We start from the raw sequence: 144,179 nt of genomic DNA, 5'->3' as shown, positions 1-144,179 counted from the left end.
TCTGAGATAAATAAGAAGATCACACAATTTGAATAAAAGAATCATCATATTTAGTCTATTCAATTTATGAAAAATATGAAAGATAAAGTAGAGCTCTGATTATGAAAATCCTGCTTAGCCACTTTTGATTAGAAATATAAGTTCAAGTCAACTCTAGAAAGAAGTTGATTTTCACTCTGCCCATTGAGCAAATAACCTGGATGTAAACCCAAGTCTCTGTGAGAATCTTGGCTTTGGCAAACATAAATTAGCCTTTTTCCAAGAATGTACTTTTTTTTATATTTCTCCTTTGAAGTGGAAGGTTTGATAGGAAATCCACTATAATAATTACAATGTTTTCATAGTTCTTCATTTTACTTTAAATTTATATTTTACCCCATTATTTTTCTAGATAAAATTAGTTTTAAAATATTAACATTCCCTAGAGAATACAGTACTATTCTCATTTTCCAGATTGAGATGAGAAATACAAAGAAATGATATAACTTGACTTGAGTCATATAATCATCTCTATTCTTGCCATTGGCTATATTGTAAATCACTCCTTGGTAGTAAAATGCTGTCAGAACTGCTTTAACTGTTTCATGACACTAGGAATCTATTAAGCCTTTTAAATTATGTATTAAATAAATTCTCAGTGCCCTAAAAGATTTAAAATTCCTCTAAGACTCTACTTCAATACCAAAATCTTGAAAAAAAAATTAATTAAAAGCTATCAAAGCCATTGAGCTTAATATTAACTCCTACTTATCTTTAATTCCAATTATTAAGATGTTCTAATTATCCAGTATTTATTCTGTATTAGCATATTCTGCTTTCTTCAAAGAAAAAATATAAAAGTAAATAGAATAATATTAGGAAGTCATTTCAATTCACTTGAATCTTTGATCACTAATTCTCAACCTTGGTTGAACATTATAATTGCTCAGAAAACTTCTTTTAAAAATATGTGGATGTCAGGCACCCATTCTGAGAGATTCTGATTTAATTGGGCTGGGAGGGCCACAGTCATTGGTATTTTTACAAATTATCCAAATGATTTTTATAAGAAACTGTAGTGGAGATCCATTGCTCTACAGCAATGAAATATGATCCTGTAATATAACTGCAATTTGCTGAAATATATTAAAGTACTTTCTAAAGCAAATGTTATTATACAATATGCAGTGTTTCTATTGTACTCAAACAAGTTTAAAATCAACAATGCTCAAGGAGCTAAAGCAGTGAGTTCATAAAACCCTTTCTTATCCATTTTGTTTTTAACTTTTTGAAGTATAATTGCTATACAATATATTTTACTTTTAGGTATACATAGTAGTGATTAAATATTTCTATACATTATAAAATAATCACCACAATAATCTGTTTTAGATAGACCTGACTTTGTCTTGCTTCTGGTTTCCAAGACTTTGTCAAGCTGCTTGGCCAGAACAGTAGATTTACTATTTCTAAAATGCTAGTGAAAAATAATGTTCATCGTATTATAGCTTTGTGTAGCACATGGAAGATGAATGAGGTCCCAGGGCAAGATGGAAAAGTAGGTAAACGCTGTGCTTGCCTCCTCCCATGAACATATTAAAATCACTACTAAAATATAGAATAATCAACCTAAAGAACCATCTGAAGACTAGCTAAATAGAAATCCTATAACTAAGTATATAAGAAGAAGCCATTCAAGATTGGTAGTAGGAGCAGAGATGCAAAACGGGTTGGTCCCACACTCATGTGTGGCAGTTGAGAATCAGGAGGAATGTCTCAGCTGCAGAGGTCTCCCTGAAGGATCGAGGAGCCCCAGCCCCACACAGGGTTCCTCAGCCTGGAGCATTGGTGCTGGGAAGAGGAGTCCCCACAACATATAGCTGTAAAAAACAGTGGGAATTCCCTCACAGGCACTCATCCTGTGCCCCATTGGAGGGACCATAGCTTGGGAGGCACCAAAGATGTACAGGGAGAGATTGACTTGTGTGTTCCTTCAGAGCAGGGACTGGAGGGACAGCTGCTATTGTCCCTATGTTGAGTTCTTCTCCTGTGCAGCCAGTGCATGGGCCTCATTTTCCTGTGTTCAGCCCTCCCGATACACAGCCAAATCTGAATTTGCATTGGCCTGGTGAACTCCACTTGCTCCACTTTCGTGACTCCCTGGGACACTGCTCCAACCAGAGGTTCATCACCAGAGGCTCTTTCAGCAGCTAGTTGTAGGCCTCAGCTGGTACACAACCAGATGCACTTTTGGTGGCCATCAGTCGTCCCAGCTGGCACTGCAGTTTTCTTGGAAAACTCTTGAGGATCTGCAGGCACCAGGTAAGCAGCGGCTGATCTCAGTGTGCCTTGAGCTGAGTGGCCCCAGCCTGAGCACTGGCACCAAACCTGAATTTTCATTAACCTGATGAACACCATTTGCACCATCCTGGTGACTCCCTGAGACCCTGCCAACCCAAATCATGTATCACATGTGGCTCTTTCAGTGTCTGAGCCTTATGGACAGCTGGCAGGTGGTAGCAGTTCTCAGAGTACCCTAGGTATTTTGGTGAGCTGCTCCAGGCCCAGTACTGTTAACAGCCAGCCTCAGTTCACAGCACATCCTTGCCAACACACCTCCAGTCCAGCACAGGCAGTAGCTGACCGAGACCTGAACAGGAGCCCTCTCAAGAGGCCCCAAAACCAGCACACCCAGTGGTGAGCATCAAACCACAACAGAACACCACTTGATTAGCCCCCCAAAATGACACATGCAAAGGGTGGTCTCAACTGGCAACAGAGCCCACTTGGGCAAATTCTGCTCCATGAGATCAACCCCAACATAGCAGCTTGTATGCTGTGTTCATGGCCAATCCTCACAGCTAGTAAGCCTGCAGATCAATCCCATCTACTGTGTACCAACAGAAATCAAGGCTCAATTACACAGAAGGACACACACAACCCACACAAGGGACACTCCTGGAGCTCCTGGCACAGGTGAAAAGGGAGACTGTACCACTGAGACCTATGGGGCACCTACTACATAAGGCTGTCCAGCCAAGACTGGAAGACGTACCAGATCTATGGGCCACATAGAAACAAACATGGAGAGGCAGCCAAAATGAGGAAACAAAGAACCATGTTCCAAATAAAACAACAGGAGAAAGCTCCAGAAAAGGAACTAAAAATGGAGGCAAGCAAACTACCAGACACATATTTCAAAACACTAATTATAAGGATACTCAAGGAACTTAGTGAGAACTTCAACAAAGAGATAGCAAGCATAAAAAATGATGTAAAAAGCATAAAATGAACCAGTCAGAAATAAAGAAATGTTAAAGGGACTTCTATAAGAAGAAGGGGGTAAAAGGTAACATAAATCTGAATAATAAAATGACAATAACTATGTATCTATCAACAATTACTTTAAATGTAAATGAATTATATGCTCCAATCAAAAGACATAGAGCAGCTAAATGGATAGGAAAACAAGAACCATAAACATGCTGTCTACAACAGACTCACTTCAGATCAAAATACACACACAAAGTAAAGTGATGAAAAGATATTTCATGCAACTGGAAATGAAAAATAGCTGTGGTAGCAATATTTATGGCAGAAAATACACATTTTTTAAAAAATGCACAGTAAGATGCAAAAAAGAGCAATACCTAGTGATAAAGGGATCAAGTCAAAAGAGTATATGACCCTTATAAACATTTATGCACCCAACATATGAGCACCTAAATATATAAAGTAAATATGGACCAACAGAAAGGGATAGAATGACAGTAATATGGCCATAGTAGAGGACTTAAACACCCCATTGACACCAGTGGACAGATCTTCCAGACAAAATAAATTGACAAGGAAACAGCAGCCTTACATGATACTCTAAACCAGAGGGATTTAATTGATATTTTTAGAGCATTTCACCCTAAAGAAGCAGAATACACTTTCTCTTCAAGTCCACATGGAACATTTTCCAAGATAGACCACATGTTAAACCACAAAACAAATCTCAATAAATTCAAGCATCTTCTCTGACCACAATGGTATGAAACTAATAATCAATTACAAGGGGGAAACAAAAATGGTGTCATAAAAATGGTGGCATGAGGCCTCTTGAAATCTCACCTGAAATTTACAACAAATTGAGCAACTATAATTCCACAAAGGACTCCCTGAGCAGCAGACAGGCAAGATTAAGAGATATGCAACTGAAATCATCTAAAGGTGGGTAAATCAGGCAAGCGGGGGTGGGGGGAAGCAGGAAGTGCGGATGCGCAGGGCTGCTCAGGCACAAGACGCAGACCTAGCTCGGAGCTCCAAGCTCCCTGCATTCCGGAGCTACCACAGTCATGGGAGAGGTAAGAATTCAGTCTTCTGGTGCTCCCCTTATGACCCACGGTCCCATCGGAGGGATCAGCATACAACACGACTGAACCCAAAGCTCACAGCAGAGACCTCAGAACAAAGACCAAGGGAAGAAGGATTGAAAACAGTAGTTTAAGCCCTCACTGCCAATCAGTAGATAGAAGTCTTAGGCATGGGGACTAGCTACTCTGCCCCACCCTTCCAGAGCTCTCCCTACTCCCATCTCGCCATTGCTAGAAGTGGAATGGTAGAAGTGTCAGAGCAAAAGAACAGCATAATTGCAATTCTGAGAACTGTAGCCCACAGACACAGACTCACAGCCCAACTAGTTCCTGCAAAGTGGAGGGAGCCTTGGGTGCAAGACTGGCTGTGGTGATAGTTGCCAACACTACTGTGAGCCACCTCTCACAACTCACCCCACGCCTGTCCCCACCTATCTGGGCAGATGTCTGCAGGAATAAACAGAGCTGCTGAACACACAGGCTCTGAATCTGGTGCAGGAAGAGCTTCAGAACTTCAGAAGCTCTCCACATACCCCCACGGAAACAGTGCCCTGTGACCCAGGCGACCTGTTCACAGAGGAGAAGGACACCTTTTATAGAATCTCCCCATTGTGTGAGAAGCTGCAACAGTGCAGAGAAACCATAACACTACAGCATGAGAGAGAATAAAAGGCTGCAATCAGAGAGAAAGTGTCACACTCTACCAACACCTACTGGAAAGCAAAGGAAAGACCTCTTCCTATTAACCTGTTGCAGAACCCACTCCTTTAGATGCCTAGGAAGAGAAATAATAATTCATTAGTTCCATAAATAACCAAGGTGACAAGACAGATCAGGAATAAAATGAAAAGTCTCCAGAAAAAGAATGTAAAAACATGGAAATATGTGACTTAAATGACACAGAATTCAAGATTGCTGTTCTGAAAAAACTCAACGAGATGCAAGAAAACAGACAGGCAGTTTCACAAACTCAGAAACACAATCAAACAACAAAATGAACATTTTACCCAAGAGATTGAAATTTTACCAAGGAGATTGAAAAAAGAAACAAATAGAATTTCTGGAGATTAAGAACTCAATAAAATAAATGAAGAATGAAATAGCCAGCTTAGGTAGTAGAGTTGACCGGATGGAGGAAAGAATCAATGACATCGAAAATAGAAACCAGAAAATAACACAGATGGAAGAAGAGAGAGAATTGAGAGTTACAAGAAATAAAAGAACTCTACAAGAACTTGCAGACTCCATCAGAAAAAGCAATATAAGAATAACGGGCATACTAGAAGGAAAAGAAAAGGAGAAGGGAACAGAGAGTATGTTCAAGCATATAGTCAACGAGAACTTCCAAAACTTGTGGAAAGAACTGGATCCTCTAATCCAAGAAGTAAATAGAACACCTAATTACCTCAATCCCAACAGGCCTTCTCCAAGGCACATTGGATTGAAGCTCTCAAAAAAAGTGACAGGAAATTCTCATCTATCAATAATCACCCTAAATATAAATAGATTGAAATCACCAAGAAAAAGGCACAGAGTAGCAGACTGGATCAAAAAACTAAATCCAACCATATGCTGCCTCCAAGACAGACACCTCACTTCAAAGACAAATATACACTCAAAGTGAAAGGGTGGAAATTGATATGTCAAGCAAATGGTATTCAGAGGAAAGCAGTGTAGCCATACTGATATCAGATGAAACACACTTGAGGATAAAAAAGGTAACAAGAAACACAGACAGACATTTTATAATGATAAAGGAGACTATACAACAAGAAGACATAACATTCATCAATATTTATATCCCCAATCATGGAACACTGAAATATACAAAGCAACTACTAACAGAACTAAAGGGAGAAATTGACCAAAACACAACTATAGTAGGGGACCTAAACATCATTGACAGCTATGGATAGATCATCCAAACAGAAAATAAATAACAAAATATCAGCCCTAAATGATGCACGAGATGAAATGGACATAATTGACATTTATAGAGCACTTCACTCAAGAACATCAGACTATACATTATTTTCTAGTGTACATGGAACATTCTCAAGGATAGGCCATATATTGGAACAACAATACATTGAGACACAAAACTAGCCTCAGCAAATTTAAGAAGATTGAAATTATACCAAGCATATTCTCTGATCACAAAGCTTTGAAATTGGATATCAACTGCAAAAAGAAAGAAGGAAAAACACAAATATGTAGAGATGAAACAGCATAATTTAAAGAATGACTGGGTCAAAGAAGAAATAAGAGGAAGGACCAAAAGATACATAGAAACAAATGAGAATGAAAATACATAGTACCAAAATTATTGGGATGCAGTGAAAGCAGTTTTAAGAGGGAAATTTATATAATTACTGGTCTATGTCAAAAAAGAAGAAAAATCCCAGAGAAACAACCCCATGTTACACCTTAAAGGACTAGAAAAAGAAGAACAAATGAAACCCAAAGTCAGCAGAATGAAGGAAAAAATAAAATCAGAGCACAACTAAATGAAACAGAGCAAAAAAGACAACAGAAAGAAATAATACAACAAAGAGTTGTTGCTTTTAACAGATTAATAAAATTGGAAAACCCTTGGCTAGAGTCACTGAGATAAAAAGAGAAGAGACACAAATAAACAAAATCAGAAATGAAAGAGTGGAAGTTATCACAGATGCCACAGAAATAAAAAAGATCATCCAAAAATACTATGAAGAACTATATGCCACAAATTCAATAACTTAGAAGACATGGGCAATTTCCTAGAAACATATAGCCTTCCTAGAATGAATCATGAAGCATTGGAAAATCTAAATAGATCAATAAACAGTAAGGAAATGAATCAGTCATCCAAATCCTTCCCAAAAGCAAGTCCACGATCAGATGGCTTCACTAGTGAATTCTACCAAACATTCAGAGAGAATCTAACACCTGGTCTATTCAAACTCTTCTAAAACATTGAAGAACAGAAAATAATGCCTAACTCATTTTATGAGACCCATAGTACCCTGATATCAAAACCTGCTAAGGATAACACAAAATAAGAAAATTACAGACCAATATTTCTGATGTATGTAGATGCAAAAATCCTAAACAAAATTCTAGCACATCAAATACAACAATGCATTAAAAAAAAAATTATAAATCATGACCAATTTGGGTTCATCCCAGGGGCACAAGTGTTCAACAGAAACAAATCGATCAATGTGATATACCACATAAACAAAATAAAGGACAAAAATAATATGATTATAATGATAGATGCAGAAAAAGCATTTGACAAGACACAACATCCATTTATTAGTAAAACACTTATTAAGATAGGTATGGAAGGAAAATATCTTAATATACTAAAGGCCATATGCGACAAACCTTCAGCTCATCTCATAATTAACGGTGAAAAACTGAAGCCCTTTGCTCAGGAACACGACAGGGCTGTCCCATATCACCTCCGCTTTTCAACATAGTGTTGGAAGTCCTTGCCAGAGCAATCAGGCAAGAAAAAGAAACAAAAGGCATCTGAATTGGGAATGAAGAAGTTAAATAGTCACTTTTTGCAGATGACATAATGTTGATCATGTCTCCACCAAAAAGGTATTAAAAACAATATATGAATACAGTAAAGTTGCCAGCTACAAAATCAATATACAAAAGTCCATTTCAACCCTATATACTAACAATGAAATCTCAGAAAAAGAAATTAAAAAAAAAAATCCTTATGCAATTGCAACAACAACAAAAAAATAAAATACCTAGGAATATATTCAACCAAGGATGTGAAAGAACTATATACTGAAATCTATAAGACATTTTTAAAACAAATTGAAGAAAACACAAAGAAATGAAAAAAACATTTCATTTTCATGGATTGGAAGAATCAACATATTTAAAATGATCACATTACTCAAAGCAATATACAGATTTAATGCAATTCCCATCAAAATCCCAATGGCATTCTTTAAAGAAATAGAACCAAAAAAATATCATCGGATTTGTAGGGAACCACAAAAGACCCTGAATAGTCTAAGCAATCCTAAGAGAAAAGGACAACGCTGGAGGTATCACACTCCCTGATTGCAGCTTGTACTACAGGGCAACAAAAATCAGTATGGCATTGGCAAAAAAAACAGACACAGACTAGTGGCATAGAATTGTGAACCCAGAAATAAACACACATAAATATGGACAGATAATTTTGGACAAAGAAGCCAAAAACATACAATGGAGAAAAGACAGCTTCTTCAATAAATGGTGCTGACAGAATTGGAAAGCCACATGCAAAAACATGGAACTAGACTGCGATCTGTCACTGTGTACCAAAATTAACTGAAAATGTATCAAAGACCTAAACATAAGACCTGAAACAATAAAATGCATAGAAGAAAACATAGGTACTAAACGTAAGGACCTTGGGTTCAAAGGGGATTTTAAGAATTTGACTTCAAAGGCAAGGGAAATAAAAGCTAAAATAAATCAATGGGACTATATCAAACTAAAAAGCTTTTGCACAGCAAAAGAAATCATCAAAAAAAAAAAAAATAAAGAGGCAACCAACTGAATGGGAGAAGATATTTGCAAACAATGCCTCTGATAAGGTGCTAATATCCAAAGTACATAAGAAACTCATACAACTCAAAAAAAAAAAAAAAATCCAACTGAAAAATTGACAGAGGACCTGAATAGACATTTCTCCAAATTGAACATACAAATGGCCAATAGACATATGAAAAAATGTTCAATATCAGTAATCTTCAGAGAAATGAAAATGGAAACCACAATGAGATATCACCTCACCCCAGTTAGAATGGCTATCATCAACAAGGCAAATAGTAAGTGTTGTAAAGGTTGTGGAGAAAAAAGAACACTCATACACTGTTGGTGGGAATGCAGATTGGTGCAGCCAGTATGGAAGGCAGTGTGGAGATTCCTCAAAAAATTAATAATAGAATTACCACATGACCCAGCAATCCCTCTCCTGGGTATCTACCCAAAACATCTGAAAACATTGATCTATAAAGACATATGTGTCCAATGTTCATTGCAGCTTTATTTACAGTGACCAAGACATGGAAACAACCAAAGTGTTCTTTGATAGATGACTGGATAAAAAAGAGGTGATATTGCACACAATGGAATACTACCCTGCCATAAAAAAAGATGAAATAGTGTCATTTTCAACAACATGGATGGATCTTCAGATTATAATGCTAAGCAAAATAAGTCAGACAGAAAAAGTTGAGAACCATATGATTTCAGTGATATGTGGGGTATAAAACTGAAAACAACAAAGGAACAAGACAAAGAAATGAAGAACTAAAAACTCTTAGATACAGACAATAATTTAGTGGTTACCAGAGGGTAAGAGGCGAGTGTTGTAGATAAGGGCTAAAGGGATCAAATATATGGTGATGGAAGGACAAATGACTCTGTGTGTTGAACACAGAATGTGATATATAGATAATGTAGTAAAGAATTGTACACCTGAAATCTATGTAACTTAGTAACAATTGTCATTCCAATAAACTTTAATTAAAAAAAAGAATTGTGTGTCTGAAATCTATGTAACTTTAATCTCAATTGTCATCCCAATAAACTTTAATTAAAAAAAAAATTAATGGTTTTGCCCAGCAAAGGATATAATCAACAAAATGAAAAGACAGCCTACAGAATGTGAAAATATATTTACCAATAATACATCCAATGAGCTCATATCCAAAATTTATAAAGAACTCATACAACTCAATACCAGAAAACAAGTAATCCAATTAAAATATGGTAGAGATCCTGAATAGGCCTTCCCCCCCGGAGGACATACAGATGGCCAATAGACATATGAAAAGATGCTCAATGTCACTAATCATCAGAGAAATGCAAATTAATACCACAATGAGATATCACCTCACACCTGTCAGAATAGCTACTATAAATCAACAAACAACAAGTGTTGGTGAGGATATGGAGAAAAGGGAACCCTTGTGCACTGTTGGTGGGATTGCGAATTAGTGCTACTGTTACGGAAAACAGTATGGAGAATCCTCAAAAATTTAAAAGAACTACCTTATGACCAAATAATTCCACTTCTGGGTATTTATCTGAAGAAATCCAAAATGGTAATTTGAAAAGATATATGCACCGCTATGTTCACTGAAGCACTATTTTCAATAGCCAAGATATGAAAGCAACCTAAGTGTCCATCAGCAGATGATTGGATTAAAAAATGATGTGGCACACATACACAATGTAATATTACTTGCCCATTAAAAAAATGAAATATTTCCATTTGCCACAACACAGATGGACCTAGAGGGTATTATGCTAAGTGAAATAAGTCATATTGGGAAAGAAAAATATGATCTCATTTATATGTGAAATCTAAAGAACATAATAAATGAACAAACAAAACAGGAATAGACTTATAGATACAGAAAACAAACTACTAATTTCCAAATGGAATGAGGGTTTGGAGGCTGGGTGAAACAGGTGAAAGGATTAAGAAGCACAAAATGGCAGTTTCAAAATAGTCACAGGGATATAAAATGTAGCATAGGGAATATAGTCAATAATATTGTAATAACTATGTGTGGTGCCAGGTGGATACTAGACTAATTGGGGGGATCACTTCATAAATTATATAAGTATCTAACCATGACATATCTATGCTGGACACATGAAACTAATATAAAATAATATTAAATGTCAACTGTAATTGAAAAATAAGAGATGTATGATAACGTTATTACAAATGTAATTGCTTTTTATATGTTTTATTCAGGGACAATTTTATATAGATCTGTTATTTTTTCTAACTGATGACAAGCTTTCAATTAGCTTCAAAGGAAAAACTGAGAGTAACTGCAGTCTAGTACATTGTAACTGTTACTTTCAATTTGTGAATATCAGCATCTAATCAATAACATATTAATGATAATATACTTGAGCCCTTGTAAATTAACAACTGAAGGCAAAAAGTTGTTTTTGTTCTCCACTCTACTTCTTCATAGTTATGCAAAATCAAAAGAAGCATACTTTGGGTTTTGATTAATGTGGACTTTAACAAATTGCTCCTGTTTAATGTAGTTAGTTCCTTCATTTTTCTTCATATAATGGTAAGGCTGTATCCCTAACAAAACTCTTTAAAGCTACAGAGATGTTTCTTAACAGTGTTCTTTGACTTCACAAATCAGTGTATCTTGTTTTGTTTTTTATCTTAGGCTTTTTAAACATGTTAATCTTTTGTAGGCACAAATAAGAAATAATGTTCAACTTTAATGTTAAATGAGTAAGAATTTCTGTGGGGTTATAGTAACGCAACACATGGACTCCAATTCTCCTCGAGCTCCAGCTGCTCATATATCATTTATGTTTATATCAAAGAACATCAGAATCCCATCCTCAATAAGTGCACAATACTTATAGAAATCAAGACGTATGCTTGTAAATAACTACATTACAAGACAGCATATAATATATTTTATACTGTGGAATACAGCTAAATGTTTTAGTTGGTTAAAAGTGACAGAGCTCACTATGGACTGCAGTTGTCAGGGAACATAATATTAAAATAATCTTGCTTTGTGTCTTGAGGAACTTTTATAGAGAGGGGACTATTAAAAAAAAAAAAAAAAGGCCAGTGATGGGAAAACAGCATAAATAGCACAAAAACACTAACCTCACTAAAGGGTTATATGCACTATGGAAGTAAAAGGAGATGACTACAGGCTAGATTACATAGTACCTTGAGAATGAGAGAGGAGTAAATCTGGTTTTATCCCTGCACATGGCATGGAGCAATTGTATATTAATGAGACAGAGAGTGGGAGAAGATAAATCTGATAGACATACAAAGAACTAGATAGGAGAAATAATAGTGGCAGGAAAACCTGTTAAGTGGCAATTGTAGGTCTCACAGGAAAAAAAAAAAAAAAACACGTAAAGGGAGAAGTGATTTTATTTCCTTGGATACATATCCAGAATTGGGATTGCTGGATTATATGGCAGTTCTATTTTTAATTTCTAAGGAACCTCCATATCGTTTTCCATAATGTCTATACCAATTTATATTCCCACTAACAGTGCAGAGGTGTTCCCTTTCTCCACATTTTCACCAACACTTGTTATATTTTGGCTTTTTGATAATACCCATGCTAACATGTGTGAGGTGATATTGCATGGTGGTTTTGATTTACATTTCTATGATGATTAGTGATATTGAGAACCTCTTTATATCCTGTATGTCTCATTTGTGTGTCTTCTTTGGAAAAATGTCTATTCACTTTGCATGCCCAAGTCCCTCATTATTATTTATTCCTTGAGAAAACTGACCTTTTCAGCACTACCTCAATTATTACATTTTTTTGTTATTATTAATCCTTGATCTGCATTTCTTTATGAACTCACTTGGAGTCCAACTGTTATCATTCTGTTTATAAAATTTTCTCATACTAAAATCCTAGAGTCACCTTTTATTTCATATCTCTTAAATCTTTTATAAACAGAATGGAAACAGTTGGACTCCAAGTGAGTTCATAAAGAAATGCAGATTGAAAATTAACAATAACAAAAAAATGTAATAATTGAGGTAGTGCTAAAAAAAAAAAAGTCAGTTTTCTCAAGGAATAAATAATAATGGGGGCCTTGGACATGCAAAGTGAATAGACATTTTTCCAAAGAAGACATACAAATGGGACATACAGGATATAAAGAGGTGCTCAATATCACTAATCGTCATATCACCTCACACATGTTAGCATGGCTATTATCAAAAAGCCAAAAGATAACAAGTGTTGGTGAAAATGTGGAGAAAGGGGAACACCCCTGCACTACTAGTCATAATATAAATTGGTATAGAAATTACGGAAAACAGTATGGAGGTTCCTCAAGAAATTAAAAATAGAACTACCATATAATTCAGCAATCCCAACACTGGGTATGTATCCAAAGAAATAAAATCATTATCTCTAAGAGATATCTGTGCTCCCATGTTCATTGCGGCATTATTCACAATAGCCAAGATATGAAAACAATCTAAGTATTCACCAACAGATGAATGGACAAATAAAATGTGGTACATGTATACAATGGAATATTATTCAGGCTTAAATAAAAAGGAAATCCTGCTACTTACAACAACGTGGATGAACCTGGAGGACATTACATTCAGTGAAATGAGCCAGGCACGAAAGACAAATATTGCATGATCTCACTTATATGTAGACTCTAAATAAATAAATAAATAAATAAATAAATAAATAAATAAATAAATAAATTGAATTCATAGTAACAGAGAGTAGATGGTAGTTACTTGAGGTGGGGGATGAGGAAAGGGCAGATGTTGACCAAAGAGAACAAACTTTCAGTTATAAAATGAATAAGTTCTTGAGATCTAATGTACAGTATGGTGACTATAGTTAATAATAATGTATATTTGAAATTTACTAAGATAGTAAATCTCAAGTGTTCTCACCACACACAGAAATTAGTAACTATGGGAAGTGACAAATACGTTAATTAGTTTGAATGTGGTAATCATTTTACAACATATACATATACCAAAACATCACATTGTACACCTTAAATACATGCAATTTTATTTATTATAAATAAATAAAAATAAATATACGAAGAGACATTGGAAGTCCAGAGTCCTATTATTACAACAAGAATAGCTGAACAACAATCTGGTCATGATGGTGGAGTAAGAAAATGCCGTGATAGCCTCCTCTCATGACCACATCAAGATTACAACTAAACCACAGAATAACCATCATTGAGAATTGCCTGAAGTCGAACTGAACAGAAGTTCTATAACTGAGGACATACAGAAGAAGTCACATCGAGACTGGTAGGACAGGCAGAAATGTGGAAAAGGCTGATCCCGTGCCCATGTGGGGGTTAAAAATCAGGAGGAATATCATGACTGTGGAGGTCCACCCTGAGGAGCAAGGTGTCCCCGCCACACACTGGGCTCCCCAGCCCAAGGATCCAGTGTCTGGAAGAGAAATCCCCCCAACTTCTGGCTGTGAAAACCACCAGATTGTGGCTGAGTGAGACACAGAGTTGCTGGAGTCCCAGGTGCTCCTTTTAAAAGTCCCATGCACAGACTTACCCACTAACAGACTCACTCTGACCTCCAGCATTGGGACAGCAGCTTGAAAGGTGCCAGGGACGTACAGGGAGGAATTGAATTGCCTGACTTTAGGATGAGAGCTGGAGGGGCAGTTTTCTCCCAGAGAGAAATGCTGGCAGAAACCATTGTTACTGTATTGAGCCCTCCCCCGACTCTGCGTGCAGATACAGGCCAGTGCCATATCTGAGCCTCCATCAACCTAGCTAACACCATTGGCCCTACCCTGGAGATTCCCTGAGAACCCACCACACCCAACTTGCAGGGTCAAGCAAGACACTTCCGGTGGCTTTTCCATACAAATGGCTTGTCTTGGCTCATTCTGCAGACTTTCCTAAAATTTCTCAAAGATTCACAAACCTCAAACAAGCAGTACCTGGACTCAGCACGCATTGTACCTCTTGCTGAGCAGCCTCAAGCCTTGCACTGCTGGCAGTTAGCCTCAGTTAGGGGGTTGCCCTTTCCCAGGCACCTCCAAACCCAGTGTCAGTGGAGGCCATATGTGGATTTCGTTGTGGCTCATGCCAGCAGGCCTTAAGCAGGACACAGGCAGTGGCTGACCTTGGCCTGTGGCAGAGCTCCTTCCAGGAGGCACTGGGGCCAACACACTCAATAGTTGGCTTTGAATCATACTTGAGCACCACCCAGCCACATTCGTGAATGACACACCCAAAGGGCAGACTGGGTAGACACCAGAGCCCTGCTAAAGTGAATCATGTTCTATAGAGTCAACCCCTGCACAAAAGCTCCTTCACTGTAGTCACTGCCGGTCCTCACAACTAATCAGCCTGAGGGTCAATCCCTCCCATTGATGCAAACAGCAACCAAGAATCAACTACAAGAAGAAAGCACACACAACCCACACAAAGGACATATCTGAATCACCTGGCTCAGGTGACAAGGGAAATAGTGCCACTGGGCTGTAAGGACACCTACTACATAAAGCCACTCTATTAAGACCAAGAAAAATAGCAGCTCTACCTAATACATAGAAAAAGACCCAGGGGTGCAGGGCAGCCAATATGGGAAGACAAAAAAACATGTCCCAGTTGAAAGATCAGAACAAAGTGCCAAAAGTAAAAAAAAAAAAAAAAAAAAAAAACAAGCAAACAAACAAAAAACACAAACAAACAAACAAAAACTGAACAAAATGAAGGCAAGCAATCTACTAGATGCAGAGTTCAAAACAGTAGCTATAAGGATCTGCAATAATCTTCATGTAACAACATTTGCATCATAAGGGTATGAGAAGGAGAAGAGAGACTGCAAGGAATTGAAAACGTATTTAAAGAAAAATGACAAAAAAAACTTCTCTAATCACAAGTCCAGGAAGTACAGAGTGTCCCAAACAAGATGAATTCAAAAGGCCCACACCGCGGCACATCATAATTAATATGCCAAAGGATAATGACAAAGAGAAAATCTGAAAAGCAGCAAGAGAAAAGCAGTTAGTTAACTAAAAGGGAGCCCCCATAAGATCAGCAGCTAATTTCTCAACAGAAACTTTGCAGACCAGAGGGATTGGCAGGAAATATTCAAAGTGATGAAAAGCAACACCCTACAACAAAGATTATTCTACCCTGAAAATATATCACTTAGAATTGCAGGACAGATAAAGAGCTTCCCAGACAAGAAAAAACTAAAGTTTATTACCACTAAACCAGTATTACAAGAAACATTAAAGGGACACGGGATAAGGATAAGGATAATGACAAGGATAAAGATAAGAAGAAAGAGGAAGAAGAGGAGAAAGAGGAAGAGGAAGGGAGGGGAAAAGGAGGAGGAGAAGAAGGAAGAGAAAGAGGAGAAGGAGAAGGAGAGTGAGAAGGAGGAGGAGTGGGGGGGGAGATCAAAAACATGAATAAAATAGCAATACTACATATCTATCAACAATTACTTTAAATATAAATGCATTAATATTCCAATCAAAAGACATAGGTGGCTGAATAGGTAAGAAAACAAGGCCCTTACATATGCTGCCTACAACAGGTTCACTTCAGTTTGAAAGACTCACACAGATGAAAAGGAAAGGGATGGAAAAGATATTTCATAAATATACCAAAACACATCTAAACCTGACATATTTAAACTGCAGAAAATCAAAGCAAAGAGAAAACCTTGAAGACAATAAAAGAATAAAAATGAATCTTCAGAAGAACAAGGATAAGAATTACATTTCACCTCATGTCAGAAAGTATGCAAGCACAAAGAACCTATAGTGAAATATTTAGAGCTAAAAGAGAAAAAAGTGCCAATTTAGAATTCTATACCCAGTGAAATTATTCTTTAAAGTGAAGGAAAAATAAAAATGTTCTTAGATAAACAAAAACTGAGGTTTGTGTACACGCATGCACACACACACACACACACACACACAAAAAAAAAAAAGTGAAACAAAACAAAAACAGAAACTGAGGAAATTCTTCAAGTTCTTCAAGTAGAATAAAAATGACAAGTCAGAAACTTAGATCTACATAAACAAAGAATGACATTCAGAAAAAGATAAAAAATGAAGGGAAAATATAACATTTTATTTTTCTTATTCTTAATTTTTCTAAAGTAATGAGAAAAGAAGATAAATTACAACTTCAGAACTAATAAAGTTGATTGAAGCTTGACTATATGCATTGGGAATAAAATGGGAAGGAAGCAGCTATCCTAAATGCTGTTAAAAAAAAGATAAAAAAATATGTAGTAGAACTATATATAAAGTTCTTCTTCTTCTTTCTTCTTCTGGATTCTCTGTTTTGATTACAATTAGATCCAGTCTGTGTCAGCAGCTATAAAATGAGTATGAGGTGTGCATAAATGAAAATGACAAATTATCCAATAGAGAGCTAGGTAAGCTCTGTTCTGGCATTAAAGGTCTCACTGAAAAACAATTATAATGGAGTGAAGGAAACTAAAACAAATCACCAGATGAATCAATTTTTCATCAAGAAAATAATACATTTATTTTTCTTCAATTGTAGTTGGCATTACAGAGAACATAATAGAAGTCTTTTCATTTAATAAAATAATTTAATTTTTCTTTGTGGAAACATACAATCTTTTTACCTGATTATAATTTCATTCTGTAGAGATGATATCTTTTTAGGAGACCGATCTTCACCATAAGAAAAAGGTAATTCTTTTATTGGGAATTTAAAATTTTATATATTTATAAAAAGCTTGCTGTGTGTTCTGCAGTATGGGAGAAACAAGATATAAGAGGAGTGTAATTAAATATCTGTGATGTGCCTAAAGAAATGTTAAGTGCAAAATTGATCAAGATATCAGAATTTATGAGTGATATACATTCTAAAATATTCTTATGTAGACAAAAGTTGTGGAGTATCTATAATATTTATCGATTTCTTTACCAGTTTTGCATAATAACAATTATAAAACTGCATTTAAAAATAAATTTTGTCTCTTTGTCAAGTTGTATATGCAGTCAACATGGCCTAGCAATCATGGCATACTGGAAAATAATTGACTGGTGATCTAAAATTCTGGTTTCCAATTTTGGTCTGCCATTAACTTGCCCCGTAATTTTTGAGAAAACCAGTTAATTTGTCCAGTTCTTAATTTTATCAACAACAACATCAACAACAACAACAAAAATAAGGCAAAACACAAAGGGAATAGTTAAACTAGATGATACCTGGAGCCCTTTCAAGATTTAATATGCCATGCTTTTATTAAAATAATTACTAACATTATCCCAAGAATATTCACACAAACTACATCCCTTACTACCTTCTTTATACATGAGCAGTCAGATATTCCTGAAGAGACTCCCATATTCATATTTTGAGGTAGATAAATGCCACTTTTTCCCTTTGTACAGCAGATCCATTTGGCCCAGAGGTGAGCCAAAACAATGAGAGGAGAAGAATTTAAAACTGATACAAGATTAAACTAGATCAGGTTAGATTTTTTTGTTTAATCCTTGATCTTCCAGAGATGAAAATAAAGTCTGGAAAAAGGAAAATCTCCAAGAATATTTAAAGACAGCAATGGAGAAAAACAGAAATAGCTTCATGTTGGAAACTCCATCAAGCTCAGAGCCTTGGATAAACAGTTTAACCAGGTAACCCTAATGGACAGGGGCTTTGGCAACAGAGGGCACACTCAGCTGCTTATGTGATCCCACCTCTATTGATTGGCATTTCACAGGCATTTATCACCAAGCTTCCTCGTAACTCCCAAGTTATGATGGGAGTTATACAAAGTGATATATGACCTTGTTTTAAATATATTTATATTATATGTTGTTAATATTAATATATATATAAATATTAATATATATGTTGTTAAACCCTCTGACATGACATATAATTTTTTTATCCTCTGAAAAGCTATGTTTTCTCATAATGAAAAGAGCTAACCGAAAAGTGCTAACTAAGCACAGAGCAAGCATTTCATAGATGTATAATAAATATGAGCTATTATTAAAGTTCTTGCTCAGCAGCATGTCATTAAACTATATATATAAATGACTGACATGTTATGGACAATTGGATTGATAGCCTGATTTTCTCTAAAAGGGTAGTGCGTTTAAACTGTTACAATATGAGTTTAACAAAAAATTGTTCTTAAATCTCTTTATCTGAACTTTTGGAAGATCATCTCAACTCTCAATATTTAGGCAAATCTTCCCCTTTAATATGGAATTAATGATATTATATAAATGTGTAACTGGATTTTTATTTTGGATGTGAAATTTGTCTAATGATGTCACCATTAACTGAAAAAATAAAACCATTAATATAAAAATAAGTTTCCTTCAATTAATTCTTTACTTGTCTTTCAAAGTGTATCATTTGAACTGTTTGGATGTATTAGCAAAACTCTTACTTTTGGTTTGTGCCCAGTTACAGAACAGGAAATCATCAGGTTCTATTATGTGGTCACTGTTTCTCTCCTGAAATAGAACTAGCACAATTTCATAGGAAATTGCTTTTGAGAGTTTTCCAATCCAAGACTGCAATCTTTAAACTTTCAGAATCTTTGAACAAGTTTAAGGTCAGAAATAAAAAGTTCCAAACCAACCAAGAATACACAGAAATTGTTGAATCACACACCTTGTATTATTGAAGCAAAGGTGTATTGAATTGTCCTTGATAAGGTGCAATCCCGGAAGATGAGAGCTAAAAAGAAGGAAGAACAATTTTAAACTGAATACTGCTTTTCTTTTTAAAAATTACTAGTTGAGCTTATTTGTCACTATCACAAAAAAAAAAAAAAAAAAAAAAAAAAAAAAAAAACTTTTAAAAGTCTGCACACATAATCACCTTTCCCACAACAGGAGAAGAACAGGAAAGAACTGTTCTGTAAAGTCCATTTTGTTTTTTGTCTGACCTGCCCATGATTTTTAATAGTGTTATGGCCTTTGTAAAAATTACATATTGCTTTAAATGTGTGAATTTTATTGTATATAAGTTCTACTTCAATAAAATGTTAAAAATGATATTGCTTGAGGAAAATTTGAAAAGTGCAGTGCATTAAAAATAAGAAGAAAGAACGGAAGGAAAGACAGAACTCTAAAAATCCCACCACTCAGTAATTACCAACTGTAACAATTTTTTTCCTGCCCATTCTTCTGGGTCTCTCTATCTACATTTACACACACTCAGAAATGCGTATCCAACTTAATATAACATTTTATTTTCAGTCAACCATTTCAGTAAACAGTTTAAACAGAAGGAAAATCTAGATGGTACTATAAGGATCAGCCTGGATCAAAATCAGAGTCAATCAAAGACATAACCATAAAACAAACTTGCAGGCTATCTGTCCTCTTAACAGATCATTGAGTGACCGCTTTAAAAAAAACCAGCAAGTGTCCATGTTCAGAGATCACTTACGTGATGACAAGCAGAATACAGAACCGCAGACCTGATTAACGTGCATACTCATGCTTGATTTTGAGCCTGCCCACAGATTTGCCCGTAAAACACAAATACTGGTTATATAGAGTTGTGGCAAATAAGTAACAGGAAAACCTAACTCAAACTTTGCTGTGTGTAAAATGGCCTGCTAGTTTCTATAGCCGGGGGTGGGGTAGGGTGAGGAGTGATGCACCAAACATCCATATATTGCTCCATCTGAAATTTTATTCCATAGATTTTCCCTAACCAAAAATGGCCTTAAAATACAAATGTCGCCCTCATTTTACTATAATTTTTCCTCAGAATCTCCCCATTGTGCATGTATTGGACACCAGAGTACTAGGCAAACAAGAAGAGCCCTGTGGACAAATTATTGGCCTCCTGCCGGTTTGCACTGCCGCCAGAGGCTAGCACTGTGAGTTAATAGTGACATCTGCAAGAGGCAAGAGGCATAACAACGCATCAGAATAGCTGTTCCATTTATGAGTAGCCCGCCAGTACCACAAAGGAACTGAATCTTAGGGTTTTTTTTAAATGCTATTGTGCAAGACAGCCTATAGGGTCAGTGTACTTGTTAAAATTCAATTTGTTAAACCAATAGTGTCTAAAGTTTTTTGTGACAGATGGTAGCTAAGGTTATAGATATATCTAGAAAGTGTGTGTGGAAAAATGTCACAGCAGTTTAAGGAAATTTTCCATTTCTGGGATAAACAGTGATATCTATTTTCATGCCTCTCCACCCCACCTCTGCGGCCTCTTCTATTTTTGTCACTAAGTAGCATTCTTGCTGTCACTCAAGCTCTGCATTTTCAGACACACAACATATCCTTTTCATTATATTCTTTCCCAATATGTAATTGAATGTTAATTGTGCTTACCCTTTAATTGCCATTTAAAGATGATGCTGGTTACCAGAGGTGGGAGGTGGGGAGACAAGGAATCGGAGAAAGCTGGTCAAGAGGTACAAAGTTCTAGTTATAAGATAAATAAGTACTAGGGATGTAATATACAACATGACTATAGTTACACTGCTGTATGATAGACAGGAAAGTTCTTAAGAGAGTGGAGGCTACAAGTTCAAAGAGACTTTTTTCTTTTATTTTTATTGTATGTATATAAGATGATGGATATTAACTAAACCTATTGTGATTATTATTTTACAATATATGATAATCAATCAATCAGGCTATATCCTTTAAACTGATGTAGAGATGTATGTCAATTAACTCTCAATAAAACTGGGCTGGGGGAAGGTGATGCTGCTAATAATGATTACTATAAAACCTCACCAACCACCTTGACTATCATTATCTATCTTTGCTAATGACTTTCCAATTTATTCTTCCAGGTCAGACCTGCATTCCCAGCTGCCTACTAGACATTTCCACCTGGGTGCCTTGTAGGCACCTCTAATTCAGCATGGCATTGGTGTTCCCTCCAGCCTGCCCCTTCTGGGTGCCTCATCCCAGGAATAACATCATTATTCACTCAGTTGACCCAACACCTCTTTTCACCCTCTTGCTCACTCAGGTGTCAGTTGCTGCAGCTTCTACATGTACCTTTACTCTCATCCCCAGGGCAGTGTCTTCATTCTGACTTTAAAAAAAAAAAAAAAAACTAATTTCTTTACCTTCCTCTCATTCTGCATGCATGCAGCCCATTTATTAAGTAGCTGCCACTTAATAAAAATCTTAAGTACAAATCTGATTAAATGACTCCTCAGCTCCTCCTTATAACAAAACACCTCAGCACTGTATAAAGCCCACCATGATCTGGAACTTATATAATCTTTTACCTTCACACCCCATTCCTGCCTGCTATGAGGAAGTTATGTAAGTTCCCTAACCTGACAAGTTTTCATGCCTCAGCCTTTACTCACAAGTCCCTTCATATTTCCATCTGTTTGGTGTGCTCTCCTACCTGCCTTCACCCTCAAATTCCAGTCTGTACCTGTTGAATATTCACTCCTTCAAGACTCTCACCTGAACGATAATAAGACAAAAACTTCTGTGTCATTTAATGTCCTCCAGGCACTGCTCTAGCTGTTTATATAAATCATCCTATTTAATCTTTACAACTCTGTGAGGTAAATATTATTATTATCCCCAGAAGATATTATCCAGGGCTCAGGAGAGTTGTCTAAGTGGCCATTACTTTTCTGCATGTATATACTTAAAGTGAGCTGTAGGTCTCACAGGATCCTTACAACTCAGACGTAGTAGAGAGAATCATCCACAGGAGTGTGACAAAATTGTTCAGAAGACACACACAGTAGAAACCTACAGGAGAGAGGCAAAGTTTACTTTTAATTGGCTTTTCTGCCTCCCTTTCCTGACTAGAGAGGCAGTCAGGAAAGGGAGGCAGAAAAGGAAGCCTGTGTAGAGGTTAGGAGGACAGATCTGGATCCAGACTCCTGACTTCAACCCTGGCTCCTCCACTCACTGGCTGTTTGATCTTGGACAAGTCATTTAACCAATCTAGGCCTCAGCCTTATGTGTCTCATCTAATGGTTATATGCAAGATGATTTGGAAAAGGAAGAGATCAGAAGACCATTGCAATATCATAGTAATGAGTTCATTAAAATATTAATTAAAAAGTTCACTTGATTCATCCTTAAGTTGTTTAGACAATTGCCCTGGGAATGAAAATTACAGATTCTCCCATTCTCCTTACAGTGAAATGACTTGGGAAGGCAGAAAATGAGGAGGAAATAAGTTCTTCCAGCTTGTGTCAAAAAGATGTAAATATTTTCACTGCAGGATATAACAAAAAAAAAAAAAAATGAAGGCATAAAGGATGTCACTATAGTACTATTTAAGGTGGCAAAATGTGAAAATATAAAAATGTCCAATGATAAAAGAAATGTTTACAATTAATTATAATACATTCACATAGTTAATAAAGTGTTTCAAAAAGGGGCCACATGTTAAACCTAACAAGCTCAGGAGACTGAAAATAACCACATAGGATGTTGTGAACATAAAAATTCCTAACTAAGGTGGACCATGGTGGGAAGTCACATCCTTGACCAGTAGTTTCCTTGACAAAGGTCAGTCTTTACCTTAAGTGAGCCTATCTGTTGTCTTTTGGCATCTAAGATAACATACCCTTAGAATGTAAGAGTAATCCATTTCTGGACACCCTAGCGGGCACAACCCACCACACCAAAGCAGGAAACTACAGAATTCCTCATTGTTATCTTCTTCCCCAAATACTATCTCTATGTTCTGTAAAATGCTATTAACTATCCTGTATCCACCAATGTAAAACAAGTGTGTGTCTCTCCATTTTACTTTTTTTTTTTTAATTAAAGTTTATTGGGGTGACAATTGTTAGTGACGTTATATAGATTTCAGGCGTACAATTCTGTATTACATTATCTATAAATCCCATTGTCTGTTCACCACCCAGAGTCAGTTCTCCTTCCATCACCATATATTTGATTACCTTTACCCTCATCTACCACCCTCCTCCACCCTTACCCTCTGGTAGCTACTAAACTATTGTCTGTGTCTGTGAGTTTTTGTTTCTCATTTGTTTGTCTTGTTCTTTTGTTATTTTTGGTTTATATACCACATATCAGTGAAATAATATGGTTCTCTCCTTTTTCTGTCTGACTTATTTTGCTTAGCATTATAATATCAAGTTCCATCCATGTTGTCACAAATGGTTCTATTTCATCTTTTCTTACCACTGAATAGTATTCCATTGTGTATACATACCACAACTTCTTTGTCCATTCATCTATCGAAGGATATTTTTGTTGTTTCCATGTCTTGGCCATTGTAAATAAAGCTTCAATGAACATTGGAGCACACGTGTCTTTATGTATAAATGTTTTCAGATTTTTTGGGTAGATACCCAGGAGAGGGATTGCTGGGTCATATGGTAATTCTATTTATAATTTTTTGAGGAGCCATGACACTGCCTTCCATAGCAGCTGCACCAATCTGCATTCTCACCAACAGTGTATGAGGGTTCCTTTTTCTCCACAGTCTCTCCAACACTTGTTACTATTTGTCTTGTTGATGATAGCCATTCTGACTGGGGTGAGGTGATATCTCAGGGTGGTTTTTATTTGCATTTCTCTGATCATTACTGATGTTGAGCATTTTTTCATATGTCTATTGGCCTTTAGCATGTCTTCTTTGGAGAAATGTCTCTTCAGGTCCTTTGCCAGTTTTTCAATCAGGTTGTTTGTTTTTTTTGTTGTTGAGTTGCATGAATTCCTTGTATATTTTGGGTATTAGCCCCTTATCAGAGGAACTGTTTGCAGAAATCTCCCATTCAGTTGGTTGCCTCTTTATTTTGTCGATGGTTTCTTTTGCTGTGCTGAAGCTTTTAAGTTTGATATAATCCCATTCATTTATTTTAGCTTTTATTCCCCTTGCCTTTGGAGTCAAATTCATAAAATGCTCTTTGAACCCAAGGTCCATAAGTTTAATGCCTATGTTTTCTTCTATGAAGCTTATTGTGTCAGGTCTTATGCTTAAGTCTTTGATCCATTTTGAATTAATTTTGGTATATGGTGACAGATAGCAGTCTAGTTTCATTCTTTTGCAAGTGGCTTTCCAATTCTGCCAGCACCATTTATTGAAGAGGCTGTCTTTTCTCCATTGTAAGTTTTTTGTTTCTTTGTCAAAAATTATCTCTCTAAATTTATGTGGTTTTATTTCTGAGTTCTTAATTCTATTCCATTGGTCTACATGTCTGTTTTTCTGCCAATACCATGCTGTTTTGATTATTGTTGCCCTGTAGTACAAGCTAAAGTCAGGGAGTGTGATACCTCCAGTATTGTTCTTTTTTCTTATGTTTGCTTTGGCTATTTGGGGTCTTTTGGGGTTCCAAACAAATCTGATGATTTATTGTTCTATTTCTTTTAAAAATGCCATTGGGATTTTTATGGGGATTGCATTAAAACTGTATATTGCTTTGGGTAATATGGCTATTTTAACTATATTGCTTCTTCCAGTCATGAGCATGGAATGTCTTTCCATTTCTTTGTGTCTTCTTCAATTTCTTTTAAAAATGTCTTATAGTTTTCAGCATATAGGTCTTTCACATCCTTGGTTAAATTTATAAAATACTAGGTATTTTATTCTTTTTGCTGCACTTGCAAAAGGATTTTTTTTTTTATTTCTTTTTCTGAGATTTCATTGTTAATATATTGGAATGCAATGGACTTTTGTACGTTGATTTTGTAGCCGGCAACTTTACTATATTTGTTGATTGTTTTTAAAAGCTTTTTGGTGGAGTTTAGGGTTTTCTATATATAGCATCATGTCTCCTGCAAAGAGTGACAATTTAACTTCTTCATTCCCAATTTGGATGCCTGTTATTTCTTTCTCTTGCCTAATTGCTCTGGCAAGGACTTCCAACACTATGTTGTAAAGCAGAGGTGATAGGGGACAGCCCTGAACATAGAGAAAAGAGCTTCAGTTTTTCACCACTAATTATGAGATTAGCTGAGGGTTTGTCATATATGCCCTTTATTTTGTTAAGGCATTTTCCTCCTATACTAATTTTATTAAGTGTTTTAATCATAAATGGATGTTGTATCCTGTCAAATGCTTTTTCTGCCTCAATTGATATAATCATATGATTTTTGTCCTTTACTTTATTTATGTGATGTATCACATTGATGGATTTGCATATGTTGAACCATCCTTCTGCCCCTGGGATGAACCCCACTTGGTTATGATGAATAATCTTTTTAATGTATTGTTGCATTTGATTTGCTAGAATTTTGTTTAGGATATTTGCATCTGTATTCATTAGAGACATTGGTCTGTAGTTTTCTTTTTTTGTATTGTCCTTACCAGGTTTTAGTATCAGGGTAACGTTGGCCTCATAAAATGAGTTAGGGAGTACTGTCTCTTCTGCAATTTTTTGGAAGACTTTGAGCAGGATCTGTATTAGATCCTCTTTGAAGGTTTGGTAGAATTCACTAGTTAAGCCATCTCTCCCGGACTTTTGCTTTTGGGAAGGTTTTGGATGACTGATTCAATTTCGTTACTGGTGATTGGTTTAGATTTTCCAGTTCTTCATGGCTCAACCCCAGGAAGGCTATATGTTTCTAAGAACTTGTCCATTTCTTCTAGGTTATTGTATTAGGTGGCATATAGTCCTTCATAGTATTCTTGGAAAATCCTTTGTATTTCTGTGGTGTCCATGATAACTTTTCCATTTCTGATTTTGTTTATTGGTGTCTTTTATCTTTTTATCTTAGTGAGCCTAGCCAAGGGTTTATCAATTTGTTAATTTTTTCAAAGAACCAGCTCTTTGTCACATTAATTTTTTCTATCGTCTCTTTGTTCTCTATTTCATTTAGTTCTGCTCCGATTTTTGTTATTTCCTTTCTTCTGCTTACCTTGAGTTTCATTTGTTCTTCTTTTTCTAGTTCTTTAAGGTGTAACGTGAGGTAATTTATTTGGGTTTTTTCTTGTTTCTTGAGATAGGCCTGTAATGATATAAACTTCCCTCTTAAAACTGCTGTCACTGCATCCCAAAAATTTTGGTAGTATGTATTTTCATTGTCATTTGTTTCTATGTATCTTTTGATCTCTCCTCTAATTACTTCTTTGACCTGGTCATTCTTTAAAAGCATGTTGTTTAATCTCCATGTATTTGTGGTTTTTCCTGCTTTCTTTTTGCAGTTGATATCCAATTTCAAAGCCTTGTGATCAGAGAATATGCTTGGTATGATTTCAGTCTTCTTAAATTTGCTGCGTTAGATTATGTCCCAATATATGGTTTATCCTTGACAATGTTCCATGTACACTAGAAAAATATATATAATCTGATGTTTTAGGACGAAGTGCTCTATAAATGTCAATTATGTCCATTTCATCTAATATGTCATTTAGGGCTACTATTTCTTTATTTATTTTCTGTGTGGATGATCTCTACGTAGCTTTCAATGATGTATTTCGGTCCCCTAGTATAATTGTGTTTTGTTCAATTTCTCCTTTTAGTTCTGTTAGTAGTCGCTTGGTGTATTTCGGTGTTCCCTGATTGGGGGCATAAACATTGATGACTGTTATGTCTTCTTGTTGTATAGTTCCCTTTACCATTGTGAAATGTCCATCTTTGTCTCTTGTTACCTTTTTGACCCTGAAGTCTTTTTCATCTGATATCAGAACGGCTACACCTGATTTTCTCTGGGTACCATTTGCTTGGAGTGTCAATTTCCACCCTTTCACTTTGAGTCTATGATTGTCCTTGCAGCTGAGATATGTCTCTTGGAGACAGCATATGATTGGGTTTAGTTTTTAATCCAATCTGCTACTCTGTGCCTTTTTATTGGTGAGTCCAGGTCATTTACATTTTGGATTATTATTGATATGTGAGGATTTCCTATCATTCTATCTTTAGTTTTCTGGTAAGATTGTGTCTCCGTTGTTTCTTTGCTTTTTTGTTGTCGTCTATTATTTCTGTGTGGTGGTATTCTATGATGTTTCCCTCTGTTTTTTCTTTTATTATAGTACATATTTCAGTTCTGGATTTTTTTTGAGTGGTTACCCTTAAGTTTATGTAAAAGAAAGTTTGATCTTTAGAGTATTCCATTTTATTCAGCATGCTTACTTTCTCCATTCTCATGTTCTGGTTCAGGCCTTTACTCTCCCTCTTTGTATGTTTTGGTTGTCACAAATTGTCCCTGTTGATGGTGGTCAAATAGGCTTTTTTTTTTAGTATTTCTTGTAGTGCAGGTCATGTATAGGAAAATTCCCTCAGCTTCTGTAGGTCTGGAAAGGTCTTTATTCCTCCTTTATATCTAAAGGATATCTTTGCTGGGTATATTATTCTCGGCTCATAATTTCTCTCTTTCAATAGTTTGAATATTTGGTTCAACTCCCTCCTGGCTTGTAGAGTTTCTGCTGAGAAATCTGATGGTAATCTAATGGGCTTTCCTTTGTAGGTTACCAACTTCTTTTCCCTGGCTGCCTTGAGGATTCTTTCTTTGTTGTTGATTTTTGACAGCTTTAATACAATGTACCTTGGAGAAGGTCTGTTGGGGTTGAGGTAATTAGGTGTTCTATTTGCTTCTTGGGTTCAAGGATCCAGTTCTTTCCACAAGTTTGGGAAGTTCTCATCGACTATTTGTTTGAATATGCTCTCTGTTCCTTTCTCTCTTTTTTCTCCTTCTGGTATGACCATTATTCTTATATTGCTCTTTCTGATGGAATCAGAAAGTTCCTGTACAGTTCTTTCATTTCTTTGAAGTCTAAGTCCATTCTTCCTCCATCTGTGTCATTTCCTGGTTTCTATCTTCGATGTCACTGATTCTTTCCTACATCTGGTCAACTCTACTACCTAAGATGGCTATTTCATTCTTCATTTCTTCTATTGAGTTCTTAATGTACAGAAATTCTATTTGGTTATTTTTCTTTTTAATTTCAATCTCTTTAGTAAAATGTTCATGTTGTTCATTCTTTGATTGTGTTTCTGAGTTCACTAAACTGCCTTTCTGTGTTTTCTTGTATCTTGTTGAGTTTTTTCAGAACTGCAATCTTGAATTCTCTGTCATTTAAGTCACATATTTCCATATCTTTAAATTCATTTTCTGGAAACTTTTCATTTTCTTTCTGAGCTGTCTTGTTGCCTTGGTTATTCTCGGCAATTTATGATTTATTATTACTCTTCCTAGACATCTACAGGAGTGGGTTCTGCAACAGGTTGATAGGAAGAGTTCTTTCTTTTGTTTCCCAGTACGGGTTGGTAGAACGCTTTATTTTCTCTCTGACTGAAGCCCTTTTTTCTCTCTCACACTGTAGTGTTATGTTTTCTCTGCACTATTCCAGCTTTTCACACAATGGGGAGGGGGAATTACCGGGAAGGCAGGCTACTCCTCTGTTAACAGTTCACCTGGGTAATAGGGCACCATGTCCCTGTGGGTATGCGGAGAGCTTTTGAATTTCCAAAGCTCTTCCTGCACCAGATTGAGAGCCTATGAGTTTCAGCAGTTCTGTTTACTCCTGTAGGATCTGCCCAGATAGGTGGGGACAGGGGCAGGGTGAGTTGTGAGAGGTGGTCCAGAGCAATGGCGGCGACCATCAGTACTTCCAGTCCTGCTTCTACAGCTCCTCCCCTTGCTGGAACTAGTTGGGCTGCGAATTTGTCTCTGAGGCCACAGTTCTCAGAACTGCAAATATTCTGTTCCCTTGATCTGACACTGCTACTGTTGTGCTTCTAGCACTGGGAAGGTGAGGGCAGGGCGAGCTCTGGGAGGGTAGGGAGGGTACGGCTAGTCTCAGTGCCTAAGGCTTCCATTTTCTGCAGCAGTGAGTGCTTAAACCACCGTTTTCAGCCTTCTTCCCTCAGTCTTTGTTCCAAGGTCTGTGCCGTGAGCATTTGGTTCAGCCATGTTATATGCTGTCCCCTCAGGCCTGTGGGCCATAAACAGAGCCCTAGCAGTCTGAGTTCTTCCATCTCCCGCAGGTGTGGTAGTTCTGGGATGCAGCGAGCTCAGAGCACTGAGCTAGGTCTGCATCATGAGCCCGCGCTGTCCCATCTCTGCATTGCTTACTTCCCTCCTTCCCTGCTCGCACAATTTGCCTACCTTTAGTCTAATTCAGTAGTGAGCCTCTTTGTCTTGCCTGTCTGCTATGCAGGGAGTCCTTTGTGAAGTTATAGTTGTTCGATTTGTTGTAAATTCCAGGGGAGATTTCCAGAAGCTCACCTCACATTGCCATTTTGATGACGTCAGCTCCCAAATAAGCGATTTTAAACTTACTTAATAAATTCAGTTACCAATTTACTCTAGAGAACAGGATCTCTCCATTTAGGCATTTTCATGCCCACCATCTAGTTGTGCTACAATAGAACTTCCTCCATTTTACTTTTTATCCAATCCCAGAGATTTACCCGCTTTGCTTTCTCCCACTGCCTTTATCTACAACCAGTGGATTTCATGTAACCCCTCCCCCTCCTTTCATTCTAATGTATAAAATAAATTGCACAACGGCCATTTTCCGGAGCAATTTCTCAATCCGTTGAGACTTTGCTTTCTGGCAATTGTCATCAGTTTGGCTCATATAAACTTTTATAAGCTTTCTCTTTGGCTAGGTATTTTTTCATCTACAATAATATACAGCCATTAAATTGTATTATCAAAGTTACAGCATTGTACTAGGCAGAAAAATGGGTTTCCAAAGATATCAAGTACACTAATTCCCAGAACCTGTGAATGTGTTAAATTACATGGCAAAAGGGACATTGCTAATGTGATTAAGGTTAAGGATTTTGGAATAGGGACATTATCCTGGATTATCTGGATGGGAAAATCTAATCAATGGAAAAGGAAGGCAAAAGAGTCCATTAGGCAGATATAACAGAAGAAAGAGCAGGAAGTCAGAGTATGAGAGACTCACTCCTCCATTGCTGTTTTTGAAGATGGACAAAGGGAGCGAAGAGCTAAGAAATGCAGGTAAGCTTTAGAATTTGGGACTGGCCCTCAGCTTTCGGTCCTACAATTGCAAGGAACTGAATTCTACCAACAACCCAAATGAACAGGAAATGAATTCTCCCCTAGAGCATCCAGAAGAGAAACACAACCCTGCCAAGACCTTGATTTTAGCCAGGTGAGACCATACCAAATTTCTGAGCCACAGAACTATCAAAAAAAAAATCAATTTGTGTGGTTTAAGCTATTAATTTTGTGATGATGCAGCATTGGGAAACTAATACACTTAATAAACATTATAAATGCTAATTTAAAAAAAGAAACCCAACATAAAAGTGCATATACTCTTTAATGTCACTTATATTCCAGTTGTACATGCACATATACACAAGCAAGATTGAAGATTGAAAAGAAGTACATGAAAATACTTTTTCAGAGTTAGGGATCATGGGTACTTTTATTTCCTTCTTTGTATGCTACCAATTGTCATTGCTTCACTTTTTTCTCACTCGCTGTCTCTCTTGATGTTGTGCCCTACCTGGAGTAACTTGTGAAGAGTGTCACTGATGACGAGTTTGCAAAATCTAATGTTCAGTTTGCATCCTTGTCTTACTTGACTTCTCAACAACCTTGAATAGGTTTACCATTCCTTAACACCTAAAAATGTTTGGTGGGATTCTGGAATACCTCCTTTAGGTTCTCGTAATTCACTAGCCATTTCTAAGTCTCTTTTCTGTTTCCTTCTCCAGATACATGAGTAAATTAAGAATCAAGCACTAGATCTCTTATTTCTTCTCTCTATACCACCTTAATTCATCTCATCCACTTGTGAATTTAAATCTTATCCATACAATTTACTCTCCCAATTATTGATCTTCAATCTGTACCTCTATCCTGATGTCCACACACATATACCCAATGGCCTTCCTTCCATCTCCACTTAAATATCTCATAGGCACCTCCAGTCTACAATGTACAAATGGAATTACCCGTTCCTCCAATCATACCTCTTGCCTTCTTTCACATATCAGGAAAAGAAAACTATTCTTCTAGCCAGGGTTTCCAACCTTAGCACTATTGACATTTTGGATTGGACAATTCTTTGTTTTGGGGGTGGGGTCTGCACCATGTGTTGTAGGATATTCAACAACATCCCAGGCCTCTACCCACTAGATTTCTGTAGCATCCCCCTTACTCCAACTGTAAAATCAAAAGTGCCTCCACATGTTGCCAAATGACCTCTACGGGAGGCAAAATTGCAAAATCCCCCATAAAGAACAACTCATCTAGCCCAAAAACTTAGGAAGTATTTTTCTCTTGCTTTTCCACTCAGCTTATAAATCCCGTTCTTTAGGAAACCTTATCTGCATTATCTGCAGCCTATATCCAGAACAGAAATATTTGTCTTCCCCACCTCCAACTCCCTGGCCTGTAGGCTTCTTCCCTTCTCCCTATCAAATAGTCCAAAGAAGACAGAATGATCCTTTCAAACATAAATCAGATCTGTCACTCCTCAGCTCAAATTTCCCAGTATCTTTATCTCTCAGAGTAAAGCAAAATTTGCTGCAACCCCTGTGTCCACTGCCCACCACTGACAAGATCTCTGCTGGTCTCCACTCGCCCTGCACTGCAACCCAACTAGCTCTTTATTATTTTTTAATCTTGATGCACCTAGTTATTTCTTACTTCACAGCCTTTGCATTTACCCTCTGCTTGGAATGTTCTGCCCCTAGGTGCTTCCCTGCCTCCCTTAGGGTCTTTGTTCAAATGCCCCTTACTTTGAGGCACCCCACCCTAGGTAATACCACCCCTCATCCTTTCACAATAACACTGCAACCATCTCCCTGCTATTACATACATTGACTTCTTTCTTTGTTTCCTCTCCTCACTAGAAAGTAAGGATGCTGCCACAAGTACTTTGCTTTATTCACTGATTGATTTCCAGTGCCTACAAAACACCTAGCACAAAGTAGATGCTCAGTAAATATTTTGAATGTGCACATGGATGAATGAATGAATTGTAGTCTTAGGAAAGCCCAAACATGAAAGCTACAACCTGTGACTTTTAAAACATTAAAGCAGTCCTTGAGCCCCTCAACTGATACCAACTGATACCTTCTTAGTAGGCTTCTAGAACTGCCCAGCCCATCGACAGGATCACCTCCCTAAAGCATGCACTAGGAAGGGGGTTGGCCAGAGTACAGGTAGGAATACCAATCTGCTTACTCAAGGAGCTGAATCCATGGGAAGGAGTTTGCACTATCATTGCCCATCATCAAGTAGTATCCACATAGACCACATATGACTAGGTGCTTCAAAGTCTCCACTTTCACCAAGTATTTGTTAGCTTGTTTTTTCAGATTTATCCTGTTCTTCCTGTCCAGTGTAGACTGAGGAAAACAGATAACCTGTCTGCCAGCCATCAGACCCTGGGGGGGTCACACCTGGAGTTGCTATAGAGAATAGCACGGTACAGAGATCTTAGACTCCTGGCTGGTGGCAGGAACTAGATGGGACTCAGGAGCTCATCACTGGGAGAATGGCAGGTGCACTCAACAGCATGTAAGGTATGAAAACAAGACTCTTTAAGGTAAGCAGAGAGGTATGAGACACTGTGAGGTGAGTTTTCTGTTGCTTAAATCAGAACACACTCCTAACTTACACAGATGATTGAGCAAAAATTAGTTTACTAACATAGAAAAGATGGGGATGAGATTCTAGGAACAGCAAAGAGGATCTGCCAAGGCTTAGAGGTGAGAGAAGGATGTGCATTCAAAGAGCAGATGGTGACTGTCATGACATACAGCAGACGACATACAATTTCCAGCACAGAAACAGGACTTGGTCATTGCCAAACTCCAGTCATTAGCCAGGTGAGACCATAATGGTGAGCAGTTTCTTACACTGCCACCACCCACATTTAGTTGAAGACATCTCAATAAGCAAAAACACACCCTGAATGCTGCTTAATGTATAGCTGTTCTTGACTAAATTTTGCTACAACAGTCTTCAATCTTTGAAATAGAGTTTTGTGCAGATCAAGGTGGTAAAATAATTGAAGCCATGCACCTGGTCTGTATATAGTTCAGAATGTGGATAAGTCAGCATAGTTTTGATCTATTGATGAGGGGAAGGCATACTTCTGTTAAGCAGACTTGACCACAGCAGTCCCACTAGAAACACTGGCTCCATAAACATCTTTCATTACTACCACTTAAGAATTAATCAGAACCTCAGGAGCTAAGATGGCAGAATAGACAGGTGCTGTGCCAACTGCCTCCCAGGATCACACCAAAATTACAAATAATTTATGCAACAATCAACCTCGGAATTCATCTGAGCACTAGCTGAACAGAACCTCTAAACTAAGGATTTAAAGAAGAGGCCACTACGCGGAGACTGGTAGGCAGGGAGGAGATGTGAAGCAGGCTGACTCCATGCCCACTGAGAGAGAGTGAACCCTATGAGGAGTACCTCAGTGGTGGAGGCTTCCTCTGTTGGGGAGAGACCCTCCGGCCCCACACCAGGCTCCCCAGCCCATAGTCCCTTTGCCGGGAAGGAAAGTTCCGTGATAGCTGGCAGTAGACATCAGTGAGGACTCTCTTTGTTAAACTCGGTGGGGCAGAGAGCGACTAAACACCCAGTCGTTCTCTTATGGAGTCCGCACACAGAATCACTCACTGGCAAACACTCACCTAGTCCCTGGTGGAGAGAGTGACTCTGCAGGTGGGGGCCCCGGATCCCGCAGGGAAGGACTGAACTGAGCGCCTGTGGCACGACAGCTGGAGGTTTTGGGACAATTGTTCACCCTGTGTGTAGCTTACACACGAGTGGTGTACAGGTGGGCACCATTTTCTCAGGGTTAACCCCTCCCACAGAGGGTCAGGTTCAAGACAGCATTGGCCTGGTGAAATCGGCACAGGTGTGCGCGTGTACATGCGCATGGTGCCTTGGGTCCCAGCTCTGCACATGGCTTGTGCTGCAGTGCCAGGGTGGTGCCTAACCCACGGGCTGCTGAGTGGGACAAGCAGAGACTGAGAGTATTCCTGAGAGTGTTGGGCTGGGAGCTGCGCAGCGGAGCGATCTGGCCAAGGAATTCGTGACACGCTTGTGCTAGCTGGTTGCCAGTGCAGGGCCACACACTGCTCGGACTTGGTGGGGGCCAATGACCACATACGGTGGTACACTGGGGGCCTGCCCTGCCTACCTAGAGCTGCATTGCGGGGGGCACCGTGAGCTTCTGGAACCTGGCCCCCACCTCCATAGGCCATAGAGGGTTTTTGCATCAGCAGATAGCCCTCAGCAACCTGTAAGGATTTTTGGTTGCGAGCACAATCCCAGAGCCCATAGTAGCCAATTGCAGGGAGATCACTGTGAGCCTGAGAGGGAGGCCAGCACACGAGGTGCTGGGCCCTTCCCCTCAACACACCTGGTGCAGAGTCGCCAAGAGACTCTATTGTTGAGCAAGAGGCCTGCAGATTAAAGTGGATGGAGAGATTTTTCTTTTTTTTTTTTTTCTTTTTATCTTATCTCTTTTCCTATTTTTTATTTTTTATTTATTTTGTTGTTTTTGTTGTTGTGGGTTTTTTCTTTTCTTTCAGTCCTTTTTTCTTCCTACTCCCTTTTTTCTTTTTTTTTATTATTATTACCATTTTTCCTTTTTTCTTTTTATCCTTTTTTTCTCTTTTCTTTCTCTTTTTTCTTTTCCTATTTCTTTTTCTTTCATCTGTTTTCTTTTTGTTGTTTCCCAGGTTTGTTTGTCTTCTCATTGCTTTGGTTACTGTTTTTCCGTCTTGTTCTGCTGTTTTTGTCTCTTTTATATATTTTTGCTTGTCCTGTCTGATGATTGTTTATCAAGATTTTGTTGGGGTGTATTTATTTATTGGTGTTGTTGCTTTGTTTTTGTTTTGCGAAGTGGATGAGGGCCTAGGAACTGAGACTACACTGAATTTGTAGAAACCCCTGACCACAGCCTTTACCCAACTGTAACACCATCTCACCTACCTATAGCTACATTGCCAGGGACTCTCTGGGTGCCTGGGTGGCTGAACCCACGCCCACAAACTGTGGAAAAGATTTTTTTACAATAGCAGATGGTCCACAGAGCCCTGGGGTTAACTTCATGGTATTCAGTGACCCCAAACCTGCACCACAGCCACTCAGGAGCAGCTCTTGGGAATTTGTGAGATTGAGGTGGAGGCTAACTGTAGTGCCCTTGGGATGCCAAAGGGGTCACAGGTCAGATATTGGTGTAAGAACTGGATCATCATTACGTCTTAAAAACCACCAATCACATGTCATAACTCACTTGAACTCTATCCTACCCAGCTAGTTCCACATCGCCGAGGCCACCCTCAACATCAGGTCAAATAGCCAGACACACGCTCCTCAAGAGCCTCTTTCAATAGTCAGGCCTTATGGGCAACTGTCAGGTGGCAACAAGCCTAGGGGCTTTGGGCCTTTTGTTAAACTGCCTCAGGACCAATATTAGTGGCAGCCAGCCTCAATTCACAGAGACTAACCCCACATGACTCCAGGTCTGGCACGGGCAGCAACCAGTGGCATACAGCTTTGAGACACCTACCAGGTAGCCAGAGCCCAATAACAGACAGGACTGAAAAAGCCATGAAGGGAAGCCCTATCCAACAGACACCAGAACCAATACACCCAGAGACTAGTGACAGACCAAACCAGAATACAACCTGGTTGAACTTACAAGCAGCACTCTCAAAGGAAATTTTCCACAGGCAAAAGAGCCTGCAAGGGCCAAGCCTCCTCTGAGGGGGTCAACCTCCACATGATACTGCCAGCTAATCAGGCTGAGGGTCAGTCCCACCCCCAGACAAGCAATTAAAGATAAACTACAACAGCAGCATCTCTGGAACATGTGAGACAGGAGAATAGGGAAACTGTGCAATCCGAATATAAAGGACACATACTACATAAGAACACCCAGCAATGACTGAGAGACATAGGTGATCTACCTAATACATCGAAGCAATCACAGAGCAACAGCCAGAATGAGGAAACAAAGAAATATGTCCCAAATTAAAAATCAGAAGAAACCTCTAGAAATGGAACTAAATGAAACAGAGGTATCCAACCTATCAGAGACAGAGTTTAGAACACTGATTATAAGAATGTTTAAGGAACATAGTGAGGACATAGTAAAGGATAGCAAAATCATAAAAACAACCAGTTAAAAATAAAGAATACAATAACTGAAATGAAGAACACTCTCAAGGGACTCACCAGTAGATTAGATGAAGTAGAGGATTGGATCAGTGATTTAGAAGACAAGATAGCACAAATCACCCAATCAGAACAACAACAAAAAAAAAAGAATGAAAAATAATGAAAATAGTTTAAGAGACTTGTGAGACAACATCAAGCTCAACAACATTCGCATCATAGGAATACCAGAAGGAGAAGAGAAAGAACAAGGAATTGAAAACATATTTGAAGAAATAATGACTGAAAACTTCCCCACCCTAGTGAAGGAAATCGACATACAAGCCCAGGAAGTGCAGAGTTCCAAACAAGATGAACCCAAACAGGCCCACACCAAGACACATTATATTTAAAATGGCAAATGTTAAAGACAAAGAGCAAATCCTAAAAACAGCAAAAGAAAGACAGTGGGTTCCATACAATAAAACTCCTATAAGACTATCAGCTGACTTTTCTACAGAAACTGTAGGCCAGAAGGGAGTGACAGGAAATATTTAAAGGGATGGAAAAAAAAAAAAAAAAGAACTACAACCAAGATTGCTCTACACAGCAAGGCTATAACTTAAAATTGAAGGTGAGATAAAGAGCTTCCAGGAAAGCATAAGGTAAAGGAATCCATTACCACCACACTATCATTGCAGGAAATGCTAAAAGGGCTTTTCTGAACAGAAGAAAGGGGAAAACAAACTAATAAAGGAAGACCAGAAACATGAATAACAAAATGGCAATAAATATGTACCTATCAATAATATCAATAATCACTTTAAATGTGAATGGGCTAAATGCTCCAATCAAAAAACATAGAGTGGCTAAGTGGATAAGAAAACAGGACTCATGCATATGCTGTTCACAAGAGGCTCATCTCTGATCAAAAGACACACACATCTAGCAACCCTCAGTTTTTCCTCTTTGTCTCCAAAACTGTTTCTGATTAGTTCATTCACTTATTCTTTTCTTTAGATTCCGCAAATAAGTGAGATCATATGGTACTTATCTTTCTCTGCTAGATGGGCGGGGGGGTGGGGGTGGGGGGGAAGGTGAGGGGATTGGAGGGCAGTCGGTGACCACAGGATGGCCACGGGGTTTGAAAATTAATCTGGGGAACGTAATTTAGTGGTTACCAGAGGGTAAGGGGGTTGGGGGGTGGGAGATGAGGGTAAGGGGGATCAAATATATGGTGATGGAAGGAGAACTGACTCTGGGTGTGAACACAAAATGTAATTTATAGATGATGTGATACAGAATTGCACACCTGAAATCTATGTAATTTTACTAACAATTGTCACCCCAATAAATTAAAAAAAAAAAAAAAAGACACACACAGACTGAAAGTAATGGGATGGAATAAGATATTTCATGTAAATGGAAATGAGAAAAAAGCTGGATAGCAATATTTATTTCAGACAAAATAGACTTTAAAATAAAGTCTACAACAAAAGACAAAGAAAGGCACTACATAATTATGAAGAAGTCAATCCAACAAGAGGACATAACCCTAGTAAACATCTATGTACTCAACATAGGAGCACATAAATATATAAAACAGTTTATGACTGACATAACGTCAGAGATCAACAGTAGCATTATCGTAGTAGGGAGTTCAACACCCCATTGTCACCAATGCACAGATCCTCTAGACAAAAAATCAACATGGAAACAGTAGCTTTAATTGACACTTTAAACCAGTTGGATTTAACCAATATTTTTAGAGCATTTCACCCCAAAGCAGCAGAACATACATTGTTCTCAAGTACACATGGTACATTTTCCAAGATCGACCACATGCTAGACCACAAAACAAGTCTCAATAAATTTGAGAAGATTCAAATCATATCAACTGTCTTTTCTGACCACAATGCTATGAAACTATAAATCAATTATAAGAAGAAATCTGGAAAACATACAAATGTATGGAGGTTGATTAACATGTTACTAAATAGCGAGTGGGTCAATAATGAGATCAAGAAAGAAATCAAAAGATACCTCGAGACAAGTGAAAATGAAAACACAACTACCCAAAATCTATGAAATGCAGTGAAAGCAGTTTTAAGAGGGAAATTCATAGCAATGCAGGCCTATCTAAAGAAACAAGAAATATCTCAAATCAACAGTCTATCTTTACACCTAAGGAAACTGGAAAAAGAACAGCAAAACAAGTCCAAAGGGAGTACAAGGAAGGAAATAGTAAAGATCAGAGTGGAAGTAAATGAAATACGGACCAAAAACAATAGAAAAAATCTATGAAACCAAGAGCTGGTGTTTTGAAAGGATAAACAAAATTGACAAAACCTTAGGCAGACTCACCAAGAAAAAGATAGAGGACCCAAATTAATAAAATCAGAAATGAAAGAGAAGTGACCTCAGATGCCACAGAAATACAAAAAACAAAATTAAGAAAATACTATGAGCAATTATATGCCAACAAATTAGACAATCTGGAAGAAACAGATACATTTCTAGAAGCATACAATCTTCCAAGACTGAATCAAGATGAAACAGAAACTCTGAACAGACTGATTTCTACCAAAGAAATTGAATCAGTAATCAACAAACACCCAACAAGCAAAAGTCCTGGACCAAATGGCTTCACAGGTGAATTTTATAAAACATTCAAAAAAGAATTAACACCTATTCTCCTGAAATTATTCCAAAAAAAATTAGAAAGAGGGAAGTCCCCCAAGCACATTTTATGAGTCCACTATTACTCTGATCCCAAAACCAGGCAAAGACATTATAAAAAAGGAAAACTACAGGCCAATACCCCTAATGAACATAGATGCAAATATCCTCAACAAAATACTAGCAAACTGGATATTCAGCAAGACATTAAAAAGATCATACACCACAATCAAATGGGATTCATTCCTGGTATGCAAGGTTGGGACAATATCCGCAAATCAATTAACGTGATACCCTACATTAATAAAATGAAAAATGAAAATCATATGAGCATATCAATAGATGCAGAAAAAGCATTTGACAAAATACAGAAATCATTTATGATAAAAACTCTTAGCAAAGTGGGAATAGAGGGATCATATCTCAACATAACAAAGGCCATATATGATAAACCCGCAGCAAGCATCTTACTCAACATGGAAAAGCTAAAACCTTTCTCCTTAAGATCAGGAACAAGACCACGCTGCCCACTTTCACCACTTTTATTCAACATAGTTGTGGAAGTTCTAGCCATATCAATTAGACAAGAAAAAGAAATAAAGGTATCCAAATTGGAAAGGAGAAAGTAGAATTGTCATTATATGCAGATGACATGACACTATATAGAGAGAATCCCAAAGACTCCTCCAAAAAACTACTAGAACTGATAAACAAATTTAGTAAAGTAGCAGGATACAAAATTAATATTCAGAAATCAGTTGTATTTGTATACACCAATAATAAACTAACATAAGGAGAAATTAAGAAAACAATCCTATTTACAACTGCTTCAAAAACAATAAAATACCTAGGAATAATTTTTACCAAGAAAGTAAAAGACCTGTACTAAGAAAATTATAAGACACTGAAGAGGGAAATAAAAGAAGATGCAAATAAATGGAAACACATACCATGTTAATGGATAGGAAGAATTAATACCGTTAAAATGTCAATACTACCTAAGGCAATATATAGATTCAATGCAATTCCTATCGAACTACCAATGACATTTTTCTCAGAAATAGAACATAAAACCCTAAAATTTATATAGAACTATACAAGACCCTGAATAGCCATGGCAATGTCTTCTTGAGAAATAAGAACGAAGTGGGAGGTATTACGCTACCCGACATCAAATCATACTACAAGTCTATAGTAATCAAAACAGTATGGTACTGGCATAAAAACAGATACATAGATCAATGGAACAGAATACAGAACCTAGAAATAAATCCATTCATATATAGTCATTCAATCTATGACAAGGGAAGCAATACTTTACATTGGGGGTAAAGACAGTCTATTTAATAAATGGTGCTGGGAAAATTGGACTGACACATGCAAAAAAATGAAACTGGATCGCCTCCTTATGCCACATATGAGAACAAATTCAAAATGGATTAAAGACTAAATGTAAGACCCGAAACCATAAAACTCCTAGAAGAAAATGTAAGGAGTAAATTTGCAGACATTACTCTGAATAATATTTGTACTGATATATTCCCTTGGGCAACGGAAGTAAAAGAAAACATAAACATATGGGATTACATCAAACTGAAAAGTTTTTCACAGCAAAAGAAACCATCAATAAAACAAAATGGCAGCCTACTGAATGGGAGAAGATAATTGTCAATGATACACTAATAAGGGGTTATTACCCACATTTAAAAAACACTAATTCAGCTCAACACCAGAAAAATAAGCAACCCAGTTAAAAAATGGGCAGAAGACATGAAGAGACATTTCTCTAAAGAGGACATTCAGATGGCCAACAGACATGAAAAATTGCTCAACCTCACTAATCATTAGAGAAATGCAAATAAAAACCACAATAAGATACAACCTCACCCCAGTCAAAATGGCTATCATCAATAAATCAACAAACAACAAGTGCTGATGACGTTGTGGAGAAAAGGGAATCCTGGTGCACTGTTGGTGGGATTGCAGATTGCTGCAGTCACTGTGGAAAGCAGTGTGGAGGTATCTCAAAAAACTGGAAATGGAACTACCTTATGAACCAGCAATTCCACTCTTAGATATCTATCCAGAGAAATCCAAGATGTTAATTTGAAAAACTATATTCACCCCTATGTTTATTGCAGTGCTATTTACAATAGTCAAAATTTGGAAACATCCAAAATGCCTATCGGTAGATGACTGGATTAAGAAACTGTTGTACATTTATACAATGGAGTGTTACTTGGCCATAAAGAAGAAGGAAATCTTACCATGTGCAACAATATGGATGGACCTAGAGAACATTATGCTAAGTGAAATAAGTCAGACAGAGAAAGACAAATACCATATTATCTCACTTGTATGTGGAATCTAAAGAACTGAATAAATGAGCAAAGTAAACAGAAATAGTGTCAGAGATATAGAGGAAAAACGGATGGTTGCTAGAAGGGAGAGGTGTGGGGATGAGGAAGAAGGGGAAAGGATTAGACAGCATAAATTGGTAACTACAATATCCCCATGGGGATGTGAAAGACAGTTTGGGGAATATAATCTATAATGTTGTAAAGATTTTGTAGGATGTCAGATGGGAACATGTTTTATTAAGGAGACCACTTCATGGACAGTGTAGATGCTTGATCACTGCACTGTACACCTGAAGCTGAAATTGAATAATACTGTATGTCAACTATAGTTTAATATATATAGTCACAGGATATGGAGTATAGCATACGGAATAGAGTCAGTGGAATTGTAATAAATATATACAATGTCAGAGGGGCAATAGATTGGGGGTGGGGGGTTATCACTTTGTGAGAGGTGAAATGTCTAACTATTGCATTGTTTTGTACACCTGGAACTAATAAATAAATAAATAAATAAGAATTAATCAGAATTTAAAAAGTAAAAGATTGCTAAAACATCAAAGCCTTTTACTTTTCACAATATTATATAGTGATCTTCTCACAAAGACCCCAAACTCAGAATCAAAAGACCTTAATTTTTACCTCACTCTATCAATTGCTAACTGTGCAACAATTCACAAGACATTTAACTTCAAGCTCTCCAAGACTCTGTTCCTTCTTTTTTAACCTTTATGCTGGCAATATTTACCTCACAGATACTAGAGAATTAAATTCATAATGTGTACAAATACACTGTGTTAACAATGAAGCGTTACACAACTGTATGTCATTATTACTATTATTGCTGTCTGAGCACGAGGGGAGGGTAGTGTCTTGTTTTTTTTTTTTGATGAGATCCTTTTTTTTTTTTTTAAACTTCTTTGGATAAGTCATTGAATTATGAATTCCATTTTTTTCTAAACCCAGTTTAAGTTGAGTTTTCTGTCACTTCTACAATATAATGTATACTTGATGATATACATGAAGGGAAGAAAGAGAACAATAGCTAAATAAGAATATACGTTCAAGAATAGGCTTTCTTTGTGAGAAAAACTTGAGCATACCCTTAAAGGAAAGAGATCATGAAGGATGGGAGATAAAAAGCAAAGGAGAAAGTGGAAGGACCCAGAGGAAAAATACATAATGCAACCCAGAGCACCAAGGAGTGATGGTGCCCAGAAGAATATTAGTTGATAAAATCATACCATTTGTTAAATAATCAAAGTCTTTTTAAAAATAAATGTATATGCATTTATTTTTTATTCCTTGTGTTGCTGACACGTGTGCTTATTGGCTCCTTGCCACTGTTGTTAGTGAAGTCCTCAAAACCCCAGACAAACCGAGGCAGGCACGGTTGTTCCCCGGGCCGCCTCTGCTGCTGCAAGATATTTCGCCCGTGCTGATAAAATGCCAGTGCTGTTTCTGCGCAAGATGTTTTGCCTGTGCTGATGAAAGGCCGGTGCTGCTTCTGCGACTCTAATTGACTGGGCCCTGGTGGTATGATGAATTGCCTCCTTGCTTGTTAGTGGTATGATGATATATCCCCCTAATCTCTATTTTGTCTTCTTTACTTTCACTTTGTAATAAAACTCTTTAACACCTTCATCCCATCTTGTGGTGGTGTGTCTTGCGTATCGAGCCTTGAATTTAAGTCTGTGCACAGCAATCGATAATACTTATCGATACACCCTTGTAACTGGACACCCGCAAGTCCCTCAGGTTCTAGGAAAGTTCTCCTAGTTGCTCTACCGAAGACACATGTGAAGCTGTTACCAGTCGAAGATGGGCTTTGATTTTACCAAACTATTTAGGTGACTAAATTTTTTTCTTGGACATAAAAAATCCACACAAAATCCATTTCATTATATCTAGTCTGAATATATTTATGTATGGTATGTTTGGTAATAAAAATTCCAACAAATTGATCTATAGATCCAATGTAATTCTAATCAGACTCCCAGAGAGCTTTCATTTGGTGGTTTGTGGGTGGGGGGAGGAAGAAGGATGGGGGGAATTAGAAATGAACAAGGTAATTCTAATATGTATATCAGAATCCAGTTTTTTCTACTCTATTTTTATTTTTTCTAGTTCATATTTCTTTTTTATTTTTCTTTTTAATTTTGTATTAAAGTTTATTGGGGTGACAACAGTTAGTAAAGTTACATAGGTTTCAGATGTACAATTCTGTAATACATCATCTATATATCACATTGTGTGTTCACCACCCAGAGTCAGTTCTCCTTTCATCACCATATATTTGATTCTGTTTACCCTCGTCTACCATACCTCTCCCTCCTTACCTTCTGGTAACCACTAAACTATTGTCCACGTCTATGAGTTTTTGTTTCTTTATTTGTTTGTCTTGTTCCTTTGTTGTTTTCAGTTTTATATCCCATATATCAGTGAAATCATATGGTTCTCAACTTTTTCTGTCTGACTTATTTTGCTTAGCATAATAATCTCAAGATCTTTCCATGTTGTCACAAATGGTACTATTTCATCTTTTCTTATGGCAGAATAGTATCTATTGTGTATATATACCACATCTTCTTTATCCAATCATCTATCAAAGGACACTGTTGGTGGGAATGCAGATTGGTGCAGCTGCTATGGAAGGCAATGTGGAGGTTTTTCAAAAAATTAAGAATAGAATTACCATACGACCCAGAAATCTCTCTCCTGAGTGTATGCCCCCAAAATTTGAAAAAATTTATCTGTAAAGACATATGTGCTTCAATGCTCACTGCAGCTTTATTAATGGTGGTCAAGACATGGAAGGCAATTTTTTAAAAGAAAATCAAAATTGGAGGCATTTTACTATCTCACTTCAAGACTTATTATAAGCCAGTGCAAGAAATCATGGATTTAGTAAACAGAAAAGGGAATGAGAGTAAATCAGTGGAAACATCTGGTAATTAATAATGATATATTTATTTGTCTTTTTCTAAAGTCAGCTTTATTGAGATATATTTCACCAATTTTAAGTATACAAGTTAGTTGTGATAAAAGTATACATCATATAACCAGCATCCCAAATGACATAAAATATTTTCACGACCCCCCCCAAATACTCTCTCACATCCTTTGCAGCCAATCCTACCTCCATCCCCACCTCCGACCCCAGGAAACCATTGATCTGCTCTCTGTCACTATAGGTGGGCATTTCCTAGAATGTGATTTAAATGTAATCAGACAGTATCGAGTCTTATTTATGTAGCTCTTTTTACTCAGAAAATGCATTTGAAATTCATCTGTAGTGTCATGGGAATCTTATAGACATCAGTGGTTTGTTCCTGTTTATTGCTGAATGTTATTCTATTTTATGGTTATACCATAATTTGTGTATCTGTTCACCAGATATTGGTGGACATTTGGATTATTTTTAGTGAGGACCATTATAATAAAGATGCTATAATCATTCAAGTAGTAGTCTTTGTGTGGAACTATATTTCTTTTCTTTTTTTTTTTTTGAGGTAAATACTTAAAAGCGAATTTGCTGTGTCCCATTCTTAATGTTTAATTTTAAAGGAATCTGCAAAACCTTGTTTCAAAGTGGCTATATCATTTTGCATTCTCAGTAGCAATGAGAGATCCAGTTGCTCCATATTTTCCCCAACTTCGTGTTTTCAGTCTTTTTAATTTTAACCATTCTAAAAGCTATATTATTATATGTCCCATAGTGGCTTAAATTTACATTTCCCTGATGACTAATGATGATATGCTTATTTCCTTTTATTCTTGCTGTGTTCCTGGCATTAAGAGTAAGTACTCAGTCTTTCACAACTGAGTATGAAGTTAGGCAAGGGCCTTTCCTAGATGTCCTTTACCACATTGAAGAAATTCCTCTTTATTCTTAATTTGCTGAGGTTTTTTTTTTTTTTTTTTTTTTTTTTTTTTTTTTTTTTTTTTTATCATGAGTGGGTGTTAAATTTTCCAAACAATTTTTCTATATGTATTCAGGTGGTCATATGGTTTTTCTTCTTTAATCTATTAATATGGTGAAATATACTTTTGGTTTTCAAATGTTAAACCAACCTGTGTTCCTAAAATTAAACATACTTGTGTATGATTTACATCTTATCACTTTCATATAATTGCTGGATTTGATTCTTAATATTTGGTTAAGGAATTTTGCATATATGTTAATGAGGGATACAGGCCTGTTATTTGCTTTTCTTGTAATGCTTTTGTCTTATTTTGGTGTCATAAAATAATTACAACTCATAAAATGAGTTGGGAAGTATTCCTCTTGTATTTTCTGAAAGAATATGTATAGAATTGAATTTTTTTCTTTCTTAAATGTAACAACATACCATTGAAGACAAGTGAATATGGAATTATTTTAAATTGGAAATGTTTTAACTACAAATATAACACACACACATATATACACATATGTAGTTATATTTGTAGTTATGTGTATATATGTGTGTGTATACATATGTGTGTGTATATATATATATATATATACATATATCAATTGTGAAGATTATTTCTTTGTTTTTGAACTTTATAAGTTGTATCTTTCAAAAATATTTTTCATATCATTAGTTGTCTAATTTATTGGCAGAAAATTGTTCATAGTACTCCCTTATCTATTAGTGATTCTATAGTATCTGTGCTGATACAACCCATTCTTGATATTGGTAAACTGTGTCTTCTCCCTTTTTTCTGATAGTTTTGCTTGAGGTCTATCACTCTTATTACTCTTCTCAAAGAGTCAGATTTTTTTGTATTGACATCTCTCTATTGTGGTTTTGTTTTCAATTTCTTTGATTTTTACTCATCTTTAGTATCTTCTTTCTGCTTACTTTGAATATAATTTGCTTTTTTGTCTACATTCTTAAGGTAAAAACTTGGATTGTCGCGTCCAGCACAACACAGGCATTGAACGAACAAGAAGGGGCGGCGAAGGGTTAAGAAAGTAAGAAACAGAAATCAAGAAAGTTATGAAACAGGGGCCAAGGGTCTCACAGCCTCAAAGGACTGAGAGCCCTGAATGGGGCCCTCCTGTGGCTTTTATTGATGCATACGCAAGAAAGCAACATTGTTTTCTCCAAGGTCTGTGAATTTCACAGATTATACTAAGAAACTGATTTGAACTAATTACCCCTACCTGCAAGAAGCTGAACTGTCAATTTCAGAATGTACCTCCTGCAAGCAGTTGAACCTTCAATTTCAGGATGTACCTCCCCAAGAGACAAAACCTTTATGCTTAAACTTACTGAAATGGATAGATGGAGAGCTGATGTTATTATTACACCATTGAATCTCTTCCCAAGCAGGTCCTGGGAAGGAATGCAGCCACAAAGGCAGAAGCTCTCCTTAACTGGGGGAAAGTGGGGGTCTATGCCCACCTCTATCAACCCCGTGGGTTCTCAGGTTGGTCCCCACTCAACTGTGCCTGGCTTGAGTTGTCCCCCTGTGGGGAATCTTACTCGTCATTGGCTAACCATCCATCCTCCGGGGCCAAACAGGGAAACATAAGGTGTAAGCACAAAGGTGAAGCAAAGTCCCTGAAAGCATTAGTCTCACAGACTCTCCTTTTTTTTAGGGACAGGTACGAGGGAACAGACGGGTAGACTGCTGCATGATAACATTGGATCATTGATTTGAGGTATTTATTATTTTCAAATATAAGTATTTAATTTTATAAATTTATATCTAGTTTATTGTCATTTCATTTTCATTCTATTCAAAACATTTTCTAACTTTTCTTATGATTTATTGTTTGAATTACTTAGTGGTTCTAAATATTTAAAATTTAGTTGATACTTTTCAAAATTGTTTTCTAGTTTAACTCTGTTTTGATCAGAAAACATATCTTGTATGATTTTAATCCTCTCAAATTTATTTAGACTTATTTTGTAACCCAGAATATAACCTATTTTGGTAAATGTTCCTTATGCACTTGAAAATGTGTATTCTTGTGGCTTAAAATGGAGTGCTCTATTAATGTCAATTAGATCAAGTTATTTGATACTGTTATTCTGGTGTTCTATATACTTACTGATTTTTCTGTTTGCTTATTCTATCAATTATAGACAGAGGAGTGCTGAATTTGCTTATTTCTCCTTTTAGTTCTATCAGGTTTTGATTTCTTAATTTTATAACTCTGTTGGTAATTTTTGATTGAATGATAAGAATTGTGAATATTGGTTTGCTGAGTGCTGGATTTTATTGTATTCCTTTGAAGAATATTGGACTTTATTCCAGCACACAATTATACTACCTGGGATCAGTTTGATTCTCTCAGGTTTGCTTTAATCTTTACTAGAGCAGTTTTAGAGCAGTCTTCATAATAGGACTCATATAGCCCCTGTATTAAGGTGACACCTTTCTTCAGACTCTACCCAATGCTATGTAGTATGGGATTCTTCCACACTGATAGGTAGTAACACAAACTAATCTCAGCTCTTTGTTGAAATTTCTGGGAATATTTTGGCCTAGATCTTTCCAGTGGTTCATTTCTGCACATGGGTAGTTTCCTTTCATACATGTGCAGATCAGTATCTAGCCAAAGACTTTAGGAGAAACCTCTGCAGGCTTCCAGGTCTCTCTCTGTGCAGCATCCTGCTCTCTGTTACCCTATGCCAAAAGTTTCGTCACACTTAGCTCCCCAAACTCCAATCTCTGCCTCCTCAACTCAGCAAACCTGTTGGTCGCTGGTTGTATAACCCTTTCCTGCTCTTTAGCCTATAAACTGCCCCCAGGCAGTAAATTATGACAATCATAGAGATCACTTCATGTGCTCCTTCTCTCATGGGATCACAACTGTTTATGGCCTATTGTCCAATGCCTGAAAACTGCTGTTTCATATATTTTGTCTGGTTTTCTAGATTTTTAAAATCAGAATGTAAATTTTCTTTCTCCTATTCCATTGTTGTCAAATGAGAGACAAATCAGAAATTTGTCTCTGTTTATAAAGCAATGAAACTCTCCCAGATGTATAAAATCAAAGATGCTTTTTATACTTAATAAATTACTAGTCATTATGATGGAAAGACTGTTTTAAATCAAGATTTTGGTGAAGAATCTTACTACCATAGTGATCTATATTTTACCCTGATTTTTGGACTCTAATTTTTCTTGAGAAAGAACGAGAGATAGAGAGATAGAGAGATGAGAGAGAGAGAGAGAGAGAGAGAGAGAGAGAGAGAGAGAGAATCCCTGACACTGACATTGAGAACTTGGCCTGGCACTCATAGTTAAGCCATGGTATTCTCCTACTGAACATATTCTCACAGAATCCAAACTAAAACAAGGTTACCCTAAGACCTTGACGAAACAGGACAAAACAAGGCTACTTCATAATTTTGTTCAAACTCAGAGAAAAACAAGGTTAATATACCACCCAAAAAATACCAAACATCTTCTTCTCTTGGAAAATTGAGTGAATATTGTATCATTACCAGTTACAGCTTTATCCTCATTTGATCCTCCCCTCTCTATAGATAACATTTATTAAGATTCACAATCACAGAATTGTGCAAACTTTCTGATTTAGAGCAAATCCATGCTTTCTTATTCCCTCGAAATCAGCCAGTTAAAGTCTAAGTATTATAATATGTTCTTTCTAACACCCTCTTACTGATAGTCCCCATGGTTCCCCATGGCATGTGTTCTCTTTCAATGAAGTGAGTGATAAACACAACCTGTTTAACTAGAGGTGTATTTCTGGTGGTCTTTATATCAATGGTATTGACAATCTGAATAAACCCAAAATGGCTTTAATGCAGATTTTTTAGGCAATGAGTGACCAAAAAGAATTGTTACCTATACAGTCTTTTATTCCAATCAGAATTTTTGTATTTTCAAAGTATATATAAATCAAAAAATATAATGCTAGTTATTTCATTCTTTGTGACTTTAGATTCTTAAATAATTTTAATTGGGCTTCTAGAAAAAAATAAGATATTTTAATAAAATCTTTGAAATTATTAACTTTTTAATTCAGGATATTTACATGTTTTAAAAGATTACATTTTTTAGCATTTACAACCAATTATGGCTTAAATTAAGAAATGAAATTAGAAGATCCTTTAAAATAAACTAGACAGATCAAGAAAGGTCAAAGAAATTAAGTGAATAATACTTTGTAAATACTTAATAATAATTTTGTATTTAAAAATTACACCACTTAATATTAGCTGTGTCTTTAAAGAAGTTGTGCAGAAAGTAATTAGTGAAATAATAATTTCAAAATAATAATAAATATGGCAACAAAGATAATAGGTATTTTATTTCAGGATCTATTCTTGCCAAGTGTTTCACGTATGTTATCCCTACCTCTCAGAGTCAATCTGTCAAATCACTATTATTATCCTCATTAAAAAAAAAAAAAAAAAAAAAAAAAAAACATTAATGGACAGATTTCCAGTCAAGATGGCAAAGTAGGTAAATGCTGTGTTTGCTTCCTCTCATGACCACATCAAAATTACAAGTAAACTATAGAAAAACCATCATTGAGAATCATCTGAAGATTAGCTGAACAGAAGTCCTACAACTAAGGACACACAAAAGAAGCCATGTCAAGACTGATAGGAGGAGCAGATATACAGAATTGGGCTGGTCCCACAGCGATATGTAGCAGTTAAGAATTAGGGGAACATCTCAGCTGTGGGGGTTCCCCCTGAGGAATGAAAGGTCCCAAACCCACACCAGGCTGCCCAGCCCAGGGCTCCAGTGCAAGGAAGACAAGTGCCCACATTTCTGGCTGCGAAAACCAGTGGAGATTGTGACGGACTGAGATAAGGGTAATGACCCAGGCATTTCTTTTAAATGGCCTGTGCACAGACTTACTCACTGACAGACTCACTCGTTTTGAGTTCCAGCTCTGGGGCAACAGCTTGAAATGGGCCATGGTCATACGGGGAGAAACTGAATTATCTGGCCTGAGGGTGAGGGCTGGAGGGGCAGCTTTCTCCCAGACAGAAGAACAGGCAGAAGCCTTTCTTCCTGTTCTGAACACTCCCCCTACACCAGCATCAGATCTGAGTCTCCATTAGTTGGCTAACACCATTCACCCCACCCTGGTGACTCCCTGAGACTCTGCTCCACCCAACTTTTGGGCCCACCCAAGCTGCTTCCAGTGTTTGTTTTCCATACAAACAGTCTTTCTTGGCTCATGCTGTGGACGTTCCTAAAATCTCTCAAAGGTTCACAAATCCCAAACAAGAAGCATCTGGTCTTGACATGGCCTGTACCACTTGCTGAGCAGCCCCATGCCTGATAATGGTGGCAATCAGCCAGCCATGATTTGAGGCTTGGTCTCTCCCAGGCACCTCCAAGTCCTTTGCAGGTGGCAGCCAACTTTGGATTGCTTTTTGGCTCATTCCCTGTGGCCCTAGGCAGAGCACAGGCTCTGGCTGAACTTGGCCTATAGTAGGGCTCTTTCCAGGATGCCACAGGGCCAGCATGCCTGGTGGCAGGCTTCAGACTGAGTAAGAGCACCACCCAGCTGCCTCGGAGGATGACACATGCAACAGGTACACTGGGCAGGCCCAGAGCCATGCTACAGCAATACCTGCTCTGTAGGGTCAACCTGTGCAGAACTGCTTCTTCACTGTACTCGTGGCCAGTCCTCACAGTCAAATGACCTGAGGATCAATCCCTCTCATTAGCATAAAAACAGCAACCAAGTCTCAGCTACAATAAGGGAGCAGAAACAACCCACTCAAGAGACATGTCTGCACACCTAACTCAGGTAAACAGGGAGACTGTGCACACCTGTTACAAAAAGCAACTCCACTAAGACCAGGAGACATAGCAACAAGAAAAAAGCAGTTAGTTACCTACAAGGGAGCACCCATAAAACTGTCAGCTGATTTCTCAATAGAAACTTTACAGGACATAATGGATTAGCACAAAATATTCAAAGTGATGATAATGGATTAGCACAAAATATTCAAAGTGATGAAAAGCAAAGACCTACAGCCAAGATTACTCAACAATCAAATCTATCATTTAGAATCAAATAACAGATAAAGAGTGTCCCAGAGAAGAAAAAGCTAAAGTTCATAACTACCAAATCAATATTATATGTTAAGGGGATTTCTTTAAGAACATGAATAAAAAAAGATTAAAAATATGAATTAAAAAATGGCAATAACTACATGTCTATCAATAATTACTTTAAATGTAAATGGATTGAATGCTCCAATGAACTAATTAGAAACAGTTTTGAAGACAAAGAGGAAAAACTGAGGGTTGCTAGATGGGCGGGGGGGTGGGTATAAGAGGGAAGGTGAGGGGATTAGAAAACAATCAGTAACCACTAGATGGCCAGGGGTTTTGAAAATTAATCTGGGGAACGTAATTTAGTGGTTACCAGAGGATAAGGGGGTTGGGGGGTGGGAGGTGAGGGTAAGGGGGATCAAATATATGGTGATGGAAGGAGAACTGACTCTGGGTGGTGAACACACAATGTAATTTATAGATGATGTGATACAGAATTGTACACCTGAAATCTATGTAATCTTACTAACAATTGTCACCCCAATAAATTATTAAAAAAAAAAGACATAGGGTGGCTGAATGGATGAGAAAACAACATCTTACATATATTGCCTACAAGAGGCTCACATTAGATCCAACAACATCTTTACATATATTGCCTACAAGAGGCTCACATTAGACACACACAGACTGAAAGTAAAGGGATGGGAGAAAAATATTTCATGAAAATAGAAACAAACAAACAAAATAAAATCTGGAGTAGTAATACTTATACCAGGAATACAAAGGCTATAATGAGACAAAGATGGATCCAGGAACCCCACTTCTTGGTATTTATCCAAAAATACCCAAAACACTACTATGAAGGAACATGTGCATCCATATGTTTGTTGCAGTATTATTTACAATAGTCAAGATATGGAGACAACCTGGGTGACCATCAATGAATGAATGAATAAAGAAAACTTGGTACATATATACAGTGGAGTATTACTTAGCCATTAAAAAGAATGAAATCTTGCCATCTGCAACAACATGGATGGACCTAGAGGATATTATGCTAGATGAAACAAGTCATATTGGGAAAGGAAAATACCACATGATCACACTTATACGTGGAATCTAAAAAACAAAATAAATGAACATACAAAACAGAAAAGACATATAGATACAGAGAACAAATTGATGGTTGCCAGAGAGGAGGAGGAAGCTGGGTAAAAAATGTGAAGGTATTAAGAAGTACAAATTGGTAGTTACAAAATAGTCACAGTGATGTAGAGTACAGCACAGAGAATATAATTAATAATGTTACAACAACTATGTATAGTACCAGGTTGGTACTGCACTAATCAAGGGATCACTGCATAAATTATATAAATGGTTAAGCACTGTGCTGTACACTTGAAACTAATATAAAATAATATTGAATATCAACTCTAAGTTAAAAAAAAAATAATTACCAAAAACACCCAGAAAGAAATCCATAGATACAGAAAACATTTTGATGGTTGCCAGATAGGAGGGCGGTTGGGGTGTGGGTAAAAAAGAGGAAGGGGTTAAGAAGTACAAATTGGTAGTTACAAAACAGTCATCGGGATATAAAATATAGCATAAGGGATATAGTGAATAATATTGCAATAACTACGTATGATGTCAGATGGGTACTAGATCACTTAATAAGTTATATAACTGTCTACTCTGTTGTACACCTGAAACTAATATTGTATGTCAGCTGTAATTGAAAATTAAAAAAAGAAAGAAAATGAGAAAAAGAAACACTAAAAAAAAAACTAAGCTTTAGAACTTTAAAGTGAGATACTCAAGATCAAATAACTAAGTATAACACATTTTCAGTCAGATCAAACTTAGTTCATTCTCATTTCTAAGGCATTAGATTCTCAGAATGACCACACTGTCTCTTTCTATAATTACAGTTAATGGTGGAATAATGTGATTATATTAAGAGAGATGGAGCAATATATAACATCTTAACACAGGTATAAAAGCCTGCTTTTACCTAAGGAAAGTGCTCTGGACAAACTATACAATTTAGAAAAAGTACACATCTAAAAATAAAGATATACGTTGAAAAGGACATATAAATTAAACAACAATGACTAACTAAAATAGTAAGATTGCTTCTACTTCAATGGTCATTTAAGGAACATGGTTAGAAGATACCATTTTCACAAAAGGGATATTTGGTGCCTATTAAGGAGGCAATGACAAAAAATTCATTGGCAACAAAAATTAAATCAATAGAAATATGTCCTTTATATCAGTGGAATAAAGACAGAAACTTTAGATGAAGAAGAGTAATTGAGAGTACAATGATTCACTAATAATACAGGAAATATTAAACTGTGCTTTCCAAGAACGGAAGTTACTCTTGTTTTGAAAGGTGGAAGCATTAGAGTCATCTGTGTCATTTGTAGAGGAGAAATATGCTTTGAAGATAGTACCACCCTACTTAACCAGTGATATTGAAAATGAAATGGAGAGATTACATCATAGAAATGGCCACGTGAGATGAGCCTCTTGAAATCGCCCCTGGAATTTACAACAAATTGAACAGCTATAATTCCACAAGGACTCCCTGAGCAGCAGACAGGTAAGACTAAGAAACACGCAAATGAAGTCACCTAAAGATGGAGAAATTGGCCAAGCAGGAAAGGAGGGAAAGAAGTGCAGAGACAGGGGCCAAGTGGGCCCACAGGACACAGACATGAGCTCGGAGCTCCCAGCTCCCCACATTCCGGAGCTATAGCATTCACAGGAGTGGGAAGAATTCAGATGGCTAGCGCTCCCCTTATGGCCCACAGTTCTGCCTGAGGGACCAACATATAATACATCTGAACCCAACACTCACAGCAGAGACCTTGGAGTAAAGACTTTGGGAAGAAGCGTGAAAATGGCAGTTTAAGCCCTCATTGCCAAGCAGAGTACAGAAGACATAGGCATGGAGAATAGCCGACCCCTCCCACCCTCCCAGAGCTCGCCCCACCCCCATCTGCCCAGTGCTAGAAGTGGAACAATAGTAGTGTCAGATCAAAAGAATATTTGCAGTTCTGAGAACTGCGGTACCACAGCCACGGACTTGCAGCCCAACTAGTCCCGGTAAAGGGGAGAGAGCCTTGGGTACAGGATTGGCAGGGATGGTGGTCGCCACTGTTGCTCAGAGGCACCTTTCACAACCCACCCCACTCCTGCCCCCACCTATCTAGGGAGATCCCTTCAGGGGTAAACAGCTGCTGAAACACACAAGCCCTGAAACTGGTGCACGAAGATCTTTGGAACTTAATAAGATATCCACATCCCCCCACAGAAGTGGTGCCCTGAGACTCAGGCAACCTGCTCAAAGAGGAGACCCACCTTCCAGGGAGTACCCCCATTGTGTCAGAAGAAGGAACAGTGCAGAGAAAATATAACACTACAGCATGAAAAAGAATAAAAGGCTGTTGCGGGAGAAAAAAATAAAACATTCCACCAACATCTATTGAAAAGCAAAAGAAAGACCTCTTTTTGTCAATGTGTTCCAGAACCCACTCCTGTAGATGCCTAGGAAGAAAAAGAATAATTCTTAATTGCCATGAATAACAAAGGTAACAACACAGCTCAGAAAGAAAATGAAAAGTCTCCAGAAAATAAACTTAAAGACATTGAAATATGTGACTTAAATGACAGAGAATTCGAGATTGCAGTTCTGAAGAAACACAACAAGATGCAAGAAAACACAGACAAGCAGTTTAATGAACTCAGAAACACAATCAAAGAACAAAATGAACATTGCACCAAAGAGATTGAAATTTTAAAAAAGAAACAATTGAATTTCTGGAGATTAAGAATTCAATAAAAGAAATGAAGAAGAAATAGTCAGCTTAGGTAATAAAGCTGATGAAATGGAGGAAAGAATCAGTGACATCGAAGATAAAACTCTGGAAATGACACAGATGGAAGAAGTGAGAGACTTGAGTGTTAAAAGAAATGAAAGAACTCTACAAGAACTTTCAGACTCCATAAAAAAGAGCAACATAAGAAAAATGGACATACCAGCAGGAGAAGGAAGGGAGAAGGGAACAGAGAATATATTCAAACAAATAGTCAACAAGAACTTCCCAAACTTGTGGAAAGAACTGGATCCTCGAATCCGAGGAGCAGAAGAACACCTAATTGCCTCAATCCCAATGGGCCTTCTCCAATGCACATTGTATTGAAGCTGTCAAAAATTAACAACAAAGAAAGAATCCTCAAGGGAGCCAGGAAAAAGAAGACAGTAACCTACAAAGGAAAGTCCATTAGATTATCATCAGATTTTTCAACATAAACTCTGCAAGCGAGCAGGGAGTGGAATCAAATATGCAAACTATAGAAACAGAGAAAATATGAGCCAAGAATAATAGGTCCAGCTATGATATCCCTTAGATATGCAGGAGGAATAAAGACCTTTCCAGACCTACAGAAGCGGAGGGAATTTCCTAACACAAGAAATACTGAAGGAGAATATTCAACATGAAACAAAAAAAGCAAAAGAATACAAAACCATGAGTAGTATTATGAACCAACAGAAGTAGGAAATGGAAACTGCTACACCAGATAGGACACCATACACTTAAACATAACATATAGGGTAAAGAAAAAAACAAACACTCAAAAAAAACAAAAGAGAGAGAGAGGAAAAAGACAATTTTCACAGTACACAGTATTTTTTATACAGAGTTCACAGTGTAAATAGAGATAATTTGTGACCACAAAAACATAAAAGGGGAAAGAGAAAAGGTCTAAACTGGCACAAGGCAACGGAAAAAGGAAGCATGCTGAAGAAAATGGAATACTCTAAATATGAAATTTTGTTTTACATAAATATAATGGTAATCACTCAAAAACAAAAAAGTCCAGAACCGAAATATATAAAATAAAATAAGAGGAAATGGAAGGAAAATTCATAGAATACCACCAGACTGTGATAACAGACAGCAACAAAGAAGCAAAGAAACAATGGAGACACTGTCCCACCAGAAAACCAAAGATAGAATGATACGAAATCCTCATATATCAATAATTGTCCTAAATGTAAAAGGACTGAACTCACCAATAAAAAGGCACAGAGTAGTTGATTAGATAAAATAACTAAGTGCAGCCTCCAAGAGACACATCTCAGCTACAAAGACAAACATAGACTCAAAGTGAAAAGGTGGAAATTGACACTCCAAACAACTGGTATTCAGAGAAATGCAGGTGTAGCCATACTGATATGAGATGAAACAGACTTCAGGATAAAAAAGGTAATAAGATAAAAACATGAACATTTCATAAGGATAACGGGGACTATACAACAAGAAGACATACCAGTCATCAATATGTATGCCCCCAATCATGGAGCACCGAAATACACAAAGCAACTACTGACAGAACTAAAGGGAGAAGTTGACCAAACGCGATTATGGTATGGGACCTAAATACATCATTGACAGCTCTGATTAGATCATCCAAACAGAAAATAAAGAAATATCAGCCCTAAATGACACATTAGATAAAATGGCCATAATTGACATTTATAGAACTCTTCATCCTTAATCAGACTATAGATTCTTTTCTGGTGTACGTGGAACATTCCCAAGGATAGGCCACATATTGGGACATCCATATATTGGGATATAAAAGTAGCCTCAGCAAATTTAAGAAGATTGAAATCATACCAAGCATATTCTCTGATCACAAGTCTTTAAAATTAGATATCAACTGCAAAAAGAAAGCAGGAAAAACCATAAATAAATGGAGATTAAACAACATAATTTAAAGAACGACTGGTTCAAAGAAGAAATAAGAGAAGAGATCAAAAGATACATAGAAACAAATGAGAATGAAAATACATCCTACCGAAATTTTTGGGATACAGTGAAAGCAATTTTAAGGGGAAATTTACAGGTCTATCTCAAGAAAGAAGAAAAATCCCAGAGAAACAACCTCGCATTACACCTAAACTAAAAAAGAACAAATAAAACCCTAAGTCATCAGCAGGAAGGAAGTAATGAAAATCAGAGCAGAACTAAATGAAATAGAGAACAAAAAGACAATAGAAAAACTTAACGCGACAAAGAGCTCGTTCTTTGAAAAGATTAATAAAAGTGACAAACACTTGGCTAGACTCACTAAGATAAAAAGAGAAAAGATGCAAATAAAAAAAATCAGAAATGAAAGAAGGGAAATTACCACGGATGTCACAGAAATACAAAAGATAATCCATGAATATTACGAAGGGCTATATGTGACCAAATTCAATAATCTAGAAGAAATGGACAAGTTCTTAGAAACATATAGCCTTCCTAGGCTGAATCGTGAAGACTGGATAATTTAAATCGCCCAATCAACAAAAAAGATATTGAATCAGTCATCTGAAACCATCCCAAAAGCAAAAGTCCGGGACCAGATGGCTTCACTAGTGAATTCTACCAAACATTCAAAGAGCATCTGATACTTGTGCTACTCAAATTCTTCCAAAAAAATTTAAAAAGAGACAATACTCCCTAACTTATTTTGTGAGTCCAACGTTACCCTGATACCAAAACCTGGTAAGGATAATACAAAAAAAGAAAAATCACAGACCAATATCTCTGATGAATACAGATGCAAAAATCCTCAACAAAATTCTAGCATATCGAATGCAACGATGCATTAAAAAGATTATGCAGTAAGGCCAAGTGGGGTTCATCCCAGGGGCACAAGGATAGTTCAACATATGCAACACAAACAATGTGATACGCCACGTGAATAAAGGACAAAAATCATACAATTATATGAATAGATGCAGAAAAAGCATTTGACAACATACAACATCCATTTGTGATTAAAACACATAATTAAATAGGTATAGAAGGAAAATACCTTAACATAATAAAGGCCATATATGATATATCCTCAGCTGATATCATATTTAATGGTGAAAATCTGAAGCCCGTCGCTCTATATTCAGGAATAAGACAGGGCTGACCCCTATCACCACTGCTTTTCAACATAGTATTGGAAGGCCTAGCCAGAGCAATCAGGCAAGAAAAAGAAATAAAAGGCATCGAAATTGGGAATGAAAAAGCTACATTATCACTTTTTGCAGACGACATAATGCTATATATATAGAAAACCCTAAAGATTCCACCAAAAAGCTATTAGAAGCAATAAACAAATACAATAAAGTTGCCATCTACAAAATCTACATACAAAAAATCATTGCATTTCTATATACTAACAAGGAAATCTCAGTAAAAGACCACTGCCAACTGAATAAAATTTAATTAAAAAACAGAAATAAAAAAATCAATTAATTTTTGCTAGTGCAACAAAAAGAATAAAATACCTAGGAATAAACTTAACCAAGGATGTGAAAGACTTATACACTAAAAACTATAAAACATTTTTAAAAGATATTGAAGAACACAAAGAAATGGAAAAACATCCTGAGTTCATGAATTGGAAAAATCAATATAGTTAAAATGACCATATTATACAAAGCAATATGCAGATTTATTGCAATCCCCATCAAAATTCCAATGGCATTTTTTAAAGAAATAGAACAAAAAAATCATCCGATTTGTATAGAACCACAAAAGACCCCGAATAGCCAAAGCAATCCTAAGGAAAAAAACAACAACAAACAAACAAAAAAAACAATGCTGGAGCTTTCACACTCCCTGACTTCAGCCATTACCACAGGGCAACAATAATCAGCACAGCATGATATTGGCAGGAAAACAAACACATAGACCAATGGAATGGAATTGAAAATTTAGAAGTAAACCCACATAAATATGGGCAGATGATTTTTGAGAAAGAAGGCAAAAATCATACAATGGAGAAAAGACAGCCTCATCAATAAATGGTGCTGGGAGGATTGGAAAGCCACATGCAAAAGAATGAAACTAGGCCGCTATCTGTCACCATGCACCAAAGTTAACTCAGAATGGAACAAACACCCAAACATAAGACCTGAAACAATAAACCGCATGGAAGAAAACATAGGTACTAAATTTGTGGACCTTGGTTTCAAAGAGGATTTTATGAATTTGACTTCAAAGGCAAGGGAAGTAAAAGCCAAAATAAATGAATGGGACTATATCAAACTAAAAAGCTTCTGCACAGCAAAAGAAACCATCAACAAAATAAAGAGGCAACCAACCAAAAAGGAAAAAATATTTGCAAACAACACCTCTGATAAGGGGCTAATATCTAAAATACATAAGGAACTCATATAACACAACAATAACAAAACAAATCTAAAAAACTGGCAGAGGACCTGAATAGACATTTCTCCAAAGAGGGCATACAAATGGCCAATAGACACATGAAAAAATTCTCAACATCACAAATCATTAGAGAAATGCAAATAAAAACCATAATGATATATTACCTCACACCAATTAGAATGGCTGTCATCAATAAGACAAATAATAACAAGTTTTGGAGAGGCTTTAGAAAAAAAGGAACCCTCATACACTGTTGGTGGGAATACATATTTGTGCAGTCTTTATGGAAGTCAGTGTGGAAGTTCCTCAAAAAATTAAGAATAGAATTATCATATGACCTAGCAATCCCTCTCCTGGGTAGATACCCAAAAAAATCTAAAAACATTTATCTGTAAAGATATATGTGCTCCGATGTTCATTGCAGCTTTATTTATTGTGACCAAGACATGGAATCAATCAAAGGGTCCTTCGATAGATGACTGGATATAGATGTGATATATATACACATGGAATACTATTCTGCCGTAAGAAAAGATGAAATAGTGCCATTTTCAACAACATGATTGGATCTTGAGATTGTTATGCTAAGTGAAATAAGTCAGACTGAAAAAGTTGAGAACCATATGATTTCACTGATAGGTGAGATATAAAACTGAAAACAACAAAGGAACAAGACAAGCAAAGAAACAAAAACTCATAGACACAGACAATAGTTTAGTGGTTACCAGAGGTAAGGACGGGGGTGTGGGGTTAGTAGATGAAGGTAAAAGGGATCAAATATATGGTGATCGAAGGAGAACTGACTCTGGGTGGTGAACACACAATGTTATATATAGATGATGTATTAAAGAATTGTATACTTGAAACCTATGTAACTTTACTAACCATTGTCACCCCAATAAACTTTAATTTTTATAAAAAGACGTTGGTATAGAATTGTTCACAACATTCCTTTATTGTTCCTTTAATACCCATAGGATCAGAGATGGGCCCATTTTCATTTATGATATTATTATAGTAATCTCTGTCTAATCTCTTTTTTTCTTGTTATACTGGCTAGAAGTTTACCAGTGTTATTGATCTTCTCATACAATCAGCATTTGGTTTCATTGATTTTGTCTATTGTTTTCCTGTTTTCAATTACATTGATTTCTGTTGTAATATTTCTTTTCTTCTGCTTGCTTTATGTTTATGTCACTCTCCTTTCATTTTCTAAGGTAGAAGTTTAGACTATTGACTTTAGATCATTCTTCTTTTCTAAAATATGCATTCAAATCTATAATTTCCCTATAAGCTCTGCTTTCACTGAATTCCACAAATTTTGATAATTTTCATTCAATTCAAAATATTTTCAAATTATCTTGAGACTTTTTGAACTATGTCTTATTTAGAAATTTATTGCTTAACCTCCAAATGTATTGGGGGTTATTGATTATTTAATATCTTTCTTTTATTGATTTCTAGTTTAAGTTCATTATTTTCTGATGGCATACTTTAAATGATCTATTATTTTAAATTAGTTAAGGTGAATGTTATGGTCTAAAATATGGTCTATCTTGGTGAATGTACCATGTGAACTTGAGAAGAATATGTATCTACCATTGTTGGACAGAGTATTCTATAAATGTCAATTAGGTCCATTGATTGATGGTGCTATTCAATACAATTATGTCATTACTGATTTCCTGACTGCTGGATCTGTCTCTTATAGAAGGGTATGAAAGTTTCCATCTGTAATATTCGTGGTGGTTAGTTTGTTTCTCCTTCAGGTCTATCAGTTTTGGCTCAAAATATGATGCTCTGTTGTTAGGTGCATAAACATAAAGGTTTGTTACATCTTCTTGAAGAATCAACCTCCTTTATCATTATGTAATGACCCTTTCTATCCCTTATAATTTTCCTTGTTCTAAAGTCTGTTTTATCTGAAATTAATATAGCTACTCTATTTTTCTTTTGATACATCTTAACATGGTACATCTCTCTCCATCACTTTACTTTTCATCTAAATGTGTTTTATATTTAATGTGGGTTTCTTGTAGACAACAATTGTTGAGTCTTTTAAAATCCATTCAAACTGTGTCTTTATTTTAATTGCTATATTTAGACCACTCACATAAGATTATTGATATAGTTGTATTAATATCTACGAGATATGTAACTATATTATTTTCTATTTATTGATGATACATATCAGGTAGTAGGAACTGAGATAGACAGTTGCTCAGTACTGAGGGATGACTTCTATAATGTGTGCAACAGATTTTTATATAATTTATTAATAATAAAAACATATTATACTTAAAAACATATAAAATAAATGTTGAAATTTTTAATTTTTAATCAATTTTTATTAGATGGAGAGTATACAGGTATTCAACAACTTTTCTGTTGCTTACACCTTTTCAAATTAAATTTTTGAGAGAAAATAAAAAAAAGATTTGGATGCTTATGACAAAATTATATATACATTTTATTCCTTTCAAAGATTTTATGATGCAGACACAGAGATACACACATTTTTAAGAAAAACATAACAATTGTATGCGCCTCCAGGAAGGCAAATAAACTTTGTCTTTACTTAGAGGTACAACAACTTAATATTAATTATTAGCCCTTCAAGGAAGGATTACGGATTATTCCGAGATGAGAAATGCTATCTAAAAGTAATATTAACTTTAAATTTTTCGGACTACTGGATGTATTATGAGATTGATTTTATTATAAGCATGAATCACAACCTTCTTAAACCAATAAGCTATTTTAAACATTTTAAATAAATATTATCTTACTTATGTAAAATAAGTCCAAAATCAAAATAATTCTGCCAGTAAAACTTAGTTCTATAAAGCTGTATTTTTTGCCCAGTAATAATCAGAGACACATCATCATAAAACCTCTCCAAATAGCCTGGCTGGAGACAGTTTTACTAAAAAGAGTTAAAATATTTGCCCAGAAAATAGCATGTTTAGATGTTTTACTAAAACTGAACATTTTTTTTTGAATATGGTTTTGGTGCCCAGCATCCATCTGCCTCCTTCTAGCAATATCACTGAAAAACCATGGGGTAACTTTGATGGAATCAACCTCCCTATTTCTTAGTTAAGTTGCTACACCAGAGGAATAAATCAATGACTCATTCCATTATTCTGGCCACAGTTACTGGCTAAGAAAAGGACATATTTAAAATGATCATATTACTCAAAACGATTTACAGATTTAATGCAATCCCCATCAAAATCTTAGTGGCATTCTTTAAAGAAATAGAATTAAAAATCATCAGATTTGCATGGAACCACAAAAGACCCAAAATAGCCAAAGCAATCCTAAGAAAAAAGAACAATGCTGGAGGTATTACACTCCCTGACTTCAGCTTGTACTACAGGGCAACAATAATCAAAACAGTATGGCATTGGCAAAAAAAACAGACACACAGACCAATGGAACACAACTGAGATACAGAGATAAGCCCACATAAATATGGACAGATGATTTTCAACAAAGAAGCCAAAAGCATACAATGGAGAAAAGAAAACCTCTTCAATAAATGGTGCTGGGAGAATTGGAAAACCACATGCAAAACAATGAAATTGGATTGCTGTCTGTCACTGTGTACCAAAATTAACTCAAAATGGATTAAAGACCTCAACATAAGACCTGAAACAATAAACTGCATAGAAAACATAGGTACTAAACTTATGGAGCTTGGGTTCAAAGACCATTTTATGAATTTAACCTCAAAAGCAAGGGAAGTGAAAGCTGAAATAAATGAACGGGACTATGTCAATCTAAAAAGCTTCTGCACAGCAAAAGAAACCATCGACAAAATAAGGAGGCAACCAACTGAATGGGAGAAGATTTTTGCAAACAACACCTCTTATTAGGGGCTAATATCCAAAATGTTTAAGAAACTCATACACCTCAACAACAACAACAACAAAAAAAACAATCCCATTAAAACAATGGGCAGAGGACCTGAGTAGATATTTCTCCAAAGAAGACATACAAATGGCCAATAGACATATGAAAAAATGTTCAATACCACTAATCTCAGAGAAATGTGAATAAAAACCACAATGAGATATCACCTTACACCAGTTAAAATGGCTATCATCAAGACAAATAATAACAACTGCTGGAGAGGCTGTGGAGAAAAAGTAACACTCATACACTGTTTGTGGGAATGAAGATTGGTGCAGCATCTGTGGAAGGCAGTATGGAGGTTCCTCAAAAAATTAAGAATAGAATTACCATATGTCCCAGCAATCCCTCTCCTGGATATCTACCCAAAAAATCTAAAAACATTTATCCATAAAGTCATATGTGCTCCAATGTTCATTGTATTTTTATTTATGGTGACCAAGACAAGGAAACAACCAAAGTGTCCTTTGATAGATGATTGGATAAAGAAGTTGTGGTATATATATACACAGTGGAATACTATTCTGCAATAAGAAAAGATGAAATAGTACCTTTTGTGACAACATGAATGGATCCTGAGATTATTAAGCTGAGCGAAATAAGTCAGACAGAAAAAGTCAAGAACCATGATTTCACTGATATGTGGTATATAAACCTGAAAACAACAAAAGAAGAGGACAAACAAATGAAGAAACAAAAACTCATAGTTTAGACATAGACATAGACATAGATTTAGACATAGACAATAGTTTATTGGCTGCCGGAGGATATTGTGCGAGGGGTGTAGTAGATGAGAGTAAAGAGGATCCAATATATGATGATGGAAAGAGAACCAACTCTGGGTGGTGAACACACAATGTAATATATAGATGATGTATTACAGAATTGTATACCTGAAATCTATGTAACTTTACTAACAATTGACACCCCAATAAACTTAAGAAAGAAAGAAAGAAAGAAAGACAGAAAGACAGAAAGAAAGAAAGAAAGAAAGAAAGAAAGAAAGAAAGAAAGAAAGAAAGAAGAAAGAAAGAAAGAGAGAGAGAGAAAGAAATTCTCATTTATAATTGTCCTTTAAAAAAAAAAGTCAGATAATTTAAATTACTGGAAGGAAAATTCTATTTATTAACATATATTAAATATTTCAGAAATATTTTCAGTTGAAATTCAAGTCTGGTATTTCAATAACAAATTTCTTTGAGTTCTACAATAATCAGAGCCAAAAGCTTAAGTCATCATTTTTGATCAACATTTATTCGTTTTGGAAATAAGGTATTATAATATCACCGGAGATAAACTCCAAGAATATAATCATCAGCTCACATCTTCACAGATTCCAAAAAATATTTTTAGATAAAAGATATGTATGCCAAATTAATACATTGATAGAACTCATGTTTGTGTGGTTTTAAATATTTACATATCATTCAAACTAAGTGCACTACTGATATTGTCATTTCCAGAGATACTGTTTCCTATTGTAAAAATAAAACTTAAGCTAAAACCATGTTTAAAATCTTACAACATCAACTATACGTAATCTATCAATTCATTTTGATGGAAAATTTTCAGGAGTTTGAGTTACAGAACATATTTTTAGCAAATTTTCCTCAAATGATAATCTAATCTTTGCTTAAATATTTCAAGTTTGTCAACTGAACGAGTATTGGGCTCAAATTAAAAAGCAGAAATGTGAGTCAGGACTCAGTGGTGGAACTTCCAGAAAATTAAACTTATGAAGACATATTTCTTTATTTATGTAGTTAGGGTATTTACATATCTTATCATAGGTGTATTATGAGGATTCAATGGGAGATTTGTAAAAAATATTCTGTCAGACACTACGTAAATGTAAAATATTGAACATTAGTATCAGAACAATGTTTGCCAAATGGATAATGTTCAAGAAATGTGTTGAAAATAATGAATGAATATATAAATTAATGAAAGTAATAAATCAGTAAATTATTGCATTAAAAAATCTGCATTTTTTTACTATTATATACACAAAAGAATTGAAAGCAGAGACAGACAGATACATTTATAGCAATATTCATAGTAGCATTATTCACAATAGGCAAAAGGTGGAAACAACCCAAATTTCCATCAACAGAAGAATAGATAGCAAAATGTCCATACAATGAAATATTATTTAGTCTTTGAAAAGAAATGGGATTCTGATATATGCTATAACGTGGAAGAAACTTGAAAACATCATGCTAAGTGAAATAAGGCAGACAAAAAAGGATAAATATTAAATCATTCCACTTGTTTGAGGTACGTGGAATAGGCCAATTCATAGACACATAAAGTAGAATATTGATTACCAGGGGTTAAGGGAAGAGAGGAATAGGAAGTTATTGTTCATTGGGTACAGAGTTTCTATTTGAGATGATGACAATTTCTAGAAATGAATAATAGCAATGGTTGCACAACATTGTGAATGTACATAATGCCACTGATGTGTACACTTAAAAATTATTAAAATATCTATATGCTGAAAACTATCAGACATTTTTGAAAGAAATTGAAAAAGACACAATGAAATGGAAAGATTCCATGCTCATGGATCGGAAGAATCAACATAGTTAAAATGGCCATATTACCCAAAGCAATATACAGATTTAATGCAATCCCAATCAAAATCCCAATGGCATTTTTTAAAGAAATAGAACAATAAATCATCAGATTTGTTTGGAACCACAAAAGACCACGAATAGCCAAAGTAATCTTAAGAAAAAAGAACAATACTGGAGGTATCACACTTCCTGACTTTAGCTTGTACTACAGGGCTACAATAATCAAAACAGCATGGTATTGGCAGAAAAACAGACACATAGACCAATGGAATAGAATTGAGAACCCAGAAATAAAACCACATAAATATGGACAATTTTTGACAAAGAAACAAAAAACATACAATGGAGAAAAGACAGCCTCTTCAATAAATGGTGCTGGGAGAATTGGATAGCCACGTGCAAAAGAATGAAACTGGACTGCTATCTGTCACCATGTACCAAAATTAATTCAAAATGAATCAAAGACTTAAGCATAAGACCTGACAATATAAACTGCATAGAAGAAAACATAGGTACTAAACTTATGGACCTTGGGTTCAAAGAGCATTTTATGAATTTGACTCCAAAGTCAATGGAAGTAAAAGCTAAAATAAACAAATGGGACTATATGAAACTTAAAAGCTTCTGCACAGCAAAAGAAACCATTGACAAAATAAAGAGGCAACCAACTGAATGGGAGAAGATTTTTGCAAACAGTTCCTCCGGTAAGGGGCCAATATCCAAAATATGAAAGGAACTCATGAAACTCAACAACAAAAAAACAAACAACCCAACTGCGAAATGGACAGAGGACCTGACGAGACATTTCTCCAAAGAGGACATACAAATGGCAAATAGACATATGAAAAAATGCTCAACATCACTAATCATCAGAGAAATGCAAATAAAAACCACAATGAGATATCACCTCACCCCAGTCAGAATGGTTTTCATCAAGACAAATAGTAACAAGTGTTGGAGAGGCTATGGAGAAAAAGGAACCCTCATTCACTGTTGGTGGGAATGCAGACTGGTGCAGCTGCTATGGAAGGCACTGTGAAGGTTCTCAAAAAATTACAAATAGAATTACCATATGACCCAGCAATCCCTCTCCTGGGTATCTACCCAAAAAATCTCAAAACATTTATCCATAAAGACACGTGTGCTCTAATGTTCGTTGCAGCTTTGTTTACGGTGGCCAAGACATGGAAACAATCAAAATGTCCTTTGATAGATGAATGGATAAAGAAGTTGTGGTATATATACACAATGGAATACTGTCCGGGAGTAAGGAAAGATGATATAGGACCATTTGTGACAGCATGGATGGATCTTGAGAGTATAATGCCAACCGAAATAAGTCAGACAGAAAAAACAGAGAACCATATGATTTCACTGATATGTGGTATATAAACCAAAAACAACAAAAGAAAAAGACAAAGAAATGAGAAACAAAAACTCATAGACACAGACAATGGTTTAGTGGTTACCAGAGGGTAAGGGGGCTGGGGGTTGGGAAATGAGGGTAAGGGGGATCAAATATATGGTGATGGAAGGAGAACTGACTCTGGGTGGTGAACACACAATGGGATTTATAGATGATGTAATACAGAATTGTACACCTGAAATCTATGTAATTTCACTAACAATTGTCACCCCAATAAATTAAAAAAAATATTAAAATGGTAATTTATATGTTATATATACTTTACTACAATAAAAAATAGATATTATTACATATTGGAGAGCTGATTATTAGCTATTTATTCTTTTTCTTAAAAAACAGTATACTGAAAAAGACACTCAAAAGTGTTTATAAAGATTTCTGTCCCTGGAAATGTGAAGTAGAAATATTCTTTATAGTAGTTTTGCTAAATACAATACAAATCCCTGGACACTACTAATGAGACAAACATAAGAAGACTCTGAAAGGTAGACAGAAGGCAAATTTTCTAAGAACCTCAGGATCCAAGGAATAGCACAGTAGTCAGTTTCTGGATTTTCATTTTGCTGGAGACAAATAAAAAAATAGAAGTTCTCAATCAACAAATAGTAAATAATAAAACTAAATAATTAAAAACTTTAGAACTTAAAAATACATACATAACTGAAATTTTTAAAAAGTTACCGAATGAGTTGACAGCAAAATGAAGGGGAGAGAAGGAAGAAGCAGTGCTGTTGGGGAGAAAACAATAGAATTTACCCCATCTGAACAGACTTCAAAAAAAGAAAAAAAGGAAGGAAGGAAGGAAGGAAGAAGGATAAAAGAAAGACAAAGGGATGGGAAGGAAAGAGAAGAGAAAGGAAGGGGAGGGGAGGGGAGCGAGGGGAGGGGAGGGGAAAGAAGGGAAGGGAAGGGAAGGGATAGGAAGGGAAGGGAAGGGAAGGGAAGGGAAGAGAAGGGAAGGGAATGGAAGATAGTCAGAGTCTCAGGGACTTGTGGGACTATAACAAGATCTAACTACTCTCCCTTTTAAGAAACACCTCTTGGCCTGCTACTGCGCCTTAATATAGACTGAATGCTTAAGCAAGGGCCACCAAGTTACTATGTGACCTAAACTGCCCATAATGGGCTGGGTGTTATCTGACTCATGAAGCTATAAAGTTGGACATAAACAGCAATACTCCATCCTCAAATGGAAGTGGTATGTACATGATCAAGCCCAAGCAGGCCCTAAAGGAACATAAATAAGTGGCCCAAATGCCCATGGTCCCCACTTCTGCTACACTTCCTTCTCTCTTCCAGCCTGCGCATACAACCTCATGTTGAGTTTCCTAAGATCATTTGGCAAAGAAAGTGAAAACTCAAACCTAGATTACAGGTGGTTCTGAATGATATGCAGACATCACCCAAAAGTAGAAGTTGACACACTATAGCACTTCCTTGCGATAAGCCTGAAACTCAGTGGTGAAGGGAAATTCACCCAGTAGAAAAATATATGGTGATGGAAAGAGAACTGATTCTGGGAGGTGAACACACAATGGGATATATATAGATGATGTATTATAGAATTGTACACCTGAAATCTATGTAACTTTACTAATAATTCTCACCCCAATAAACTTGAAAGAAAAAAGGAAAGAAAGGAAGAAAGGAAGGAGGAAAGGAAGAAAGAAATTTCAAGCAGTGCACCTGGCTGTTTATTTTGCTTGGAGGGAAAAATGGTCAGATGTGCTAAGATATATCAGTGCATGGGCTATGGCCAATAATTTGGCTGGATGTCCAGACTTCTGGAACGCACATCATTGGAAAGTTGGTGACAAAGAAATTTGAGGAAGGTATATGTGGATAGACCTTGCTGAATGGTAAAAAGCATAAAAATGGTGTGTCCCATGTGAATATTCATCAAAGAATGACCTCAACAGAGGAGGATTTTAATAATCAATTGGATAGTGTGACCCATTCTGTATATACAAGTCAGCCTCTTTCCACAGCCATCTCTGTCATTGCCTAATGTGCTCATGAAAAAAGAGGCCATGGTTGCAAGGATGGAAGTTAAGCATGGCCTCAGCAACATAGACTTCCACTCACCAAGGCTGACATGGCTATGGCCACCATGGAGAGCTTAATATGCCAGCAACAAAGACCAACACTGAGACCCTAATATGGCATCATTTTGGGGGTGATCAGCCAGCTATCTGGTGGCAGATCGATTACATTAGACCACTTCCATCATCATAGAAGGGGCAGCATTTTGTTCTTACTGGAGTAGACAATTACTCTGGTTAGGGGTTAACCTTCACTGCATGCAATGCTTCTGCCAAAACTATCATCTATGGGCTTATAAAATGCCTTATCTACTATCATTGTATTTTACACAGCATTGCTTCTGATCTAAAACCTCACTAAAGTGCAAAAAAAGTACATCAATGGACATATGCATTTGAAATTAACTGTTCTTACTATGTTCCTCATTATCCTGGAGCAGCTGGCTTGACAAAAGGGTGGAATGGCCTTTTGAAGACTCAGTTACAGTGCCAGCTAAGTGATAGTACCTTGCAGGACTGGGGCAAAGTTCTCCAGAGAGCTGTGCATGTTCTAAATCAGTGTCCATTTTATGTGCAGATTCTTCATTAGCTAAGATTCATAGGTCAAGGAATCAAGGGGTAGAAATGGAAATAGCACCACTTTTACTATTCCTCTAGTGACCCACTAGCAAGATATTTGCTTCCTGTTACCATGACTTTAGGCTCTGCTGACCTAAAGGATTTGGTTTCAGAGGGAAGAATACTTCCACCAGGAGTCACAATAATGATTCCATTGCAAGTTAAAACTGCCAAACAGCCACTTTGAGCTCCTCATGCTTCTAAATCAACAGGCAAAAAAGAGAATTACGATGCTGGCTTCAGTGATTGATACGGGTTACTAATGGGAAAGGTGGACTGCTTTTTCACAGTGGAGGTTAAGGAAGAATATACAGGAGATCCATTAGGGTGTCTCTTAGTATTACCATGCTCTGTGATTAAGATCAATAGAAAACTACAACAATCTATTATAACTCAGGCAGAATACATAATGACCCAGACCCTTCAGAAATGAAAATTTGGGTCACATTTCCAGGTAAAGAACCATAATCAGCTGAAATGCTTGCTTAAGGCAAAGAGAATCACAGAATGGATAGTAGAAGAAGATAGTTATAAACACCAGCTACAACCATGTGAGCAGTTACAGAAATGTGGACAACTGGCATTTTTCTCAATACTTGTCTGTGTGCATGCATAGTTTTCTTTCCTCTCTTACTCCTTTATCATGTAATATAAGATGTACTGATTTTATATCATAGCATTTAAGTATTAATTTTACAATACACTACTTAAGTTACAGGATATCAAGGGAAAACTATACATCACTCAAGGACTTTACCTCTTCTTCTGGGAAAGGGGTTAGTGCATTTTTGGCTGTATTCAGGATAGTTGTATCATGTTAGGCAGAATTATGACCTTGCTATTGTCTTTATTTAGAGATTAACTATGGTTTAAGAAGATGTGTATGGGTGCCAGGTTAACAAGGAGTGGATTTGTAATGATTAATTTTATGTTAATAAAATTAAGTGGACTTAAAGAGTCCTAGATTAAATGTTATGTCTGGGTATGTGAATGAGGGTACTTCCAGATGATATTAGCATTTGAATCAGTGGACTCAGTGAAGTAGATTGTTTTCCTCAATGTGGGTGGACATCATTCAATCTTTTGAGTTTCCCAAGAGAACAAAAGATAGAGGAAGAAGGAATTTGCCTCTTTCTTTTTTCTGCTTCACTGCTTGAGCTGAGACATCTCACCTCATTTCCCGCTATGATGAACTGGGATTTACACCATAAGCTCCAAGGGTTTCAGGCCTTTGGACTCAGACTGAATTACACCATGGTTTTCATTGTGTAGTTGGTGTAATTCAGTCTGTAGATGGTAAATTATGGGACTTTTTCACCTCCATAATCATGTAAGCCAATTCTTCATAATAAATCTTTGTGTGTGTGTATGTGTGTGTGTGTGTGTGTGTGTGTGTGTATTCTATTGGTTCTGTTTCTCTGAAGAACACTAATACTTTAACCCTAAGACTAGGATCAAGGCAGGGATGTCTGTTCTCACTGCTCTTATTAAATATACTGGTTGGTGATCTAGCCAGTAAAAAAGGGCAGGAAAAATACGCATAGATCAGAAAAAAAGAAAGAAAAAATATTCCTGTTTACAGATGACATGATTACATATGTAGAAAATTCCAAAAAAAAAAAAAAAATAGCCTCCTAGAATTAAAAAGTGAAGTCAGCTTATCACAGAACACAAGAGAATACAAAAATCAATTTCATTAATAGATTCTAGCAATGAATAAGTAAACATTAAAAAATCAAAATTAAAAATACAGTATCCTTTATAATCACTCAAAAATGAAATATTTAGGTATAAATCTAACAAAAACTATATATGATATTTATGCAAAAAGCTAAAAATGCTGATAAAAAAATCAGAGATCTAAATAAATGGAGAGACATACCATGTTCATATATTTAAAATGTCAAAGAATGAATATGTTACTTTTATCCCAAACTGATATGAAGATTTAAAATAATTCTATCAAAATCTAAGCATGATTCTTATAGATATAGACATCATTCTATATTTAAAATAGAAAGACGAACTAGAACAGCCGAAATAATTTGAAAAAACATAATAAAGTGGGAGGAATCAGTCTACCTGACCTCAAGATAGCTACAGTAATCAAAATTATGTGGTAATGGCATACAGATATAGATCAATAGAATAAAATAAAGTCAGAAACAGACTCACAAAATATGGCCAACTTATTTTTGACAAAGATGTGAAAGCAATTCAATGGAGGAAAGAAAGGTTTAAACAAATAGCACTGAAGCAATTGGATATCCGTAAGCAAAAAATGAACCTTGGACTAACTCTCACCTTATAGAAAAATTAACATTAACTGAGTCACAGATATAAATGTAAAATTTAGAACTATAATACTTTTAGGGGAAAAAAATCAGGAGAAAATATTCTGGATTTGTGGCTAGGAAAAGAATTCTTAGACTTGACACGAAAAGTAAAATCCATGAAAGGATAATTTGATACATTGGACTCAGCAAAAAGAAAACGTTTGCTCTTTAAAAGACCCTGTGAAGTAGATGGAAAACAAGTTCTACACAGGGAGAAAATATTTGGAAACAATATATGTGACAGAGGACTAATCTCTAAAGAACTCTCAAAACTTAGCAGTAAAAATATACACATACACAAACAATCTAATTAGAATATGGACAAAAGACATGAATAGACACTTCACAGAAGAAGATATATAGATGGCAAATTAGAACATAAAAGAGTTTAAACATAATTAGCCATTAAGAAAACATAAATTAAAACCATGATGAGATATTAGTATACACCTATCTGAATGGCTAAAAAAAAAAAAATAGTGACAGTGCAAAACATTGACAAGTATGTGGAGAAAGTGGATCACTCTTACATTACTGGCGAGAATATAAAATTGTACAGCTATTCTGAAAAATAATTTGAAGTTTCTTAAAAACTAAATATACAACTACTATACAACCCAGTAAGTGTACTCCTGGGTTTATCCCAGAGGATAAAAACTTATATTCATTCAAAAATATGTATACAAATTTTTGTTCTTAATAGCAAAAAACTGGAAACAACCCAGATCTTCTTTAATGAGTGGAATGGTTAAACAACTGTGAGATATCCATACCATGGAACACCAGTCAACAATAAAAATGAATAAATTATTGGTATTATACAACAACTTTTATGAATCTCCAGATAATTTTGCTGAGTGAAGAAAAAGGCAATCCCAAAAGAATACATATTACATGATTCCATAATATAATATTCTGGAAATGACAACATTATGGAAATAGAAAACAGACTAATAGTTTTCAGGGTTTAAGGAGAGGTGGAACAGAGGGAAGAGAACATGAGAGATCTTTTGGGTGATGAAAATATTCTATATCTTGACTGTATGAATGTCAATATCCTGGTCATAATATTGTATGATAGTTTTTTTATATTCACCATTGGAGGAAACTAAGTAAAGGGTAGATGATATCTCTTTTGTATTATTTCTGAAAAATCTATGTGAATCTATAATTGTCTCAAAATAAAAAGGTTTAACTTTAAAAAATATTTATTGAATAGCTAAAACATGGAAACAATTTAAGTGTCGTTTGATGGATGATTGCTTGCTACTCAGCCACACACACACACACACACAAATGAAATATTGCCATTTGCAATATCATAGCTGGATCTTGAGAGTTTTATGCTAAGTCAGATGTTTATGCTAAGTCAGAGTTTTACAACTAAGTACTGTGTAATTTCATTCACATGTGGGATATAAAACACAAAGCAACAAATGAACAAACAAAGCAAGCAAGCAAACAAACAAGCTTATAGATATGAACAGCAGAATGGTGGCTACCAGAGGAGATGGAGGTTGTGGGGAGGACAAAGAGGATAAAGAGGGTCAAATACATGGCAAAAATTGGAGACTAGACTTTGGGTAGTGAGCACACATTGGAGTATACAGATGTCACATTATAAAGATGTAAACCTGAAACATATAATGTTATTGTCAACCAATGTCACTCTAATAAATTTAATTTTTAGGAAGTTTTTTAAATGAATGTAGATGAATGAATAACTACTGAAATCATCCTTTCTATAAATTTATCTAAGTTCGAATTTGTTTTATGCATCTATCCATCAAATTTTTTAATATAATCTTCCCCCAAATCATCCTTTTACAAATGAAAAATATAGTTAAATTCAAGAATCATTTATTTAACACTTCTAAATACCAGGGGCTGTGTTAAATGTTGCTTGGAAAACAAAAGTATTTAATAAATTCCTTGATAGTGAATAGCTTATCACTATTTGGAAATGATGTTTGAAATGTGAGGAACACTTCTGGTTGTTAAAGTTACATGGAAAACACTAATAGTTGGAGGTTCATTAAATAAGTTTGTAAGGTAACGCATACTTCAAAACCAGTCTTTGCATAATTAGCAAATATACAAATATTCAAAGCATGCTGAATTCAGTCCTCCCTCCAATTTCTCCATACTGTAAGCTATTTACTACAAACCATATCCAGGTGAGTAAGTGAAAGACAGAGAGGTGGCAGATTTGGGAAGCATGGTCTCAAGAGATTTGAAGTCAAGTAGAAATCAGGAAGAAGGAAAGAATGAGGGAAATACCTGGAGAAAAAAGAATTCCTGTGGCCATGGATCATTCTGGTTAGGGCAGCAGTCTTTCTGGGCCCCATTCCTCTATAATGTTGAGCTTGTATCACCAAAAAGCATCAAAAATGCATATACGCCAGAAAAAATGAAATGTTAGCTTTGTAAGAAATTCATAAAAGCATAAAAATTAAGCATCAGAAGTTTGGGTCAAATTGAAATACTCTTTCTCAGACTTCCTGAACCTCACTCTGGACATTATCAATTCCATATGCACAGGGAATGGTAATTTACAATTAAAATACTAAGTAGAAAAATTAACAAATAATGTCCATCTGTTATATCATTCTCCATAACAGCAATAATAATTTTTATTTATTTATTTTTTTACTCACCACAATATAGTAAGACCAGTCCAGAACCTGGTATGTGGTAGGTATTTATTACATGGTTGATCGATGGATGGGTGGATACATTGATGTTAGATATATAGATTGTTGGTTGCTTGGATGGATGGATAGATGCAAGGGCGGACAGATAGATGAAAACTAAATATGCTAACAAAGTGTTTATATTTCAAGATTATAAAGGAATGCTGGAACGTCCTGCTTACTTTTCCTGTAGAGAAAATAGTTGGAAGCATAGAGGGAAAAAAACAGATGTTGTACAGGGAGGCTGAATCAATGACCCAAAGAGGATCTCCCAGAGGACATGGCATTACTCTTCCAGAAGTCATTACCTTGTTTCCTCAGTTTGGCCTAGAAAATGGATTTGGTCAAAGCATCCAAATATCATTTATTCCTTTGGAACCTGATCCACCTTAGCCAAACTCATGAAAATAATAGAAGAAATGTGACTTCCCTGAAGATCAGACTACTCTTATCAGCTAGTCAGCATATTGTTTCCCTGAAGGCAAATCTATATGGAAATTAGATGATAATCAGAAATTATGGAAATAGATTAAGAGCCACATTATGTTAATGCTTGTTCTCATTGAGTTATGATAGTTTGATGCAGATATGCCTCTCTATCTGTTGAGTAAACAAGATTACTCCACTCAGTAAATCAGGGCACTTTCTCCCAAACAGGGTAGAAGACGTGTTACTCCTCTGCACTCCCCCCCAAAACTTGTGTTCCCCTTGTATTCCCCAATTTATTCTTAAAAGTCACAGTATTTCCACATTTGTGTCCCTGGTAAAGTCAATTACTTTGTGTTCATTTTTCCTATCTATAAAACTTTACAGGTTTGTTGGCAGATTATTGATATTGTGCATTGTTGACACACATAGTAGGTGATACTGAGCAATAAATCTATGATGTGATCTGAATATCAGTCAGAGAGCAGGAAAGATTCACAAGAAGACAAAATACCCTAGTATGATCCAGTAATCCAGGTAGGATCTGAAGACAGCTATTCAGGAGGCCAGGAACTTTGGAGAACCATTTGAGAAGAAGATTTTCAAGAAAGCAGAAGATGTAAGTGAAGTTAAATCTTGTGTATGGTGCTAATTAGATTTCACTTCATCCAAACAGCAATGGGAAGCTATTGAAAGACTCTCAGAGAATGGCATAATTGAGACTTTGTGTGTTTTTTTTTTTTTTTTTTTAAAAAAAGAACTGGATCAGGTCAAGATGGCAGAGTAGATAAACACTGTGCTTACCTCCTCTCACAACAATATCAAAATTAAAACTGAACTACAGAACAACCATCACTGACTATCGCCTGAAATCTAGCTAAACTGAAGTCCTACAACTAAGAACCTGCGGAAGAAGCCACCTTGAGACTGGTAGAAGAAGCAGAGACACTGAATAGGCTGGTCCCACAACCATGTGTGACCATTAAAAATTGGAGGAATACCTCACAGAGGAGTGAGGGTTCCCAGCCCCACACCTAGCTCCCCAACCCAGGGTTTCAGTGCAGGAAAAGAAGTCTCCATAACTTCTGGTTGTGAAAACCAGAGGAGATTGTGGCTGAGTGAGACGAAGCGTGTCCGTAGTCCCAGGCAATCCTTTAAAGGGTTCATGCACAAACTTACTCACTGGTGGACTGACTCATTCTGAGCTTCAGCACTGGGGCAGCAGCTAGAAAGGTGACAAGGACATATGGGGCGGAATGGAGTCATCTGGCTTCAGAGCTAGGTCTAGAGGGGCAGCTTTCTCCTGAACAAAGGTGATGGCAGAAGTCATTGCTTCTTTGCTGATCTCACACTCCTGGAGTATCCAACTCAACTGACCAGGGAGACTGCACCACTAAGCACCACAGCACACCTACCAAGTAAGGCCAACCTAAGACTGGGAGGCATAGCAGTGCTACCTAATACATAGAAACAAACACAGGGAGGCAGCCTAATTGGGAACACAAAGACACATGTCCAAAATGAAAGAACAGAACAAAGCTCAAAAAAAAAAAAATTAAGACCAGCAAGCTACTAGATGCAGAGTTCAAAACATTGGTTATAAGGATGCTCAATGATCTCAGAGAGAACTTCAACAAAGAGTTGGGGAACATAAAAGTAGAGATAAAAAACATAAAAAAGAACCAGTCAGAATAAACACTACAATAACTGAAATGAAGAATTCATTAGAGGCAATCAACAGTCGATTAGATGAAGCAGAGGATCAAATCAGTGATTTGTAAAATAAGGTAGCAGAAAATATCCAAACAACATAAAAAAAATAAAATAAAAAAAAGAATCCCCAAAATTCAGGATAGTTTAAGGGACCTCTGGGAGAACATGAAGTGTACCAACATTTGCATCATAGGGGTAGAAGGACAAGAGATCGAGAACAAGGAATTGAAAACCTATTTGAAGAAGTAATGACAGAAAACTTCCCTAATCTGATGAAGAAAATAAATATACAAACCCAGGAAATGCAGAGAATCCAAAACAAGATCAACCCAAATAGACCCACACCACAACATATCATAATTAAAATGCCAAAGTTTAAAGACAAAGAAAGAATCTTAAAAGTAGCAAGAGAAAAGCAGTTCCCTACAAGGGAGCTTCCACAAGACTGTCAGCTGATTTCTCAACAGAAACTTTGCAGGCCAGAAGGGATTGGCAGGAAATATTCAAAGTGATGAAAAGCAAGGACCTACAACCAATATTACTCTACCCAACAAAGTTATCATTTATAATTGAAGGAGAGGTAAAATGCTTCCCAGACAAGAAAAAGCTAAAAGAGTTCACCAACACCAAACCAGAATTACAAGGAATATTAGAGGGACTTCCTTAAAGTGAAAGAAAATAAAAAATATGAATACTAAAATTGCAATAACCACATAGTTATCAACAATTACTTTCAATGTAAATGGATTAAAGGCTCCAAAAGATAGGGTAGCTGAATGGTTAAAACAACAACATCCTTACATATGCTGCCTATAAGAGACTCACTTCAGATTGAAAGACACACATAGACTGAAAGTAAACACATGGGTTAAAGCTATTTTATGAAAATGGAAACAAACAAAGAAACAAACCAAAAGCTGGGGTACACAATACTTATACCAGATAAAATAGCCTTTAAAACAAAGACTATAACAAGAGACAAAGAAGGACCCAGTAATCCTACTTCAGGGTATTTATCTAAAGAAACCCAAAATGTACTTTGAGGGGATATGTGCATCCATATGTTCGTTGCAGTATTGTTTACAATGGTCAAGATGTGGAGGCAGCTTGAGTGTTCATTAATGGATGAATGAATAATGAGGAGGTGGTATATAAATACAATTGAATATTCCTTGGCCAGGGAAGGGAATGAGTTCTTGCCATCTGCTACGGCATAGATGGACCTGGAGTGTATTGTGCTGAGTGGAGTATGTTAGACAGAGAAAGACAGATGCAATCTGATTTCATTTATATGTGGAATCTAAAGAACAAAATAAACAAACAAAACAGGAACAGTCTCATGGATGCAGAGAACATTTTGATTGTTGCCAGCTGAGGGGGTTGGGATGGTTGAAGGAAGGGAAAGAATTAAGTATAAATTGGTTGTTGCAGAGCAGTTGTGGGGATGTAGGGTATAGCATAGGGAATATAATCAATAGTGTTGTAAATAATACCCCACGGTGTCACATGGGTACTAGATTTGCTCAGGTGATAGATGGGAGGGGGTTAGGAGGCAGGCAGGGTGAAAAAGGTGAAGGTATTACGAAGTACAAATTTGTAGTTGCAAAATAGTCATGAGGATGTAAAGTATAAGCATATAGTCAATGATATGGTATTAACTATGTATGGTGCCAGGTGAGTACTAGACTAATCAGGGGGATCACTTCTTAAATTATATTAATGTCTAATTACTTGTAAAGTAAATATAATGTGAGTTAGGTGCTCCTTTGTGCCTTCCACTTGTTGCGTCGGGGACGCTATGTCCAGGTGACACCCGGACATTGACTCCCCAGTCAGCAAGAGTAAACTCGGGAAGGCCTCACCAGTCCCCCTGGTTGAACAATAGCTGATCCGCAGGTGGAACGCATGAATAGGATCACGTAGGTTGCCCTGTGGCCATAGTAACCGCATGTACATTGTGAAACTGCTGGAATCATGTCCCCCGCCTTCTACCCTAGATAATTACCCTGAAACTTGTGATTCATTGTCCCCATGCTTGCTGATTGTAATCGTTATGACCTAGCATTCTTTCCCAACTGGTACTCTATTGGAAAAAACCCTATATAATTAGTGTCCTGGGGGAGCCCTAGTCAGAACTCTCCGATGGGGATGCTCACTGGACACACCTGAAGCCAAGACACTGTCTCGGATCCCCAGCGCCTTGGAAACACTCTTCGGGTGGTGAGAACTCACTGTTGCTCTTTGTCTTACTTTGCTTTATTCTGTCTATGTTACTTATTGCCTCACTTAATAAATAGTGTTTTGCTGCCTCAACTCTGTCTCAGTATGCATGGTGAATGCGTATTCGACACCCAAATTCTGTGGCCACTTAAAACGTAGCCCCTTACTGCTACACCATTATGCTGTAAAGCTGAAATTAATATAAAATAATATTGAATGTCAAGTGTAATTGAAAATTTAAAAAAGGGGGGTGAAGGTGAAGGGGAATAAGAGATTCAAATTTCCAGGTATAAAACAAGTAAGTCATGGTATGCAATGTACAGCATAGGGAATAGAGTCAGTAAATTTGTGATAGCGTAATGAAGTGTCAGATGGTTGCAGGACTTACTGTGGTGATCACTTCTTTAGGTATATAAATGTTGTATAACCATTGTGTCTACCTGAAGCTAATATAATATTGTATTTTAGCTATATTTTAAGAAAAATCTAAAAAAATAAAAGAACTGATTGTCCTTCAGAGATTTAGAGGAGGAAAGACTTGGACAGATTAATGAGGCTTTCTAATAGTCAGGGTGATGGGTAACGAGGATAAAATGCAAGTTGGCACAGTAAAAATAGAAAAGAGGGAAAGATGAACAATGTTAAAGTAGAGTCTACAGGACTTTTCGAATAACTATACATAGCAGATGAGGAATTGGGAGAAAGACAACATGATGAATGGATATTTAGTTTCAATGACTATATGAGTGTGTCATCATTTCTCAAAATAAGAAACAATTGAAGGGAAATAAGGAGCAGCTTTGGACAGAGAAAGATAATTAATTAAGATTGAGTCCCTATGGGACATGTCAATGGAAATATTGACTAAATGTGTGTGTTTGTGTGTGGGGGGGGGTGTGAATAGATATTGAAACATAAAATAAATTTAGGCTAGAACTAAAGATGTGTGAGCCAGCAGCATCTAGATAATAACTGATACTGATACCATGGAAGCAGATAAATAGGCACCTAAAGAGGTACAAAGCATGAAAATCTACAGAGCCTCGGATAGAACTCTACTCATAGGTGAAGGAGTCTGAGAAGGAGTAGGCAGTACAACAAAGGGAAATCCAGCAGCATGAGGTTATCACTCACACCAAAGAGATTTCCAAAAAGATGAGCGATCAACAAAGGAAACCAGTAGATGTGATTAAATAGGATGTGTAATAGAATGTTTTCAATATGTTTAGCAACATGAGTAGCCTTTATAAGAGAACTTCTAGCAGAATGGTAAGAACAGAGGTTGGTTTGGAGTGAGTAGAAGTCAATAAGAAGTAAATAAGTAGAGACAGACAGCTTGGCATATAACCCTCCCCCATTATTTGGCCTATGTCAAACTCACCACCCTTAATCACTCATCATATTCTATTTGGGCCCTACAATTGAGTCATTAAAAGATACTTGCCATTTCTGAAATATGTCAGGCCATGTCTTGCTTTTTCTCACACATCTTCCTTTCAAGGTTAAGCTAAAGCATTGTTCCTTCCATCAAGTCTAACCTGCCCCAGCTCTGTGTCTCCCCAAGTAGACATGACCTCTTCTCCCTTTGTGAATATGGTACCCATTGCATAAGTCTGTCCTGATTAACCCAGGATGTGACTGATTGATTGTGACTGCAACCTGGGCCTCATTCTTGGAACCCCTAAATCCTTACATGAATGTGATAAATTACAGAAATGACCACAGGCTTCTCCTATCCCTGGTTTTACATCCCTTTGCAAGGTGATTTTGCCCACTAAAAGGTTGGAATCTATTTCTCTAATGCTTGAATCAGATCTTGACTATGTGACTTGACTTGAGAAATGGGACACTAGCAAACATGACATGAGTAAAGCATGAAAAGTTCATCTCTGATAGCACTAAGGATAAGACCACTTTTTGAATAAGCACAACCTCACTGGCTACAGAAAAAAAGACCACAAGAAGAATAAAGCCCACAAACTCATACTGGGCAATTGCCAGATGTGTAACTAAAGCCATCCTAGACCTTCCAGCACCAACTGAGCAAGCTCGACCAGAACTGCTCAGTCAATCCATAAATCAGTCATGAGAAATAGTAACTCTTTACTGTTTTAAGTCACTAAGTTCTGGAGTAGTTTGGTATACACCAAAAGTTCACTGATAGAGTGAACAAGAAACCCCATAGAAATTTCATTCACTTTGTCAGATTGTCATTAATGCTCAGAGAGTTTTAACAGAAATAGTGAGTTGTGTCCCTCAAGTTTACACTGTTAAGGTCAGATTCATCAACGGCATTTATTTGCCCAATATTTCCACAAGAATATCTTTTTGTCTATAGGTTGCAAAAGGAATGGAGAAAATTCCAAATGAATTCAGAGACAAGAGAGGTGGAAAAGGCCATGCTGAGTATATAACTGCAAATGACACATTCAGCTAAAGATCTAAGAAGTCCGGTTTGTGCAGAAGTAGCATTCAGTAATAGGAGTTCATGAGGACAACAACGTCAAGAGCAAGGCTAGAAGGAAGAAGAAGCTACTCATATAATTCAGAGAAGAAACTAAACTTCAGATACGGAAACCATATCCAGAAACAGAAACAAGGATTTGAATGTGGAATAAATTTTCTTTTTAAATATCAAATGATGCTCAATTTGTCTTTAACATACACAGATATGCAAAAAGTTTTGTACTATGCATAATTTTTTAAAAATTGTTCAGTATTTATAAATGATCATAGAATTATCTCTTTGCCGATGTCAAGATGTTTCTGAATAAATTTTATTTTGGATTTTATCATTAGACTATTTCTAATTTGGTTAACAATAATGAATATCAAAAAGTGCTATTTTTTTCAGTTTTGCTACATTTTAATAGTGGTTTTTTTGAGGGATAAAATGCTATTCTTAATGGTTGCTGGTCCACTAAACAAAGAAAAGGAACAGTTTACTCTCAGTTTTTCAATCTATCTCAGGTCTAAAATTTAATTAACCTTAAATAAACCACAGTTTCCAAAGATATCTTCAAAAGATTTTACTTTTCTTGTGAATCTGAAACCAGAATTTTGTCCAAGACATTTCAATTTGTTTTTGCCCATGGGAATCAATGATATGTTTTGGACAAAAATATGTTAGAATTCAGAAAAGTTCAGAATGCTTTTGCTTTAGAGAAAACTGTGGGTCTCCTTTGTGTTTGGCAGGGCAAAACTTCAATTCTGTGGTATATTTAGTCAAATGAAAACTAGCCTCCTGAAGATACGTGCATTATAAACTACTTATGTAATATAAACACTTGAAGTCCTTGGGAAAAGACACAGTGTAAAAAAATTGATGATAGGTATTCCTGAAAAACCTGAGGCATTTAACTTGTTATCACTCCTCTCAAGAAGTAATGAACTCAACATAACTTAGAGATTAATCAATCAAATATCAAGCATTTATTAATCACCTTATGTTGTCTTATTTACTCATCAAATATTTAAGGAGAAGTTACTATGTTCTAGATGCTGGGTCTAGGTGCTGGAATATGTGATAAATAAGAGGAATATGGCCTCTTGCCTTCACAGAATCCAGTGGGAAAAATCAGAAAATAATGAGAAAAAAATATGAAAGAAAAACATTAATTTTTATGGTATATGTAATAAATAAAATAAACAGGCACTATGATAAATAAAAAAGAGTAGAGGGTTATTGACCTAGAGTGATTCTAAAGGAGATGACATTAAATCTGAGACAATACAGAAAAAATCACCAAGGAAAAACAATGAGTAGCATGCATTAAGGCCCATGGTGTTGGAGGGTGAGTGCTTACTATGTTTAAAGAAATAAAAGACCAATGGATCAATGGATCAAATATAAAATATAAAGGAAAGAAAGATATAAGTTGAATTTACATGTGTGCATGGATCAAAAACCATGCTGGGACTTGCAGGCCAAAATGGGAAGTGTAACTTTTATTTTAAATGAAATGTAAAGCAGGGAAATAATGATTGCTTAAACAATGGTAGATTCAGTAGAGATGGAGAAAGTGAACAAGTTAGAAATTTTTAGGGGAAAAATGAACAGACTGTGTTAAAGTTGCATATGAGGAAGAAAGAATCAGAACATGATGCCAAACAACTCACAGAATAATGGTGCTATTTACTGAAAAGGTAAGAGAGAAACAGATGTGTGCTAGAGGCAGGGGTGAGTTTGGGGGAAGCATGGAACTGTGTCCTAAACTTTTTTTTTATTATTATTTTATTTTTTAATTTATTGGGGTTAGAATTGTTAGTAAAATTACATAGATTTCAGGTGTGCAATTCTGTATCACATCATCCATAAATCACACTGTGTGTTCACCACCCAGAGTCAGCTCCCCTTCCATCACCATACATTTGATCCCCCTCACCCTCATCCCCCACCCCCCAACCCCCTTACCCTCTGGTAACCACCAAATTACGTTCCCCAGATTAATTTTCAAACCCGTGGCCATCCTGTGGTCACCAACTGCCCTCCAATCCCCTCATCCTCCCTCCCACCCCCCACCCCTCCCCCCCATCCAGCAACCCTTGTGTCCTAAACTTTGTATGTACTAGATAGAAATACAAACAAGACCCTGATTCTCAAATATGCAGTTGTGGAGACCTAACACAACACACACCACACACACACACACAGACGAGAGAGAGAGAGAGAGAGAGAGAGAGGAGAGAGAGAGAGAGAGAGAGAACAGAGGATGAGATAAATGGAAATAAATACTAAACATAATTAAATGCCAGACTACACAGTAAATTCCATGAATGATCCAAAGATTCAGAGAAAAAGGTAAAAAATAAAAACTAAATCAGGGAAGATCAGTGGAGGACTGGGAAATATGTAAAGAACATATAAGTATGAAAGTGGTTGAAGAAGGGAGTTACTCTACATGGCAACAATGAATATAAAGCCACAGAACCACAGGATTGGGTTGAAACCCAGGGAGGTGAAGCTCCTTGACTCATGAGGAGCAGATTTCTCACACCACCAGTCTACAAGCTTGAAGGATCTTAAGTAATGTTTAACATGTGGAAATCAAAAATGACATGCACCTGCTAGGCATTGTTAGATTGGTCAAGAATAATCAGCACAGAAAATAGAATGGACTGATTCTAAGAAGGAATCAAGAATTTAGGATTGGGTGATGAAAAGAGTTGTCGGAGGCCTTCTGTATTAGGTTGGGGTATCTCAGTTGAACACAAGAGGCTGTGAGGTTATTTTGCTGGGATGTAATGTGAATTCTAGTGAATTCAGGAAGATACTAAGGTTGTTCTAATTTAAATGAGATTGTTATAATTTAATTCTATCAGTTAGATGGAAGCAAAAGGGTAGAAACAGCATCTTCTCTTCAAAAGAATAACTTCAGTTTTTTAAAGAGTGCTAAATGAATATACAAATGGATGCATTTGTGTAAAAATGTAAGTTATCTCCTTAACATTCTTTTAAAAAAAATTGCAGCACTCATTCCTTGCTTAAACAAATGTCTTTCTGGTTTCTTTTTTCAGTCTTCCTCATAAACATATCAATCATGACCTCCCAACTTTCAATTTATCAACATGTATTGGTTTCTGAGTCAAAACAGTAAGTCATTTAAAATCCCTTTATTCTCAGTTGGGAGAACACTACACAAAAGAACACCATAATTGTTAATGGTAATATTTGTGAGCTAATTTTTCCAAAATTTGGTTCTTATCCAAGTTCATTAAAGTTCCTAATTGTATGTGTTCAGTGGGGGCAGAAAATCTTGGATGGCTCAGTCGACATAAAGCTTCTTTGGATCTAGAATTTTTACGATGATTGATTAATTAGATTTGAATGTTAAGGTTGGACGAACTCTTTTGTTTTTATTTTTCTCTAATTTAGAATTTTTGTTGCAGGGATGGGGATAGATATGTGCATTATTAATATTCAAATATTTTCAGATGAATAATCTATTGAATGCAATAGTGACTTCATTTAGAAATGTTCACATGAATTTTGTGTAAAGGTTGATAGTGCTTTTCAAAAAGATAAAGAATTACTTAGTCAAAACTAACAAAAAGGCCAAAATAATCTATCAACATAAATTATTATTGACCTATGTTGTAACTTACAGATACAGTAAATTTTCAAGTCCTTCAAAATCATTTCTGGAGATCTTTCTGATTTGATTGTCGTTCAGGAGACTGAAAAAAACAAAAACAAGCAAAAATTCCAGAATGAGAAACAGATTCTGCAAGCATTGCAATAAATCTGCTAAATACAGTGCCTTACGTAGAAAAACAATTACTGACATGGCTCACTAAATTTAGAAATTTGTAATTGTCTATTCAAAAAGGCTATATTAAAATATTAGTTTATCACAAAAGACCTTTCAAAAATAATTTATATTTATTAAATTATCCTAAAATACTCCCAAAAGAGTACTATAAACCCAGGGATAAAAATTCCTTTTTTTCTATCATTTAAATGAAACCTATCATTTAAAAGGAAAATTATCAACATAGTCATGATAACTAAGGAACATATCCCTAAATAAACAGATGGAGAGTTACGTACACCCTGGCTTAAGCATTTCCCTTGGAAAAATAAATAGCATAGCCTTTAGCACACAGTGGACTCTCATTGTTTATTTGTTGAACTGTAAAACTGATAGTCAATTATACTATAGGAAGTTGGGCTCTTTTTAAATGGTCCAAAAATTACTTCTAAAAAAAAATCCAGAGAGATAAATAACACGTGGCAGAATAAATTGGATTTGAATAGTAAAACAAGTTACAGAAAATCACCTTTCAGCAACTTTGCAAGCTTTTGAAAAAGTACTCTGGCGAATTAAAATTATAGATATTTTTCTGATACATACACCGTAAATTCCTTTCAAATTTAAATTACTATGGCACATCTAAATGTATAGGGAAAATCTACTAATTGGATTGGCACACAATTCTGAATATCCTGTGACATTTAAAAATTTCACATCTTCTAAAATCCATTGCCAGAGTCAAATGCTAGGAGGCACACTTTTAGTGTATTATAAAATAATTGTTTTTTTGTTTGTTTGTTTTTTGGCATGACTGATTAGGGAAACAAAAGTGTTTTGGTCAATGGAGCATGTGATTATTTTAGTCATTATACACTGTTACAAAGACTGACTAAACATTCTCAATCTTGACTACTCCTACTCACCATATGCCTCACTGCTAAAGGCCCAGCCACACAATTTCCCAAACAGCATCTGAAGCCACTATCTGACATCCCACCTATGGCACCGAAGCCACTCCTCACCATTTATGATTGTCTAGTGTTCTGGACATCAAGGGGGCAGAACAATCAATCTACAGTATGCATTAGAGCTGATGCCATACAGATATAATGTCTATTTTTTGTGGATAATTCTTAGCTTCAGTCAGTGATCAAAAAAATTTAATAGTCTACTATGTGTTCAAGGAATTGTTAAGCTGGCTAAAAGCATGGCTAGTTAATATCTAGTCAATAACAGTCACAAACATTGTCCTGAGAGAATTTGTTATTCAGTTATTTCCTCTGTATATTCTCTTAATCTCATGTTCAAAATCCATTACTGTATTTCCTTTAGGTCATAAAACTATCACCATACAATTATTTTTACTTAAAGAATGACTATTCTGTCCCCATATTCTATTAAATATATGCACCAACATATGTAGGAAAAAAGTATATGTATGTATGCATACACATGTGTGTGCATATTTATATGCATAGTATGTGGATGCATATATACATATATGTATGCATATGTATAAATTACATATATGTTTAGTTTCCACATCTTCTGTGTTATATGTATATACTCGTATGTGAGGTACATGATGTGTGTATACCAGTCTCATCTCTCTGACCCACACACACGGGACAATTCTTTGACTATTTTCATAATTCACACAAGGATGGTGCTTAGGAGACAAGTTGATCTATTTTATGCAAATGATGACTTTAGGTATTAGTGCTTAATTTTCCTTTAGTACCACAGTTGAGAAAGGAAAAGATATTACATATTATAATTCATCTTTTCTGCATATTCTTACATAGTAATCTAAATTTTAGTAAAAATAAAATACAAAATTTCTAAAAATGCACTGAAGTTTTTATTTCTTTAACATTGTAATTCAATGTGAATTAATACAATCTAAAGTATGAGAACAAACAATTTAACTCAAGGATTTCTTGTAAATATTTTTATTGCTGACAAGAAACAAATTTATTAAAATCGTTCACAGTTGAATGTATTTTCCAATCACAAATGCGTATTTCTTGTCAAAGTTTATTCAAAGCATTATGTTTCCCATCAAAATATTTTGTTATAATTTTAATGGATGGAACTTTTTCCTGACAATGTTTTGGTCAAGTGATTATAGAGACTGTCATTTGTATTATTTTTGTTTTATTTTTCATAAAGGAGATGCATTCAGAATTTATGAGTGATTTTACTGAAATTCAGGTTATAAAACATACCTAACATACTGTCACCAAAATCAGTGCAAGCTTGAGGAAAAGCTTGATTGGATTCTATATTCTAATATTGCTTATATTCCAAGGTGAAAAAAAAAAGAAAAAGCAAACAAAATTCTCCAGTAAAAAAATGTTATATTTTAATTTAGAAAATAAAATAATTTCTGAAGACAAGAGATCTGTTTATCCGGATATCAATCAAATCTTTGGGGGAAAAGAGGAGCCAGCATAGACCAATGGGACCATTTTATTAGCTGCATCTTTTGTTGCTGAAATGCAGTTTCTTAAACACGGCATGCACACATGTAGTTGTACATTTGATATTATATAAAATATACTATGTCATTAGAAATATTTTGTTTAAAAAGCAATAATTAGCAATTAGGAAAGTAAAAGCTTTTTGCATTATTTATGTGCTCATCAAAGTGAGTTAGAAGAAGCAAAACAGAGCTTTTGAGGTGAAACAAAATTTCCATTCGAGGAAATGGCAAGATTTATTCTGAAAGTGAATCATATCCACATTTAAATACAAATAAGGTAGTTATTCTTTCTTTTCGTTTTGCAAATGACAATAATGTTGATCTGTTTCTGCTTATTATGATTATGTTTACTTTTCATTTGGACACTCTCCAGAAATCTTGTTCTGCTGCCATTAACATGACAGTATTGTGTATTTCATTTTCATGCTTACTGAAATAAACAGAGTATAAAACTTTCAATAAGCATTAACCATGATTCCTAAGTTATTTGCATAGGTGCCAAATAAGAGATTTTTGGCCAAAGGCAGTAATGACTATTGTTTGAAAATTTGCCATCATCAATACAACTGAAAATATTTACATTATTATAAGTAGCACATAAATCATTTGCAGTTTAATAAAATGGGGAATAGAGAAAAATAAAGAAAAAATCAGGCTGATTTAAAGAGCACAAATTTATTGTCAATTGGATATATCAACTCTTTTCTTTATGCATATTTCTCAAAAGAAAAGGCATATTACATGTGAAATCTATGAGTGACAACTTCTTTCACACATCGAATAGATGTGTGAAATAGAACTATCCTCTCTTTTGGAATTTCTAAGACTTCAAAATGTAAATGTTCTGAAGTAAAGAAATATATAGATATTGTAAAAATTTATATAATGGCCATTTGTTTCTTTTTCTGTAAATTAACTAAATAAATTCTTTCTCCATATTTTCACTTGATTGTCTGTCTTTTCTTTATTGATTTGTTCGTAAATCTTTGCATGTAAAAATTAGTTTTGCTTATAACATGTTATAACGTTATAAGTAGTTTTTCAAAGTTTATAATTTGTACTTTGGGCTTCTTTATTATTGATATCACATAGATGTTTTAAATTTTATGTAATGCAATTTAGTGGTCATTTCTTCATAGTCTTTGTATTTGTTTTATCCTGAGACTTCCCCGTTCTAAAATTACGTTATAAACCTTATTTTTTCTTAAACTATGTGGTTTCGTTTTAATGATTAAGTCTTTGATTCATCTGAAATTAATTTTTTTCAATTATTGTCATTACTATTGATTGATATATTTATGTTTTCCCTGTGATGAGCAATGTTCATATAACTATATGCATATTTCTGACATATATCTGGGTCATCATATATGTACATATAGGTAACAAAATTAAATCTATTCTGGAGGAGTTAGGCTATGAAATTTGAATTTATCAAATTGATAGGATAATTTTACAGATTTGCTGAAATATAAAATAGGTCAGATTGAATACTATTTTCCAAGCTGCCTGCCCTTTTATCTAGGTTTGGCCATGTGACTATTTGTTGACAATGAGTTATGATCAAAAGGTTTTATGCAATCCAAAAAAAGAAAAACATAAAGAAAGGATCTAAGTTCAAAGGATCTAAATGAAATGTATACATATATAGTCATTATTAAAACTATTAATGTAAGTATTCATTTATTAAAAAGAAAATCACAAGATAATATAAATTTGCTAAATACCTTTAAAATCCAAGACGAAAAATGAGGCTTTGAATGTATGAGTTTAATAATAAATAATATTAATTTTTTAAATGTTGAATAATGGAACAATAATATTAGATGCTCTTCCAAAAAACAAAAAAGATTCTAAATTCTATATGATTGTAATTGTAAAATATTGACATTCAGCAAACAGGGAAAATCTCTTCTTGTTAAATTATTCACACCTGTGATGGGGAGCTAATATGCTCCTACAATATAGAGAATCATAGAATGTTAGACCTGAGGAAATCTTAAAAGTTATTTAACATTGCATGTCTTGATTTGTTTTGTCTTTTACAATAATAAAATTGACGAAATGTGAGTCATTTTTTTTATGATAGCGTACTTTTAAGTAACTGAACACACACCTATCAGAGACTGACTGCTAGCAATGTGATTGCTCACATATTTCATTAGAAAAGCAAAACAGATCTTTTGTTTCATCCCTGTGGTTTTTGCATAGCTCGATGACAAATACAAAAACAACAACAAAAATCAACCTTTGGATATATACACTTGTCACAATTAGAAATAATACTCTATAAATTACTTAAACTAAACTTTCAAGGGCATTTTTTAGGGAAATAAAACTAGCCTTCAATATCTGGAGTAGCACTGCATGATAGAAATATAGTGTGAGCCACATAAGAGTATGCAAGCCACACATGTAATTCCTAACTTTCTAGTAGCTACATGAAAAAAGTGAAAAAAAAAAAAAAGTAAAACTAAATACGATTACACACACACACACACACACACACACACACAACACACACACACACACACGAGGTCTGACAATTAAGTTCGCGAACTCATCCTAGAAAAAGTGCTACATACCTCATTGCTGATTATCACTATGGTCACCTTTGAAGTACTCCCCTTGGAGAACTATGCACTGATGCTAGCACCTAGTTCATCCTTCAAAGAAATTTTGGAACTCTTTCTTGAATGGCCATCAGAGCTCTTGTCGTATTACCCTTGATGTCCGGAATGTCATCAAAACGTCTTCCTTTTAATATTTCCTTTCTCTTCAAGTAAAGAATGAAGTCATTTGGGGCCATACCAGGTGAGTAGGGAGGGTGTTCCAATACAGTTATTTGTTCACTAGCTAAAAACTCCCTCACAGACAGTGTCTTGTGAGCTGGTGCATTGTCGGATGCAAGAGCCATGAATTGTTGGGGAAAAGTTCAGGTCGTCTAACTTTTTCACACAGCCTTTTCAGCACTTCCAAATAGTAAACTTGGTTAAATGTTTGTTCAGTTGGTACAAATTCATAATGTATAATCCCTCTAATATCAAAAAGATTAGCAACATCGTTGCAAACAAGTTTTCGAACTTAATTGTCAGACCTCGTGCATGTGTGTGTGCGTGTGTGTGTGTGTGTGTGTGTGTGTGTATCTCTTTTCAAATAAGTGTTTTCATATCCTTTGGACAAATACCCAGAAGAAGAAGAATTGCTGGATCATATGGTAATTCCATTCTGAATTTTTTTGAGGAAACTACATAATGTTTTCCATAAAAGCTGCACTAATCTACATTCCACCACCAGTGTACAAGGGTTCCTTTTCTCCACATTTTCTCCAACACTTGTTATTTCTTGTCCTTTTTTATAATAGCCATTTTAACAGGTGTGAGGTGATATCTCCTTGTGGTTTTGATTGCTTTCCCTAATAATTTGTGATGTTGAACATCTTTTTATGCATCTGTTGCCCATCTGTATGTCTTTCCTTTGGAAAAATGTCTATCAGGACCTCTGCCCATTTGCCTATTTTTTTAATTTTTTGAACACATTATTTATTTAGATATTTGATAGTATCTTATATTAGTTTTTGGTGTACAGCATAGTGGTTAGACATTTATGTAATTTAAGAAGTGATCTCCCTGACTAGTCTAGTACCCACCCAGCTCTATGCATAGTTATTATGATATTATTGACTATACTGACTTTATAGCCCCATGTCTATTTTGTAACTACCAATTTGTACTTCTAAATTTCTTTATCTTTTCACTGACACCCCCAACACCCCTCTGCCCATTTTTTAATCAGTTGTTTGTTTTCTGTGTTGTTGAGTTGTATGAGTTTTTAAAGTATATTCTGGATATTTCCTTATTGGAAATATCATTTGCAAACATCTTGTCTCATTTGGTTGGTTGCCTTTTTGTTTTATTGACAGTTTCCTTTGTTGTGCAGAAGCTTTTTAGTTTGATATAGTCCTGTTTGTTTACTTTTGTTTCCCTTGATTTGAGTCAAATTAACAAAACACCACTGAGACCAGTATCCAGAACCTTAGTGCCATGTGTTTTGTTTGTTTGTTTTTAATTTTATTGTTTCAGGTCTTACATTTAAGTTTTTAATCCATTTTAAGTTAATTGTCAGTACTGTGTAAAATATCAGTCTAGTTCCATTCTTTTTGATGTGACTGTCCAGTTTCCCAGCACCATTAATTAAAGAGACATCCTTTCTTCATTGTATTTCTTGACTCCTTTGTCATAATTAGTTGTCTTATATGTGTGGGTTTATTTCTGGGCTCTCAATTATGTTCCATCTGTCAGTGTGACTGTTTTTCTGCCAATATCATACCATCTTAAATACTATAGCTTCATAGTATAGTTTAAAAGTATGATACCTCCAGCTTTGTTCTTTTTTTCTCAGGACTTCTTTGGTTATTTGAACTCTTTTGTAGTTCCATAAAAATTTTAGGTTATTTTGTTTCATTTCTCTGAAAAATGCCATTGGGATAATGATAAGGATTGTATTGAATCTATAGATTGCTTTATGAAATGTGGACATTTTAATAATGTTAATTCTTACAATTCATGAATACAGAATATCTTTTCATATCTTTGTATATTCTTCAATTTATTCCCAAAATGCCTTGCAGTTTTCAGTGTACAGGTCTTCCACCTCCTTTGTTTAAGTTTATTGTAGGCATTTTATTCTTTTTGTTGCAATTGCAAATGGATTATTTTCATTTATCTCCCTGATAGGTTGTTTTTAGTGTACAGAAATGCCACAGATTTTTGTATATAGATATTGTTTCTTGCACCTCTACTGTATTCGTTTATTATTTCTAATAGTTTTGGGGGAAGTCCTTAGTTCCTTCTATATAAACTCATGCTATCTGAAAATAGTGACCGTGTTACTTTGTCCTTTCCAATTTAGATGCCGTTTTACTCTTTTTATGCTTAATTGTTCTGGCTAGAAGTTCCTGTACTATGTTGAATAAAAGTGGAGAGAAGAGGCATCCTTGTCTTGTTCCTTATCTTAGAGGAAAAGCTTTCAGTTTTTCACCATTGAGAATGATGTTAGCTTTGGGTTTGTCATATGTGGCCTTTATTATTTTGAGGTACTTTGTTTCTATACCCATTTTATTGAGAGTTTTTATCATAAATGCATGTTGTATCTTTTCAAATCCTTTTTCTGTATTTATTGATATGATCATATAATTTTTTATTCTTTATTTTGTCAATGTGGTGTATCATATTAATTGATTTGTGGATGTTGAACCATCCTTGTATCCCTGGAATGAGCCCCACTTGATCATGCTGTATGATCCTTGCATTTGACTTGCTAATATTTTGTAGAGGAGTTTTGCATTTATGTGCACAGATATTGGCCTGTAACTTTCTCTTTTATGTTCTCATTATCTGGTTTTGGTATCAGAGTAATGTTAGCCTCAATTTTGGAAGAGTTTGTGAAGGCTATGTATTAAATCTGCTGGTACTGGACTTTTGTTTTGGGGGAGATTTTTGAGTACTGTTTCAATTTCTTTACTAGTGATTAGTATATTAAGATTTTATATTTCTTTATGATTCTGTCTAAGAAGGTTGTATGATTCTAAGAATTTATCTATTTCTTCTAGATTGTCTGATTTGGTGGCATATAGCCTTTTATGATTCTTTGTATTTCTGTGGTATCCATTGTAACTTCTCTTCTTTCATTTCTGATTCTATTTATTTTAGTCTTCTCTCTTTTTTCCTTAGTGTGTCTAGCTAAAGGTTTGCCAATTTTATTTATCTTTTCAAAGAACTAGCTCTTAGTTTTATTCTTTTCTATTGTCTATTTAATCTCTGTTTTATTTATTGGCACTCTGATTTTTATTATTACCTTCCTTCTACAGACTGTGTTGTTCTTTTTCCAGTGCTTTAAGGTGTAATGTTAGATGTTTATTTGATATTTTTTTCTTGTTTCTTGAGGTAGGCCTGTATTGCTATAAACTTCCATTTTAGTACCACTTTTGCTTCACCCCAAATTTTGGTAGGCTGTATTTTCATTTTCATTTTTCTCTGTGCATCTTCTGATTTCTTCTTTTATTTCTTCATTGACCAAGTAGCTGTTCAGTTGTTTAATCTGTACATGTTTGTGATTTTTTCAGCCTTCTTTTTATAATTGATTTCTAACTTTATACTGTCACGGCTGAAAAATATGTTTCATATGCTTTCAGTCTTCTTAAATTTGTTGAGACTTGTTTTGGTCCCGACATATGATGTTTCATTGAGAATGCTCCACGTGCACTTGAGAAGAATGTGTATTTTGTTGATTTTGGATGGAATATCCAATTACATCCATGTAATCTGTCATTTAAGGTTGATGTTTCCTTACTGATTTTCTGTCTGGATGACCTACCTATTTGTGTAAGTAGAGTGATAAAGTCTCCTACTTTTGTTGTGTTACAGTGTTAATAAGAAATTTTATATTCTTATTTGGAAACTTATTTGCAATGTAGTGTATTTTACACTTACAGCACATCTCATTTCAGACTAGATATATATCAAGTGCTTCATAGGCACATGTGACTGGTGCACATGGCTACCGTATTAGACAGCACAATCATTTGCTCACGTTACCTACAGCCTCCAAAAAAAAAAAAAACAAAAAACTTTCCTTCTTGTAAAACAATGCCCTGTACACAGAAAAACTCACCTCTACTCTCCATGCATTTCTAAAACTTATGTGTTTGGGATACTTCCTTTCTGATGAACAAACATGCTTATATATATTGTGGAATAGTTTGCTTGCTCCATATATTTAACTGGGCATTATAGAGACAAATATTTAGTTGACTGTCCAATCTGAATATTCCATAGCCCATTCCATATAATGGTAAGACTGTGAAATGGGGAGGGGCACAGGTAGAAGAACTTTCTTAAGCCCCTTAGATGACTGTTCATATACAACCCAAGGCATTCCAGCTGTCAAACACTGCAGGCCAACTCTGAGAGTTAATTTGCACTTATAGGAGTAATTACTATGATTTTACTTTCTTTGTCAATTTCAGGAGATTATAATCTCTAATGATCATAACAAAGGTGACATGAAGCCCAGTTATTTTTGACTCTTGGGATGATTGTTATCACTGTGACTCTCAACCAGTTTTCTACCCCTACTGATTGGGATTGTTGAGAAACCACTATACTATTAGGAAAAGTGCCCACCAATATAGCCCAGCAGAAGAAATGAGACACATGACTTTAGAAGTCAGAGTTGCTATGTCATCTGACTCTTCTCAAGATACCTCTTTTATTGACTTTTGAGTTTCCATTTTATTAATAATACCACAAAGTATTAATAAGGCAAAGAAAAAGAAAATATATATATATATATATATATATATATATATATATATATATATATATATATATATTCAGTTTAGTGAGGTAAAAGAAGTCTCCTTTCATTCTCGGCTTTGAACTTCATTTTCTATGACTCTTGAATGCAAAAATACTCAAATTGACAAGGTGTTCTCTCAAGTCACTTAAGCAAGATCCCTAGCTCTCTACCAATTCTACCAGGATTAACGTGAAAATTCTCAAGATTCCCTTTCATTATCTATGCTTTCTTCTTATAAAGCCATTTTTAAGTCTTTTATTATTCTCTAAAGTCAATGGCAACCTTGAAAGAGAGATTCTACGGCACTACAAGAAGCACTATTTAATAACAAGATGATTATTCTAATCCTCAATAAATTTTGATTAATATTTTAGGGTTGGAGTTTCCCCCTCTGTAATTTTTTTAAATAGTAATAATAACAATTAATCAGAATACTCCCTTATTGAGTTGCAATTAAAATATGACAATGTATATGAGAATAGAAAACTAGAGGAAAGTTGAAGTGGTTATTTACAGAGTATGAGGATTATAGTGGGGACAGGGTGGTAAAGGACTACCTGGAAATATGGGGTTCCCCTTTAAAAGACACCTCAGGATGTCCAGTGGATTATAGTGTCCCCTAGACCAGGATCCTTAACCTCATCACTATTGACATTGAGGCCAGATAATTCTGTGGTTAGCAGTGTGCTGTCCTGTGAATTGTAGGATGCTTAGCAGCATCCCTGGGTTTTACCCACAAGATGCTGGAGTATATCCTCCTCCAGTAGAGACAAATATCCCCTAGGAAAAGAAACTATTCTTGGTTGAGAAGCACTGCCCTGGAGTCTGAGGCCTTGAGAATTATCCTACCCATAGTTTCCAGTTTCCCAGCCTCAGTTTTCAGATGCAAGGAAGGAGACTATAATAACTAATATATAGTTGTCATAAAATTTATTTTGGTGTTGTGGTGGCTGACCATCTCACTTCCTACATGTTAAATGTTAGGGCTAATCAAAGCATGTAAAAGAAAGCGAGGAGAAAGGGAAAATCTAGAGGTAGGAAGAAGGTAACTTAGGTGAATCAAGTCAGAAAGGATTGACATGGTGATAGAGGTGAATAGAGTTGATAGGAAATGGAAAAAAAAAGTTGAGACAAACCACTAACAGACTAACGCAGTTGTAAAAATAAGTCCAAGAGCAAGAACATCATAGGCAGAATTGAGCAAATCAGGAATAGTTAAAGGGAAAAGAGGAGCAAGGGTGTGTGTGTATAATTCCCAAAAGAAATTCTTGATGTCTACACAATGCTTTAAGTATCTTTTATTTGAACTAGTTCCTCATGGTGTTTAGGGGAACTCTCAAAATCTTAAATATTGTAGAGAGAGAGGCTTCTGACATCACCAGGCAACAGCTATTATACCTTGGCAATTGTTTGGTGCTTGCCTCTCTAAAGGCTATCAGAGTTCTCTGTCTCAATGTCTAGTGTGTGCCATGTTCTCAAAACCCTATTTTTTACGTATTTGTTACTATTTGTCTAATGAGACTAAGTAACTAGGTTACACGTTATTGGCTTTCTTCAATAATCTCTCATTTTTTTCAACACTCAGTTATAGCTTCCAGAAATAAATATAACCCTTTAAATGTAATCAAAATAAAGGAAAAGCAAGCACAAGTTTTGTCCAAAGGTTTAGTTCTTTGAGATGGTGGCTCTAAACACAAAATATGCTTATTTGTCCTTCTGAAGAGATGCTCAACTTGACCACCCTTTTCTGCTCCCATTGATTGCTAGCCCCCCATGCCACAAAGTGTGATGCCGGTGCAATTTAGGACAAAAGTAGCTTAGATTCTACTTGGATTAAATTTTTTTTAAGTTTCTTACCCATCATTATCATGGCACACAGCCCTGGACCTACATGGAAAACATTTTCAATAAATTGATGTAAAGATTTTATTTACAATGTATAAATAAATATTGTAAATAAATTAAAATTTGATGATTTAAATGCTCACTGCTATAATTCTAACATTGTTCAGCCTTCAGGATTACCAGTTATTAATAGATAGACCTTTCCTTCTCTTTATGTTAAAATATTCCTAAAAGACATTTAATGGAGGAACTCTTAAGTGTTCTTAAAGTAATTAGAGGAATAAAAGTAAGTACATTATTCATTTTCTATTTCTATGTAACAAATTGCTACAAATTTAGTTGCTTAAAACAGAATCCATTTATTTTCTCAGTTTGCCTGGGTTGGGAGTCCAGGCAAGCTTTGCTGGATCCTATGCTAAGGTCTCAGCAGGCAGAAATCGAAGCCAGGGCAGAGTTCTCACCTGGAGCTCAGAGTCCTCTTCCAAACTGATTCAGGTTATGGGCAACTCAGTTCCTCACAGTTGAAGGACTGAGTCCCTCCACTGCTAAAAGCCATCCCTATCCACAGACAGTTCAGAGTGATTATTTTTCTCCTTCCAAGCCAGTGGAAGAGCATGTCTGTACCTTAGAGTCACTTTTAAAGGGCTTAACTGATTATGTAAGGCCCACCGAGGATAACCACTCTTTTGATTTTTCTAAAAGTCAACTGATTAGGGACCTTAATTAAATATGACAAATCCTTTTACCTTTGTCATATAATGTAAATGACACAAGAGTGTTACCTTATCATACACATAGGTAGCATCCATACTCCAGAAAATGGTCATTGTGAGGGTCATATTAGAATTCATCCTGCCACCTTGAGTTTTGGGGTTAGTAGTTGATGCAGATTGTTTGGATTTATTCATATATCTGATCAAAATATCACTATAATTATTAGTATACAGTATGACATTATTTAATAAAAATTTTAAATATTCCAAAATGATATATTATTTAGGAATATATAACCTCCCCTACTTGAAATATAAATAAATATTAGAAACGAAAAATAGTAATTTCAGTATGGTAGTCACCTTGGTGGTGAGAAAATAATATGCTATTAGGTTTATTGTTGGGTTATTTCTTAATCGGGATGATGGTTACATTAGTGTTCATTATTAGACATTTCAAGAGGCCTTAAATGTTTTATAATAAACATATAGTTTTAAACACTTCTTTATATACCTGACTCTATTTTCAGAGTTATAAGGCAAAGCTTCTGCCTTCAACATTCCAAAAGCTCTAAAAAATGAACCAAATAACAAATTAAAATGTCTTATAAAGTTCTATGTTAAAGATTTATGAGATATGTTAGTCATCCAAATCAATTTTTGAATGAGAGAGCCAAGAAACGTTTCCCATAAGAAAGAATGTAGAGTTTTGGAGGACAGATAGGAATTGTCTAAATTAAAAGGAGATTATGCTTGGAGAGAGTCCCAGAGATGCATCCACAGTTGTGGATGTCTATCATTGCCAGAGGACATTAGAGATGTGCAGATTAGGGGCGTCAATTTGGGAATGGGATAAAGCTAGAAGCAAATAGAAGTTAATTGTGAACAACCTGTATGCCCTGCTACAAGTGTCCTTTTTATCTTGAAAGCCCTGGAGACACATTAGAATTCTTTGTTCAAGGAAAAATGGCATTTACAAATATCAATCTGACAGTAGGATAAAAAAAAAATTGTGTTGTTGTTGTTGTTTTATTTTGTGTTGTCATGTTTGTTTAGATTGGAAGGACATCGAGGAAGATAGTGAAAAGAGATTGGATTAAAAGTATATGGGATATTTTCTGTTTGCCCCAGGGATCCAATCCATGCCCTTTTCAACCCAGCCCTGTGCTGACCTGTAGAGACTGAAATTGGTTTCTTCCTCCTCTGAATTCCAGTTGGCTTCAGCCAGTAGGGAGCAATAGCAGGATATTGAAGGGAGGAAGGAAAGTAAAATTGAAGTATCTACTCCTTGGCTTCCTTACTAAGATTTGCAGAGGGCTAACTGCCTCCATCTAAAGACCACAGTCCCTGTTAAGCGTTTCTCTCCACATAACTCTCTATGTATGTCTATATCTATCTTTGATATTTGCTCCCTCCACTTGTCCCTTCAGGGGTAATAAAATCTCCTAGGCATGGGATATCACATTTTTCATGTGTTTTACTACACTATGCCCAAACCTTTGTAACAGTTCCTTTACTAAATTCTCTTCACAATGCCCAATTTTTATGTGCCATTGTTTCCTGTCAGACATTGTCTGACACAGGAGGTTAATAACAAAATCTAAGGGAGACTTGATAAGAACCTAAATTAAGGTTCTAAATAAGGAGACCTGAAAGAGTTAGAGGTAAAATCAATCATATTTGATAAGTATGGGGACATAAATAAATAACAAAGGTTATTTCCAAGTTTCAAATCTGGATTACCAAAAGCATGGTATTAGCATTCACCAAGAAAGAAAACATGACCAGAGGCATAAGAAGGTGTTGAATCAGGTTGGTCACCAGTTCAGTTTGGAAGAGACTATAATTTAGGTGCCTAAAATCTAATATTAATCTATATTATTTTGTTTGCCATATTCAGGCATTTCTCTGTATATATCAAGCACTTTGCTATTTTGAGAGGAAAGGAAAATTAGTATAGCCACTAACAGAGCACAAGCATGCTATTTCATGAAAACATCCTAATATTGTTTGTTCTTATGTTATTGAAAAGCTAAAAATTACAAATTCCAAGAAAGAAAAGGTAAATGAGAAACCTGGTTATCCTGCTATTATTTTGCATAGAATTAAAACTCTGGGTTCCATGCTGTCATTTGTTAACAAAGTGGTACAGTCTCCTTTTGCAAGACTCAAAAATGAAGGAAGGAGGAAAATGAGTAGGGTCAAAGATAATTGTTGGTGCTAATTATAATTCCAGATTAGTATTCTGGGGAAAAGGGACAGAGGCCAAGTACAAGAAGAAAGTGTCCCGTCCAGAGCCAGAATTCTTTTGTTACCATTGGAAGAAAGAATAAGGATGCAGGGAGAAAGGGGTTGTGGGGGAGAGAAGGAGAAAGTTTGAGAAAACAAAGATTAAAATCTATTATAATTAGCTAAAGTCCATCTTGAGGGACAAGATGGCATCCTGAATCTGTTCTAAGTCAACGAAATCTAGTTCTGGCCAGTGTGGTGACTGCACTATTTCTTTTTAATCATCTCATCTCTTCCCTTCAATATCCTGCTATTGCTCCCTACTGGCTGAAGCCAACTGGAATTAACCAGTTTCAGTCTCTACAGGTCAGCACAGGGCTGGGTTGAAAAGGGCATGGATTGGATCCCTGGGGCAAACAGAAAATATCCCATATACCTTTACTCCAATCTCCTTTCACTATCTTCTTCGACGTCCTTCCAATCTAAACAAAGTTTGAGAAAACAAAAAAGGGAAGAGATGAGATGATTAATAAGAAAAAGTGCAGTCACCACACTGGCCAGAACTAGATTTTGTTGACTTAGAACAGATTCGGGATGCCATCTTGTCCCTCAAGATGGACTTTAGCTGATTATAATAGATTTTAATATTATTAGCATTGCGATTAGGGAAAATCTTCACCCCCTGTGCTGCCATGACTGGTCCCACTTCACCCACTCACTGCCATTCTGTCCCAAATAAGGACAGAAAAATCCCTCCGCCTGATGGGAAGGAATGGTTTGTGAGGAACCACCTGGGAATGCCTAAAAATGCCACACCTAAGTCTTGAATATTTCATGCCCTCATTTTAGAATAAATTCCTAAGCCTCTTTGTTCTTTGGGGCAGTTGCTGTTCTCCAGGCCTGCCCACTCTCCCTTCTTGAGAGTGTACTGTCCTTCTGTAATAAATTCACTGCTTATTTGGCTCATGTTATGCATTCTAGAATTCTTTCCTATTACAACACCAAGAACTCATTTTCAAACAACAGTTTTACATAGGTCAAAGCTCTAGTAGCTCTTGTATATTTCGGTGTGGGGATGGAGTCCTGGAGAGCAGTTTCCAGGCTCTCGGCCTTGGGTGGAGAGGTGCTGACTTGGGTAGTGAATGGCCATCGACTGTGATTGGTTGGCCATCAGCTGTAACTGGTTAGCCAATTGGCTACTGATGTAACTGCCGGGCTGCGTTGATTGATTGGTTGTTTGGCAGGCAGGGAAGTGAATGGCGGAATGCAGATTGTGTGGCTACTACTGTGTGTGTCTTGCCCCGCCGCAAGAGAGAATGTAGTGGTATGGCTCCCCTATGTATGGCTCCATGGCTATTCCTTTTTGGCCTAGCCATATCTTGCATTCTTATGTGGGGAGCCAGACCAGAGGCCCTGCAGGCCGCCCCGCACAACATTGGGAAAATATTTTTAGAGTTGGATGCACAATCTGGAGCATATAATCTGTAATTTAGATCAGACTTCAAAAATTTTGCAATGAAAATGTATTGTATTTTTAAGGGAACACCTGAAAATGTAGTTTTCTAACACAATGAAAATGTTACCAAGAAAACTTTGGATGGGTTTTTCATTAAACTGGAAGTAACAGCTGAAGACATATGGCTTATAGCCATATTTTTGAGAGATATCCTGAAGGAGTTTTCTATATTTTGAGGGTTTCACAAATTTATTTAATCCTTGGGGCAAGAGAGTGTTAATGAATATGTGAATATTCATTCTGAATATGTGAGATGAACATAAAGGATTTTCCTAATTTGTTATATACAACATTGTAGTTTATTCCCAGAGTGGTTTTAGGCAACATATTGCAAACATTTTCCCTTAATGTCCTGCCTGTTTTCCTGGAATTCTGGGTATTACAAAAGCCTAATTCATAGGATAACCATGGAATTTGCATATTTCCAGCTGAAATTTTCTTACAATTCACACATTTAGAGAAATAAAAACAGTTCTTCTGACAACTAAATAAGTTACTTTTGTATGCTTCCTCAGGACACTATATCATTATTTTTATGAACTTCCTAAGAAATGAAAATTAGATTGCTAAACAGCAAAGTAGTTTACCATTTAAAAGTCTAGCAAAAGCTTAATTCTTGAGTTATTATTTTTATATTACTAATATATTGTAAAATGAACAAAAAGTACTTTCTATCTTGTTAATTTTTCCATTAAAGAATAGTGTGAATATATATCCAGCATATCTATATTCAAATGGATTTTATAAATATTACTCTAAAATTTTCTCTGCTTCCATGAGCATATATTACAGATTTCCACACATCATAAAGTTATTACTGATCTGTAGGTTTTAGAATAGTATTTATTTATTTTCTAGTAATATATAAGCAAGTATTCTATATAATATAAATGGAATAATAGTTGGTATTCCAAAACTATAGAGCATGTAAACATATTTTATTAATGTCCTGTTATGTGCTGGTATAAAATCTTGCTGAGAAAAATATGATACATTAATATATGATACATTAATATAAAAATACTATTATAAGGATATATATATATGTATATGTGTATATATATATATATATATATATATATATATATATATATATATATATGATGAGTAATATAATGCAGCAGAAATTCAGACTTTCAGACTTAGGAGGGAATGGTAGGCAGAATTCTATGATGGACCACCGCAGGAACTATTCCCCAGGGATAAGACTTTGAATATGAAGATAGATCATGCTTTTGACTATATTACCTTACATATGCAAAAGGAATTTTTCAGATGTAGTTTCTAATCAGTTGATTTAGAGTTAAAGAAAGTGAGATTATCTGGACAGGCCTGACATACTTGCATGAACCTTTTAAAAGTAGATCATTTTCTCTATTTCTGGCAGAAGGGGAAGTGAGAGAGATTCAAAGCATAGAAAACATTTGTCATGCCTTTGCTGGCTGTGAGGATGAAGGGTGCCATCTGCCACCAGAGAGAGACCGATAGATGCTGAGAATGAATCCCAAACAAAGAAGCAGGAACTCAGTCCCACAACTACCTGGATCTGAATTCTGGGACAACCTGAATGAGTCTGGGAGCTGGTGATTTCCTTATACCTCCAGAGAAGAGCCCATTGCTGCCATCTTGCTGAGATCCCAACCTGCCAGACTTCTGCCCACAGAACTGTGAGCTCATGAATGGGCATTGTTTTAAGCCATGGAATTTGTGGTAATTTGCTATGCTACAATAGAAAACTAGTACAGAGGGATATTTTATGTAGTTTGAGATTATGTAATTGCCTGACAATATTGCAATAACAATCTGTATGTTAAACAACTCGTGTTAATATTCAAAATCACCTAGAATGATGCCTCACACATTATTTTTATAACATATGAACTCTCAAGAAGCAAAAGCCTAATAAAACTTGACCACAGGACAATAAAGTAGCATAACAGTCATAAAGGCAATATGAACAGCAGCATGGCTTGGAATGAGGATTTAAGGAAACCAGGTTTTAGCCCTGTGGTTAATCCATATAGACAATCTGGGCCTCAGTGTCTTTTGCAAAAGCCGTTGAGTGTACTAAATTATTTCTAATAATTGATAAAGATAAAATCAAGTCTCAGACCTCTGAGACCTACCGGAGCTGGACCTACCTGTCCCTTGTCTCCCCTAGCTCAAATGTTCACTCTGCCATGCCCCTCTCCCCAGCATGGAACAGAAATGAGTGCTAACCATCTAGGGCAGTTTATCATCCATGTTTGAGTGGAAAGACCAGCGGACTTGCCACCTGAGTACATGTACCTATGCAAAACCTGCTCTTCTCATTATGAAATTTTTAATAAGAAGTACTGAGTTCCCATGCTTCCTGGTATGAAACTTCAACTCTCACTACAGAGCTTCTTTGTCCTCTCTGTCAAGCTATATACCCACTAAGACAGAAATGTTCCACCCTTCTTTGCACTCCTAGGGGAAGTCACTCCTAGCGTAGAGAGGAGAGGTAGAGAATCCACTCTGGGCCTGACAACCACTCCACCATCTAGTTCGTGGTGTGCTACCAAACTTTGGTGCCTCATATCTCCTGAGGATAATAATAGATCTTCAAAGAACTTAACGAGAATAAATGAATTATGCATGCAAAGCCTTTAGAAGAGTTCCTGGTAAGTGTTCATTGTTATTCCAGCTTTGCTCCCCTCCTTTAAGTATATACTGGTACAAGTGTGCCCGTGTGTTTATTTAGCATGTAATCAATATTAGAATTTAATCATGGATTCTCTGCCTTGTGTTTTAACGACTACAATTGCATATGTCTTATCTTTTTCTACTTTGTGCAGAAGGTTCTGGAGGGCTTTTTCTCTTTCCCTGCAGTGGTCCCACACATTCATCACAGAACCGTGCACACAAGGCTCTGTAAGAGCTCTTAAAAGAACTGAAGATAAATAGTCTGCAGAGTTCTCTTGGGGACTTGGCCTGTTGGTGAATGGACTTAGCAGGCTGTATGCTGGCTCTAGCATCCTTGGCTTTTCATCCTTTGGATAAAAATGAGTCTTGAAATTGGGGTGATTATTCACTGAATGTGGGTGCTCTTGGCTTTGGCATGTGGATGTCCTATTTGAGGAGCTATCTGTGAGTACGTGCTCACTGATGTTTCCACGGAAGCTGGCAGCCTGCTGGCTATGATAGTACTCGTAATTGATTTTCCACTAGTTCTGCCCATTGCAACAGATTCCCAATAAAGTCCTGGAGCTGAGTTTTCCCTTGAACCTCCTTCTCAGCTGCTGCTTTGAGGAAATGGTGGAAAGTAACAACTTCTTCCTTCCTGAGAAGCTCCTCCTAGGATTCTGTCAGGTGCTGCCTCAGCCCCGTGATCATCTCCACGGCCACATCCACCTGTCTATTCAGGGCCCGCTCTCATCTCTGAGCTTCCTGCTTTTTCTGAGTCAGCAGGACAAAAGCTGCCCGAACTTCCAACAGTTTGGCAGTTTTCTAGGTCAACTCTTTGATGAATGTATCGATTTTCTTCTCCATGGTCCTGTCTAAATCTTCCACCATCTGATTAAACTTTTCTCTGACATGGGCCTCGAAAGCAGCTTTGGTGTCTGAGGTGGTAAGTCTGGGACTCCATTGAGGCCCATCCAGTGAGTCTGCAAGTAGGTCCACTGCAGTGTAAGTCTGCACGTAGCACACAGGTCTCTGTGCCACCACTTCAAACAGGCTTCCTGTCCTTGAGTAGTCATGAGAAATGCTAGACAAGTTAACATAGTAAGTTTCTGCTTCACCACTTTGCCACAGCTCTGCAATTTTCCCTGTTTCAGGGGTTCTGAGGAAGTAACTAGGTCTGTCTTTGAGGAATGGAAAGAGGTTGCATTTTGTCAAGAAGTTTCCTCCTGGTAATTGTGACTGAATTCCAGATGGTCTCTCAATGATGATAGGCTTCTAAATCTGGTATGGTCTCTACACATCGGGCAACAGACTGGCAGGCACATAGCCACATTCTCAAGGGACTCCTGCTAGGGTTATCTGCTTTCCTCAAAGCCTTCTGTTGCATTACTCTAAAAATCCTGACTTGGTGCTGCAGCTGCAGCTACTGCTGCTACAAATGCGGGTGCCACTGCTGCCAGTTGTATTGCCTTTAAATTTAGCATTTTTCACATTCCTACTAAAAATGGTATTCTTATGGTGATCATTTTATGTTTCATCATAGGAAATATTTACTTTTGTTTCCAATCTGCTGAATAGAAATGATAATTTTTCTAAAACAAACTACCACACAGTATAAGTAAATTAACACAAAGATAATTGCCAGCGTTAAAAAAAAGAGGTCAAATGAAAATGTGGTGATTAGAAGTTTATTCTACCTCACCATGTCTTTCTGATACATATGTGTCATCCTTTTCTCAAAACAAACTCAACATTATTAAAATCAAATCCTTCTGGGTAATGTGACATAGCCAAAGGTTCAGGGGTTCCCATTTTGAAAGTCATTTTAAATATGAATCTGCAATCTACTAGTCAAGATAAGACAATTATTTATGTTTGATGATGATCATTAGCCATCCATTATAGAGTTTTATTAATAAAACTTACTTTTTAAATAATAAAAATTTTAAATATTAAGTAATGAAAAAATAACATGAGCTTTAAGTAATTTAAATTTTTAAATAATGATTATGAGAAGGTATATTCCTATGTGCTGGAGGATATAAACTTAATAAAATTCAGTACATAGAAACCTGAAAAATTACTAAAGATACCAGCAAAGTTGCTACACAGGCAAAGAGCATTTAATTTGAAGTCAGAGCGACAAGGTCCTAGTTATAGTGCTTGCACAAGTCATCCAACATTTCTATTTCCATGGAGAATGCTGCTTTATCAGGAAACTTTGTGAGAATCCTTAGGATATTAAAGAATAATGCAAGGTAAGACTCTTGCATCCATAGGAAAAAACAGATACATGATTTTTAAATATTACTTTTATAAATTATGTAATACTCATGTAATTTCTAGCCACCCTTATCATCAAATATTTATAAACACAAATATTTGTAAATAGATTAATCTTTAAGCTGATTCCCCAGTAGGTCAAATAACCCTAATTCTATCATTTTACAACCATTTATGTAGACTTCTTAAGATTCATTTAAATTGAAAGCAAGTTTAAATTTTAATAGTTAATAAAATATTAATATAATATTTAATAATATATGATATCATATATTACATGATATTATATTATAAATGCTAAACAATATTATATATAATGATTTCTTTCTGATAGAGAGAAATCTATTTTTTGGTGTGAAGTGTTAGGGTCCAAATTTCATGCAGTGGTCTGGAGGGATAGCAATAATAAGAGCAAACATTTTTTATAAGAGCATGGTAGCACATGACTGGGGCTGCTTAGAGGTAAAATCAAATTGAAAAGCTGGAAAGAAGGAAGTAGCAAGCTATAGTCATACAGTAGAAAAAGAAAGGAAAAGAAAAACTCAGCATTGAAATGATTTCCTGGCTTATGCCCAATAATTGCTTGTCTTTAATATATTTATTCAAAATAGATTTCCTAGTACCCTAAGGAAGGAAACTGTGATCTGGAACCCTATTATTCTCTTCTTTTTTATAATCAGATTTACTAAACAGCCAATCAAAGATATAAAGGTGTTGATTTTTAAAAATATCCTGTAGTCTTTGAGCCTCACAAAATAATGAACAAACTAGGATTTCATTGTATTATACCAGAATTAAGGTCTGTTATGGCCAGATGTCTGTTATAAAGCGATATCTTTGAAGGCCCAATAAAAAAATGCAATTTGAAAACCTAATTTTATTTTTTGTGCTAAAAATTTGCTATGTGATGGTAGCATCAAATGGCCTAAATTAATTAGGAAAGTAAGAAATATTTTAAACTTTCATTGAATAAGTGTTTTAATATAGGGGAGAATTTTGGACATCATTTCTAATAAAATACCTTTCAAAAAAAAAAAGTATGGGCCGGCCCAGTGGCTCAGGTGGTTGGAGCGCCGTGCTCCTAACGCAGAGGATACCAGTTCGATTCCCACATGGACCAGTGAGCTGTGCCCTCTACAACTAAGATTGTGAATAACAGCTCTTCCTGGTTCTGGGCTGCTGTGAGCTGCTGTGAGCTGCTGTGGGCTTCTGTGGGCTGCTGTGGGCTGCCACGGGCTGTTGTGTGCTTCCACAGGCTACTGTGTGCCACCATGAGCAGCCGGTGGCCGGCAGCGTGGATGGCCGTGAGTCTCCGTGAGCAAGCTGACAGACGACTAGCAACCGACTTCCTCAGCCGGAGTCGGGGGAGAAGGGAGAGAGGGCAGGTGGCAGAAGGGGAAAAAAGTATTTTATCAAAGATAATAACCAGAAGTAACATTTATATAATACCATGTGCTAGCCACCATTCAGATAATTATCTATCATCTATCTATCTATCTATCTATCTATCTATCTATCTATCTATCTATCTATCTATCTATCTATCTATCTATCATCTATCTGTAGGAATATATAAGCCAAGACAACTTTCGCAACTTTTCATTCACTCTGATGTAAGGATATAAACATCTGTTGTTCTACTACAATAAATATATCATTCCCTACCTCAATCCTTTTTTTAAAACCTCATTTAACAATGAGAGTGTTTTGAATCTGAGGCAACAGCTCTTAAGATTCCCACGTGTTAAGATTCCCAGTTTGGTTCACTTGTAGTACCACCTTTTTCCTTCACTTTTTTATTAGTACCCTTCATACAACTACTGCTCTGTAGAGCAGGAGAACTTTCCCAGGTAGATATATGCTCTGTTTAGAAGCTCCAAACAGACTTTCAAGCTTGCTGTTTTTGATTTTTGCTGAATAGTACGTGTCAGAGGTGGATTATAGTTATGTTGACAAACATTCAAAATAGCGGATCCAATAAAATGTAAATATAACCTCTTTCAAAGCCAATGTTTGTCATTGTGAACCAAACAGTCAATTTGTACTTTAACAATTATTCAATTTAAACATGCAAATCCGTAAACTTAGCAAAATATAAATATACAAGCCAATTATTAATTATGAATTAAAAAGGCTATTTTCGGTATCGAAAGTTGAAAGGTTGAGCAATGGCAGAAAGAATTAAAGCTGTCATCATTCTTGCTGTGTCCACTTGAATAACCTGAGTCTTTCTGTTCACACTAGCTCTACTGTTATGATGTTATACTGCCAAACTTATACTGAATACATATTTTCTCATAATAGAGATTAACAAATTTGCAAGACCACATTTAACTATATAGTTAAAATCAACAAAACATATATATTTATTTAAATAGATATATTTGATTTTGTAATTATAAATGGTATATTTTCATTTAAAAAATTGATCATGAAACATTTATAGTTGTAAGCAATTACATAAATTATAGACATGTATGTGATTATATGTTATATTATATATGTATATATATATACATATATACATATACGTATATATACATATATAAAATTACAGTCCACAACAGCAGAAAATAAACATTCTTTAGAACATGAGTAAAGAATAAACATTCTTCTCAAGTGCACATGGAACATTCTCCAGGAGAGAGCATATGTGAAACCATAAATCAAGTATCAATAAATTGAAAAAGTTTGAAATCATACCAAGTATCTTCTCTAAACAGTTGGAATGAAGCTGAATAACCCCAGATAACAAGTTGAATACCATTTCATGAATTTATTAGCCATTTGAATATTATCATTTGTCAAATGACTGTTCAAAGATGTTACCCATTTTTTAGTGTGTTTCTGTCTTTCACTTATTAATCTGTAAGAGTTCATGATACAAATCCTTTATTGGATATACATAATTTCAAATATCCCAGGCTAGAGCTTCTCTTTTTAGTCACAGTGTTATCTTTGGTAAGCTGAAGTTTTTAATTTTAATGAAATCCAATACATCAATCATTTTCTTTACTGTTAGTGCTTTTTGTGTCCTCTGAGAAATCTTTATCTGTCTTAAGGGTATGAAGATTTTTTTTCTACGTTATATCTTCTAGAAGTTTTGGTATTTTTACTTTTTTCATGATCTATGATCCATCTGGAATTGATTATTGTATATCAGCAAATTCGTGTAATAGTGTCAAAATATCTATTCTACATGGATATCCAAATGACTCTTCACCATTTATTTGAAAAATTTCATTTTCCCACTGTAGTTCAGTACACGTTTGTGACAATTCAAGTGATCACTTACATGTGGGTCTGCTTCTGGACTCTTCATTTTGTTTATTAGTTTTTTTGTCATTAAACCAATACCACATCTTTAATTTCTTTGATTTATAGTAAGTCTTGGTATCTAGTAGTCTAGGTGATTTTTTCCATGTTCTACTTTAATATTTGATTAGTTATCTTTGGCCCTTTGTATATTCAGTTTGTAAATTTCCAAAAAACAGTCTACTGGGATTTGACTGGGATTGCATTGACTATATAAATCAGAAATGATACTTAGTAATATCCAGTCCTCCAGTCCATAAGCATGATATATTTATTCATTTATTTCATACTTCTTTAATATCTCCCACTAATGTTTAACAGTTTTCTCATAGATATATAGGCTTTGTTACATTTATTTTTAGTTATCAAAAATTTTAAGATTATTGCAAAATTTTTTTGAAATGGTTTTTGCTAAAATATAAAAATATGCTTGACTTTTACATCATTATATTGAGTTATTAACTGTAATAGTCAATCAGAATATTATTTTGTGTTTTATGTGTACATGAATAAGACACGTAAATAATACTATTTAATTATTCTTTTCCAATCCTTATCATTTTTTATTCTTTATCTTGCTTTATAGCAAAAAATAAGGCCTCTGATATAATGTTGAATATAAGTTGTAAGAATAAGCATCCATCTCATATCCTTAATTTGAGGAGATGAGTTTTCATTATTTAATTATTAATTAGAATGTTTATTACTGATTTTAGTGGTTATCTTCTGTGAGATCAAAGAAGATTTCTTTGATTCATAGCTTGTAATGAGATTTTGTTTTATCTCAGTGAGCATTGAATGTTATGAAATGGTTTTCTGCTTTGACTAGAATGATATTATTTCTTCATTTTTTATTATATTAATGTTGATTTTCATATATTTAATCAATCTTGAATTCCTGAAGTAGATCCAAATTGGTCACGATTTCATATATACTAGAATCAGTTTTGCTAATGCTTTATTGAGAATCTTCATATCTATAGTCATGAGAGAAATTGACTTGAAATTTATCTCTCTGTATTTTGCTATCAAGATTATGCTGGCTTCATAAAATAAATTGAGACATATTTATTTCTCTATCCTCTGACAGGGTTTGAATAAGATTGATTTCAATTCTTCCTTAAATGTCTTAAATAATTCTTTAGTAAAGCTATCTGGGCCTGGAGTTTTCTTTTGGGAAATGATTTTGTTTCATTTGTCTCTTTGTCTGGAATTCAATACCTGTAATAGAGGTTTCTTCTATATCACTTTAGTGTTTTATAAGGAATCATCTCATGTAACCTAAAATACAGCAAGCCCTCACTTAATGTTTTCAATAGGTTCTGCGACTTTTTGCAAAATGACATACTCATACCACAATACAATTTTACCATAGGTAAACTGATACAAACAGGAGTTAAGTTCCTATGTCAACTCATCAACCTTATGAGAAAACAGCACTAAAGGAAACGACGTTATTCAAGGACCTGTTGTAGAGTGGCATAAAGTCATTCATAATATCTTTTTCTTTGTCTAACTGACTTTAGGATCTGAAATTATTCCTCTTTTCATTCTTGATATTGATATTTTTTTCTATTTAAGTCTTACTAAGAGCTACCATATAATTGATTTAAAAAACAAAAACACTTTGGCCATTTCTAAAGTTTAACTTTTGGCTTGTCAAACTTTCCTATCATTCATTTATACATTTATATTCTATTTCTTTGATTAATATGGTATTTTTGTTGTTATTTAATTTCTTCCCTTCTGCTATACTTGGCTTATTTTCTGTTCTTTTTTCTAGCTACTTCAAATAGATGTTTACATAATTTATTTTCATCGTTCTGTTTTTCCTTTTTTTAATAAAAATTAAAAATAGATTTACCATATGACCCTGCTTTTCGAAAATATGCATTTAAGTTTATTAATTTCCCTCTAAGCTCTCTTTCCGCTATATTTCTCAAGATTTTGTGTTTCACATTTTCATTTTTACACAATACAAAATGTATTTTTCTTTGATATCTTTATTTTATCCATGAGTTATTTAGAAGAGTGTTGGTTAATCTCCAAGCATTTGGGATTTTCTAGATATTTTAAATTATATTTTGCTTAAATCCACTAAAGTCAAAGTACATACAAGTATTTTCTATGACTGTAATGTTTTAAAACTTGATGAAATTTGCTTTAAGATAGAGAATATGGTTATTTAAAAAAATGTTTAACGTGCATTTGAAAAGAATATTTATTCTATAGTTGTGTGCAGCATTCCATGTGTGTTAATTAGGTAAAATTCATTATCTGTGTTGTTAAAATCTTCTATGTCTTTATTCATTTTTGTCTTAGATACTGAGTGAAGAATGTTAAAATCTCCAATTATAGATTTGTGGATATTTCTGTTTTTCCTTTTAGTTCTGTGCATTTTGGCTTTATCAATTTTATAGGTGCACACAGATTTATTACTGTATCTTCTTCCTGTTGAATTGGTCTTTTATTCAACATGAAATCACTGTTAGATATGAGTATAACAAAAACAGTTGTTGGTAGGCTTGTACTTCTGATCTTTATTGTTTTTCTCTTTAAACAAAATATATTTGTTTAGTTTGTGTTTTGTAATCCAGTCTGACAATATTTATTTTTAATCAGAAAATGCAAATTTACATTACATGCAATCACTGATGTCTTTGTGTTTAAATACACCGTCTTTCCACTTATTTTCTATTCCCCATGTCTGTTCTTTGTTCCTTTTACCTTTCTTGTTTTCTTTGGATTAATCCAATAATTTCCATCATTCCATTTTTCTCATATTAACTTCGTAAGTATACACTTCTTATTATTCTTTTAGTGGTTACCTTAGAAATTACATGTATCCCTAACTAATTAGTCTCCCTTAAAATGATAGATCCAGCATTTTCTGAACAAAATAAGTACCTTAAAGCACTTTAATTGTATTTAACTTCCTTCTACATTCTCTGCTATTGTTACTATGTATTTTAAACACATTATTATTATAAGAGTAAATATTAAATTTAAACTTAGTCAAAATATGTACTTTTTAACGTGTTCTCCATTGCTGCCTACATTTCTCTATTTTGGATCCTTTTCCTTCTGCTTAAAGAAAAAAATATGTGCAGGCCTACTGACTACAAATTATTTCAGTTTTTATGTGTCTGAAAATGTCTTTATTTTTACTTTCATTTTTAAAGAGCAATTTCCCTGTGAATAGAATTCAAGTCTCTCAGTTATTTTTTTTCAGCAGCACTTCAAAAATACTTTCCCATTGTTTTTACTTTCATCATTTCCATGGTTATTTCTTCAATAATATATCTTTACCTAAGGGTATTTTTTAAAATTATCCCCTTGTCTAGAGAGATACTGGATGGGGGGGAGGGTCCACAGTGTGAGGGATATAAATGATAAACGTCTAAGAAAAAAAAAAAAAAACCTCATAGACAAGACAGACAATAGTTTAGTGGTTATCAGAGGGTAAGAGGGGTGGGGGGGTGGGAGATGAGGGTAAAGGGGATCAAATATATGGTGATGGAAGGAGAACTGACTCTGGGTGATAAACACACAATGTAATTCATAGATGATGTGATACAGAATTGCACACCTGAAATCTATGTAATTTTACTAACAATTGTCACCCCAATAAATTTGAAAAAAAATTAAATTAAATTAAATTAAAAAAAAATTATCCCCTTGTCTTTGGTTTTCAGCAATTAATAGTACAATGTGCCTGAGCATAGTTTTCTTTTTATTGGCCTGCATGTTTCATAGAGCTTTCTTGAATTTGTGGCTTGGGGTCTTTTGTTTTGGGGAAACGTGTTTAAAATGTCTTTAATTTTTGCTTCTGACACATTTTCTCTGTCATCTCTGTCTTTTATTCTCTTTCCCATATTTTCCATCTATTTTCCCCAATGCGCTACTATCTGGGTAATTTTTAACGAACTATCTTTCGGTACTCAAATGATCTCTTCTGCTGTATTCTAATCTATTACTGAACTAATCAATTCAGTCTCTAAGTTTGACAATTTTTATAAGAAAAATATATAATAATTTCCTCTTCTCTGGTAAAAAATACATCATTTTATATATTCCCTTGAATGTATTAATTCTAATTATTTCAAAGTCCATGTTATATAATTTCAAAATCTTAAATAATTTTGGCCTGTTTAGTTGTCTGCTTTTTCTCTTGCTAGCCTGGTATGCTTGGACATCTTTTGTCAAATGCCAGACTTTGTGAATAAAAAACTGTAGAGGGTTTGGATCATTTTATATTTTCCCAGAGAGAGTTTAATTTGTTTTTCTGAGGCAGACAGAATACAGAAGATCAACTTGGCCCAGTCTAGCATGGTCTATTGCTCTTAGAGCACAGCTCTTCAGAGGCACAAAATTAAAACCAGGAGTATTTATCAAGCTCAGCTTTTCTGTGATGGGCCCTAAACTATTATTTTTGTTTTTCTGGTATCTTAAAACTACCAAAAATCTCTGATTAACTTTTTAAGTCTTAGCTGCTTTCTGCATGTTTTTTGGCAATCTCTCCTCATGTGCGTAGGTTCTAAGTTGGCAAATGCCTGCATTGAAGTGACCGGCAAACTCTTCACTTTACTATTTTGTGGCTGCCTTCTCTTAGGTATCTTTGCCTTCTAGTGCTGGTTGTCTTGGTAGACTTAAACTTCAATCTTTGAGTTCCCATGGCCTTCTCTTCAGCCTCCATACTCTGCATATTGAATTAGCAAACGGCCAGAGAGGGAAATGTTGCACAAAACATTTGTGTCACCTCAACAAGCTTCCTTTTCTTCCTAGATTTTGGCTTTTCAAGTTCTGGCTACTTGATTGCCGACTGATACATTCATAGAGTTGCTTTTTGTATTTTATCCAGATCTTTGTGATTTTTTTCTTTTTCCATTTGGATAGTCTGTATGCTACCAGCTAGATCAGCATACAATCCCTTGTGGTTATCTTTTCATTCTAAAAGTAAGTTATAAAATAAAAGAGTTACAAAGTAGGGGAATACCAAGAGGGCACAGTAGGTACACGCTGTGCTTACCTTCTCACGACCACGTCAAAATTACAACTAAACTACAAAACAACCATCATTGAGAATCACCTAAAATCTTGCTGAACTGAATCTCTATAACAAAAGATGTGTGGAAGAAGTCACCTCAAGACTGGTAGGAGGAGCAGAGATGCAGAACAGGCTGGTCACACACCCATGTGTCACCATTAAAGATCAGGACAGATATTTAGGCTGTGAAGGTCTCCCTGAACCCCTAGAAGGGCTAGAGTTTCCAGCCTCACCCCAGCCCAGGGTTCCAGTGCCAGGATGAAAAGGACCCATAATTTCTGGATGTGAAAGTAAGCGGAGATTGTGACTGAGTGAGAATGAGTGCGGCTGCACTCCCAGGTGCTCCTCTTAAAGGGACTATGCATGAACTTACCACCAACAGAATCAGTCCCTTTGAGCTCCAGCCAAATGTAATCTTCACATTTCCACTATCCCAAGAATTGATGCTTTGTTTTAAATTCTCCCACATAAGTCCAATTGTGAAATTCTGCTAACATTTACTGCTGGAAATTTTGCTCCCTTGCTACATCACAAGATAACCTTAAAAACAAATCAAGTATCTTAGCTGAATTATGACTACTTACAGAATAACACCTTTGGAAAACCATTAAACATCAGTCCTTTAAAGTCTTGAGAAAAATGAAAGCATTCTGTCAGATCTTTGAATAAAGATAAATGAATGGAATAATGACTGGGTGATCATCAACATGATCAAAAGCTCTCATAAAATAAAACATAGTGAAGAGTTCTTATCATATAAAACATAGTAAGACAGACCCCATAATTATATCATATTTGAGAAATACTTTAAATATTGTGATTTTCTTACAAGATTTGGTAGTTTGATAGTTAAAAAAAACACAATTAGGACCTCAGTAATTACACTAAAAGGTTTAATTTTCACTTTCTTTTATGAACATACTTGCAGCATAAGTAAAAATTTGATAGGTCCTCAGAACCCCCTAAGTCCTTGGGTCTTCACCTCATTAACACAAGTTCTCTCCAATCCCAGGAGTCTTTCCATGTCCCATTTCTTACCCTACTTCCTTCTCGCCTACACAACTTACTAAAGTGACCCATCATCTATTATGTTGAACTAGCCTTCCTGAAAGCTATCATGAGAAAACATAGAGCACAGCAGTTAGCAAATCAAACTGTGTAAATCTTGACTCTGCCCCTTTCTAGCTGTATAAATGTGGTAAATTATATTACAGTTATGCGTCTCAATTTCCTTATCAGTCAAAGGAAAATAATGACATCTACCACAAGTGTGGCAGCAAGGAATGGAGCTAAAGTATATAAAGCCACTAGTATATATGAAGCCTATAATTAATACCATAAATGATCATTATTTTAATATGTTTTTTTAACAAAAATATTTAGAAACAAATTAATAAGTATGGTTTTTACCAAATGAAGAGGTGGATTATTCACTAATAATTAAAGTATTGTGTACTATATTCCAAAATGTGGATAAACTCCAGTAGAGATTATCATTTTGTTATACTCCTTTAATGAAGAGATTTGATAACATTTGGCAATATTAACAGTTTGATAAATTAATAAGACAGTTTGTTATTTATCATCTACGTATTTCAGTAGGCAGTGGTAGAAGTTTCCATAATGATGCTCTCCTAGTATCAGATCCCCTAGCTATATTCATTAAAATACAATCTTTGGGTCACTCCTGAGAAGTATTAAATCAGAATCTTTGGGGAAGAGGCTTGGCATTTTCATGTCCACAAGCACTCCAGGAAACATTTTCTACACATTACAGTTCGAGAACCATTGCTTCATTGTTCAGCATGGAATTAATCTTGCAGACTTTACTTTCCTATGCTTTTATATCATCCCAACCAGAGATATTGTGATACAGTATTTGTATTCAGGCATTAATTACTGGAAGAAACCAGATGGGAAAAGTACCTAGTGTAAAGTCATGGTCTCAACTTTAAAGTTAGAAGGACTAACTTGGCTATATGGGGAGAAGTTCAGCTAAATTGATACTATCACTAACTTCGTTATGAAAACATTTTGACAAGAAGACAAATGCACCCACATGGTTTTAACAACAATGAATATTCTTATCTTCAGTACTTTCACTCTATGTGTATTATGTATTAATATAAATGCAGCATAAAATTGTTTTAAATATTGCACACTGTTAATGGTTCTAAGCTTCCTGTCATCATCTCTCATAGATTTTACTTTTTTTCATTTTAGCACTTACTACATTTTCATTACATATGCTTTACAGTTGGATTTGTATTTATTGATCATCTCACAAGGTCAGACTCTCAGCTATATCATAGCAAGATCATGGGTATTTTGGTCTGTATCTAAAGCCAGCAAACTGTTAAGCACACAACATATGGTAAATATGTATAGGCTGAATAAAATTTGTGTTTTAAATATGGAAAAATTTTATCAGATTTTAGTCATGAAGTTGTAATTTTCCCTCTAAGTACATGATGGTAAAGTTTTCATAGTATCACAAATAAGGAGATCCAAAAGCATACTGGGGAAATGGGCTTTGGAGTCATGAGTTTTAATTCCATTTATATTACTGTAGCTAGGGAACCCATAGACAAGTTATTTAGCTGCTTTTCTGTTTCTTCATCTCAGAAAGCTTTTTTTCTTTTACACAAATAGAATGTAAATGACAACCAGATGAATATGTCCTAAATTCAGAAAGTAGCAAAAATATAGGCAGTAAAAATAAATAGCAGAAATTTTGCTGGTGATGAGACCTCCAGCAAGGTTTCATTCTAGCACTAGCTGTTCTTTACTCTCAAAGTGACTTCTCATGGTAAACTGCAATACAAGTAGCTCATGATTTTGAAATCCCACAGGTAAGCAATAAGTATTCACAGAATGTTCAAATTCTTGAGTTTCTTGAAGGTACTCCCAAGAATTTATTTTATTCTGTTAAACCTCAAGTCTCTGGGGACATAAAAATGGTGAGAAAATTATAATATATTGATTTTAGTTTTGTTATTATTTCCAGAAGCTCCAAAATTAATTCTTTTATACCCAAATGTATAGGACTAAAGGACTAAATATAATTAAGACATAATTAGACATGTCATGCACTAATCATTAGGTAGGTTTATTGTTTATAACAGATTATGCATATGGGGTGTCATATGCGAGCCCACAAATGCCAGATAAATGCAGCCAGAGCACTGCAAAGTGTTAAAGACAGTTATTATACATCATTTGCTTTAGGTAGTATTTGTATGACATCAAAACAAATTCTATATATAGCAATATGCCAGTTGAGTATATTTAGTTTGGAAAATAATATTGATATATCAGGTGTCACTTATCGACTCAACATAACACCATTGTTTGAGTGTAGACGAAGTTGTTAATCAGTTATTTTTTCTTCATAATCCAGGAACAAAATAGCCTTTTAAGAAAGCATTAAAGTCAGTCCTCTAGGCATCAGTGCTCTGTGTTGTTGGAATCTGGCTGCATGTCGGCCTGTGCACACGTCTGCCGACATGGCCTCAAACGACTATACCCAATAAGCAACCCAAAGCTATGGGGCCTACCCCACCCAGCCTGGACAGGGCTATTCCCAGCAGAACAATCAGCCCTAGGGACAGCAAAGCTACGGTGGTTACAGCCAGTCAGCGGACACTTCTGGCTATAGCCAGAGCAGCTATGGTTCTTATGGACAGACCCAAAACACAGGCTATAACACTGTCAGCTCCACAGGGATTTTTCTTATATTGGGCATCTGTGTCTGTTTGGTTCTGTGCTTACTCCCCATCCTCATTAAATGTTTCATCAGCAGGATGTTAGACTTGCGAGCTGACATCCATCAGCTTGAGCTTAAGACAAGGCCTTAAGTCTCTCTCTCCCCCTTGTATGTATTGGGACGGGTTAGCCAATGACGGGTAAATCCTGGGAGGTCCTTCAACACCTAAGACAGGGCTTGTATTAAAAAATACAAGTTCCAAAGACGGGTTAATTGATGAGACGGTCCCGGGGTGCCTAAGACAGGCACCGTCACCTTATATCTCCTGTAATATGGATTTTGCTTCAATAAAATAAAAAAGGGGGAGATGTGGGGAGCCATGATTTCTTGTTATTTTAAAGCCTTGCAGACTGGCTCAGTTTATGATTAACTTGTTTCAGCTTCTAAGGCATTATCTCTGCCTGCACCTGGAGGGTGCTTGCAAGCTGCTGAGGAATGAGGTGGGAGTGACTGGTTCTCGGACACTGAGGACTTGAAGACTAGCAGGATAATTGGTGGGCTTTGTCATGAGATAATGACTTTGGGAAAGTTTCAAGGATTTTGTAGTTTGTATGTAACAGTCATAAATTTACTCTTAATGAGATAATGCATACTTATGATTGTTAAGCTGCATGTACACAGATGGTATAAATTGGTGAAAGAAAGTAAACTCAGTGCTTCAGCATCACTGGAGACCGATCGATCGCATCATCATCATCATTTGTGAGTGTCTTTATTCATTCCCACTCCCCCTTTCAGGTTCTTCGTTGATTCGTGGCTGCTGGTCGGCCACATGAGAACCGCTGTGGTAACTTCCCAACGTGCTGCTAGAAGCTGGCTGCTGGCCATAACCGGGGTAGGAAGACTGCTGCCCGTAAGTCGACATATCTAAAGACACATTAGCATCATGCCAAATTTCTTTTAGTATACCAAGGTCCAGAGATATTAACAGGAAGCATAATAAAAGATGGTTGTTTAAGTATCATAACATTAGTTTTTAACGGCACCCAAGAAATACAATTTGTTAAAGAACAATTATTACAGGAAACATTAAATTGATTTCCTACAAAGTGTACATTAATATCTCCAATCAAAAGTGCATATGGGGAAGGAACACAAGCAGATACATTAACAGATTTTTTAGACCAGTCTCTAGTCCCATCTTGTAAATCAGTCACCTGACTGCAGGGAGTGCCTGATTTACAAAACTTTCCAAATGTTGTTTTATGTGTCCATCAGAAGGCAATCCTAGGGCGTGAGTGTCATTGACATAGACTGGAATCTCAGGACCATCCCATACAGCAGGGTGGAGGATTGGTGGATCAGGTACATAGGCCCAATACGTCTGGTCTTCTTCTGTATTGCTGAGGGTCATCAATGTCATCAGCAGGTAGAGGGTCCACATGTCGCACCAATCGTTCTGGCAGCCACCGAGGGCCTTCTGCATCCTGTGGAAAAACACAAACATGCCCTCGGCCCCATATGAGGACTGGATCTGGGCCTTGCCAAAAGCCTGTAAGTGGGTCTTTCCATTTGACCAAAGCCTGAGGGGCAGTAGAAGGATGCCAAAAGCGCTCTGCAGCACTCTTACCATGGGCATCCAAGGTCAAAAAATTTTGAATAAAGAGAGAATGAGACAGGTAATTATGGGGCGTCAGGGGATATAACTCCCCCTTTTTTATTTTTTGCAAATTGACTTTTAATGTACCATGAGTGCGTTCAACAATCCCTTGCCCCTGGGGATTGTAAGGAATGCCAGTAACATGATTGATAGAGAATTGCTGCCAAAATAAAGAGAATTTTTTGCTGAATGGCTTTCTCAACCTTAGAGAGAGCCTTCCATGTAGGCTCAGTAAGAGACCTGGGGGAGGTCGGATCAGAATCTCCTTTTAAAATTTTAAACAGTGGTTTAAGATCTCCAGTAGTTAATCCCAAAGAAGGGCGCAGCCAATTAATATCTCCCAACAACTTTTGAAAATCATTAAGAGATTTAAGATGATCTTTTTTAAGCTCTATTTTTTGTGGAGTGAAATACTGAGCAAACAACTGAAATTCCAAGTAAGAATAAGGCTCACTTCTCTGTACTTTTTTAGGTGTAATAATAAGACCTGAGGCCAGAAGGTTTTCTTTTTCTAAACACATTTTTTGTCTGGTCAAGCCTGTCAAAGACAGGATATACTCTAAATTGTTTTAAAGACTCTCCCTGCTTATGAGTCTCTTTGCAAGCCAATTGAAGAGGGGAGCGCACAACAGAATCTGACCCTGGTTTAACATAACTTGGCGGGAGGGGTCTTTACCCCGAGTATCCCACTGATCTCTTAAAGAAATCTGGGGACCCAGAGGACAATTTTCTTTACTCACAGCAACTTTGAGTTCGACTAATTGTCCTTGAAGCATCTTTATTTGTTCTGCGAGTGTAAACATAGGATCTGCAAGCCGTCTGCTCTCTTGAGCTGCAGCCACCACTAAATCTTCCTGATCTTGAGGGTCTAAATCTTCCCAGTGTTTATCTGGAGGTTTCTGGCTAACAGGCTCTTTATTATGTTTAGCAAGTCCCTCTGCATATCTGACTCCTTCCCCCTCCTCTTTCTCCTCCGGAGAGGCGGCAGATGGAAAAGTTTTCTCAGCATAATCAGCCCCCTCCCTTTCTCCCAGCTCTTCCAGTGAAGCGGCAAACGGAAGGGTTTCTTCATTCCCTGCCTGTTTTACTCTTTCTAACTTACAGCCTTCCCTTTTAAGATCTAAGCAATCTCTAATTAAAGTCCACAATCCAAATGTTTCTACAGGGACCCGCAGAGGTCCTTGGACACTATAATAGCCTTGTAATTGTTCTCCAACCTTTTCCCAAGTCTCCAAGCTGACGGTACCTTCATCTGGAAACCATGGGCAAACTTCCTTTACAAATTCTAAAAATTTATCTAATTGCTCTTTGCTCACCCTGCTGCCACGGGCGGCAAGTAATCTCTTAAGTCCTCTAACATACAGGTCCTTGCTGCTGGCGTGACCCATTCTCTTAAGTCCTCTAACACACAGGTCCTTGCTGATAGCGTGACCTATTTTCTCAAATCTTCTAACACACAGGTCCTTGCTGATAGCGTGACCTATTTCTCTTTTCCCTAACTCGGCCCTTCTTTCACACAAATAATTCAATCAGATGCCCGTCTGGCCGTGTCCCTCTCGGGACCAAATCTGTCGTAGCTAGAGGCGTGTCGGTATAACCCCCCGACCAGGCAGAACACAGTTCTGATCGCCGTTATGCCGTAAGACAGAACCGGAAATGCAGTTTCGAGCCCAAACAAGCTCCGTAACACGAGGTCGTGGAGCTATCACTCACTCACACACTCATTCGACCGAGGGGACAGTGTCCTACTCACCGTACCTTCAAAACTCTATAACCGAGCTGGGCCCAACCTGTACGGTGTTCCTCACTGATTCCCCCGTGTTCAGGCCCCACGTTGGACGCCAATTGTGGCCGACCAGCAGCCACGAATCAACGAAGAACCTGAAAGGGGGAGTGGGAATGAATAAAGACACTCACAAATGATGATGATGATGCGATCGATCGGTCTCCAGTGATGCTGAAGCACTGAGTTTACTTTCTTTCACCAATTTATACCATCTGTGTACATGCAGCTTAACAATCATAAGTATGCATTATCTCATTAAGAGTAAATTTATGACTGTTACATACAAACTACAAAATCCTTGAAACTTTCCCAAAGTCATTATCTCATGACAAAGCCCACCAATTATCCTGCTAGTCTTCAGTCCTCAGTGTCCGAGAACCAGTCACTCCCACCTCATTCCTCAGCAGCTTGCAAGCACCCTCCAGGTGCAGGCAGAGATAATGCCTTAGAAGCTGAAACAAGTTAATCATAAACTGAGCCAGTCTGCAAGGCTTTAAAATAACAAGAAATCATGGCTCCCCACATTCTCAGAGCAGCAACTATGGGCAGCTCCAGAGTGGGGGCTATGGTCTGGCTATCGAGGCCAACAGCAAGACTATGGACAGCAGCCAAGCTCCTATAATCTTCCTCAAGGCTACCGACAGCAGAACCAGTACAACAGCAGCAGCGGAGGGGGCGGTGGAGAGAACTACGGCCAAGATTAGTCCCCCAGGAGTGGTGGCAGCAGTGACGGCGGTTATGGCAGTCAGGACTAAAGTGGTGGTGGCAGTGGCTACACGGGAGGCCAGGAGGACCGAGGAGGCCATGGCCGGGGTGGTTACAACCGCAGCAATGGTGGCTGTGAACCCAGAGGCCATGGAGGTGGCCGTGGAGGCAGAGGCAGAATGGACGGAAGTGGCTGTGGTGACTTCAATAAATTTGGTGGCCCTTGGGACCAAGGATCATGACTCTGAACAGGACAATTCCGACAACAAAACCATCTTCGCCCAGGGCCTGGGCGAGAATGTCACCATGGAGTCTGTGGCCGACTACTTCAAGCAGATTCTCATTAAGATGAAAAGGAAGATGGGACAGCCCATGATTAATCTGTAAACGGACAGAGAGACCAGCAAGCAGAAGGGAGAGGCACCGGTATCATTTGATCATCCACCTTCTGCTAAAGCGGCTATTGACTGGTTTGACGGTAAATAATTCTCTGGGAATCCTGTCAAGGTCTCATTTGCTACTTGACGAGCAGAGCAGATTTCAACCAGGGTGGCAGTGGGCGTGGAGGCCGAGGGCGTGGAGGGCCCAAGGGCCATGGAGGCTACCAAGGAGGTGGCCGTGGCCAGAGCGGATTCCCCCGTGGAGGTGGCAGTGGCAGGAGACAGCAGCGAGCACAGGACTGGAAGTGCTTCAACCCTACATGTGAGAACATGAACTTTTCTTGGAGGAATGAATGCAATCAGTGTGTGGCCCCTAAACCAGATGGCCCCAGAAGAGGCCCCGGAGGTTCTCACATAGGGGGTAGCTATGGAGATGATCATCGAAGATCGAGACAATAGAGGAGGCTATGATCGGGGAGGCTACCGAGCCTGAGGCCGAGGCAGGGACACGGGGGCTTCCGAGGGGGCCTGGGTGGTGGGGACAGAGGTGGCTTTGGCCCTGGCAACATGGACTCCAGGGGTGACCACAGGGAGAGGCCTTATTAGCCTGGCTCTTGAGGTCCTGGAGCAGCTTTTCTTCTATACCAAGTGTTACCCCCATTATTCCAACTCCTAATCACCCATGGTTTTTTTGTGTTGGATTATAAAATTGTAACCATATCTCTGGATCCCAGTAAAAACCATCATTTTAGTTAAAGAAGGAAAAAAAGAAAGAAAACATTAAAGCAAATCAATAAAATAATTAGTTTGAGAGAGATGTTTCTCCACAACCAACAACCTCTTTCATCAATTAATATATTACTTTATCCAGCATATAAATTATTGAGTGCCAACTTCATGCCACATATCATGTTAAGTAATAGGGACACAAATAGAAATATGTAGTCCCTGCTACCAAGCAAGTATAGTAAGTGACAAGCAAATTATTATAGAACTAGTATATAAAGTATTAGTGGTGTACAGAGGAACAGACAAAATACTATGCACACATAGCCAGCTTAAGAATTGGTCTACCAAAACCTCTCTATCAGTAGGAGAACAACATGCTCCACTCCTTGGGATTTTGGTGGAGACATCAATAAGTTGCCTCTTCCTGCCCAAAGAGGATGACTAGGCCAGGTAACTGAAGGAACCGTCTCTCTGGAAACACTGTTCCTTCCATGGGGATCATATGACTCAGGCAAAGCTAATTTGGGTCCTCCATGAGCCTCGATATGACTGCTGAATAAAATAGAATTATGCTTTTTATCTGGGATTATGGAAAAATTACCATCTAGGACTACTAGTGTCCATATTGCCCATATGAGAAAGAATTATCCTGAGAATAAAGCCAAGCAGAGACAAATAGGTCAAAATATGGGAAAAGAAACAAAGTGTCCATATTGCCCATATGAGAAAGAATTATCCTGAGAATAAAGCCAAGCAGAGACAAATAGGTCAAAATATGGGAAAAGAAACAAAGCCCTGGATCAAGCTATGCCTGAGACCAATTTACCCTTTGACTTTTCAGATACCTTAGGGAATAAATTGTCATTTTAAGTTTATGTGAGCTAAATTTCTATCACTAATGTAGGAAGCATAAAAGAAATATGAAATAGTTTGGAAATGTGAAACCCAAAGGGTATTATATCAGAAACTTGTACAGGTCATTAGGTTGTCAGAATAAACAACAACAAAAACTATCTCAAATTCTCCTCAATTTCTCAAAATAAAAATTATTTTATTCACAAATTTTTATATGATTACCTTAAAATCCTGTCTACTATTTTATGTTTCTCTTGAGTTGACTTTGGGAAAATATGCACAATTTCATAGAAACTGTTATTTTCAAGTACAATCATTCCATTAAAATAACTCACTGTGATTATACTTCTTTGTTAGATGGATTATACTGCTTAAACATCATACATTCTTATTTGATGTTTTTAGACTGTAATTTTAAATGAAACTTTATTATGTGAGAGTCTTCTTATAAACCTACAAGACACAAAGTTTTATAGACCCTTTGCAAAATAATATTAACAGAACCACTTCAAAATGAAATCAGAGCCCCCATCCTAGAGGAATTGCCATGCATGTCTTATTCTTCAAACCTTTCGAATGTTTGAACTGGACAAAATAACCTTTCAACTGGGCAAAGCAATGTTGTGTCCCAAAGAACTGTTTGCAGAGATAACAGGAAAGCAGACATCTTGACTACTGGACTGAAAATTAAAGACCTGTAGAATTAGCACCATCATGTATAGTTAAAGAATAATTTAGCTTATTTGCACCTATAGAAATTCCTTGCTTGGCTTATTAACACCAATAGAAATTCCTTCATCTAGTCATGTAATTATTTCCCTTTCATTCTCATATATACCTCTTGCCTGCACCTCCCAATCAGAACACTATTTGGGTTTCTGCCTGAGTTAGTGCTTCCCAGAACGGCAATCTTTTTTTATCTCAAATAATTGCTTGTTGCCTCCCTGGCTTTTTATTTTTAAGTCAACAACCCAAATACCCTAGAGCCACTGATTTCCCTTAAAAACAGAAGTTTTAAATTATGAAAAGGATTTTCCTCTCTCATTAAGCCATGAGTCCAAAAAATCCCCCCAAATTGGGATTCCAATAATACAAGAAAGGAGCAAATATAAAGAACAAATCATTTTCTTTCTTTGAGGCTTTGAAAGTTTTGAAAAATTCAGAAAAGTATAAAGGAGAAAATGCTAATAACCTTCAGGTTTGTCTTCTCTCCCCAGATGTAATCACTATGCGTTTGATGCCCATATATGGGGAGGACAATTAAGTTCGGAAACTCATCCTAGAAAAAGTACTACATACCTCATTGCTGAATATCACTATTGTCACTTTCGAAGTACTCCCTTTGGGAAACTATGCACTGATGCCAGTGCCTAGTCCATCCTGCTAAGCAATTCTGGAACTCTTTTTCTGGATTGGCCATCAGAGCTGTCATCATATTACCCTTGAATGTCATCAAAATGTCTTACTTTCAATATTTCCTTTATTTTTCAGGTCAAGAAAGAAGTCACTGGGGGCCAGATCAGGTGAGTAGGGAGGCTGTTCCAATATAGTTATTTGTTTACTGGCTAAAAACTCGCTCACAGACAGTGCTGTGTGAGCTGGTGCACTGTCATGATGCAAGAGCCATGGATTGTTGGTGAAAAGTTCAAGTCATCTAACTTTTTCACGCAGTCTTTTCAGCACTTCCAAATAGTAAACTTGGTTAACTGTCTAGTTGGTACAAATTCGTAATGAATAATCCTTCTGATATCAAAAAACAACATCCTTGCAACAAGTTCACATACTTAATTGTCCGACCTCATACATATATGATAAATTGTATACACATATAAATATGAAAATAAACATGATAGGTAAATGTAAAATATTAGTGACCATAAATTTACACAAAAATCATATCAAACTTTATATATGGTTTTTAAAATTCCCTTTCCCCCTTTCCTACATCTTTCCTATGTCATTCCTGTTAACATAATCAAGTTCTAGCTATTTATCCCTAACTGCTCTATAGTATTCCACAATGCAGACAGACCACAACTCATTTATATATTCCTTTACTAGCAACATTTTGGTTGTTTACAATTTTTTGCAACACTATTTGGAAACAGTATTTCAATACACATGCATGCATGTCTCCTTGTGTACATGAAGAAATGTTTATCTGAGGTAAATATTTAGAATTGGGGTTGCTGAATTGTAGGGTATGCACATCTTAAATTTTACAAAATTAAGCTAATTCCAAATTTATTTTCAACTAGATACATTATAGCAGTAATATAAGTCATTTAAAATAATCCAAAAGACGTTTGAACTAATCACCGAATTACAAATTCAAACTTATCACTGGACTGATTTGAAAGTCAAGGTGCTAAGTGTGTTTGTTGTCAAAATTTCCTCCTTGTCTTTCTTCATTAGCAAGTAAAAATAAGCTCTCCTGCCACAGGAACAATATGTTGAGAGCCATCATCCCAAGGGTTACTCCATGGACTATGTGATGCAGACCTGGCATTCTAATTGGGGAGGCAGCCACAGGGAGCCTCTTCCTGAGAAGCAAAGTGTGCATAGAGACCCAAAGATTTTCTCCAAGTTGACTTAAATTCTGATAAAGCATTTTCAAATGCCTCAAAATTAATTAACACTTGGTCTTCTTTGCTAGTATATTCTACTACATAAACTTTTATAGTTAGATACATCATAAACTGAAATTCTGGGGAAAGATCTCCCTTCATAATTGTAATTCCTGCATTTTAAATTGTGTCTGGAACATTGTACAATGCATTGCTTAGAGAAGGTGTGAGATGATAGAGATACATACGTGTATTGGTTTCTGGCCCCAGTTCCTAGTGCAGAGCTCCTGAAACCCTTATAAATTCCCAAGTGATAAGAACACTAAGAGCATCTCTTGTTCGAATATGTGTCTTTGATCCTGTCCCTGACACAGGACTCCTAAGACCCTTATAAATTCCTAAGTGCTAAGAGCACTAGATGCATGTTTTTTCCTATTGAGGTGACTCTTGGTAGGCTCCCTGATGAGGACTGGTCACCAGAAAGACCAAGCCATGATTAGAAGCTTGGAATTTTAAGTCCCAATCCACATTCTTCAGAGAGGGGAGAGGGGATAGAAACGGATTTAATAATTGATCATGCTTATGTGAGAAAGTCTCCATAATATCCCAAATGTGAGGGTTTGGAGAGCTTCCAGTTTGCTGAATACATCCATGCACCAGAAGGGTACTGCACTTCAACCTTACAGGGACAAAAGTTCCTGTGCACAGGACTCTCCCAGACCTCACCGTTTGTGTTTTTTTATCTATTTATCTCTATCCTTTATTACATCCTTTAATATACTAGTAAATGTAAGTAAGTGTTTCCCAGAGTTCTGTGAACTGTTCTAGCAAACTAATTGAACCTGAGGAGGAGGTTGTGGGAAATTTTGGTTTGTAACCAGATTGAACAGAAGTTGTGGATAACCTGGGGACCTGCTACTGGTGATTTGCATCTGAAGTAGGGTGGGAACAGCCTTGTAGAACTGAGCCTTTAACCTGTAGGGTCTGACACTATCTCCAAGTAGATAGTGTTAGAATATAGTTAAATTACAAGACAGCAAGCTGGTGTCACAGAAGATTGCTGCATGTGGGGGAGAAAAAACCTCTACACATTTGATAACCAGAAATGAAGTATGAGTAATAAGAGAGAAACACAGGTGGCAAAACAGGTGGTTTTTTAAATTCTATTTTAGCGGAGCAAATCCTTTTTTATAGTTAAACTAAAAATTAGATAATTTGAATTCATAAGGCCACCAAATTTGAATCATGCTGCTTTCTGTGTAAAAAAGTTTACCCAAAAATATAATTCATTTTGCCATATGGTATTTAATTTGTTCAAGATGTGTTACTAGCAATTTTACTCATATAAAATTTTTCATTTATATAAAACATCCCTTAGCAAAATATGCAGCAGTATATTTTCACTCTTTGTATAATTAAAGCAAAAATTGAATTGTATATCCTGCACAACTCATTCCCATTATAATATATGTAATATTAATAAAATGATATTCATAATAATAACTGCTATGTAGCACAATTTTTATTCCATCTGTTGTTCATTGGAATTCAATTTAGAAGAAATTTTCTGACAAAATTCAACATCCAATTGTGATAAAAACTCTCAACATAGTGGGTATAGAGGGAACGTAACTCAATAGGATTAAGGCCATTAAGACAAACCCACAGCTAGATCAGGAGCAAGACAAGGATGCCCACTCTCACCACTTTTATTTAACATAGTATTAGAAGTCCTAGCCACAGTAATTAGACAAAAAAAAAAAAAAAGAAAGAAAGAAAGAAAGAAAGAAAGAAAGAAAGAAAGAAAGAAAGAAAGAAAGAAAGAAAGAAAGAAAGAAAGGAAAGAAAAGAAATAAAAGGCATCCAAATTGGAAAGGAGGAAGTAAACCTGTCACTATTTGCAGATGACATGATACTATATATAGAAAACCCTAAAAACACCACCAAAAAAACTGTTAGTTCTAATTAGTTCTAATACATGAATTTCATAAAGTTTCAGGACACAAAAATATATATATAGAAATTGGGTGCATTGCTATACAATTTAGAAGCAATTCTAAAAATACCACCAAGGTAAAAGCTGAGCACATAAAGCTTACTAGGATTGGTTAAACACAAGTCAGTCTGTCTGTCTCCCCTGCTTGCTCCCAGGCCAAGTTGCTGAAGAAATATGTAATTCTCTTCACAGCAAGGAATTTGGAATTGATGTTTCTAACCAATAGGTGATAAGTTTTTAGCTCAAACCAGTCCAGAAGATGCTCCTGCTAAAAGAGTTTAAAATGACTCCCCGTGACAGAAGGAGACCAGAGAAAAAGAATAGGCAGAGAGAAACATGAACTAGCCCAAAAAAATTTTAGCAGAGTTCAAGATCATGCAATTTAGTCCCCTAGGGCACTCTGCACACTAGCTCCCGTGTCACAGCCCAGTACCCATCCTCTAGGTGTGTTAGATACACTTATGCCACATTATTGTGTGGAAAAGTCCAGAGAAAGATCTTGCAGAGGGTTAGAGAGGCTAGAATTTGTCCAGATCCTGAGGTTCCCAGTATATTTTATAAATTACAAAATTTATGGCATATTTTATGTTAATATTTAACACATGGGCAAATTACACATTAACAAATGCTAACATAAAGAAATAATAAATATACAAAAAGTGCAATTGTCTATAACTGCCTAATTCACAAAATAATTGCAGAATTCATTTTCAAGATTATATAATTTGCAATACAGATGGAATTGTCCAGTTTAAGTCAAAAATGAATATGTTGCTCTTTCAATGTTATCAGCCTAGATCTACAACTGAATGTATAATGTCATTAGGAGATAAAAATCAAAAGTCTAAATTTGAGCCTCTTCTCACATGTGAGACCCAGGCCACACAGCTCATCTGGTCCCATTGTGGAGTAGCTCTTTCTAATTATGTTCCAGGTTGGAGATAATCTTCAGGTTATTATGACATTATGAGTAAATACCTGAGGTAAGTGGGCCCATTCCTAGCCATTATAGCTAAAAATCTGGTACATAGAAAGCAAAACAAATAAGGTGGAACTCTTAGAGAATGACATTTTAACAGGATGAATTCTGTCTGAGTACGCAACTTGTTTCTCTCAAAAGTGAGAAATATTCATTCTGGCAGAAAACGTATCTTCATATCAAACAAGCGAGCAGATCTATAGTTGAGCCATTCCTATTGAAGGCAGGAATGTGACTAAGTTACTGTAATAACAGAAGCATACAACAACATGCTTCCAAGGAAGGCAGGAGGAAGCAAGACGACTCTTCTGCTGTTTTTGGTTTATATACCACATATCAGTGAAATCATGGTTCTTGACTTTTTCTGTCTGACTTATTTCGCTTAGCATTATACTCTCAAGATCCATCCATGTTGTCACAAATGGTCCTATATCACCTTTTCTTGCTGCCGAATAATATTCCACTGTGTATATATACCACAACTTCTTTATCCATTCATCTATCGAAGGACATTTTGGTTGTTTCCATGTCTTGGCCACCATAAACAAAGCTGCACTGAACATTGGAGCACATGTGTCTTTATGGACAAATGTTTTCAGATTTTTTGGGTAGATACCCAGGAGAGGGATTGCTGGGTCATATGGTAATTCTATTCGTAATTTTTTGAGGAGCCTCCACACTGCCTTCCATAGTAGCTGCACCAGTCTGCATTCCCACCAACAGTGTATGAGGGTTCCTTTTTCTCCACAGCCTCTCCAACACTTGTTACTATTTGTCTTCTTGATGATAGCCATTCTGACTGGGTGATATCTCATTGTGGTTTTTATTTGCATTTCTCTGCTGATTAGTGATGTTGAGCATTTTTTCATATGTTTATTGGCCATTTGTATGTCTTCTTTGGAGAAATGTCTATTCAGGTCCTCTGCCAATTTTTTAATTGGATTGTTGTTTTTTGTTGTTGAGTTTCATGAGTTCCTTGTATATTTCAGATATTAGCCCTTAATCGGAGGCACTGTTTGCAAAAATTTTCTCCCATTCAGTTAGTTGCCTCTTTATTTTGTCGATGGTTTCTTTTGCTGTGCAGAAGCTTTTATGTTTCATATAGTCCAATTCGTTTATTTTAGCTTTTACTTCCAATGCCTTTGGAGTCAAATTCATAAAATGCTCTTTGAACCCAAGGTCCATAAGTTTAGTACCTATGTTTTCTTGTATGCAGTTTATTGTGTCAGGTCTTATGCTGAAGTCTTTGATCCATTTTGAATTAATTTTGGTACATGGTAACAGATAGCAATCCAGTTTCATTCTTTTGAACATGGCTTTCTAATTCTCCCAGCGCCATTTATTGAAGAGGCTGTCTTTCCTCCATTGTATGTTTTTTGCTTCTTTGTCAAAAATTATCTATCCATATTTATGTGGTTTTATTTCTGGGTTCTCAATTCTATTCCATTGGTCTATGTGTCTGTTTTTCTGCCAATACCATGCTGTTTTGATGATTGTTGCCCTGTAGTACAAGCTGAAGTCAGGGAGTGTGATACCTCCAGTATTGTTCTTTTTTCTTAAAATTGCTTTGGCTTTTCGGGGTCTTTTGTGATTCCAAACAAATCTGATGATATTTTGTTCTATTTCTTTAAAAAATGCCATTGGGATTTTGATGGGGATTGCATTAAATCTGTATATTGCTTTGGGTAAAATGGCCATTTTAACTATGTTGATTCTTCCAATCCATGAGCATGGAATGTCTTCCCATTTCTTTGTGTCTTCTTCAATTTCTTTCAAAAATGTCTTATAGTTTTCAGCATATAGGTTTTTCACATCCTTGGTTAAGTTTATTCCTAGGTATTTTATTCTTTTTGCTGCAATGGCAAAATAATTTTTTTTTTAATTTCTTTTTCTGAGATTTCATTGTTAGTATATAGGAATGGAATGGATTTTTGGACTTTTGTATGTTGATTTTGTAGCCAGCAACTTGACTGAATTCGTTGATTGTTTCTAATAGCTTTTTGATGGAGTCTTTAGGGTTTTCTATGTATAGCATCATGTCATCTTCAAAGAGTGATAATTTAACTTCTTCATTCCCAATGTAGATGCCTTTTATTTCTTTCTCTTGCCTGATTGCTCTGGCGAGGACTTCCAACACTATGTTGAAAAGCAGAGGTGATAGGGGACAGTCCTGTCATGTTCCTGAACATAGAGCAAAGGGCTTCAGTTTTTCACCATTAATTATGAGATTAGCTGAGGGTTTGTCATATATGGCCTTTATTATGTTAAGGTATTTTCCTTCTATACCTATTTTATAAAGTTTTTTAATCATAAATGGATGTTGTATCTTGTCAAATGTTTTTTCTGCATCAATTGATATAATCATATGATTTTTGTTTTTTATTTTGTTTATGTGATATATCACATTGATGGATTTGCAGATGTTGAACCATCCTTGTGCCCCGGGGATGAACCACACTTGGTCGTGATGAATGATTTTTTTAATGCTTTGTTGTATTCGATTTGCTAGAATTTTGTTTAGGATTTTTGCATCTGTATTCATCAGAGTTTTCTTTTTTTGTGTTGTCCTAACCAGGTTTTGGTATCAGGGTAATGTTGGCCTCATAAAATGAGTTAGGGAGTACTGTCTCTTCTTCAATTTTTTGGAAGAGTTTGAGCAGGATTGGTATTAGATCCTCTTTGAAGGTTTGGTAGAATTCACTAGTGAAGCCATCTGGTCCCGGACTTTTGCTTTTCGGAACGTTTTGGATGATTGATTCAATTTCGTTACTGGTGATCGGTCTGTTTAGATTTTTCAGTTCTTATGGTTCAGACTTGGAAGGCTATCTGTTTCTAAGAACTTGTCCATTTCTTCTAGGTTATTGAATTTGGTGGCATCTAGTCCTTCATAGTATTCTTGGATGATCCTTTGTATTTCTGTGGTGTCCGTGATAACTTCCCCTTTTTCATTTCTGATTTTATTAATTAGTGTCTTCTCTCTTTTTATCTTAGTGAGCCTAGCCAAGGGTTTGTCAATTTTATTAATGTTTTCAAAGGACCAGCTCTTTGTCACATTAATTTTTTCTATTGTCTTTTTGTTCTCTATTTCACTAGTTCTGCTCTAATTTTTGTTATTTCCTTTCTTCTGCTGACCTTGGGTTTCACTTGTTCTTCTTTTTCTAGTTTTTCAAGGTGTAACCTGAGCTTATTTATTTGGGATTTTTCTTGTTTCTTGAGATAGGCCTGTAATGATATAAATTTCCCTCTTAAAACTGCTTTCGCTGCTGCCGCAAAAATTTGGTAGGATGTATTTTCATTGTCATTTGTTTCTATGTATCTTTTTATCTCTCCTCTAATTTCTTCTTTGACCCAGTCGTTCTTTAAAGTATGTTGTTTAATCTCCATATATTTGTGTTTTTTCCTGCTTTCTTTTTGCAGTTGATATCCAATTTCAAAGCCTTGTGATTAGAGAATATGCTTGGCATGATTTCAATCTTCTTGAATTTGCTGAGGCTGATTTTATGTCCCAATATATGGTCTATCCTTGAGAATGTTCCATGTACACTAGAAAAAAATGTATAGTCTGATGTTTTAGGATGAAGTGCTCTATATATGTCAATTATGTCCATTTCATCTAATGTGTCATTTAGGGCTGTTATTTCGTTATTTATTTTCTGTTTGGATGATCTATCCATAGCTGTCAGTGATGTATTTAGGTCCCCTAGTATAATTGTGTTTTGCTCAATTTCTCCCTTTAGTTCTGTTAGTAGTTGCTTGTTATATTTCGGTGCTCCCTGATTGGGGGCATAAATATTGATGACTGTTATGTCTTCTTGTTGTATAGTCCCATTTACCATTATGAAATGTCCATCTTTGTCTCTTGTTATTTTTTTCACCCTGAAGTCTGTTTCATTTGATATCATTATGGCTACACCTGATTTTCTCTGGGTACCATTTGCTTGGAGTGTCAATTTCCACCCTTTCACTTTGAGTCTATGCTTGTCCTTGTAGATGAGATGTATCTCTTGGAGACAGCATATGGTTGGGTTCAGTTTTTTGATCCAATCTGCTACTCTGTGCCTTTTTATTGGTGACTTCAGTCCATTTACATTTAACGTGATTATTGATATTGTTTCTTTGCCTTTTTGTTGTTGTCTATTATTTCTTTATGGTGGTATTCTATGATGTTTCCCTCTGATTCTTCTTTTATTACATTATATATTTCAGTTCTGGATTGTTCTTGAGTGGTTACCCTTAAGTTTAAGTAAAAGAAAGTTTGATATTTAGAGTATTCAATTTTCTTCAGCACGCTTACTTTCTCCATTCCCATATTCCGGTTCAGGCCTTCACTCTCCTCCTTTTTACGTTTTGGTTGCCACAAATTGTCCCTGTTGATGGTGCTCCAATAGCCTCCTTTAGTATTTCTTGTAGTGCAGGTCGTGTATTAGAAAACTCCCTCAGCTTCTGTATGTCTGGAAAGGTCTTTATTCCTCCTTCTTATCTAAAGGATATCTTTGCTAGATACATTATTCTTGGCTCATAATTTCTCTCTTCCAATAGTTTTCTCAAGCGCACATGGAACATTTTCCAAGATAGACCATATGTTAGGCCACAAAACAAGTCTTTATAAATTTAAGAAAATTGAAATCATACCAATTGTCTTCTCTGATCACAATGCTATGAAATTAGAAATAAACTACAGGAAAAAAACTGGATGACACACCAATTCATGGAGGCTCAATAACTTATTGCTAAATAATGAATGGGTCAAGCAGGAGATCAAGGAAGAAATCAAAAGATATCTCGAGACAAATGAAAATGAAAACACGATGACCCAAAATCTATGGGATGCCGCGAAAGCAGTCCTAAGAGGGAAATTCATAGCTTTGCAGGCCTACCTAAAGAAACAAGAAACATCACTAATCAACAGTTTATCTTCACACTTAAGGGATCTGGGAAAAGAACAGCAAAATAAGCCCAAAGGGAGCACAAGGAAGGAGATAATAAAGACCAGAGCAGAAATAAATGAAATAGAAACCACAAAAACACTACAAAAGATCAATGAATCCAAGAGTTGGTTCTTAGAGAAGATAAACAAAATTGACAAACCTTTAGCCAGACTCATTAAAAAAAAAGAGAGGACCCACATTAATAAAATCAGAAATGAAAGAGGAGAAGTGACAACAGACACCCCAGAAATACAAAAAGTTTAAAGAAATTACTATGAGCAACTATGTGCCATCAAATTTGACAATCTGGAAGAAATGGACAATTTTCTAGAGGCATACAACCTTCCACGGCTAACTCAAGAAGAAACAGAAAACCTGAATAGACTGATTACCACCAGGGAAATTGAATCAGTAATCAACAGTCTCCCAACAAACAAAAGCCCTGGAAAAGATGGCTTTACAGGTGAATTTTACAAAACGTTCAAAAAAGAATTATCACCTATTCTCCTCAAGCTCTTCCAAAGAATACAGAAGGAGGGAAGACTCACAAACACTTTTTACGAAGCCACTATCACCCTGATTCCCAAAATCAGACAAAGACACCACAGAAAAAGAAAGCTACAGGCCGATATCTCTAATGAACATAGATGCAAAAATCCTCAACAAAATATTAGCGAACAGAATTCAGCAATACATTAAAAAGATCATACACCATGATCAACTGGGATTCATCCCTGGTATGCAAGGGTGGTTCAACATCCGCAAATCAATTAATGTGATACACCACATTAACAAAATGAAAAACAAAAATCACATGATCATATCAATAGATGCAGAAAAAGCATTTGATAAAATCCAACAGCCATTTATGATAAAAACCCTTAAGAAAGTGGGAATAGAGGGATCATATCTCAACATAATAAAGGCCATATATGACAAACCCACAGCTAACATCATACTCAATGGGGAAAAGCTAAAACCATTCCCCCTAAGATCAGGAACAAGGCAAGGTTGCCCACTATCTCCGCTTCTATTCAACATAGTGCTGGAAGTTCTAGCCATAGCAATCAGAGAAGAAAAAGAAGTAAAAGGCATCCAAATTGGGAAGGAGGAAGTAAAATTATCACTATATGCAGATGATATGATACTATATAGAGAGAACCCTAAAGAATCCACCAAGAAGCTATTAGAGCTGATAGATGAATTTAGTAAAGTAGCAGGATACAAAATTAATATTCAGAAATCAGTTGCATTTGTATATACCAATAATAAAACATCAGAAGGAGAAATTAAAAAAACGATCCCATTTACAATTGCTTCAAAGACTATAAAATACCTGGGAATAAATTTAACCAAAGAAGTAATAGATCTGTACTCAGAAAATTATAAGACACTGAAGAAAGAAATGAAAGAAGATATAAATAGATGGAAACATATATCATGTTCATGGATAGGAAGAATTAATATAGTTAAAATGCCCATACTGCCTAAGGCAATATACATATTCAACGCAATTCCCATCAAACTAACAACGACATTTTTCACAGAAATAGTACATATAATCCTAAAATTTATATGAGACCATAAAAGACCCCGCATAGCCTCAGCAATCTTGAGAAATAAGAACAAAGTGGGAGGTATAACAATACCTGACTTCAAATTATACTACAAGGCTACAGTAATCAAAACAGCATGGTCATGGCATAAAAACAGACACATAGATCAATGGAACAGAATAGAGAGTCCAGAAATAAATCCATGCCTATATGGCCATTTAATCTATGACAATGGAAGCAAGAATGTATGGTGGAGTAAAGACAGTCTATGCAATAAATGGTGCTGGGAAACCTGGACAGAAACATGCAAAAAAAAAAAAAAAAAAAAAAAAAAAAAGAAGCTGAACTTCCTCTTTACACCATATATAAGAATAAATTCTAAATGGATAAAAGACTTAAATGTAAGATCTGAAAGCATAAAATACCTAGAAGAAAATATAGGAAGCAACTTCACAGACATTACCCGGAGTAAGATTTTTACTGATATATCCCCGCGAGCGAGGGAAGTAAGAGAAAAAAATAAACATGTGGGATTATATCAAACTTAAAAGATTTTTCACAGCAAAGGAAACCATCAATATAACAAAAAGGGATCCTTCTGAATGGGAAAAGACATTTGCCAATGATATATCTGATAAGGGATTAATATCACAAATCTATAAAAAACTCACTCAACTCAACTCCAAAAAAACAAACGACCCAATTAAAAAATGGGCAGAGGACTTGAAGAGACATTTTTCTAAAAAGGACATACAGATGGCAAACAGACATATGAAGAAATGCTCAACCTCACTAACCATCAGAGAAATGCAAATAAAAACCACAATGAGATACCACCTCACCCCAGTCAAAATGGCTATCATCAATCAATCAACAAACAACAAGTGCTGGCGCGGATGTGGAGAAAAGGGAACGCTTGTGCACTGTTGGTGGGATTGCAGATTGGTGCAGCCCCTACGGAAAACAGTATGGAGGTATCTCAAAAATCTGAAAATGGAACTACCCTATGATCCAGTAATTCCACCTGAAGCTGAACAATAATGAATGTCAACTATAATATTATATATATATATATATATATATATATACACATTTACAAGAGACAGAGTACAGCATTGGGAGTGGAGATAGTGGAAATGGGATGGCTCGGTGCGATGACAGAGAGATAGTGGATGGGGGGAGGGGCTGCACAGTGTGAGGGATATAAATGATAAACGTCTAAGTAAAAAAAAAAAGAAAACAAAACAAAACAAAACAAAAAAACCTCATAGACACAGACAATAGTTTAGTGGTTACCAGAGAGTAAGGGGGGTGGGGGGTGGGAGATGAGGGTAAGGGGGATCAAATATATGGTGATGGAAGCAGAACTGAATCTGGGTGGTGAACACACAATGTAATTTATAGATGATGTGATACAGAATTTTACACCTGAAATCTATGTAATTTTACTAATTGTCACCCCAATAAATTAAAAAAAAAATTTTTGTTTGAATATATTCTCTGTTCCCTTCTCTCTTTCCTCTCCTTCTGGTAGGCCCATTATTCTTATGTTGCTCTTTCTGATGGAGTCGGAAAGTTCTTCTAGAGTTCTTCCATGTCTTTTAAGTCTCAAGTCTCTTTCTTCTTCCATCTGTGTAATTTCCAGGTTTCTATCTTCAGTGTCACTGATTCTTTCCTCCATCTGGTCAACTCTACTACCTAAACTGATTATTTCATTCTTAATTGCTTCTATTGAGTTCTGAATCTCCAGAAATTCTATTTGTTTCTTTTTTAAAATTTCAATCTCTTTTGTAAAATGCTCATGTTCTTTGATTGTGTTTCTGAGTTCATTAAACTGCCTTTCTGTGTTTTCTTGCATCTCGTTGAGTTTTTTCAGAACTACAATCTTGAATTCTCTGTCATTTAAGTCACATATTTCCATGTCTTTAAGTTCCTTTTCTGGAGACTTTTCAGTTTCTTTCTGAGCTGTCTTGTTGCCTTGGTTATTCATGGCAATTACTGATTTATTATTTCTCTTCCTAGACATCAACAGGAGTGGCTTCTGCAACAGGTTGATAGGAAGAGGTCTTTCTTTTGTTTTCCAGTACTTGTTGGTAGAATGTTTTGTTTTCCTTCCGACTGCAGCCTTTTTTTTCTCTCACACACGGTAGTGCTGTTTTCTCTGCACTATTCCAGCTTCTCACACAGTGCAGGGATTCCCTGGGAGACGGGCTTCTCCTCTGTTCATAGTTCGCTTGGGTCACAGGGTGCAGTGTCCGTGTGGGTATGTGGAGAGCTTTTGAAGTTCCAAAGCTCTTCCTGCACCAGATTCAGAGCCCGTATGTTTCAGCAGTTCTGTTTACTCCTGCAGGGATCTGCCGAGATAGGTGGGGCCAGGGGTGAGGTGAGTTGTGAGAGGTGGCCCAGAGCAATGGCGGCGACCACAACCACAGCTGGTCCTGCTTCCACAGCTCCTTCCCCTTTGCCGGAACTAGTTGGGCTGTGAATCTGTGTCTGCAGTCCACAGTTCTCAGAACAGCAAATATTCTGTTCTTTTGATCTGACACTGCTACTGTTCCGCTTCTAGCACCGGGCAGGTGGGGGTGGGGCGAGCCCTGGGAGGGTAGTGAGGGGTCGGCTAGTCTCAGTGCCTAAGGCTTCCATTCTCTGTGGCAGTGAGGGCTTAAACCACCGTATTCAGCCTTCTTCCCTCAGTCTTTTCTCCGAGGTTTCTGCCGTGAGCATTGGGTTCAGACATGTTATGCTGTCCCCTCAGCCCTGTGGGCCATAAGCGGAGTCCTAGCAGTCCGAGTTCTTTTCTCTTCGGCAGCTGCGGTAGTTTCAGGATGCAGCGAGCTTGGACCACGGAGCTAGGTCTGCGTCTGGCGCCCGCCCGCACAGCTCCATCTCGGCACTTCTCCCTTCCCTCCTCCCCAGCTTGCGCAATTCGCCCACCTTTCGGTGAATTCAGTAGTAAGCCTCTTCGTCTTGCCTGTCTGCTGTGCAGGAAGTCCTTTGTGGAGTAATTGTTGTTTGATTAGTTGTAAATTCCAGGGGAGCTTTACAGAGGCTCACCTCACGCCGCCATTTTGCCCAGATTTTCCAAGATGACTCTTGATAACTGGGTCATCATCTTCTTTGCCAGGGGCTCACATGTGTGCACTCTGCCTCTGGCTCATCCCTGGAATCAGAGCACAATGCATACTATGTTTCCTGCAGCCTAGGCCCCCAGTCACTCTGATCCCAAGTCCATGGATTTGCTCTGGCCCACTGTCTCCTTCCTCAGCTCTGTCCCGTGTGCCATCCCTTCATTCATGGTATCTAGACAATGCCACCCTCACTGCCCAGAGCTTAGAGTCAGGGAAAGGATGCAAGATATTTTTCCACAACCTCTTCCTATTGCCCTAAAAAGTCTTCTTATCTTTCCATTTAATAGCCCTTTCAGTGTGGGAATTGGAAATATATTTTCCAGGCCTGAGAAAGATCACTTGGAAGCACAACTCAGTGCATCTCGTCTGATTCCCAATCAGGTCCACAGCTTAGTAATGTTTCTTAATTTTCTCTGACTTCAGGTGCGTGTTCTGCCTACAAAATGCCAAGCAGCCAGAGCTTGAGGCCATCATCTGTTGCTCTTTCTCTGGTCTGATATTAACCTGTTGTGAAGGTTGATTAATGCGTCAACTTAGCTAAGCCATGTGTGGGGACAGAGTCCCAGAGAGCAGTTTCCAGGCTCTCGGCCTCGTGTCTTGGGGGTGCTAGCTTGGGTGGTGCTTGGCATTGGCTATAGCCCATTGGCCAATTGGCTACTGATGTAACTGCCATGACTGCGCTAGTTGGTTGGTTGGTTGTCAGGCAGAAAAGCAGATGGTGGATTGCAGATCATGTGAACACAACTTCGTGTGTCTCACCATGCCAGCGAGAATATAGTGGTATGACCCCCCTATCTATGGCTCCGTGCGTGTTCCTTTTTGGCCTCACCATATCCTGCGTTCTTACGTGGGGAGCGGGAGCTGAGACCCGCGTTACACCCTGCATGACACATGGCACAGCGAGCAGGGTTTTGTGTCGGCCGAAACTCTTCGTAAGGTAATGGAGCAGTTTATATGTATGAAAGCTCAGTTTCAGAAGGCCCGTGAGGAGCTACACCGGGAACGGGAGGCGCGGACTGCTTGGGAGACTCGAGTGTCCAGATGGCACACCAACCTCTTGGCCATAGAAGGCGTCGCCTTCCTTTTGGTAATCTGCTGCTTCTGTAGGCTCCGAGGGTTACAGATATCTTACACTGAGACCTCCACCCAATCGGAAGCCTGACATGGTGAGCAGGAATCCGGCTGGGTAGAAATGGCGTCTGACTCTGGGCAGGAGGACATGTGACCCCCACAAATTGTGTGGTATCTGGTAGCCACTGTTCTCAGAAGTTGGACTGCCAAGGAGGGGTGGGAGGATATGGATGGCTCTTTGGCCAGTGTAGAGAGGGCTCTGCAGGTTCTGGCTGAGTGGTTGCCAGAGGAGGCTAAAGGTACAGCCTGCCATGTGGGCTGGATGTTCCTCACCGCGTTGCGTCATAACATGGAGGACGCACTTAATGAAATAGCTCAGGTGCAGGATCAGCAGCCTGGGGGGAGGCACTGGAAGCTGGGGACCGTTGGTTGGAGGAGGTTCTCAACGCAGTGCATCATAACTTGGAGAAAGCGCTTGCTGGAATAGCCCAGGTTCAGGACCAGGTGTCCCGGTGGGAGGCGTTGGAAGCTCGGGTCTGCCTGTTAGAGGAGGAGCCCCACAGTGGAGACTCTGAGGCAGAGGCTGACAACGCAAGTGGAGACAATGTATATACCAACCCCCAAGCCTGGCCCATCTTGAAGCAAAAGGTAAAGCATGAGCAACCTTTGGGTTCCAGGGCCATTGTTGCCAGTAACCCAGCTGTGACTGTGTTCACAACCTACACCCCTTACACTCCCACTGAGTTGCAGGAGCTGGGGAGGCGGTGCCAACCGCGCCCTGGAGAGCCAATCTCGGCTTGGCTACTACTTTTATGGGATGAGGGGGCAGACAGCATTCTCTGTTCTCCAGGTGAAATGGAAAAGCTAGCCTCCGTGACGGTGCATCCATCCTTGCGACAAAGGTTACAGAATTACCATAGGTTGTCCCAAGACCAGGGCAACCACAGTCCAATGGAGTGGCTCACTGCTGTGGTACGCACAGTATGGGGAGAGGCTGGTGAGCTGCCAGACAGTATGAGTAAATGGCAATCCTATACTGAACTTACTCAAATCATCCATGAAATGGGTATGAGACATGCTATGTTCAACCTTAATAGGTGGGGGCTGGATGACGAGCATTTTACAACCAGCATAAGAGATCTGATTTTGGAGACTGCCCCTGTAAGTGCTTTTGGATCCTTGGTTGCCATTCTTACTCTCTATGTGGAGCGGCGGATCCATGAAGTTACAATTGCCATGGCCACCCTAGGGGATGTTGAAAGCCAGAGGTGAAGGAAGTGAAGACAGGAAGTCCGAGAAGTCAATACCTGGAAGCCCAAATCAAAAGTCAGGGGGCAAGTTCTCAGGCCTCAGAGAGTAACACGCACACAGATATGGAGTGATCTCGTCACAGCAGGGGTTGATGGGGGGCGGGGGGAATAGACCGACAACCCAATGCACTCTTGTTAGAACTTTGGAATCAGTTGCATCCGGAATAGCAATTCCGGCGAAGCCTAAAGGAGAAATCTGGGAAAGCGCGACACGTGTCCCTCCAGGACTTCATGCGGCCGCTTGAGGCCAACTCCTTTCAGCTTGATTAGGAGTGGAGCCAAGGTACCCAGTCAGAGGGGATGACTGGAGACCAGAGGCCCCACATGGAACAGGGGCCTCTATACATTGGTCCCCTTCTAATGTGCAGGGGGTTTTGGCTCTAGTTGACACTGGCGCAGACTGCAGTCTTGTTTATGGGAACCCAGAACTTTTCCCCAGACCACCAATCTGCATTGATGGCTATGGGGGAAAGACGGTGACGGTAAAAGCGGTTTCCTTACCACTGGGTATAGGAAGGCTTGCCCGTGTACCTACAAGGTGTATGTCTCCCCCGTTCCGGAATATATTCTAGGAGTGGACGTGATACATGGCCTCAGTTTATAGACGTCGGTGGGAGAGTTCCATCTCCGGATCCGGGTGGTGAAACCAGTGACATGTGGGCATGTTTACCACTCTCCTCAAATGTTGCCACAGCCCTGGCACATGGTTACAGTGTGACAGTATCGCCTACCAGGAGGACAGGAGGAGATTGGTCATACAGTTTTGGAATTGAAGAAGGCACATATTGTGAGACCGACGCACAGTCTCTTTAACTCCCCAGTATGGCATGTCAAGAAGCCAGATGGGACCTGGTGAATGACTGTGGACTATAGGGAGTTAAATAAGGTGATACCACTTTTGCATGCTGCAATGCCTTCAATTCACGATTTGATGGATCGCCTAGGAATGTATCACTATGTAGTGGACTTGGCAAATGCTTTGTT

The 144,179-nt window shown here is 36.5% G+C and overlaps 2 pseudogenes; one reads left to right on the top strand and one right to left on the bottom strand.

Annotated features, from left to right (window-relative positions):
- Window positions 1-34,431: 34,431 nt before the first annotated feature.
- LOC117033703 (protein ZNF365-like) lies at window positions 34,432-119,347 on the bottom strand (annotated as a pseudogene).
- Window positions 119,346-124,682, top strand: LOC117033702 (RNA-binding protein FUS-like; annotated as a pseudogene).
- The last annotated feature ends 19,497 nt before the right edge of the window (window positions 124,683-144,179 follow it).

This window comes from Rhinolophus ferrumequinum, chromosome 14 (assembly GCF_004115265.2).
Source record: "Rhinolophus ferrumequinum isolate MPI-CBG mRhiFer1 chromosome 14, mRhiFer1_v1.p, whole genome shotgun sequence".
NCBI lineage: Eukaryota > Metazoa > Chordata > Mammalia > Chiroptera > Rhinolophidae > Rhinolophus > Rhinolophus ferrumequinum.
The sequence above is the reverse complement of the archived record's forward strand: the minus strand, read 5'-3'. Positions and strand labels throughout refer to the sequence as shown.